This window comes from Coregonus clupeaformis, chromosome 28, assembly GCF_020615455.1.
Source record: "Coregonus clupeaformis isolate EN_2021a chromosome 28, ASM2061545v1, whole genome shotgun sequence".
NCBI classification, from domain to species: Eukaryota; Metazoa; Chordata; class Actinopteri; order Salmoniformes; family Salmonidae; genus Coregonus; species Coregonus clupeaformis.
This window is the reverse complement of record NC_059219.1, coordinates 26,951,338-27,072,287: the sequence shown is the minus strand read 5'-3', so window position 1 is coordinate 27,072,287 and position 120,950 is coordinate 26,951,338. Positions and strand designations below refer to the sequence as shown.

Below are 120,950 nucleotides of genomic sequence, written 5' to 3'. Positions count from 1 at the left end.
AGGGAAATGTAGGATTCCCCCTTTTGACATCCACTAGGGTGTCACTCATTAAAATACAATACAAACAAAAAGAATCACACTTTTATTAATAGGCAATAATGATAATAAAAAGTCCTTCAGTCCTTCCATCTACACCTAACTTGTACTAGGTTGGCTACCAGCCACCCAGGAACTTCAAACCTTCACATAAGGAAAGACAAACATTCACAATAGTTAAAATGGATTTATAAAACATAAAAACACAAACAGGGAATTTTAATTCCCCCTTTAGACACCCACTAGGGTGTCACTCCACCACCTCACCAATAGCAAACCAAGGGTCATCCTCAATCAGCATCATCTCAGTGTCTGCATCTCCTTCTTGAGCCCCTAGGAGGGGCATCATACCAGCCGTATGCACGACATCTGTAACAGACTTTCTCAGACAAGGAATTATACAGGCAGCACAGCACATTAATATTAGAAACACAACTACTATGGTCAGAAATCCAGTAACCACCAATGCAGCATACTTACCAAACCACTCCCCCAACCAGGAGAACAGTCCGTTTCCCTCCATTCCAACCATGCTCTTCATTTCAGCTGATAGTTTATCTAAACCAACTAGGGCTTTAGAGATACTCCCGTCAGGACTGGTATTGTTAGGGATAAACGTACAACAATGGCTTACCATTCTATAGACACCACCCCTTTCTGCCTGATCTAGAGCCAACCTCTTTTTACTAAGTCATAAGAGTGAGATGGTGGATAATTGTTCAAAGATCCCTTTTACATTTACATTTACATTTTCGTCATTTAGCAGACGCTCTTATCCAGAGCGACTTACAAATTGGTGCATTCACCTTATAGCCAGTGGCATAACCACTTTACCACTTTTTTTTTTTTTGGGGGGTGGGGTTGGGTAAGGTGGGGGGTAGAAGGATTACTTTATCCTATCCCAGGTATTCCTTAAAGAGGTGGGGTTTCAAATGTCTCCGGAAGGTGGTGAGTGACTCCGCTGTCCTGGCGTCGTGAGGGAGCTTGTTCCACCATTGGGGTGCCAGAGCAGCGAACAGTTTTGACTGGGCTGAGTGGGAACTATGCTTCCGCAGAGGAAGGGGAGCCAGCAGGCCAGAGGTGGATGAACGCAATGCCCTCGTTTGGGTGTAGGGACTGATCAGAGCCTGAAGGTACGGAGGTGCCGTTCCCCTCACAGCTCCATAGGCAAGCACCATGGTCTTGTAACAGATGCGAGCTTCAACTGGAAGCCAGTGGAGTGTGCGGAGGAGCGGGGTGACGTGAGAGAACTTGGGAAGGTTGAACACCAGACGGGCTGCGGCATTCTGGATGAGTTGTAGGGGTTTAATGGCACAGGCAGGGAGCCCAGCCAACAGCGAGTTGCAGTAATCCAGACGGGAGATGACAAGTGCCTGGATTAGGACCTGTGCCGCTTCCTGTGTAAGGCAGGGTCGTACTCTCCGAATGTTGTAGAGCATGAACCTACAGGATCGGGTCACCGCCTTGATGTTAGCGGAGAACGACAGGGTGTTGTCCAGGGTCACGCCAAGGCTCTTCGCACTCTGGGAGGAGGACACAACGGAGTTGTCAACCGTGATGGCGAGATCATGGAACGGGCAGTCCTTCCCCGGGAGGAAGAGCAGCTCCGTCTTGCCGAGGTTCAGCTTGAGGTGGTGATCCGTCATCCATACTGATATGTCTGCCAGACATGCAGAGATGCGATTCGCCACCTGGTTATCAGAAGGGGGAAAGGAGAAGATTAGTTGTGTGTCGTCAGCGTAGCAATGATAGGAGAGGCCATGTGAGGATATGACAGAGCCAAGTGACTTGGTGTATAGCGAGAATAGGAGAGGGCCTAGAACTGAGCCCTGGGGGACACCAGTGGTGAGAGCACGTGGTGCGGAGACAGCTTCTCGCCACGCCACTTGGTAGGAGCGACCGGTCAGGTAGGACGCAATCTAAGAGTGAGCCGCGCCGGAGATGCCCAGCTCGGAGAGGGTGGAGAGGAGGATCTGATGGTTCACAGTATCAAAGGCAGCAGACAGGTCTAGAAGGACAAGAGCAGAGGAGAGAGAGTTAGCTTTAGCAGTGCGGAGAGCCTCTGTGACACAGAGAAGAGCAGTCTCAGTTGAATGACCAGTCTTGAAACCTGACTGGTTTGGATCAAGAAGGTCATTCTGAGAGAGATAGCAAGAGAGTTGGCTAAAGACGGCGCGCTCAATAGTTTTGGAGAGAAAAGAAAGAAGGGATACTGGTCTGTAGTTGTTGACATCGGAGGGATCGAGTGTTGGTTTTTTGAGAAGTGGTGCAACTCTCGCTCTCTTGAAGACGGAAGGGACATAGCCAGCGGTCAAGGATGAGTTGATCAGCGAGGTGAGGTAAGGGAGAAGGTCACCGGAGATGGTCTGGAGAAGAGAGGAGGGGATAGGGTCAAGCGGGCAGGTTGTTGGGCGGCCTGCCGTCACAAGTCGCAAGATTTTATCTGGAGAGAGAGGGGAGAAAGAAGTCAAAGCATAGGGTAGGGCAGTGTGAGCAGGTAGGGCAGTGTTTCATTTGACTTAACAAACGAGGATCAGATGTCATCAACCTTCTTTTCAAAATGGTTGACGAAGTCATCCACAGAAAGGGCGGAGGGGGGGATTCAGCAGGGAGGAGAATGTGGCAAAGAGCTTCCTAGGGTTAGAGGCGGATGCTTGGAATTCAGAGTGGTAGAAAGTGGCCTTAGCAGCAGAAACAGATGAAGAAAATGTAGAGAGGAGGGAGTGAAAAGATGCCAGGTCTGCAGGGAGTCTAGTTTTCTTCCATTTCCGCTCAGCTGCCCGGAGCTCTGTTCTGTGAGCTCGCAATGAGTCATCAAGCCACGGAGCTGGAGGGGAGGACCGAGCCGGCCGGGAGGATAGGGGACATAGAGAGTCAAAGGATGCAGAAAGGGAGGAGAGGAGGGTTGAGGAGGCAGAATCAGGAGATTGGAGGGAGAAGGATTGAGCAGAGGGAAGAGATGATAGGATGGAAGAGGAGAGAGTAGCGGGAGAGAGAGAGCGAAGGTTGCGACGGCGCATTACCATCTGTGTAGGGGCAGAGTGAGTAGTGTTGGAGGAGAGGGAGAGAGAAAAAGGATACAAAGTAGTGGTCGGAGACTTGGAGGGGAGTTGCAGTGAGATTAGTAGAAGAACAGCATCTAGTAAAGATGAGGTCAAGCGTATTGCCTGCCTTGTGAGTAGGGGGGACGGTGAGAGGGTGAGGTCAAAAGAGGAGAGGAGTGGAAAGAAGGAGGCAGAGAGAAATGAGTCAAATGTAGACGTAGGGAGGTTGAAATCCCCCAGAACTGTGAGGGGTGAGCCATCCTCAGGAAAGGAACTTATCAAGGCGTCAAGCTCATTGATGAACTCTCCAAGGGAACCTGGAGGGCGATAGATGACAAGGATATTAAGCTTAAATGGGATAGTGACTGTGACAGCATGGAATTCAAATGAGGAGATAGACAGATGGGTCAGGGGGAAAAATTGAGAATGTCCACTTGGGAGAGATGAGGATTCCTGTGCCACCACCCCGCTGACCAGATGCTCTCGGGGTATGCGAGAACACATGGTCAGACGAGGAGAGAGCAGCAGGAGTAGCAGTGTTTTCAGTGGTAATCCATGTTTCCGTCAGCGCCAAGAAGTCGAGGGACTGGAGGGTAGCATAGGCTGGGATGAAGTCTGCCTTGTTGGCAGCAGAACGGCAGTTCCAGAGGCTGCCTGAGACCTGGAACTCCACGGGGTCGTGCGTGCAGGGACCACCAGGTTAGAGAGGCAGCAGCCACGCGGTGTGAGGCGTTTGTGTAGCCTGTGCGGAGAGGAGAGAACAGGGATAGGCAGAGGCATAGTTGACAGGCTGCAGCAGATGGCTACAATAATGCAGAGGAGATCGGAATAAAATGAACTAAACATCTGGGAAAGGAGAGAGCGGGGCCTCCCTCACCACAACTCCCAAATATAACTCTCCCAACTTCCACCTCAGAAACTATAATTGTTGTAAACTACAGCGGTTCAATGTTATCTAGGAATAGACTAACCTAGTTTATTCAGCTAGCTAACTAGGTGCAGTATTATTCCGTGAAAAACGTCCGGGCACCTCGTCATAAGGCGCCACAGCCAGCTAGCATGCCGGTCTCCAGCAGCAGGGTTTAGCGCCAATACTCAGCCACAACAACCACCAGTGTATCAACACACAAGCAGATCGTTCGTGTCCGTGTCTAACGTTGTGGGTTAGTCCCGACAGCTTGAGCGAGTCCGTCATCAACTTATTCAGCCAGTTAGTTAGCTAGAATAGTTAGCAAACTAGCTAGCCATTGCTTTCAGACAAAGAAGAACCCCCCCTTTCACGGCACGAACACACAGAGAGAGCCAAACTAACGTTAACTAGTCACCCATGTCCCGAATTCCTTGAGCGACTCGGGCTATCAATATATAAAAAAACAAAACACAAGTGTAGGTTATGACTTACCCCTAGCAGCTACTGTTAGCTAGCCAAGTGCAAAGCTAGCCACTGAATTGACTCAGCCAGTTCGCGTCTGTTCGCTCGGTCGTTCCAGCTATTGTTTACAAGTAGCTATCCAGGTTGCAACAAGCTTGCTAATTTTCAAGCACAGTAGCCACTTGCTACCTAACGTTAACGGTTCAGACAATGAGGTTAGAGAACAGCTGAATGGTAGGCAGTTATTGTATGTAACTATTGCAGGCAGCCAGCTGGCGTAATTACAGGCACTCTCAGGCGTGAAACAACTATACCGTTGCTAATAGCTACTCGCCAGCTAGTCCAGGTGGTGAGTTAGCTAGCTAGCTAGCTTCGTGCTACACCCGGCACCGCCGAATACAATACTAACCTACAATAATTACATACAACAACTACCCACAACAACCCACGATACCTACCTACAATACCTAACTACAATCTAAATACATAGTATAAGCCTTACTCGACAAAGCCCAAGCTATGTATAAAGCCAAACTTACCCGACGACCTCCTCCCAGCTGTGCCTTCCAGGACCTCTATACCAGGCGGTGTCAGAGGAAGTCCCTAACAATTGTCAAAGACTCCAGCTACCCAAGTCATAGACTGTTTTCTCTGGAACCAACAGGACCCTGAACAGCATCTACCCCTAAGCCATAACACTGCTAAATAGTTAGTTAAATAGTTAAAGATGCACTATGCCGAAATCTCTCCACCATTTCATGGTTGCTAAAATTCTAATAGTTCGCCTGTTATCAGTTTATGTGACAAAACAAGGGAGTATAGTGTAGAGAATCATTGTACCATCTAAACCGCTGTGAAATATATTTTCCATAACTAAAAATATTGTATTTTCAGCTGTTTGAAGCTGGTGTACAAAACCAAAAGTAAAAGATGCAAAAATGAACCTTAAAAAGAGGAAGCATTAAAATAGGCACATAGAACAGATCTACCGCTTCTTAGACTTGCTTTCAATGAGGATGACAGCTGTATACCTCATATTTCTATGTGATTTTGTTTTTGGTCGCCCAAAATGTTAGGCTACACATTGCAGCTTTAACCAAATAGCTAACCTGGACTATCTGCATTGACCCTTTTTGCACTGACTTGTTTTGACTCATCACATGCTGCTACTGTTTATTATCTGTCACTTTATTCCTAGTTAAATGTACATATCTAATCTATCTCAATTACCACATGCCCCTGCACATCGACTCTGGTACCGCGTGTATATAGCCAAGTTATTGTTACTTACGGTGTATTTATTATTACATAGTTAATTATTACATGTTTTACTTTTCTATTATTTCTCTATTTTCTTTCTCTATGCATTGTTGGGAAGGGTCCATAAGTAACCATTTCACTTTTATTTACGAAACGTGAGGAATAAAATATGATTGATTTGATGTCTCTTCCGTGCACAGCATTCTCTGTACAGGGGCGAAATCGCATTTCAAAAGTGAAACATTGTTCCCGGAGGTCGGACAGGCAGACAGCAAGGTTTATACATACCATCACTGTTGCAAATAAAATAATTGGCTAGAAGCAAGAGGGACTAATGTGTTAATAAATGCAGAGAAAAAAGTTGCAGAGATAGAATGTTTGCCGGTCGCATGTTGTATTTGTCCGTTGTGTTGGTCCGTTAACCCAGGACATTGGAATATAAGTGTGAATCCTTAACCCAGAGCTAAAGCTTAGCCCAGGGTTAACACATGCTTGTGTGAACACAGGATAAGCTAGCCCATGGCCAGTCTGCCTATTCACTTCCACCAACTCACCTCCGCTGCCCGCTCCGTCTCCTGAATTATCCTGCTTCCACAATTTAGTCGTTAAATAAATACTCCCCTTCTGTCTAGTCACCTTGTCCTGATCTGCTTCTGGGTTCTGCTTTAGAGAATCGTGACAGAACGATCCGGCCAAGGATGAACCCAGCGGACCTGGACTCCGTTCGCCATGCCATTACCCATCAGGAGAAGATGTTGGGACAACACAGCACGGCGCTACAGGAGATAGCGTTGTCGGTTCGGAACTTTTCTGCCAGTCTGACAAGTATCCAGGCTCAGCTCAGTTTGCCGGCGGAGAATCCACCACCTGTTTCACTCCTCTCTGCTGCCGCTTCTGGAGCTGTTCCCTTCCGTGAGCCCAAGGTTCTGACGCCAGATAAGTACGAAGGGGATTTGGGAAGATGCCGTTCTTTTCTTATGCAGTGTGGATTGGTGTTTGATCTGCAGCCCAACTCTTACACCACAGACAAGGCCAGGATAGCTTTTGTAATTTGACTGCTGCGTGGAAGAGCCCTGGAGTGGGCTTCAGCCGTATGGGAACGACAGGAGACCTGCCTGGCGTCATACCAGGAGTTCACGGCAGAGATGAGGAGGCTTTTTGACCATCCAGTCCGAGGTAAGGACGCAGCTAAGCGTCTGTTCTCGCTTCGCCAAGGAGCTTGCAGTGTAGCAGACTATGTTATTGAATTCAGGACATTGGCTGTGGAGAGTGGGTGGAATGAGGAGTCACTACAAGCAATGTTTTTATCAGGGGTTGTCGGAGCAACTCAAGGATGAGCTGATCTCCCATCCGGAGCCTAGTGACCTGGACAGTTTGGTTGCATTATCCATTTGGGTGGATAACAGAGTCTGAGAGAGAAGGAGGGAGAAGCAATGGGGGCCGTCCAATCACTCAGCTACTCGGTTACCATTCAGGTCAGGAAGTGGACCAGAACGTGCCGATCATTTTTCACCACACGGGATAAGAGGAGGGGTCCTGCCTCCAGATCCGGAACCCATGCAAGTGGGGCGGCACGGGTTAACCAAGGAAGAGCGCCAACGTAGACGTGAGACCAACAGGTAGCCCGGGACATTACATCTCCACTTGTCCCCAGCGCTCGTTAAACTGTCCGGCTCGTTAAGTTTGGGAGGACTTTTAGCGAGACAGTTTCAGCCACTCATTAGCCCTGTCAGACCCCGTTTTCCTGCTACCCTCATGAACAAGAATCAGAGTTTAGCGATCAACGCTTTTATTGATTCAGGTGCCGATGGCAGCTTTTTGGATACCGACTTGGTGGAACAGCTGGGGCTTTCCAAGGAGCAATTACTGAAAGCCATTGAAGCTACCACTCTGAACGGCAGTCTTTTGGCACGTATCACTATGAGGACTGAACCAGTGAAGATGCTGTTGTCAGAGAATCATTCAGAGGTTATCTCCTTCTTCATTCTGCATTCTCCCCATGTTCCCCTGGTTCTTGGAGACCCCTGGCTGAGAGAACACAATCCCACATTCGATTGGGTGACGGGTAAGGTAACTAGTTGGAGCATTGAATGTCATGCTAACTGCCTTAGGACTGCCTGTTCCGATGCTGTTCCCAGTCGGGTCAGTGATTCTGCCCCCCCAGATTTGTCCCTGGTTCCAGAAACATATCACGATTTGGGTGAAGTGTTCAGTAAGCAGAAGGCTCTGTCACTTCCTCCCCACCGACCTTATGATTGTGCGATTAATCTGTTTCCTGGAGCTGCCTTTCCCAAGGGACGTTTATACAGTATCTCTCGACCTGAACGTGAAGCCTTGGAGACCTACATAAAGGAGTCTCTTGCTGCTGGTCTTATTCGTCCCTCGTCATCACCTCTGGGAGAAGGATTATTTTTTGTGAGTAAGAAGGATGGCTCTCTTCAACCGTGTATTGATTATCGGGGTTTGAATGATATTACGGTCAAGAACAAGTATCCCCTGCCCTTGATGAGCTCTGCTTTCGACTCTTTACAGGGTGCTACTGTGTTCACGAAGCTTGATCTACGCAATGCGTATCATCTGGTCTGGATCAGAAAGGAGGACGAGTGGTTGACTGGGTTCAAAACACCTATGGGACATTTCGAGTACCAAGTGATGCCGTTTGGACTGACCAACGCCCCAGCAGTGTTACAAAGTATGGTGAATGACATTCTGAGAGATATGATCGGTCTTTTTGTGTTCGTTTACCTGTATGACATTCTCATCTTCTCTAAGCTTTCCAGCCACGTCCAGCATGTCAAGCAGGTCCTGCAGCGTTTATTGGAGAACCGCCTGTTTGTGAAGGCAGAGAAGTGTGATTTTCACGCCCACACTACATCCTTCCTTGGGTACATCATCTCCAGGGGAGAGATCAAGATGGACCAAGAGAAGGTTCGGGCGGTTCTGGATTGGGCCCAGCCCGGTACGAGATTGCAGCTCCAGAGGTTTTTGGGGTTTGTGAATTTCTATTGTAGATTTATCCGTGATTACAGCCGTGTGGCCGCTCCACTAACTGCTCTGACTTCTAGCACCAGAACCTTCTGTTGGAATCCTGAGGCAGACCGAGCATTTCTGGACTTGAAGAACCGATTCACCAATGCCCCGATTCTCTCTCAGCCCGACACTTCCCGTCAGTTTGTCGTAGAAGTGGACGCGTCTGATGTGGTGGTTGGCGCCATCCTGTCCCAGCGTAGCTCCACTGACGGTAAACTCCATCCCTGCGCCTTCTACTCTCGTCGGCTTTCGCCTGCGGAGAGAAACTACGATGTGGGTAACCGGGAGCTTCTCGCGGTGAAACTTGCCTTGGAGGAACCGTTTGTCTGGACTGACCACAAGAATCTTGCTTACGTGCAATCGGCTAGACGTTTCAACTCCCATCAGGCCAGGTGGGCCTTGTTTTTTGGACGCTTTAATTTTTCCCTGACGTTCAGACCTGGTTCCAAGAACGGCAAGACGGACGCCTTGTCCCGGATGTTCTCCAAGACGGAGGAGAGTGGGGCCAAGACTGAGACGATTCTTCCCCAGAACTTCGTCGTGGGAGCAGTTACTTGGAGGATTGAGGAGGAGGTTATGGCGGCCCTTCGGACGCAGCCCGGTCCCAGTAACGGTCCATCCGGTCGGTTGTTTGTGCCAGAGTCTGTCCGTTCTGCTGTCCTCCAATGGTCCCACGCCAGCAAGATGGCTTGTCACCCTGGCGTGGCTCGGACTATGGCGTTACTGTGCAGACGATTTTGGTGGCCTGCCATGGGAGAAGATACCCGGAGGTTTGTTGCTGCCTGTCCAGTTTGTGCACAGAATAAGAGTACCAATCAGCCCAGCTCTGGGCTTCTTCATCCCCTACCTATTCTCCGGCGACCATGGTCGCATCTGGCCCTGGACTTTGTCACTGGGTTGCCCTCTTCTGATGGGAACAGTCATTCGGACTATTGTGGACAGATTCAGCAAGTTCGCCCACTTTGTTCCCATCTCCAAGCTTCCCTCTGCCACTGAGACGTCCGAGATCCTTGTTAGGGAGGTTTTCAGGGTCCACGGGTTGCCCAGTAACATAGTTTCCGACCGTGGTCCTCAGTTTACCTCTGCTGTCTGGAAGTCCTTCTGTTTGGCCATTGGAGCTACAGTCAGTCTCACATCTGGATTTCACCCCCAATCTAATGGTCAGGTCGGAGAGAGTCAACCAGAAGATGGAGTCCACGCTGCGCTGCCTTGTCTCCTCCAACCCCACCTCTTGGGTCTCTCAGTTGCCCTGGGTCGAGTATGCCCACAATACTCTCCCTACATCTGCCACTGGGATGTCTCCCTTCCAGTGCCTGTACGGGTACCAACCTCCCTTGTTTCCTTCTCAGGAGAAGGATCTCTCGGTTCCCTCTGTCCAGGCCCACATTCGTCATTGCCACCGGACTTGGCATCGGGCCAGAAAGGCCCTCCTTAGAGTTTCTGACCAGTATCAGCTCCAGGCGAATCGTCGCCGTATTCCAGCCCCCGCTTATGCCATCGGAGATAAGGTCTGGTTGGCTACACGGGATCTTCCTCTGCGGACTGAGTCGAAGAAACTGTCACTGAAGTTCATTGGTCCGTTTGTGGTGGAGAGAGTGATTAATCCTGTTGTGGTTCGACTCAAATTGCCTAGGACGCTCAGAGTCCATCCCACCTTTCATGTCTCCTGCCTCAAGCCTGTTCTCCTCAGCCCTCTGCTGCCCCCTCCGCCTCCTCCTCCTCGGATGATTGGAGGTGGTCCTGTCTACACGGTGCACCGCATCATGGATTCCAGACGGCGGGGTCAGGGTTTCCAGTATCTCGTGCACTGGGAGGGGTATGGTCCTGAGGAGAGGAGTTGGATTCCTCGGCGTCAGATCCTTGATGCTGACCTCCTGCGTGACTTCTACCGCCTCCATCCTGGCGCTCCGGGTAGTCCGCCCGGTGGCGTTCGTCGGAGGGGGGGTACTGTCATGAATCCCGCTTCCTGAGTCTGTTTCTGCCTGAGTTGCCTGTTTTCTGTCTTGGAGTCTGTTTCCTGAAGGTTCCTGAACGCACCCTGTCTGGTTGCCGGGCGACGAAGCTAGGCGGGAGATCTCTCGATTACCCGCACCTGCATCTCATCAGCTATCTGCACACCTGGTCCTGATCATCACCTCTTCACTTCATAAGCTCTGACCTGACAACCATTCCCTGCCGGATCGTTAGCCATGAACAGTATGTTGTGTCAGCGTATCAGCTTCAAGTTTTCTAGAGTTAGTTTAGTTGTTTTGTACTTTTTGCTTGCCGTGTACTTACCTCCGTTTACTCTGTCTACAGTTATTATCCCGGAACATTCACTCCACCCTTGCCTGGTCATCGGTGGGTTCTGTAACATCATTGGATCTGCCTATTCACTTCCACCAACTCACCTCTGCTGCCCGCTCCGTCTCCTGAATTATCCTGCTTCCACATTTGAGTCGTTAAATAAATACTCCCCTTCTGTCTACTCACCTTGTCCTGGTCTGCTTCTGGGTTCTGCTTTAGAGAATCGTGACACTACTATTGTAGCAACAATGCTACTGCTATGTATATCACTATCAGAGTGCAGACTTGAGGTATCATCTAACAATGATTTTCATACTAATGCAATCGTTAATACTTATTTCCTCAACGTTTGTGAACCTTGTAAAAAGCAATCAGTGATAGTCCATTACCCACTCCCTCTCATGGTATACAGACTTACTGGTACTTCTACCAAAAAGCTGCTCAAGGCTATTTCCACCCACTGCTGTGTGTGTGTGTCCTTGAGGGTGTTGCATGGGCTGGTGTCCTTGATTACAACCAGCTGATAATGCTCATGCATGTGACTGTTAAAGAAAGCACATTTGTACACGGAGGATGGACAATTTCTGTCCTCAAGGGTTTTGTCCTTGTGTTATTTTTTTTTACATTTTACATTTTTAGTCATTTAGCAGACACTCTTATCCAGAGCGACTTACAGTTAGTGAGTGCATACATTTTCATACTGTATGTATTCTTGTTTTAAATGGCCTAAAGAATATTTATTTGAATATGTTTTGATGCGTGTGTGTGTGTACTTCCGCACTTGTGAATTACCATTCTCACCATCTGGGAATGGAAGCATGGCTCCCCAGTTTCCATCAGCAGCTGCCACTGTTAAGGCATTACACAAGCAGGGAAGTGGGAGGCAGGCAGGCAGTGGTAATGTGGGGGAAGCTGCTATAGCTGCCTAACAAACTCACACCTCCTCAATCTATAATCAGGAACAGGCTCTAGGCATCTGCTCTAGAACGAGATTTCGCTTTAGTCGAGAGACACTTAGTCAAAAGGTGTTTTGCGGATATTACATAATGTGTCTGCAAGAATCACAGTTTAGTGTTGAAATACAAGGCTGTTTGTGCAAATATGCAGCGTTTAATTGCTGGACTTTTACTTGTTTTCTGTTTTATTATATGAATATATAAGATAGAAAAATCGTTGCTGTTTATTTGGATGATTCTTTGTAAAACACCAAGAGAAATAATAACATTTGTTGCATGGCAATAACGTTTTCTGATTCTGAGGTCAGTCAGTGTAACGCTAAACATATGATAAAGGAGGATACTCAATTCAGTATGTGTAGCCCATCAATCATAAAGATTTAATATTTTGAAATTGCAGTGCATTAAAATTGCAATACACGACAAACTTTTGAGGAGATTCCTTAATCGTTAGTGAATCTTGGCGGTAATGACAAAATGACACCGAGTCGCCTAGGTGATTTATCTTCACAACCTCCACTTGCGTAAAAGCGCAATTATTGTACCGCGATCCAAGTGCTCATTACGCATAAGGACACTTTAGGGAAATAAACTAAACACCTGTAGGCGATTAGATTTCCAACTTTGCAATGAATATGCAAATTAAATCATTCACAAATGTTCAAATTTAAGATCAAATGGCACACCTGTGAGAGTGTCAAGAGTCATTCAAATAATTTAGGAAAATTACGCACAGTTTCGATCCATTTTGCCCCAAATTATTTAAGGCCTTTCTTGTGTTAATTACGAAAGTAGGTTAGCTAGAACTTGTCTTCAAGGTCATGGCGCATATAAAGTAGACTAGATACAGTATGGGGGGGAAAACATATGCTGCAAAGGTACAGACACTTGCGTGCTCATAAGAATTGCCATGCACGGTGGGGAATCCTGCGAAAGTCTAGAAGCACGGCAATTGGTCGGCTATATACAGTATTGCTCTATATTCTGGCGGGAAATCTGGTGTGAAGGTGAAGAGAGGCATCTGGTGCGTGGGAGGCCCCGATTTATAACGTCTGATCACGACCCGGTTCTTGGAAAAACGGGTGCTTGACTGCCTGTAAAACCTTAATGAAGCTCCAACTCAATAGTCAAGTTCAACTTTTGACATGGGAACGTAGCCAAGTCAAACGGAGGATAGCGCAACCTTCTCCGAATATAAATATCACTGATGGGGCTTCTGGAAAAGAAATGCCAATGCAAAGGAGATTTCAAGCCAAGGACTTGTGAGATATGTTGATAGATGTGGCAAACAACTGTTGAGGGGGAGCGGAGTATGAGGATTTATTTTCCTAACGTGGACTACTGTCATTTTGGTCTCGTTTGCTTGCATCATAGGCATATGTTGCAGTGCGCAAGAGGAGAGAGGAAGGTTAATTCGGGGTGCAATTGATGCCTAAGTGCCACTATAGGAACCACCTGTAACTTTTACAGAATGGATACCTGTCGTTTTTATCGATGTGAAACAAACGTTTTAGATAAGCGTGATAACTTTTTAGGGGGGTAACAATAAATTGGTATTTAGCCTAAAATATTAAATGTTTGAATCATTTATTATAGTCAATCAAGGGAAAACAATTCTAGCTCATTGAAAGAGAGCTACTAAGTTTATTTTATATAAAAAATTTCCCTCCCTGGGTTGAAGAAATCTCGTTGGCTCATATGGGACTGAGGCACTCGCGTTGCCTGCTCCTTCGGAGAAAAATGGCGGAGCCGGACAATTCTGAGGTATGTCAGTTCGCTGTTAAATGATCCAAGGAGTGACATATGCTGGTCAAAATATTTCGTTATATTGATATAATCGATAATAATAAATTAATGATGGTTCTGTTGATTTATTTTGTATTGTCTTTGTCAGTTTTGAAGTAATCAAGATTGTATCGACTACTGGTGTCTGTAAAAAGCAATGCAGACACATACTACGTTTAGTTGTTTTTGTAAATTGATATGGCATATGTCCCGTTAAAATATTACAGTTGCAAAGATATGCGATGTATAAATGATCTGTAGTGGTTAGTGGGTGCGCTGTCCTTGGTGCTGATTCCACTATCCGTTCAGCACAATCTGTAGCATGGACTCCTGCTGATCTGAAAACGGGTAGATGCGTAACATGATGTAATCTAGCCTACCAAGTGACCTCCAATGCATTCTAAGTAATTCACTGTATTTGTAAATAGCACATTTTGCCATTTAATGCTATAACAAATTGTTTTGCATCAAGGTGCACTGTATTGAAAGCGATTTCTTACAGCAAACAGATCCAGTTCTGTTGCTCTTCTCTGACAATGTTAAAATGTCATACTCTCTTCAAATACACCTTCACTCAATTTTGTCTGTCCCTAATTCTCTCTCTCTCTCTCTCTCTCTCTCTCTCTCTCTCTCTCTCTCTCTCTCTCTCTCTCTCTCTCTCTCTCTTTCTCTCTCTCCCATCCCTTCCCACATTGTCTATCTTTATTTCTGTCTGTCTTTATTTTCTCTATCCCTACCTTTCTCTCTATCTTCATATTCCCTATTTCTCTCTGCCTCACCCCCTCCTCTCTCTTAGCAGCAGCGTACCATCACTGCCCCCCAGTCCCAGTCCTTTCAACCCGCCTCCTTGCCCAAACCTGTGCCTACCGTCCACCATGTGCCGCACCCTCCACATACACCCCATGTAGCGGCCCTGCCCACCTGCCCCGGGCGCGGCAAGATGGCAAAGCTGCTCAACCCGGAGGAAATGACATCACAGGACTACTACTTTGACTCCTACGCCCACTTTGGCATCCATGAGGTAGGTAGGGGTCTCATCCATGAAGTAGGTAGGGGACTCACCCATGAGGTAGGTAGGTAGGGGACTCATCCATGAGGTAGGTAGGTAGGTAGGAAGGTAGGTAGGGGTCTCATCCATGAAGTAGGTAGGTAGGGGTCTCATCCATGAGGTAGGTAGGTAGGGAACTCATCCATGAGGTAGGTAGGCAGGAAGGTAGATAGGGGACTCATCCATGAGTTAGGTAGGTAAGGGACTCATCCATGAGGTAGGTAGGTGGGGGACTCATCCATGATGTAGGCAGGTAGGGGACTCATCCATGAGGTAGGTAGGGGACTCACCCATGAGGTAGGTAGGGGACTCATCCATGAGGTAGGTAGGTAGGGGACTCATCCATGAGGTAGGTAGGTAGGGGACTCATCCATGAGGTAGGTAGGGGACTCATCCATGAGGTAGGTAGGGGACTCATCCATGATGTAGGCAGGTAGGGGACTCATCCATGAGGTAGGTAGGGGACTAACCCATGAGGTAGGTAGGGGACTCATCCATGAGGTAGGTAGGTAGGGGACTCATCCATGAGGTAGGTAGGGGACTCATCCATGAGGTAGGTAGGAAGGTAGGTAGGGGACTCATCCATGAGTTAGGTAGGTAAGGGACTCATCCATGAGGTAGGTTGGTGGGGGACTCATCCATGATGTAGGCAGGTAGGGGACTCATCCATGAGGTAGGTAGGGGACTCACCCATGAGGTAGGTAGGTAGGAGACTCATCCATGAGGTAGGCAGGTAGGGGACTCATCCATGAGGTAGATAGGTAGGAGACTTATCCATGAGGTAGGTAGGTAGGTAGGAGACTCATCCATGAGGTAGGTAGGTAGGAGACTCATCCATGAGGTAGGCAGGTAGGGGACTCATCCATGAGGTAGGTAGGTAGGAGACTCATCCATGAAGTAGGTAGGTAGGTAGGAGACTCATCCATGAGGTAGGGAGGTAGGAGACTCATCAATGAGGTAGGCAGGTAGGAGACTCATCCATGAGGTAAACAGGTAGGAGACTCATCCATGAGGTAGGTAGGTAGGTAGGGGACTCATCCATGAGGTAGGTAGTTAGGTAGGGGACTCATCCATGAGGTAGGAAGGTAGATAGGTAGGTAGGAGACTCATCCATGAGGTAGGTAGGTAGGTAGGTAGGTAGGTAGGAGACTCATCCATGAGGTAGGTTGGTAGGTAGGTAGGAGACTCATCCATGAGGTAGGTAGTTAGGTAGGAGACTCATCCATGAGGTAGGTAGTTAGGTAGGAGACTCATCCATGAGGTAGGTAGTTAGGTAGGAGACTCATCCATGAGGTAGGTAGGTAGGTAGGTAGGAGACTCATCCATGAGGTAGTTAGGTAGGGGACTCATCCATGAGGTAGGTAGGTATGTAGGAGACTCATCCATGAGGTAGGTAGGTAGGAGACTCATCCATGAGGTAGGTAGTTAGGTAGGAGACTCATCCATGAGGTAGGTAGTTAGGTAGGAGACTCATCCATGAGGTAGGTAGTTAGGTAGGAGACTCATCCATGAGGTAGGTAGGGAGGTAGGTAGGAGACTCATCCATGAGGTAGGTAGTTAGGTAGAATACTCATCCATAAGGTAGGTAGGTAGGTAGTTAGGTAGGGGACTCATCCATGAGGTAGGTAGGTAGGTAGGAGACTCATCCATGAGGTAGGTAGGGGACTCATCCATGAGGTAGGTAGGTAGGAGACTCATCCATGAGGTAGGTAGTTAGGTAGGAGACTCATCCATGAGGTAGGTAGGGGACTCATCCATGAGGTAGGTAGGTAGGTAGGTAGGTAGGTAGGTAGGATACTCATCCATGAGGTAGGTAGGTAGGAGACTCATCCATGAGGTAGGTAGTTAGGTAGGAGACTCATCCATGAGGTAGGTAGGTAGGTAGGTAGGTAGGTAGGTAGGTAGGTAGGTAGGTAGGTAGGTAGGAGACTCATCCATGAGGTAGGTAGTTAGGTAGGGGACTCATCCATGAGGTAGGTAGGTAGGTAGGTAGGTAGGTAGGAGACTCATCCATAAGGTAGGTAGTTAGGTAGGGGACTCATCTATGAGGTAGGTAGGTAGGTAGGTAGGAGACTCATCCATGAGGTAGGTAGGTAGGGGACTCATCCATGAGGCAGGTAGGTAGGAGACTCATCCATGAGGTAGGTAGTTAGGTAGGAGACTCATCCATGAGGTAGGTAGGGAGGTAGGTAGGAGACTCATCCATGAGGTAGGTAGTTAGGTAGAATACTCATCCATAAGGTAGGTAGGTAGGTAGTTAGGTAGGGGACTCATCCATGAGGTAGGTAGGTAGGTAGGAGACTCATCCATGAGGTAGGTAGGGGACTCATCCATGAGGTAGGTAGGTAGGAGACTCATCCATGAGGTAGGTAGTTAGGTAGGAGACTCATCCATGAGGTAGGTAGGGGACTCATCCATGAGGTAGGTAGGTAGGTAGGTAGGTAGGTAGGTAGGTAGGATACTCATCCATGAGGTAGGTAGGTAGGAGACTCATCCATGAGGTAGGTAGTTAGGTAGGAGACTCATCCATGAGGTAGGTAGGTAGGTAGGTAGGTAGGTAGGTAGGTAGGTAGGTAGGTAGGTAGGAGACTCATCCATGAGGTAGGTAGTTAGGTAGGGGACTCATCCATGAGGTAGGTAGGTAGGTAGGTAGGTAGGTAGGTAGGAGACTCATCCATAAGGTAGGTAGTTAGGTAGGGGACTCATCTATGAGGTAGGTAGGTAGGTAGGTAGGAGACTCATCCATGAGGTAGGTAGGTAGGGGACTCATCCATGAGGCAGGTAGGTAGGAGACTCATCCATGAGGTAGGTAGTTAGGTAGGAGACTCATCCATGAGGTAGGTAGTTAGGTAGGAGACTCATCCATGAGGTAGGTAGTTAGGTAGGAGACTCATCCATGAGGTAGGCATGTAGGGGACTCATCCATGAGGTAGGTAGGTAGGTAGGTAGGTAGGTAGGTAGGTAGGATACTCATCCATGAGGTAGGTAGGTAGGAGACTCATCCATGAGGTAGGTAGTTAGGTAGGAGACTCATCCATGAGGTAGGTAGGTAGGTAGATAGGTAGGTAGGTAGGTAGGTAGGTAGGTAGGTAGGTAGGTAGGAGACTCATCCATGAGGTAGGTAGTTAGGTAGGGGACTCATCCATGAGGTAGGTAGGTAGGTAGGTAGGTAGGTAGGTAGGTAGGTAGGTAGGTAGGTAGGTAGGAGACTCATCCATAAGGTAGGTAGTTAGGTAGGGGACTCATCTATGAGGTAGGTAGGTAGGTAGGTAGGAGACTCATCCATGAGGTAGGTAGGTAGGGGACTCATCCATGAGGCAGGTAGGTAGGAGACTCATCCATGAGGTAGGTAGTTAGGTAGGAGACTCATCCATGAGGTAGGTAGTTAGGTAGGAGACTCATCCATGAGGTAGGTAGTTAGGTAGGAGACTCATCCATGAGGTAGGCATGTAGGGGACTCATCCATGAGGTAGGTAGGTAGGTAGGATACTCATCCATGAGGTAGGTAGGTAGGAGACTCATCCATGAGATAGTTAAGTAGGAGACTCATCCATTAGGTAGGTAGGTAGATAGGTAGGTAGGAGACTCATCCATGAGGTAGGTAGTTAGGTAGGGGACTCATCCATGAGGTAGGTAGGTAGGTAGGTAGGGGACTCATCCATGAGGTAGGTAGTTAGGTAGGTGAGTCATCCATGAGGTAGGTAGTTAGGTAGGAGACTCATCCATAAGGTAGGTAGTTAGGTAGGAGACTCATCCATGAGGTAGGCAGTTAGGTAGGAGACTCATCCATGAGGTAGGTAGTTAGGTAGGGGACTCATCCATGATGTAGGTAGGTAGGTAGGGGACTCATCCATGAGGCAGGTAGGTAGGAGACTCATCCATGAGGTAGGTAGTTAGGTAGGAGACTCATCCATGAGGTAGGTAGGTAGGAGACTCATCCATGAGGTAGGTAGTTAGGTAGGAGACTCATCCATGAGGTAGGTAGGTAGGTAGGAGACTCATCCATGAGGTAGGTTGTTAGGTAGGGGACTCATCCATGATGTAGGTAGGTAGGTAGGTAGGTAGGTAGGTAGGAGACTCATCCATAAGGTAGGCAGTTAGGTAGGGGACTCATCTATGAGGTAGGTAGGTAGGTAGGAGACTCATCCATGAGGTAGGTAGGTAGGGGACTCATCCATGAGGCAGGTAGGTAGGAGACTCATCCATGAGGTAGGTAGTTAGGTAGGAGACTCATCCATGAGGTAGGTAGTTAGGTAGGAGACTCATCCATGAGGTAGGCATGTAGGGGACTCATCCATGAGGTAGGTAGGTAGGTAGGTAGGTAGGATACTCATCCATGAGGTAGGTAGGTAGGAGACTCATCCATGAGATAGTTAAGTAGGAGACTCATCCATTAGGTAGGTAGGTAGGTAGGTAGGAGACTCATCCATGAGGTAGGTAGTTAGGTAGGGGACTCATCCATGAGGTAGGTAGGTAGGTAGGTAGGTAGGGGACTCATCCATGAGGTAGGTAGTTAGGTAGGAGCGTCATCCATGAGGTAGGTAGTTAGGTAGGAGACTCATCCATAAGGTAGGTAGTTAGGTAGGAGACTCATCCATGAGGTAGGCAGTTAGGTAGGAGACTCATCAATGAGGTAGGTAGTTAGGTAGGGGACTCATCCATGAGGTAGGTAGGTAGGAGACTCATCAATGAGGTAGGTAGGTAGGAGACTCATCCATGAGGTAGGTAGGTAGGTAGGTAGGTAGGAGACTCATCCATGAGGTAGGTAGGTAGGAGACTCATCCATGAGGTAGGTAGGTAGGAGACTCATCCATGAGGTAGGTAGGTGGGAGACTCATCCATGATGTAGATATAGTGCCTTCAGAAAGTATTCACACCCTTTTCCACATTTTGTTGTGTTACAAAGTGGGATTAAATGGATTTAATTGTTGTTGTTTTTTGTCAACAATCCACACAAAATCATCTGTAATGTGAAGGTGGAAGAAAAATGCATTTGTACAAAAATTTATGAAAAATAAAACACTAATATATCTTGATTAGATAAATATTCAACCCCCTGAGTCAATACATGTTAGAATCACCTTTCGCAGCGATTACAGCTGTGAGTCTTTCTGGGTAAGACTCGAAGAACTTTGCACACCTGGATTGTACAATATTTGCACATTATTCTTAAAAAAATTATTCAAGCTCTGTCAAGTTGGTTATTGATCATTGCTAGACAGCCATTTTCAAGTCATGCCATAGATTTTCAAGCCGATTTAAGTCAAAACTGCAACTAGGCAACTCAGGAACATTCAATGTCGTCTTGGTAAGCAGCTCCAGTGTATATTTGGCCTTGGTGTTTTAGGTTATTGTCCTGCTGAAAGGTGAATTTATCTCCCAGTGTCTGTTGGAAAGCAGACTGAACCAGGTTTTCCTTTAGGATTTAGCCTGTGCTTAGCTCTATTCCGTTTATTTTTATCATTAAAAAAACTCCCCAGTCCTTGCCGATGACAAGCATACCCATAACATCATGCATGCTTGAAAATATGAGGAGTGGTACTTAGTGATGTGTTGTGTTGGATTTGCCCCAAACATTACGCTTTGTATTCAGGACATAAAGTTAATTTCTTTGCCACATTTTTAGACAATTTACTTTAGTGCCTTTTTGCAAACAGGATGCATATTTTTGAATATTGTAACACAACAGAATGTGGAAAAAGTCTATTGAAGTGTCAGACTCATACCCCAGATAGTAATCTATTGAAGTGTCAGACTCATACCCCAGATAGTGATCTATTGAAGTGTCAGACTCATACCCCAGATAGTGATCTATTGAAGTGTCAGACTCATACCCCAGATAGTGATCTATTGAAGTGTCAGACTCATACCCCAGATAGTGATATATTGAAGTGTCAGACTCATACCCCAGATAGTGATCTATTAAAGTGTCAGACTCATACCCCAGATAGTGATCTATTAAAGTGTCAGACTCATACCCTACATAGTGATCTATTGAAGTGTCAGACTCATACCCCAGATAGTGATCTATTGAAGTGTCAGACTCATACCCTACATAGTGATCTATTGAAGTGTCAGACTCATACCCCAGATAGTGATCTATTGAAGTGTCAGACTCATACCCTACATAGTGATCTATTGAAGTGTCAGACTCATACCCCAGATAGTGATCTATTGAAGTGTCAGACTCATACCCTACATAGTGATCTATTGAAGTGTCAGACTCATACCCCAGATAGTGATCTATTGAAGTGTCAGACTCATACCCCAGATAGTGATCTATTGAAGTGTCAGAATCATACCCTACATAGTGATCTATTGAAGTGTCAGACTCATACCCCAGATAGTGATCTATTAAAGTGTCAGACTCATACCCTACATAGTGATCTATAGAAGTGTCAGACTCATACCCTACATAGTGATCTATTGAAGTGTCGGACTCATACCCCAGATAGTGATCTATTAAAGTGTCAGACTCATACCCTACATAGTGATCTATAGAAGTGTCAGACTCATACCCTACATAGTGATCTATAGAAGTGTCAGACTCATACCCTACATAGTGATCTATAGAAGTGTCAGACTCATACCCTACATAGTGATCTATTAAAGTGTCAGACTCATACCCCAGATAGTGATCTATGGTCTAGGTAGCCTAAAACTAAAAAGAGAGAAAGGGAACAACCTAAAATGTGTTTCTGTCGAGGTCCTTATTTAGCATGTGGGTCAGGTTACTGTCTGAATGCAAAGCAGACCCAAGAACAGAACTGCCCCCGATAAAATGTGTGAGTGTGCGTGTGTGTGTACGTGTGTGTGTGAATGGGTTTAGAGAGATGGGTATCAGATAATCCCAGCAGGGTTTCGTTATAGACCTACCTCTTTTTAAAGAGCCTGTGCCAGCGATTCGGCCTAAATACTGCCTTGGATTTGTCTATTTCTTCTGCATCCGTAGACACCATTAGTCTGTGTGATTAATGGGGGCTGAGCTAGAGCTGTGTTTGTGAGAAAAGGGCGGATCCCGAAAGGGTCTGGGGCCGGGTCTTTTATACAAAAACGTAGTGTAGAGTCAGAATGGTTTGAGCTACAAACCATTAAAACCTATCTATGAAAATATGTTTTGCTATATGACACTCACAAGCCCCACAATAGTTGTTAGAAGGTAAGGGGTTCTTCTACATAGAAGATCATAGGAAATCCCAGGACATAGTATCTACAATACTGTAATCAGCTGACATAGTTGCTGTCACAAACTCCAAACTCCACACAGTTGTCAAATCAAATTAAATTGTATTTGTCACATACACGTGTTTAGCAGATGTTATAGCGGGTGTAGCGAAATGCTTGTGCTTCTAGCTCCGACAGTGCAGTAATATCTAACAAGTAATATCTAACAATTTCACAACATATACCTAATACACACAAAACTTGTAAGGAATGGAATCTAAGAAAATATACATATATGGACAAGCAATGACAGAGCGGCATGGACTAAGACACAGTAGAATATTATAGAATAGAATGCAGTATATACAGTGAGGGAAAAAAGTATTTGATCCCCTGCTGATTTTGTACATTTGCCCACTGACAAAAAAAAGATCAGTCTATAATTTTAATGGTAGGTTTATTTGAACAGTGAGAGACAGAATAACAACAAAAAAATCCACAAAAATGCATGTAAAACATTTTATAAATTGATTTGCATTTTAATGAGGGAAATAAGTATTTGACACCCTCTCAATCAGAAAGATTTCTGGCTCCCAAGTGTCTTTTATACAGGTAATGAGCTGAGATTAGGAGCACTCTCTTAAAGGGAGTGCTCCTAATCTCAGCTTGTTACCTGTATAAAAGACACCTGTCCACAGAAGCAATCAATCAATCAGATTCCAAACTCTCCACCATGGCCAAGACCTAAGAGCTCTCCAAGGATGTCAGGGACAAGATTGTAGACCTACACAAGGCTGGAATGGGCTACAAGACCATCGCCAAGCAACTTGGTGAGAAGGTGACAACAGTTGGTGCGATTATTCGCAAATGGAAGAAACACAAAAGACCTGTCAATCTCCCTCGGCCTGGGGCTCCATGCAAGATCTCACCTCGTGGAGTTGCAATGATCAGGAGAACGGTGAGGAATCAGCCCAGAACTACACGGGAGGATCTTGTCAATGATCTCAAGGCAGCTGGGACCATAGTCACCAAGAAAACAATTGGTAACATACTACGCCGTGAAGGACTGAAATCCTGCAGCGCCCGCAAGGTCCCCCTGCTCAATAATATAATATAATATGCCATTTAGCAGACGCTTTTATCCAAAGCGACTTACAGTCATGTGTGCATACATTTTTACGTATGGGTGGTCCCGGGGATCGAACCCACTACCCTGGCGTTACAAGCGCCATGCTCTACCAACTGAGCTACAGAGGACCTCAAGAAAGCACATATACATGCCCGTCTGAAGTTTGCCAATGAACATCTGAATGATTCAGAGGAGAACTGGGTGAAAGTGTTGTGGTCAGATGAGACCAAAATGGAGCTCTTTGGCATCAACTCAACTCGCCGTGTTTGGAGGAGGAGGAATGCTGCCTATGACCCCAAGAACACCATCCCCACCGTCAAACATTGAGGTGGAAACATTATGCTTTGGGGGTGTTTTTCTGCTAAGGAGACAGGACAACTTTACTGCATCAAAGGGACGATGGACGGGGCCATGTACTGTCAAATCTTGGGTGAGAACCTCCTTCCCTCAGCCAGGGCATTGAAAATGGGACGTGGATGGGGATTCCAGCATGACAATGACCCAAAACACACGGTCAAGGCAACAAAGGAGTGGCTCAAGAAGAAGCACATTAAGGTCCTGGAGTGGCCTAGCCAGTCTCCAGACCTTAATCCCATAGAAAATCTGTGGAGGGAGCTGAAGGTTCGAGTTGCCAAACGTCAGCCTCGAAACCTTAATGACTTGGAGAACATCTGCAAAGAGGAGTGGGACAAAATCCCTCCTGAGATGTGTGCAAACCTGGTGGCCAACTACAAGAAACGTCTGACCTCTGTGATTGCCAACAAGGGTTTTGACACCAAGTACTAAGTCATGTTTTGCAGAGGGGTCAAATACTTATTTCCCTCATTAAAATGCAAATCAATTTATAACATTTTTGACATGTGTTTTTATGGATTTTTTGTTGTTGTTATTCTGTCTCTCAATGTTCAAATAAACCTACCATTAAAATTATAGACTGATCATTTCTTTGTCAGTGGGCAAACATACAAAATCAGCAGGGGATCAAATACTTTTTCCCTCACTGTACATATGAGATGAGTAGTGCAAGATATGTAAACATTATTAAAATGACTGTAAACATAATTAAAGTGACTATTGTTCAATTTCTTAAAGTGGCCAGTGATTTCAATAGGCAGCAGCAGCTGCTATGTGCTAGTGATGGCTATTTAACAGTCTGATGGCCTTGAGATAGAAGCTGTTTTTCATTCTCTCAGTCTCAGCTTTGATGCACTTGTACTGACCTCGCCTTCTGGATGATAGCAGGGTGAACAGGCAGTGGCTTGGGTGGTTGATGTCCTTGATGATCTTTTTGGCCTTCCTGTGACATCGGGTGCTGTATGTGTCTTGGAGGGCGGGTAGTTTGCTCCGATAATGCGTTCGGCAGACCACACCACCCTCTGGAGAGCCCTGCGGTTGCGGGCGATGCAGCTGCCATACCAGGTGGTGATACAGCCGACAGGATGCTCTCAATTGTGCATCTGTAAAAGTTTGTGAGGGTTTTAGGTGCCAAGCCGAATTTCTTCAGCCTCCTGAGGTTGAAGAGGCTCTGTTGCGCCTTCTTCACCACACTGTCTGCGTGGGTGGACCATTTCAGTTTGTCGGTGATGTGTACGCCAAGGAACTTGAAGCTTTCCACCTTCTCCTCTGTGGTCCCGTCGATGTGGATAGGGGCATGCACCCTCTGCTGTTTCATGAAGTCCACAATCATCTCCATTGTTTTTTTTACGTTGAGTGAGAGGTTATTTTCCTGGCACCACACTCCCAGAGCCCTCACCTCCTCCCTGTAGGCGGTCTCGTCATTGTTGGTAATCAAGCCTACTACTGTTGTGTCGTCTGCAAACTTGATGATTGAGTTGGAGGCGTGCTTGGCCACGCAGTCATGGGTGAACAGGGAGTACAGGAGGGGGCTGAGCACGCACCCTTGTGGGGCCCCAGTGTTGAGGATCAGCGAAGTGGAGATATTGTTTCCTACCTTCACCACCTGGGGGCGGCCCGTCAGGAAGTCCAGGACCCAGTTGCACAGGGCGGGTTCAGACCCAGGGCCTCGAGCTTGATGATGAGCTTGGAGGGTACTATGGTGTTGAATGCTGAGCTATAGTCAATGAACAGCATTCTTACATAGGTATTCCTCTTGTCCAGATGGGATAGGGCAGTGTGCAATGTGATGCCGATTGCATCGTCTGTGGATCTATTGGGGCGGTAAGCAAATTGAAGTGGGTCTAGGGTGACAGGTAAGGTAGAGGTGATATGATTATTGACTAGTCTCTCAAAGCACTTCATGATGACAGAGGTGAGTGCTACATTGCGATAGTCATTTAGTTCAGTTACCTTTGCTTTCTTAGGTACAGGAACAATGGTGGCCATCTTGAAGCATGTGGGAACAGCAGACTGGGAAAGGGAGAGACTGAATATGTCCATAAACACACCAGCCAGCTGGTCTGCGCATGCTCTGAGGACGCGGCTAGGGATGCCGTCTGGGCCGGCAGCCTTGCGGGGGTTAACATGCTTAAATGTCTTAATCACATCGGCCATGGAGAAGGAGAGGCCACAGTCCTTGGTAGTGGGCCTCGTCATTGGCACTGTGTTATCCTCAAAGCGGGCGAAGAAGGTGTTTAGTTTGTCTGGAAGCTAGACGTCGGTGTCGGTGACGTGGCTGGTTTTCCTTTTGTAGTCCGTGATTGTCTGTAGACCCTGCCACATACGTCTCGTGTCTGAGCCGTTGAATTGCGACTCCACTATGTCTCTATACTGATGTTTTGCCAGTTTAATTGCCTTGCGGAGTGAGTAGCTACACTGTTTGTATTCTGCCATATTCCCAGTCACCTTGCCATGGTTGAATGCGGTTGTTCGCGCTTTCAGATTGGAGCGAATGCTGCCATCTATCCACGGTTTCTGGTTAGGGTAGGTTTTAATAGTCACAGTGGTTAGATATAAAAAAAAAATTGCAGACCTTATTTTTTACATTTACATTTGTCAATAAAACTCATGAATGCAACTGTTTATGTCAAATTGTTTTGTGTTCTACATTTAGCCCTGGTTGTCCTGAAAATAAAATGGTAAAACACTTAATTGTGAGGCTAAATATAAGGGCTGGATGAATGAAAAGCAGAATTATGCTGGGATCTCGGGACTAATAGGGTTAAGTCTTTTTGAGCTTGACGTCCTCTGTGTATCATAGTATCATGTTTTTCCTGACCCCATGACCTGACCAGGTAAAAGTCCTGGACCCATTCATAGTTGCCGAGCTACAAAGTCTTGCACATTCTGCAAATGCTAACTTCCACATAAGTCAAATATTCACTTAGTCTCCCATTGACACCAATGCATGACTAAGGGCTGGATCTTCCGCGATACTTCTGCAATACGGATTGAATCCAGCCCTAAGTGAAAATTCAACTTAAATAAAAGTTACGATTCACCTCTCTGTGAGATTCCCAATCCCATCAACATTCCCATGTTGTTCCCTGTTGTACAGGAGATGCTGAAGGATGAAGTGCGAACCCTGACATATAGGAATGCCATGTACCACAACAAGCACATGTTCAAGGACAAGATAGTTCTGGATGTGGGCAGTGGGACAGGCATCCTGTCCATGTTCGCTGCCAACGCGGGCGCCAGGCACGTGTACGGGGTGAGAGTCCTTCTCCTGCTTTAAACACCAAACACCTTTTTCACACTGCAAAGCCAAGCTGAGCTGAGCCAAGCTGTACTGAGCCATGTTCAGATGCCAAACGTTGTCGAACGTTGCAGATAGAAATTTCATGAATAGAGCTGATATGATTCCTTATTCTACATGTCAGAGAGGCATGTTCGTTCTACATAGCCTATTTCTATAAGAACGTTCCAAAATGTTGCGTCCTGCTGAACGCGCCCCTGGCTATGCATTTAACAGATGCCTGTTTCACACTACAGGGCCGACCTGAACCATACCCTGCTACTTTTTATATTTTCGTTTCACGTTGTCCTTTTCCAGCGTGGTTCAAGCAGCTATGGTGGATGCGTAGCCAGGCCAGCCCAGATTGGCATGGCTTGGCTCGGTTTGGCCCTGTAGTGTGAACCAGGCTGAGGAAGACTTGATGGTTGATATTCATCTGTGGTACAGTCGTCTGATCTGTCTGTTGAGTTGAAGTGGATGTAAATGATACAAGTCCTGGTGGGTGTAGCACATCTCTCCCTCACTGACACTTGCTCTACACACACACACACACACACACACACACACACACACACACACACACACACACACATACACACACACACACACACACACACACTGTTATTAGCTTGATTCCCTTAGGGCACGGCTTGAAGTCTCATTCACAGGAAATACATTATCGGCCCTCACATTTCCCTCATCATATGAATCATATATAACACTCATGGATGAGAGAGGGAAATGGTACATGAATAATGATCTTGATAAAGTGGAGATTGGATCTAGGATGAGTGGTAAAGCAGCAATGATTGCAGTGGGTGTCCTTGTGTGTGTGAGTGTATGTGTGTGTGTGTGTGTGTGTGTGTGTGTGTGTGTGTGTGTGTGTGTGTGTGTGTGTGTGTGTGTGTGTATGTGTGTGTGTGTGTGTGTGTGTGTGTGTCCATACCTGTAGAACTAATGTCAGACCTAACATTCATCAACGAGTATGTAGGTGATGTGCACAGCATTTCTCCGCTGAATAAACCACAGGAGCAGTATAAACCTACTGACATTCATCCAACCTGTGTGTTCCCTCTTGTTATGTGCCCCAGATTGAGTGTTCCAGTATATCAGAGTATTCTGAGAAGATCATCAAGTCCAACCACCTACACAATGGTAAGAGATTCACTACAAATCAATCATCTATATAGCTAGGTTCACACAGGGTAGCCGACATGGCTATATCCTGTCAAAGTTACATGTTACGAGTTCACTAGTCAAGGGACAAAGATTTGGGGAGGATAAACTGATTCTAGAACTGTGTCTAAAGGCAACTTGTACGCACAATATGGTACACATAACAGGCTACTCATGTTCTATTGATCATTAGGACTATATGGGCGCAGTGGGGGAGACAGCTGGCTTACTGAGAGATAACAGAATATATATATTAACATTGATAAAGTATCAATGAAAGAGACAGAGAGAGGAGGGATAGAGAGAGAAGGAGGGGGGGGGAGAGAGAGAGAGAGTGATAGAGCTATTCAGAAAGACATCTTCACCCTGGACTCTGGCTGGCAGCTCTGTCTGGCAGCTCTGCTCCCAAACAAAACATCCCTAAACTGAGACATCAATCAAAATGAGCTGGATGCCGCTGATCATCACTCTGAAATGTCACCTTGATGGAACTCCACAGATGGCGTTATAATTGAGTGACCCAGAGGAGTGTTTGGTGGAGTGGAGTATTTGGTGTAGTGTAGTGCTTAGTGTAGTGTACTGTTTAGAGGAGTGGAGTGTTTAGAGGAGTGGAGTGTTTAGAGGAGTGGAGTGTTTGAACTAGTGGAGTGTTTAGTGTAGTGGAGTGTTTAGTGTAGTGGAGTGTTTAGTGTAGTGGAATGTTTAGAGGAGTGGAGTGTTTGATCTAGTGGAATGTTTGGTGTAGTGGAGTGTTTAGTGTAGTGGAGTGTTTGATCTAGTGGAGTGTTTGGTGTAGTGGAGTGTTTGGTGTAGTGGAGTGTTTGGTGTAGTGGAGTGTTTGGTGTAATGGAGTGTTTGGTGTAGTGGAGTGTTTAGTGTAGTGGAGTGTTTGATCTAGTGGAGTGTTTGGTGTAGTGGAGTGTTTGGTGTAGTGGAGTGTTTGGTGTAGTGGAGTGTTTGGTGTAGTGGAGTGTTTAGTGTAGTGGAGTGTTTGATCTAGTGGAGTGTTTGGTGTAATGGAGTGTTTAGTGTAGTGGAGTGTTTGGTGTAGTGGAGTGTTTGGTGTAATGGAGTGTTTGGTGTAGTGGAGTGTTTAGTGTAGTGGAGTGTTTGGTGTAGTGGAGTGTTTGGTGTAGTGGAGTGTTTAGTGTAGTGGAGTGTTTGGTGTAGTGGAGTGTTTGGTGTAGTGGAGTGTTTGGTGTAGTGGAGTGTTTAGTGTAGTGGAGTGTTTAGTGTAGTGGAGTGTTTGATCTAGTGGAGTGTTTGGTGTAATGGAGTGTTTAGTGTAGTGGAGTGTTTGGTGTAGTGGAGTGTTTAGTGTAGTGGAGTGTTTGGTGTAGTGGAGTGTTTGGTGTAGTGGAGTGTTTAGTGTAGTGGAGTGTTTGATCTAGTGGAGTGTTTGGTGTAGTGGAGTGTTTGGTGTAGTGGAGTGGAGTGTTTGGTGTAGTGGAGTGTTTGGTGTAGTGGAGTGTTTAGTGTAGTGGAGTGTTTAGAGGAGTGGAGTGTTTGATCTAGTGGAATGTTTGGTGTAGTGGAGTGTTTATTGTAGTGGAGTGTTTGATCTAGTGGAGTGTTTGGTGTAGTGGAGTGTTTGGTGTAGTGGAGTGTTTGGTGTAGTGGAGTGTTTGATCTAGTGGAGTGTTTGGTGTAGTGGAGTGTTTAGTGTAGTGGAGTGTTTGATCTAGTGGAGTGTTTGGTGTAGTGGAGTGTTTAGTGTAGTGGAGTGTTTAGTGTAGTGGAGTGTTTAGTGTAGTGGAGTGTTTGATCTAGTGGAGTGTTTGGTGTAGTGGAGTGTTTAGTGTAGTGGAGTGTTTGATCTAGTGGAGTGTTTGGTGTAGTGGAGTGTTTAGTGTAGTGGAGTGTTTAATGTAGTGGAGTGTTTAGTGGAGTGGAGTGTTTGATCTAGTGGAGTGTTTGGTGTAGTGGAGTGTTTGGTGTAGTGGAGTGTTTAGTGTAGTGGAGTGTTTAGAGGAGTGGAGTGTTTGGTGTAGTGGAGTGTTTGGTGTAGTGGAGTGTTTGGTGTAGTGGAGTGTTTAGTGTAGTGGAGTGTTTAGTGGAGTGTTTGATCTAGTGGAGTGTTTGGTGTAATGGAGTGTTTAGTGTAGTGGAGTGTTTGGTGTAGTGGAATGTTTAGAGGAGTGGAGTGTTTGATCTAGTGGAATGTTTGGTGTAGTGGAGTGTTTAGTGTAGTGGAGTGTTTGGTGTAGTGGAGTGTTTGGTGTAGTGGAGTGTTTAGTGTAGTGGAGTGTTTGATCTAGTGGAGTGTTTGGTGTAGTGGAGTGTTTGGTGTAGTGGAGTGTTTGGTGTAGTGGAGTGTTTAGTGTAGTGGAGTGTTTAGTGTAGTGGGGTGTTTGGTGTAGTGGAGTGTTTGATCTAGTGGAGTGTTTGGTGTAGTGGAGTGTTTAGTGTAGTGGAGTGTTTGGTGTAGTGGAGTGTTTAGTGTAGTGGAGTGTTTAGAGGAGTGGAGTGTTTGAACTAGTGGAGTGTTTGAACTAGTGGAGTGTTTAGTGTAGTGGAGTGTTTAGTGTAGTGGGGTGTTTAGAGGAGTGGAGTGTTTGATCTAGTGGAGTGTTTGGTGTAGTGGAGTGTTTAGTGGAGTGTTTGATCTAGTGGAGTGTTTAGTGTAGTGGAGTGTTTGGTGTAGTGGATTGTTTAGTGTAGTGGAGTGTTTAGAGGAGTGGAGTGTTTAGTGTAGTGGAGTGTTTAGAGGAGTGGAGTGTTTGATCTAGTGGAGTGTTTGATCTAGTGGAGTGTTTGGTGTAGTGGAGTGTTTGGTGTAGTGGAGTGTTTAGTGTAGTGAAGTGTTTGGTGTAGTGGAGTGTTTGGTGTAGTGGAGGTGTTTAGTGTAGTGGAGTGTTTAGTGTAGTGGAGTGTTTAGTGTAGTGGAGTGTTTGATCTAGTGGAGTGTTTGGTGTAGTGGAGTGTTTAGTGTAGTGGAGTGTTTGGTGTAGTGGAGTGTTTGGTGTAGTGGAGTGTTTGGTGTAGTGGAGTGTTTGGTGTAGTGGAGGTGTTTAGTGTAGTGGAGTGTTTAGTGTAGTGGAGTGTTTGGTGTAGTGGAGTGTTTGGTGTAGTGGAGGTGTTTAGTGTAGTGGAGGTGTTTAGTGTAGTGGAGTGTTTGGTGTAGTGGAGTGTTTGGTGTAGTGGAGGTGTTTAGTGTAGTGGAGTGTTTAGTGTAGTGGAGTGTTTAGTGTAGTGGAGTGTTTGATCTAGTGGAGTGTTTGGTGTAGTGGAGTGTTTAGTGTAGTGGAGTGTTTGGTGTAGTGGAGTGTTTGGTGTAGTGGAGTGTTTGGTGTAGTGGAGTGTTTAGTGTAGTGGAGTGTTTAGAGGAGTGGAGTGTTTGATCTAGTGGAGTGTTTGGTGTAGTGGAGTGTTTGGTGTAGTGGAGTGTTTGGTGTAGTGGAGTGTTTAGTGTAGTGGAGTGTTTACTGTAGTGGAGTGTTTGATCTAGTGGAGTGTTTGGTGTAGTGGAGTGTTTGGTGTAGTGGAGTGTTTAGTGTAGTGGAGTGTTTAGAGGAGTGGAGTGTTTGATCTAGTGGAGTGTTTAGTGTAGTGGAGTGTTTAGTGTAGTGGAGTGTTTAGAGGAGTGCAGTGTTTGATCTAGTGGAGTTAGCTCCTGAGTGGCGCAGTGGTCTAAGGCACTGCATCGCAGTGCTAACTGTGCTACTAGAGATCCTGGTTCGAATCCAGGCTCTGTCGCAGCCGGCCGCGACCGGGAGACTCATGGGCGGCGCACAATTGGCCCAGCGTCGTCCAGGGTAGGGGAGGGAATGGCCGGCAGGGATGTAGCTCAGTTGATAGAGCATGGCGTTTGCAACGCCAGGGTTGTGGGTTCGTTTCCCATGGGGGGCCAGTATATAAAAAAAAAAAAATGTATTCACTAACTGTAAGTCGCTCTGGATAAGAGCGTCTGCTAAATGACTAAAATGTAAATGTAAATGTAATGTAAATGGAGTGTTTAGTGTAGTGGAGTGTTTAGTGTAGTGGAGTGTTTAGAGGAGTGCAGTGTTTGATCTAGTGGAGTGTTTGGTGTAGTGGAGTGTTTGATCTAGTGGAGTGTTTGGTGTAGTGGAGTTTTGTGTTGTGAGTGACATTCTGTGTCCTGTCCTTCAGTCATCACCATCTTCAAGGGGAAGGTGGAGGAGGTGGAACTGCCAGTGGAGAAAGTAGACATCATCATCTCAGAGTGGATGGGCTACTGTCTCTTCTACGAGTCTATGCTCAATACGGTCATCTTCGCCAGGGACAAATGGCTAGTAAGTGTGTGTGTTTGTTTTTGTGTATGGGTGTGTGAGAGAGAGAGAGAGAGAGAGAGAGAGAGAGAGAGGGGGGGAGAGAATGAGAGAGAGAGAGAGAGAGAGAGAGAGAGGGGGAGGGAGAGAGAGAGAGAGAGAGAGAGAGAGAGAGAGAGAGAGAGTATACAGGTGTAGGATCTACATTTGGTCACTCTTTTGGTGCTGAGAATTTTCCTGGTTATATTATATATTATATTAACAGTTTTGCACTTTTCACGTAACTTACTTTTGGCCAGCTAATAGCCTAACCACCGATCAAGCAACATTATGGACTAAACGTTCAAATCATGTTGCTGCAGGATAATGTTGCTGTGACAATATAGATCAAATTAAGATCCTACACCTTTACATGCGTGCATGTGTTTATCCACATACTGACTGGTCCTGCTTATAGCGCCCAGTGAGAGGACGATCTGGTTTCTAACCAGTGTTGCTGCTTCAGGGTTTTAGACCGGGTATGAGCTAACGGTACATACAGGATGCCAGGTGTGCAGACAATGCATGTGACTGTAGGATGCCTCTATTCTCTATGAGGTATATCTCAACTAAATGTATGTTGTTGTCTCCTCTCACATTCAGAAGCCTGGAGGGCTGATGTTTCCTGACAGGGCTGCCCTGTATGTAGTGGCCATCGAGGACAGGCAGTACAAGGACTTCAAGATACACTGTGAGAACGTCCTTCCATCTCCATTTCTTAGCTACTGTGTGTATACTGTATGTATCTTATCCTCTCCCTCTTCCAGTGGGCTCTCTCCTCCAGCCTCTGGGTTAGACTACAGAGAGCTGTGTAGAGGAGGGATGGAGGAGAGGGAGAGCCTGTCTGCTCTGTTCTCAAGCCTAGCTGAAGTAGACCTATAATACAGGCTGCCAGACATAGTGGAAGAGTATTTAAGGCCCCTGTCTCTCACTAAAGGAACACTAGATATACATACTAAGGGAGGGTGGAAGGACTGAGACCACGTTTTTGGCAACTGTAGACCTGTGTTATATTTTCTCTGTTCCTGAGGGTTGTTATCGATTCTAGGCGGCAAATAGAGAATAACACAGTTTAATCTCAATCTAAAACTTGAGACACTCTTCCAACCCAACACAGTGCCAGTAACATAGTGTTCAATGTCCACCACTTAAAGAGTATGTGTGATGACCACCACTGGGAGAGAGAGTCTGTGTGATGACCACCACTGAGAGAGAGAGAGTCTGTGTGATGACCACCACTGAGAGAGAGAGTCTGTGTGATGACCACCACTGAGAGAGAGAGTCTGTGTGATGACCACCACTGAGAGAGAGAGAGTCTGTGTGATGACCATCAATGAGAGAGAGTCTGTGTGATGACCACCACTGAGAGAGAGAGTCTGTGTGATGACCACCACTGAGAGAGAGATAGTCTGTGTGATGACCACCACTGAGAGAGAGAGTCTGTGTGATGACCACCACTGAGAGAGAGAGAGTCTGTGTGATGACCACCACTGAGAGAGAGTCTGTGTGATGACCACCACTGAGAGAGAGAGTCTGTGTGATGACCACCACTGAGAGAGAGAGAGTCTGTGTGATGACCATCAATGAGAGAGAGTCTGTGTGATGACCACCACTGAGAGAGAGAGAGTCTGTGTGATGACCATCAATGAGAGAGAGAGTCTGTGTGATGACCGCCACTGAGAGAGAGAGTCTGTGTGATGACCACCACTGAGAGAGAGTCTGTGTGATGACCACCACTGAGAGAGAGTATGTGTGATGACCACCACTGAGAGAGAGAGTCTGTGTGATGACCACCACTGAGAGAGAGAGAGTCTGTGTGATGACCATCAATGAGAGAGAGAGTCTGTGTGATGACCACCACTGAGAGAGAGAGTCTGTGTGATGACCATCACTGAGAGAGAGTCTGTGTGATGACCATCACTGAGAGAGAGAGTCTGTGTGATGACCACCACTGAGAGAGAGAGTCTGTGTGATGACCATCACTGAGAGAGAGAGTCTGTGTGATGACCACAACTGAGAGAAAGAGTGTGTGATGACCACCACTGAGAGAGAGAGTCTGTGTGATGACCATCACTGAGAGAGAGAGAGTCTGTGTGATGACCATCACTGAGAGAGAGTCTGTGTGATGACCACCACTGAGAGAGAGAGTCTGTGTGATGACCATCACTGAGAGAGAGAGAGAGAGAGAGTGTGTGTTGACCACCACTGAGAGAGAGTCTGTGTGATGACCACCACTGAGAGAGAGAGTCTGTGTGATGACCATCACTGAGAGAGAGTCTGTGTGATGACCACCACTGAGAGAGAGAGTCTGTGTGATGACCATCACTGAGAGAGAGAGAGAGAGAGAGAGAGTGTGTTGACCATCACTGAGAGAGAGAGTCTGTGTGATGACCACCACTGAGAGAGAGAGAGAGTGTGTGTTGACCATCACTGAGAGAGAGAGTCTGTGTGATGGCCATCACTGAGAGAGAGAGTGTGTGTTGACCATCACTGAGAGAGAGAGTCTGTGTGATGACCATCACTGAGAGAGAGAGAGTCTGTGTGATGACCATCACTGAGAGAGAGTCTGTGTGATGACCACCACTGAGAGAGAGAGTCTGTGGGATGACCATCACTGAGAGAGAGAGAGAGAGAGAGAGAGAGTGTGTTGACCACCACTGAGAGAGAGTCTGTGTGATGACCACCACTGAGAGAGAGAGTCTGTGTGATGACCATCACTGAGACAGAGTCTGTGTGATGACCACCACTGAGAGAGAGAGTCTGTGTGATGACCATCACTGAGAGAGAGAGAGAGAGAGAGAGAGAGAGAAAGTGTGTTGACCATCACTGAGAGAGAGAGTCTGTGTGATGACCACCACTGAGAGAGAGAGATAGTGTGTGTTGACCATCACTGAGAGAGAGAGTCTGTGTGATGGCCATCACTGAGAGAGAGAGTGTGTGTTGACCACCACTGAGAGAGAGAGTCTGTGTGATGACCACCACTGAGAGAGAGAGTCTGTGTGATGGCCATCACTGGGAGAGAGAGTGTGTGTTGACCACCACTGGGAGAGAGAGTCTGTGTGATGACCACCACTGAGAGAGAGAGTCTGTGTGATGACATCACTGAGAGAGAGAGTCTGTGTGATGACCACCACTGAGAGAGAGAGTCTGTGTGATGACCACCACTGAGAGAGAGAGTCTGTGTGATGACCACCACTGAGAAAGAGAGTCTGTGTGATGACCACCACTGAGAGAGAGAGAGTCTGTGTGATGACCATCAATGAGAGAGAGAGTCTGTGTGATGACCACCACTGAGAGAGAGAGTCTGTGTGATGACCATCACTGAGAGAGAGAGTCTGTGTGATGACCACCACTGAGAGAGAGTCTGTGTGATGACCACCACTGAGAGAGAGAGTCTGTGTGATGACCATCACTGAGAGAGAGAGTCTGTGTGATGACCACCACTGAGAGAAAGAGTATGTGTGATGACCACCACTGAGAGAGAGAGTCTGTGTGATGACCACCACTGAGAGAGAGAGTCTGTGTGATGACCACCACTGAGAGAGAGAGAGTCTGTGTGATGACCATCAATGAGAGAGAGTCTGTGTGATGACCACCACTGAGAGAGAGAGAGTCTGTGTGATGACCACCACTGAGAGAGAGAGTCTGTGTGATGACCACCACTGAGAGAGAGAGTCTGTGTGATGACCATCACTGAGAGAGAGAGTCTGTGTGATGACCACCACTGAGAGAAAGTCTGTGTGATGACCACCACTGAGAGAGAGAGAGTCTGTGTGATGACCATCAATGAGAGAGAGTCTGTGTGATGACCACCACTGAGAGAGAGAGAGTCTGTGTGATGACCATCAATGAGAGAGAGAGTCTGTGTGATGACCACCACTGAGAGAGAGAGTCTGTGTGATGACCACCACTGAGAGAGAGAGTCTGTGTGATGACCACCACTGAGAGAGAGAGTCTGTGTGATGACCACCACTGAGAGAGAGAGTCAGTGTGATGACCACCACTGAGAGAGAGAGTCTGTGTGATGACCACCACTGAGAGAGAGAGAGTCTGTGTGATGACCATCAATGAGAGAGAGAGTCTGTGTGATGACCACCACTGAGAGAGAGAGTCTGTGTGATGACCATCACTGAGAGAGAGAGTCTGTGTGATGACCACCACTGAGAGAGAGTCTGTGTGATGACCACCACTGAGAGAGAGAGTCTGTGTGATGACCATCACTGAGAGAGAGAGTCTGTGTGATGACCACCACTGAGAGAAAGAGTCTGTGTGATGACCACCACTGAGCGAGAGAGTCTGTGTGATGACCATCACTGAGAGAGAGAGAGTCTGTGTGATGACCATCACTGAGAGAGAGTCTGTGTGATGACCACCACTGAGAGAGAGAGTCTGTGTGATGACCATCACTGAGAGAGAGAGAGAGAGAGAGAGAGAGAGAGAGAGAGAGAGAGAGAGAGAGAGAGAGTGTGTTGACCACCACTGAGAGAGAGTCTGTGTGATGACCACCACTGAGAGAGAGAGTCTGTGTGATGACCATCACTGAGAGAGAGTCTGTGTGATGACCACCACTGAGAGAGATTCTGTGTGATGACCATCACTGAGAGAGAGAGAGAGAGAGAGAAAGTGTGTTGACCATCACTGAGAGAGAGAGTCTGTGTGATGACCACCACTGAGAGAGAGAGAGAGAGAGTGTGTGTTGACCATCACTGAGAGAGAGTCTGTGTGATGGCCATCACTGAGAGAGAGAGAGTGTGTGTTGACCATCACTGAGAGAGAGAGTCTGTGTGATGACCATCACTGAGAGAGAGAGAGTCTGTGTGATGACCATCACTGAGAGAGAGTCTGTGTGATGACCACCACTGAGAGAGAGAGTTTGTGTGATGACCATCACTGAGAGAGAGAGTGTGTTGACCACCACTGAGAGAGGAGAGTCTGTGTGATGACCACCACTGAGAGAGAGAGTCTGTGTGATGACCATCACTGAGAGAGAGTCTGTGTGGTGACCACCACTGAGAGAGAGAGTCTGTGTGATGACCATCACTGAGAGAGAGAGAGAGAGAGAGAGAGAGAGAAAGTGTGTTGACCATCACTGAGAGAGAGAGTCTGTGTGATGACAACCACTGAGAGAGAGAGAGTGTGTGTGTTGACCATCACTGAGAGAGAGAGTCTGTGTGATGGCCATCACTGAGAGAGAGAGTGTGTGTTGACCACCACTGAGAGAGAGAGTCTGTGTGATGACCACCACTGAGAGAGAGAGTATGTGTGATGGCCATCACTGGGAGAGAGAGTGTGTGTTGACCACCACTGGGAGAGAGAGTCTGTGTGATGACCACCACTGAGAGAGAGAGTCTGTGTGATGACATCACTGAGAGAGAGAGTCTGTGTGATGACCACCACTGAGAGAGAGAGAGAGAGTCTGTGTGATGACCACCACTGAGAGAGAGAGTCTGTGTGATGACCATCACTGAGAGAGAGAGAGAGCGAGAGAGTGTGTGATGACCACCACTGAGAGAGAGAGTCTGTGTGATGACCACCACTTCAGACACAGAGTGTACCAGATTGACTCATATCTGAGTGTGTGTGTGTGTGTGTCCAGGGTGGGAGAACGTGTACGGTTTTGACATGACCTGCATCCGTAACGTGGCCATGAGAGAGCCCCTGGTGGACGTGGTGGACCCCAAACAGGTGGTGACCAACTCCTGCCTAGTCAAGGTCAGTGTGTGTGTGTCTGTGTGTGTGTGTCTGTAATGAGCACCACTTGAGGCACAGAGTGTACAAGAGTCATGAGTGAATGTACACATCTGATAAACAGGGATGCCATTGTAATATAGATATTCTGTTTAGAGACACTGGCCAACCTTCCCACAATTCACAGCCAGTTCCAAAAAGGGCGGCAGGTAGCCTAGCGGTTACAGCGTTGTGCTAGTAACCGAAAGGTTGGTAGTTTGAATCCCTGAGCCAAAGGTGAAAAATCGGTCAATGTGCCCTTGAGCAAGGCACTTAACCCTATTTACTCCAGGGTCGCCGTTGATAATGGCTGGCCGTGACCCCACTCTCAGGGGGAGATGGGATATGCAAAAAAATATTTTCCAATTTGCATATAATACACACTTGTTATTATTTATTGCATTCAAAATACACACTTGAAAAATGACTTTCCAAAATTGAAGTGTCACAGAGAGACAGCCAATAATTATGATGAGCCCAAAATGGGTTCCGTGTCCCTGTCTGTGATTTGCATGTCAGTGAATGTGTCTAGACTGTACAGGTTTCACAGTTTGACCCATGCCAGCCACCGTACCTGGGCCATAAATAGGCCTGGCACTCCCGGGTCTGTGTGACAGATTGGGATTTAACACTGATGTCCTATCCAATGACAGCCTGTCTGTCCTGTCCAATGACGGCCTGTCTGTCTGTCCAATGTCACAACAATCATCTAAGCGATAGAAAATGATGAGGAGAATATATCCTCCATTTCAGTGTGTGAGGCATGATATGAGATGCTGTGTGAATTATCTTGAGGAGGAAAGGATTTGATGCTGAGAGGTGCCATGCTTTCTAGGGTGTATGAATGAAAGGATGGATGGATGGATGAATTGAACAGATGAAGGAATTAAGGAATAAAACAGATGAGTGTTGGGTGGAATTGAATGAAATAAAGAGTTGAACACAAAAATAGAAGGAGAGCTTAGTCAGGGACCGGGTGTGGATTCAATTTCCAGTTACAAGCCTAAAGTGCTCTAGTGTGACAGAATACATTAGAGCTCCTGACACACAGCAGAGAAACCTATTCACTGACGGGGAAGAAAATACTGCAGACAGAGAGAGAGAGAGAGGGGGGGAGAGAGGGGGAGAGAGAGATGGGGAGAGAGAGAGGGAGAGAGAGAGAGAGGGGGAGAGAGAGAGAGAGAGAGAGAGAGAGAGAGAGAGAGAGGGAGAGAGAGAGAGGGGAGAGAGAGAGGGGGGGAGAGAGAGAGAGAGAGAGAGAGAGAGAGAGAGAGAGAGAGAGAGAGAGAGAGGGAGAGAGAGGGAGAGAGAGGGAGAGAGAGAGAGAGAGAGAGAGGGGAGAGAGAGAGAGAGGGGAGAGAGAGAGAGAGAGAGAGAGAAAGAAATCAATAAAAAAGGATGTGTGTTTGAGAGACGTGCATTTGTGTATGTCTGACAGTGCTGTTATGTATGAGAGAGTGATAGATGTAAGGAGAGAGAGAGAGATTGAGATAGATATACAGAAATAGAGGAGAAAGGAGAAGTGTGTGTGTGTGAGAGAGATATCTTTCTTCCGATGTATGTCCCCCTGAACCATATTTCCCATGTAACCTATGACCCAGGAAGTGGACATCTACACGGTGAAGCCTGAGGACCTGTCTTTCACCACGGCCTTCTGCCTGCAGATCCAGAGGAACGACTATGTCCACGCCATGGTCACCTACTTCAACATCGAGTTCACCAAGTGTCATAAGAAGACTGGCTTCTCTACCGGTTAGATCTCACCTCACCACACACATATGGGTTGTGTTCATTTGGCACCAAGAAGCAGAAAACAGACTGAAACAGGGAAGGACTACCTGAACGTCCAATAAGAAAGACCTACTTTTGTTTTCCCTTGCAAAAACGTTTTTGCTACGGTGTGCACTAATGAACACGACCGCGATGTGACCACATTCACTAAACGCTAGGTCCTTTGAAATGAGGTGTATGACAATATAGGTTAAATGTCTTCCACCCAAGCCACTTGTGTTGTTATAAGGTCTCGAACCAGAAGCCACTAGAGATGACGTCACAATGGGAGATCTTTTACAGGGAGAGAACCACTGTGTTCAGTTTATGGGTCCTGTCCAGGTTATGCAACAATGGAAAGTTGTCATTTCAAACAGACATCAATCATTTTGTGTAAATCAGTCAATTGTAGCACTTGTACAAATAAGCCAGGGTGAAAAACTGTTCTCATACCTGTTGTTGCAGAGATTCTTGACTCTGTGGCAGTGATCCTTTGGTTTTGTTTGGAAGATTGTGGAAGCACAGCACATTTTTTGCATTTTAATTCTTCAAGGTTTTGACAAGGGGAGGGCGATATTATTGTGAGGTGTAGGTTTGAGGCTGATGATCAAAAGGTACTGCTAGACATAAAAGCATGTAGTAATGGCATCCTTTGCTGTTTCCTATAATGACAAGTTGACTCGGGTTATCGCAGCTCTTCACCCCCCTCTAGTGGTGCTAAGTGAAACTGCTAAGGTTAAAAATACAGACCAATGGTACTTTTTCTGTCTCTACCTCTCCTTCTGATTATTTCACTCTCCACCATCTCTGGGAAGATCTCAATTGCATACTCTTCGCGTCCTCTCTCCTTCTCAAAACCCATTGGAGGAGAAGGTCAGAGGGGCAGGACCTCTGGCTTTCTTATCCAATGGGTGTTGATAAGGAGACGAGGAGAGAGGGCGAGGAGTATGCAATTGAGATCTTCCCTGTCTCTCAATACCGTATTCATTTTCTCCTAATCCTCGCTCCATCTCCTCCTCCTCCTCTCTTGTTCCCCTCCTCTCTTCCATCTCCATCTCCTCCTCCTCTCTTGTTCCCCTCCTCTCTTCCATCTCCTCCTCCTCTTCCTCTCTTCCATCTCCTCCTCCTCCTCCTATTCCCCCCCTCTCTCCCATGGTCAGCTCCTGAAGCCGCCAGTACCCACTGGAAGCAGACAGTGTTTTACCTGGAGGACTACCTGACTGTGAGGAAGGGAGAGGAGATACTGGGCAGCATCGCCGTCAGGCCCAACGAAAAGAACGTGGTGAGAGCAGAGCTACTCTGTACTAGAACTACAGCTCACACCAGGCCAGCATAGAATCAAATGGTGTTTAAAAATATATATTTTCTATAGTCCAGCCAGCACCTACTGGCTATAGATGTCAGGTCTTTAACATGATCTCTGACTATGTCTAAGAGTGAAGCCCTATAGGAGTATTAGCTCAGACACCGCAAAGCCACCCTCCTGTTGCTGCACCACCCACTGATTTGAACTGTTAACGCTCTACATTTTAGTCATTTAGCAGACGCTCTTAACCAGAGCGACTTACAGTTAGTGAGTGGATACATTTTCATACTCTACAAATGCGTCCACCCTTCTTCCCTTACTTGAAGGCGTCACAGATCGGAGAGGGTTGGATTGGTGAATGTAGTACAGTGGGAAACTTGCCATCACTTATCCAACCTCATATATTTCAGTGACTACCTTAAAAAGGAGGGTGGAAAGAAGGATGTATTTTCGAAGCTTTCAAAAAGGGCTAAATATCCCAACTGTTGTGTCCATCTCAAATACACTTTTCACAATACTAAGCCAAGCCGAGTTGTACCGTGCTGGCCTGGTTACACATCCAGAGTTCTGAAACTGTAGGAGGACAATGTGAAAAGAAAATACCAGAGGCAGCACCTATGGCTGGGGTCGGCATGATACTGTCAAATGGTTATAGGTGGACTGAAGTCTTCTCTTGTATTCCAGCGGGACCTGGAGTTCACCTTTGAGTTGGACTTTAAAGGACAGCTGTGCGATGCGGCCATTTCCCACGACTACAAGATGCGCTAGTTGACCAGCAAAGGTTAATATCACCCTCCTCAGTCCCCTATTGGACACATCTTGAGCGAGGGAGGGCACAGGATCTCCAACAGGCCCTCCTATTGGCCCGAGGGGGACACGATATGCATCTGATTGGATGACAGTGTTCCAGCACCTAAGTGATGTCATAAGAACAAGCCATTTCGAAGCAATAGCGCCATCACCTGCCACATTTTTAAAGCTGCCCTGAGAATGTAATATCCCTGATGAACTTGATTTTTTATTTTATTCAGGTTGAGTTTTAGTGTTATTAGTACTAGATCTAAATGAGTTAGAGGGATTTTAGATGCTGGTCCAGAGGCACTTTAAACTCAGAGCATGTATTTTATCAAGGACAAGACAGACACTACACCTCTGTTTCACTGATGTCTTTCTAAGTTCAACAAATGCAGAACCTAAGAGTTTGTAACAGGAAAGTCATTCAGTGTTTGTTCAAGTTGTTAAGTTAGGTATATTCTGTTGGTATTCAGTACTGGTAAGTTATTTGCATGTTTAGCTTTTTGTTCTTGGTTGATTTCAGGTATCATGTTTTGATCATGTGAGATATTTACAATTGCTATGGTGCCAGAGTGAGGAAAAATGGAACATGTTTAATGATAGAAACCTGTGAGAATTATCTCTATGTCTTTCATCTCTAGTTGGAAAAGTTATTTTACCATTTTGATTTTGGGGTGTGATGAACAAATAAAGAATAATTACTTTGAATTATTGGGAAATAATCAAATATTTAATTTGATTTCAATTTATGACACTCATTTTGTTGTGCTTATGGTGCGACAGATTAATGAACATTACCTTAATCAAGCTCTTATTTACATACATTATTTTCAAATTCACAAAATATACCATTAGTTCTACAGTAGAACACATTTCTACTGCTCATACCAGTCAGCAGGTCCAAATAACAAAACTGAAAAAGTGTTGTAATGTAGACTAGAGCTAAATCAACTATGATCCATCTCAACTGGGCTCTCTGCTTTCAACAAAACAGGAACTGAAAGAAGGACAGTCCTAATTTGAGACATTGATTAACAAACGCACACAAAGTTAGGATCTGGCTCCAGAGCACACAGAATGAGTTAGAGTGAAGAGTTCCTTCACTTGTTACCAGGAGTCTCCACCCTTTCCAAATGCTCTCTCTCACACTCTCTTTCTGTCTCAGAGTGGCTTTACTTGCAGCAGGCTTTCTTCTTGATGGGCAGGGCCTCCAGTAAGACAACAGTGTCTCTCACCCGATCCTCCTGCTCTTTCAGTACTCTGGACACACAGACAGATGCATTGACATGTCACACACAGTCCCCAAATCAACCCCTAACTCCTACCCTCTGGAGATCAACCCCTAACCCCTACCCTCTGGAGATCAACCCCTAACCCCTACCCTCTGGAGATCAACCCCTAACCCCTACCCTCTGGAGATCAACCCCTAACCCCTACCCTCTGGAGATCAACCCCTAACCCCCTGGAGATTTGAGTTCATCTGAAAGGATTCAAAATGGGAATAACAGCCATACAAAACTCCTATTCTAAATGATCAGAGGGCGAGGTGGGAACATTAACATAGCTTATACCAATTAATTCAGATCTCGATACCTAGGGGTTCTCTCTCTCCCTCCCTTACCTGGCCAGGTGGACCATGGCCTCTGTCACGTTGTAGCCGGTGTAAGCACTGACCTCGTAGAATATCACACGGGTGTCCTACAGGAGAGAAGAGACTCAGGTCACTGGTTGTCACTTAGCTACAGTTGTAGGATGTTCATTTGAACCAGGTTGGAAAATAATCCTGCAGCAACAGGAAAAGTTCATTATTATTTGGATTATAATTAATATAAAAAAAATTTTAGGGGTTGATACCTTTTTTCATCATTTTATTTTACCAGGTAAGTTGACTGAGAACACCTTCTCATTTACAGCCACGACCTGGGGAATAGTTACAGGGGAGAGGAGGTGGGATGAATGAGCCAACTGGAAGCTGGGGATGATTAGGTGGCCATGATGGTATGAGGGCAAGATTGGGAATTTAGCCAGGACACCGGGGTGAACACCCCTACTCTTACGATAAGTGCCATGGGATCTTTAGTGACCACAGAGAGTCAGGACACCCATTTTAATGTCCCATCTGAAAGACAGCACCCTACACAGGGCAATGTCCCCAATCACTGCCCTGGGGCATTGGGATATTTTTTTTAGACCAGAGGAAAGAGTGCCTCCTATTGGCCCTCCAACACCACTTCCAGCAGCATGTGGACTCACATCCAGGGACTGACCAGGATCGACCCTGCTTAGCTACAGAGGCAAGCCAGCAGTAGGATGCAGGGTGGTATGCTGCTGGCAAGTCTGACATTTTACGTGGAAATTACAAACTTTAGAAGCCTTTTTAAACCTTGAATACGCTACAAAATTCCTGCAACAGGATGATCAAATTAAGATACGTTATCTGTAGAGGACCTACAGATGGCAATAGTGACAGCTATGCGAGGTCTCATCCATATTTATAGACAGTGAACAGATTTCCCCCCACTCTGTGTGTTGGTTGTTCAGTTCTTGAGATTAATGTCATAGCATGCTATAGGATGACACTTATGACTCCCTAAACTCAATTCCCTAAATGGAGAACTCACATTGGCCAGATACTCTGCATCTCTGAGTGGTACCTTCCTCTCGGACGTCGCATCCATCTTGTTGCCCAGGAGCAGGATGGGAATGCCCTCTCCCGCAGCTTCCTGTGAAAACAGGGGTCAATGAAAGGTCAGGGGTCTGCTTAAAACGTTCAGATAGAAATAAACTGTTTAGAACAGACCTGGCCAAATGTCAAAGGTGATCTGACCTGGACGTTGATGAACCAGGGTCGCACAGCCTTGAAGCTGTCCAGCACCGTGACGTCATACATGACCACCACGCCGTCCGCCTTACGGAAGAACTGCTTGGTGATGCTACGGTATCTGTAGCCAACAGAGAAAAGTCACAGCTGGACAAAATTGAACCCTGTTTATTTTGCCAAAGTGCCAAATGCCAACCTGAGAACTTTGCTTTGTTTGTCGTCATCTAAGTCACATTCTCAGACTAGCACCCAGGCCAAAATAACACATTGTTTTCTTAGCTATTGGTGAGGTTTGGCAATACTATTTTCACTGGTCCATGGCCACTCACCTCTCCTGCCCTGCCGTGTCCCACAGCTGCATGGCTACCTGGGTGTTGTCCAACATTAGAGTCTTCACACTGTAATCAACACCTATCAGGAACAGCCCTCAGACCGATTATTACGGTATTAAGAGGAATATACAGCAATAATATACTGTAGCATTACTTCATTTCATGAATGAACACTAGAGGGGGTAGTTGAGCTATTCATCAAGCTTGGTGTTAAGGTAACTGTCTTTCATAATAATAATAATAATAAGAATAAGAAGAATAATAATATGCCATTTAGTAGACGCTTTTATCCAAAGCGACTTACAGTCATGTGTGCATACATTTTTACGTATGGGTGGTCCCGGGGATCGAACCCACTACCCTGGCGTTACAAGCGCCATGCTCTACCAATTGAGCTACAGAGGACCACAGCTTCACAGTTCCACTCATATCAAAGCGGTGAAATCAAACAAGCTATCCTATAAGGGGGGAACCAAGGGGATTCAGAGGAGAATTAAATTGATTCGATGTGACATAATCTGCGGCGGTACAATGTGTACCAGGGGTTCACAGACAGGGAGTGTGACTTCACGAGCCCTTTCATGTGATGCCGCTTTGCCCTTTATCTTCTGATAGTTACTCACACTCACATACATAAGAATGTGCACACACACACACACACACACACAGTGAATGCACAAACGACCAATGCCACCATATTAACACACACACACACAAAGGCCTGTGACACCCGTGGTATACAGTAATGTTATGAGGCAGCATGCTGTAGTGAGCAGAAGGTTGAAGTGTGCTGCTGTGTTGTCGGTTCTCACCCACAGTAGGGGAGGTGGAGGGGTGGAAGTGGCCGTCACAGAAGGTGCGCAGCAGGGAAGTCTTGCCAACGCTGGAGTTGCCCACCAGAACCACCTTAAACAGGCGGTCAGGGGCAGGCACCGCCCCCTCCTTCACCCTCTGGAGGGATAGGCAGAGAAAGAGTTATACAGAATGATATTCATTTTCAATTGATTGCATATTGAAGGGCTTCTTTGGCAATGTTGTTGATCGCTCAGATGAGGGGTTCTAGTTTTGACGCTTAACGCAATGACGACAGATCTTATCTTATTAGGTAATGTCCTACTACAGCAGGGTCTTCCACCCCTTGCAGAGTTGGGGTCAACTTCATTTTAACTCAGTCAATCCACAAAGTGAATTAAAATACAATACATGAATAGAGATTTATTCACATGTTGGGTCTCCTTGCCGACGGGCTGTCCTCGAGGTGACGAGGGGGCGTTTCTGATTCTGCTGAAACGACCTCTGTGTTTGGAGGGGGACACTGTCGTGACCGGGACGGGTAGAGGAACAGGGGCGAAGAGGACACCACTCTCCAGATCTTCCTTCTCTTCCTCCTCTTCCTCCTCGTCGTCTTGCTCACTGAGCTGGTGCAGCAGGGGCTGGGGCCCTCCGTGAAGCAGGTGGGGGAGGTGGTCCTCCTCGATGGAGATAACCCGACGGAGAGGCCACCCGTCTGGGGGACCGTCCAGCCCGTCGCCCCCTACCTCCGGCTTACTCTGGTACTCTGTGTGCCTCTCCCTCTCCCTTTCTTCCTGGGTGGGGGCGAGGGTCTTCTCTGACTCGAACTTGGAGATCCTCTCCTTCACCCGCACCCCCCTCACCCCCTGCGCCTCCACCTCAACCACCGTCTCCACCTTCCCATCAGCCACCTGGGTCGGGGACCAGGTGTTGGAGTCGTGGTAGCCGTTGGCCAAGCCGTAGTTGGTTTTCGGCGAACGTGCTGGACAAGCGGCGTCCATATCGTCCTCACTAGATGAGGATGGGGAGGAGACAAAAGAGATTTGAAGGTGTTCTATGGGCAGCGGTGTCAAGGAACTCATAGGAACCCCGGGCGAAGAGTGAGGCTCTTTGGAGACAAGAGGAAGAAACAGAGGATGTTGGATCAAAATGAGTGTTTCTGAGTCCCATGTCGCCAAGCATCAAATGAGTCCAAGGCACTTTCATGTTAGTCTCTCGTTACAGACCATTATCATTAAATGGTAACTCAAATTGATTTTGGGTGCTGCTATTACTTTCAAGAGCAGCCCAGCAGCCTCTCCATTTCAAATATATCCTTAATATATTATAATGAAAATACACTCCTTATGCTGTAAAGTACCTTACATTAAATTGACCAATTGGGTGCCTTGGACTCAACAACACTTTTTTTGATTTCACATCCTCCGTATCTCCTCTTTAATCCAATGTTGATTTAAATCACGTTACTGACGGCCATAAAATAAAATCATTATCCTGTCACACATGACAAGACTGGTTGATTATGTTCAGGGCACTTCTAAAGGAAATGACCTCACCTTTTAACCGGCTGCTGGCTGGTGTCTGCAAACAGATTGACCAAGCCTGCTCTCTGCTTCTGCTTCTGTTTGAGGGAGTTCCTGGGGTTCTGTAGAGCAAAGAGAATACAATAGACTGAAATAGAATAAATCAATATAATTGTCAATGTCCACAATATCACCACAAAGGAAACAGTCAAACATCAAGATTCGAGAACTCACCACAGCACAGCATATGTCTCGCTCGTCTTTTAAATGTTTGTTCATCTCTCTGGATAGAAAACAGAAAACAATATAAACTGTCAAATTCATGTATAACAGGAATACTGTGTGCGTGCGTCCGTGCCTAGGTGTGTGTGTGTGTGTGTGTGTGTGTAACTTACCTGAGAAGGTCTAGTTGTTTCATCAGGCTCTGTTTCTCTCTCTGTAGTCCCTCAGTGACTCGGTACATTTCCCTGAGCAGAGAGAGACACAGTCACCAAAGCTCACTGAACCACACCTAGACAGTAATCTAGTGAATAGTACCTGTACTAGGAGTGACATGCCATAGCCACTGATGGAATGTTTGTGGAAGTGCGATGCCTAGGCGAGTGAGTGTGAGTGTGTTTGTTTTTGTATTTGGTCATTATAGCTAGTGGTAATATTAACCCACATCTCTCTCTCCTGGTGCAGGCGGGCAGCCTGGTCCTGCAACATGGTCAGTTGTTCCTGGGCCAGGGACAGTTCCTGACAGGTGCTCTCCAGCTCTCTGCTAAGCTCTTCGTTGGTCATCTTCAGCTTGACGTTCTCCACCTGGTTCTCCTGCTGCTCACTGCTCAGGTCGCGACACTGGAGCTCCAACTGGGGGGGGTCAAAGGGCAACATTGTTAGGGAGTCATGACGGGGGGCATCTCAACAGACAAAAGTAACTTCCTCTCCTTCTATTCTGTTCTATTCTGTTCTATTCTGTTCTGTTCTATTCTGTTCTATTCTGTTCTATTCTGTTCTGTTCTATTCTAGTCACATCTTTGTCTTCTCTCCTTTTTCTGCACTGAAAATACACAAAGACTGAAATCATGCTGGGGGATAAACCCTGCAGGAGATCAGAGGTGGCCAACCCTCCTCCTGGAGAGTTACAGGAGATCAGAGGTGGCCAACCCTCCTCCTGGAGAGTTACAGGAGATCAGAGGTGGCCAACCCTCCTCCTGGAGAGTTACAGGAGATCAGAGGTGGCCAACCCTCCTCCTGGAGAGTTACAGGAAAGGAGGCACCTCAGTCACTCACCCTCCTCTGTTTCTGGAAGAGCTGCTCCAGCTCTCTCTCCTTACTGGACAGCTGGTGCTCCAGGTCGTGACTACGAGACTGGAGACGCTCCGAGTCCTGAAGGAGACCAGAGGAGAGACAGGGACAGAACATTAGGATAGGAGAAATTAAACAACAGGAATACAGTACAATACAACTATATTGAGTCCATTGAGTGCCTTGCTCAAGGGTATACAGTAGCTAGGGTTCTGGTAGTTGTGTTTAGAGGCTCAAGGGTATACAGTAGGTAGGGTTCTGGTAGTTGTGTTTAGAGGCTCAAGGGTATACAGTAGCTAGGGTTCTGGTAGTTGTGTTTAGAGGCTCAAGGGTATACAGTAGCTAGGGTTCTGGTAGTTGTGTTTAGAGGCTCAAGGGTATACAGTAGGTATGGTTCCGGTAGTTGTGTTTAGAGGCTCAAGGGTATACAGTAGCTAGGGTTATGGTAGATGTGTTTAGAGGCTCAAGGGTATACAGTAGCTAGGGTTCTGGTAGTTGTGTTTAGAGGCTCAAGGGTATACAGTAGCTAGGGTTATGGTAGTTGTGTTTAGAGGCTCAAGGGTATACAGTAGCTAGGGTTATGGTAGTTGTGTTTAGAGGCTCAAGGGTATACAGTAGCTAGGGTTATGGTAGATGTGTTTAGAGGCTCAAGGGTATACAGTAGGTATGGTTCTGGTAGATGTGTTTAGAGGCTCAAGGGTATACAGTAGCTAGGGTTCTGGTAGATGTGTTTAGAGGCTCAAGGGTATACAGTAGCTAGGGTTATGGTAGTTGTGTTTAGAGGCTCAAGGGTATACAGTAGCTAGGGTTCTGGTAGATGTGTTTAGAGGCTCAAGGGTATACAGTAGCTAGGGTTATGGTAGTTGTGTTTAGAGGCTCAAGGGTATACAGTAGCTAGGGTTCCGGTAGTTGTGTTTAGAGGCTCAAGGGTATACAGTAGCTAGGGTTCCGGTAGATGTGTTTAGAGTTTGGTGTTAAGAGACAGATCTTGGAGAGGGTCACAAGTCATTTAAACTAACTAATGAACTATATGTACCTGGAGGAGCAGCCGTTCCTGCTCACTTTTCATTTGTTGCTCCATTTCTTCATACAGACGGCGGATCTCACTGTCGTGTGTGGCTGCTTTCCTGTATGTATGGGGGAGAATGGATTTAATAACAACTACTTAACCAGATGCTGTTTGGAAGTGCTAGGTTTGAGAGTGAGTATAGTTGATTCTGTTTATGTCACAGGTGTGACTAATTGCCCCTGTTAATTCATCAAGCATTCTCATTGGACAATTGACTAATTAACAGAACAGTTAGCATGTATGTAAACCCTGTTTCTTCCTGTGTTCTAGGCAGCTGCCCACAGGAGGTGATGTAGTTCAGAAGTATGGTGGTTCATGGGTGTGATGGGTGTGATGGGTGTGATGGGTGTGATGGGTGTGATGGGTGTGATGGGTGTGATGGGTGTGATGGGTGTGATGGGTGTGATGGGTGTGATGGGTGTGATGGGTGTGATGGATGGGTGGGATGGGTGAGATGCCTAGATGCCTACCTACCTACCTGCCTGCCTGCCTCATGTGATTTTTGTTTCCTCTGTGTTTTTGGTATGTTGCATAGTTTGTGAATGTGTTCCTGGGCCAGAGATGAGCCACGCTGAAAAGGTGAACTTGTGAAACCGTGCCTTAATTTACTAAATGTTTGAAAACATATTTTTGTTGTCTGCCTCTACTTTACTCTGGCTGCTCAACCCAGATCCAAAGAACTGGTCACATTGTTTTCATCACGTGACATTTACTTTAGTCTACTGCAAAGGAATGCAAATGCCAAGAGCAGTGTTTTTCCATCTGTAGCTCCACAGACCGGTGCACACGCACCAGTATACTGTCTGGGTAGATACAGATGGAAAAACTCTGCTCTTGGCATTTGCATTCCTTTAACATTCTGACACCTTATTAAGCAAACAATTAGTAAGAGGACTCAAGTTGTCTTAAGCGGTACCATGGGAACAATGCATACTATTAGTATTACAGAACACAACAGGGACCACAGCAATACAAATACCCACCCGACTATTCATTGTCTATCGTCAAAGGTAGTATAGTACACATTGTTTCGGGGGAGAACAATCCATTATCTAATGTCTGCCTACATGGCAGCCAATTTCTCAGGCTTGCAATCAATGCGTTATGGACCCTTCTTTCAAAAGTTCCCTTCTGAGAATCTGATCCCTGAGCTTAGTGGTCATTTTAAAGGGATAAGGGGGGCATTCTATATAGCATTATGGTAAACCCACACAGAGCTCCGTGTCTAATCAAATTTTATTTGTCACATGCACCCAATACAACCGGTGTAGACCTTACAATGAAATGCTTACTTACAAGCCCTTAACCAACAATTTAGTTTTAAGAAAAGTGTTAAATGAAAATAAATCATTAAAGAGCAGCAGTAAAATAACAGCAGCGAGGCTATATACAGAGGGTACCGGTACAGAGTCAATGTGCGGGGGCACAGGTTAGTCCAGGTAATATGTACATGTAGAGTTAAATTGACTATGCATAGATAACAGAGTAGCAGCAGCGTAAAAGAGGGGATGGGTGGGGGGACAATATAAATAGGTCGGGTAGCCATTTGATTAGCTATTCAGGAGTCTTATGGCTTGGGGGTAGAAGTTGTTAAGAAGCCTTTTGGACCTAGACTTGGTGCTCCAGTACCACTTGCCGTGCGGTAGCAGAGAGAACAATCTGTGGCTGGAGTCTTTGACAATTTTTAGGGCCTTCCTCTGACACCCCCTGGTATAGAGCTCCTGGATGGCAAGAAGCTTGGCCCCAGTGATGTTCCTTTTATCCAGGTGGGAAAGGGCAGTGTGGAGCGCAATAGAGATTGCATCATCTGTGGATCTGTTGGGGCGGTATGCAAATTGGAGGGGGTCTAGGGTTTCTGGGATAATTGTGTTGATGTGAGCCATGACCAGCCTTTCAAAGCACTTCATGGCTACAGACGTGAGTGCTACGGGTCTGTAGTCATTTAGGCAGGTTACCTTAGTGTTCTTGGGCACAGGGACATTATTATTACAGACTCAGTGGGCACAGGGACACAGGTATTACAGACCCAGTCAGGGACAGGTTGAAAATGTCAGTGAAGACACTTGCCAGTTGGTCAGCGCATGCTCGGAGTGCACGTCCTGGTAATCCGTCTGGCCCTGCGGCCTTGTTAACCTGTTTAAAGGTCTTACTCACATCGGCTACGGAGAGTGTGATCACACAGTCGTCCGGAACAGCTGATGCTCTCATGCATGCTTCAGTGTTGCTTGCCTCGAAGCGAGCATAGAAGTAATTTAGCTCATCTGGTAGGCTCGTGTCACTGGGCAGCTCGCGACTGTGCTTCCCTTTGTAGTCTGTAATTGTTTGCAAGCCCTGCCACATCCGACGAGCATCGGAGCCGGTGTAGTACGAATCAATCTTAGTCCTGTATTGACGCTTTGCCTGTTTGATGGTTCGTCGGAAGGCATAGCGGGATTTCTTATAAGCGTCTGGGTTGGAGTCCCGCTCCTTGAAAGTGGCAGCTCTACCCTTTAGCTCAGTGCTGATGTTGTCTGTAATCCATTACTTCTGGTTGGGGTATGTACGTACGGTCACTGTGGGGAAGACATCATCGATGCACTTATTGATGAAGCCAGTGACTGATGTGGTGTACTCCTCTGAAGAATCCCGGAACATATTCCAGTCTGTGCTAGCAAAACAGTGCTGTAGCTTAGCATCTGCGTCATCTGACCACTTCTTTATTGACCGAGTCACTGGTGCTTCCTGCTTTAGTTTTTGCTTGTAAGCAGGAATCAGGAGGATATAATTATGGTCAGATTTGCCAAATGGAGGGCGAGGGTGAGCTTTGTACGCGTCTCTGTGTGTGGAGTAAAGGTGGTCTAGAGTTTTTTTTTCCTCTGGTTGCACATTTAACATGCTGGTAGAAATTAGGTTTCCCTGCATTAAAGTCCCCGGCCAATAGGAGCGCTGCCTCTGGATGAGCGTTTTCCTGTTTGCTTATGGCCATTGAGTGAGGTTATAGTGCCAGCATCGGTTTGTGGTGGTAAATAGACAGCTACAAAAAATATAGATGAAAACTCTCTTGGTAAATAGTGTGGTCTACAGCTTATCATGAGATACTCTACCTCAGGCAAGGAAACCTCGAGACTACCTTAATATTAGATTTCGTGCACCAGCTGTTGCTTACAAATATACACAGACCGCCACCCCTTGTCTTACCGGAGGCCGCTGTTCTATCTTGCCGATACAGCGTAAACCCCACCAGCTATATGTTATCCATGTCGTCGTTCAGCCACGACTCGGTGAAACATAAGATATTACAGTTTTTAATGTCCCGTTGGTAGGATATTCGTGATCGTAGCTCGTCTATATTCTTATCCAATGATTGTACAGTCGTGGTCAAAAGTTTTGAGAATGACACAAATACTAATTTTCACAAAGTCTGCTGCCTCAGTTTTGATGATGGCAATTTACATACAGTGGGGAGAACAAGTATTTGATACACTGCCGATTTTGCAGGTTTTCCTACTTACAAAGCATGTAGAGGTCTGTAATTTGTATCATAGGTACACTTCAACTGTGAGAGACGGAATCTAAAACAAAAATCCAGAAAATCACATTGTATGATTTTTAAGTAATTAATTTGCATTTTATTGCATGACATAAGTATTTGATACATCAGAAAAGCAGAACTGAATATTTGGTACAGAAACCTTTGTTTGCAATTACAGAGATCATACGTTTCCTGTAGGTCTTGACTAGGTTTGCACACACTGCAGCAGGGATTTTGGCCCACTCCTCCATACAGACCTTCTCCAGATCCTTCAGGTTTCGGGGCTGTCGCTGGGCAATACGGACTTTCAGCTCCTTCCAAAGATTTTCTATTGGGTTCAGGTCTGGAGACTGGCTAGGCCACTCCAGTACCTTGAGATGCTTCTTACGGAGCCACTCCTTAGTTGCCCTGGCTGTGTGTTTCGGGTCGTTATCATGCTGAAAGACCCAGCCACAACCCATCTTCAATGCTCTTACTGAGGGAAGGAGGTTGTTGGCCAAGATTTCATGATACATGGCCCAATCCATCCTCCCCTCAATACGGTGCAGTCATCCTGTCCCCTTTGCAGAAAAGCATCCCCAAAGATTGATGTTTCCACCTCCATGCTTCACGGTTGGGATGGTGTTCTTGGGGTTGTACTAATCCTTCTTCTTCCTCCAAACACGGCGAGTGGAGTTTAGAACAAAAAGCTCTATTTTTGTCTCATCAGACCACATGACCTTCTCCCATTCCTCCTCTGGATCATCCAGATGGTCATTGGCAAACTTCAGACGGGCCTAGACATGCGCTGACTTGAGTAGGGGGACCTTGCGTGCACTGCAGGATTTTAATCCATGACGGCGTAGTGTGTTACTAATGGTTTTCTTTGAGACTGGGGTCCCAGCTCTCTTCAGGTAATTGACCAGGTCCTGCCGTGTAGTTCTGGGCTGATCCCTCACCTTCCTCATGATCATTGATGCCCCACGAGATGAGATCTTGCATGGAGCCCCAGACCGAGGGTGATTGACCGTCATCTTGAACTTCTTCCATTTTCTAATAATTGCGCCAACAGTTGTTGCTTTCTCACCAAGCTGCTTGCCTATTGTCCTGTAGCCCATCCCAGCCTTGTGCAGGTCTACAATGTTATCCCTGATGTCCTTACACAGCTCTCTGGTCTTGGCCATTGTGGAGAGGTTGGAGTCTGTTTGATTGAGTGTGTGGACAGGTGTCTTTTATACAGGTAACGAGTTCAAACAGGTGCAGTTAATACAGGTAATGAGGGGAGATCAGATCAAATACTTATGTCATGCAATAAAATGCAAATGAATTACTTAAAAATCATACAATGTGATTTTCTGGATTTTTGTTTTAGATTCCGTCTCCCACAGTTGAAGTGAACCTATGATAAAAATTACAGACCTCTATATGCTTTGTAAGTAGGAAAACCTGCAAAATCGGCAGTGTATCAAATACTTGTTCTCCCCACTGTATACTCCAGAATGTCATGAAAAGTGATCAGATGAATTGCAATTAATTGCAAAGTCCCTCTTTGCCATGAAAATGAACTTAATCCCCAAAAAACATTTCCACTGCATTTCAGCCCTGCCACAAAAGGACCAGCTGCCATCATGTCAGTGATTATCTCGTTAACCCAGGTGAAAGTGTTGACGAGGACAAGGCTGGAGATCACACTGTCATGCTGATTGAGTTAGAATAACAGACTGGAAGCTTTAAAAGGAGGGTGGTGCTTGAAATCATTGTTCTTCCTCTGTTAACCATGGTTACCTGCAAGGAAACACGTGCCGTCATCATTGCTTTGCACAAAAAGGGCTTCAAAGACAAGGATATTGCTGCTAGTAAGATTGCACCTCAATCAACCATTTATCGGATCATCAAGAACTTCAAGAAGATAGGTTCAATTGTTGTGAAGAAGGCATCAGGGCGCCCAAGAAAGTCCAGCAAGCGCCAGGACCGTCTCCTGCAGTTGATTCAGCTGCGGGATCAGGGCACCACCAGCACAGAGCTTGCTCAGGAATTGCAGTAGGCAGGTGTGAGTGCATCTGCACGCACAGTGAGGCAAAGACTTCTGGAGGATGGCCTGGTGTCAAGAAGGGCAGCAAAGAAGCCACTTCACTCCAGGAAAAATATCAGAGACAGACTGATATTCTGCAAAAGGTACAGGGATTGGACTGCTAAGGACTGGGGTAAAGTCATTTTCTCTGAATCCCCTTTACGATTGTTTGGGGCATCCGGAAAACACCTTGTCCGGAGAAGACAAGGTGAGCGTTACCATCAGTCCTGTGTCATGCCAAAAGTAAAGCATCCTGAGACCATTCATGTGTGGGGTTGCTTCTCAGCCAAGGGAGTGGGCTCACTCACAATTTTGCCTAAGAACACAGCCATGAACAAAGAATGGTACCAACACATCCTCCGAGAGCAACTTCTCCCAACCATCCAAGAACAGTTTGGTGACGACCAATGCCTTTTCCAGCATGATGGAGCACCTTGCCATAAGGCAAAAGTGATAACTAAGTGGCTCTGGGAACAAAACATCGACATTTTGGGTCCATGGCCAGGAAACTCCCCAGACCTTAATCCCATTGAGAACTTGTGGTCGATCCTCAAGAGGCGGGTGGACAAACAAAAACCCACAAATTCTGACAAACTCCAAGCATTGATTATGCAAGAATGGGCTGCCATCAGTCAGGATGTGGCCCAGAAGTTAATTGACAGCATGCCAGGGCGGATTGCAGAGGTCTTGAAAAAGAAGGGTCAACACTGCAAATATTGACTCTTTGCATAAACTAAATGTAATTGTCAATAAAAGCCTTTGACACTTATGGAATGCTTGTAATTATACTTCAGTATACCATAGTAACATCTGACAAAAATATCTCATAACACTGAAGCAGTGAACTTTGTGAAGACCAATACTTGTGTCATTCTCAAAACGTTTGACCACGACTGTACGTTGGTTAATAGGACTGATGGTAGAGGCAGATGACCCACTCGCCGTCGGATCCTTACAAGGCAGCCCGACCTACGTCCCCGATATCTCTGTCTCTTTCTCCTGCGAATGACAGGGATTTGGGCCTTGTCGGGTGTCTGAAGTAAATCCTTCACGTCCGACTCGTTAAAGAAAAAATCTTTGTCCAGTACGAGGTGAGTAATCGCTGTCCTGATATCCAGAAACTATTTTCGGTCATAAGAGACGTTGGCAGAAACATTATGTACAAATAAGTTACAAATAACACCAAAAAACACACACAATAGCGCAATTGGTTAGGAGCCTGTAAAACGGCAGCCATCTCCTCCGGTGCCATTGATTCAGTCTACAGTCTACAGCCACAAGGCAGAAACATAAACGCACATGTTGGCACATGTCACCAGCAGGTTCAACAAATAATATGTAACTTATGTCTGGAGTAGTTGACTTGCTAGAACCTCGCTGCCTTCATTCACTGCAGGCCTATATAAACCATTTGAAGCTTTTAACTACTCAGTGCTTTCAACTTTCATGTTGTAAAATGACTCCTTTTGATCGGATAGAATCCTCTGATGAATAAAATGTTATTTGTACCACAATCTGGTACACGAACAGACCTCTATAGCAACATAGACCATAGCCCTATCACATGGGTGGGAACAGAACAAGCTATCGTCAGTTCTTTGAATCAATGACCGCAGTTCGAACCTAATAACCACACTATGACGAGCTGCAATCAAGAAACCGTAGAAATATTGGACATTCATTTACAAGGCCGCAAGCTGTTTGTATTGTGGTTTGAATGGCTGTGGTTGCAGTCCACTAAACAGTCACAGTGAAGATATCACACATACTGATCACATAATCATGCCTAAATGCCAAAGTTTCCCAGACACAGATCAAGCCTTGTCCTGGACTAAAAAGCACTTTTAAAAGAGATTCTCCCATGCTTTGCAGTCTGGGACTAGGCTTCATCTGTGTCTGGGAAACTGGCCCAGGGAGTAGCAGAGACAACAGAGAGGAGGTATTTGTTAGTAGTATTTGTGGTCTCCAACCTCTGCAGGGCACTCTCCATCTCCCTCCTCTCATCTTTGGCCTCTTTGATCTGGAAGGTGACTCTGGCCAGGAACTCCTCAAAGTTGGACAAGAGGTGAGGCTCGTCCCTCCTCAGCTGGGCCCACAAGCTGCGCACTTCGCCTGGACTGGAGGAGAGGGAGACAGGCAGACAGAGAGCGACAGAGGGTAAGAGTTCTGATAAAACTCTACAGTATATCCTCCAAACACCGGCTTCGAGGGCATTATCACTTTATACAACGGGTTACCAACATATTCAAATAATGACTGACATATTTTCATGAACGTCATTTTGATTAATTTATTCATAACATTTCATCCTTCCACGAGATATAGTCCCGACACAAATCTAAGGTTGCTACCCAAGCCGGCTGGTTGTTCGTTCTATCGGTTCGGTTGCCAGAGGCGCGACCCAGTCGTTAAGTATTTTTGTTCTGTATCTATGAACGCGAGTTGCTTGCTAGTCAGCCAACTATGGCTAACTTAGTCACGTCAAACAGTGCAGCCAGAATAACAGCAAAGTAGCTGCATTTGCTTAAGCTGTTTTCTAGTGACATTTATTTGGATACATCCATAACAATGAGCTAATGATGCACGATTTCACCTGGCATAGAACATGTGCTCTCTCATCAGGAGACTAGCCAACAACACAGCTAACACAATCACTTTAAACTGAAGCTGGAAAGACTGCAAACTAGCTGTATTTCGTTTCATTTGATCTGTTATCTATTGACATTTCTTTGTATATATCCATAAAAATGATGCCGGTGATTCATGATTTCGACTGGCTGAGAAAAGCTGTCTGCCTGTCTGCCTGCCTGTCTGCCTCATCCCCACACTTTCATTACTATGGGACAGCTGGAGATTGAATTTCAATATTGAAACAATGTTGCAAATGTCAGAGAGACAGACAGCAAGGTTTATCCAAATCTCCGCTGTTGAAAACCAAATGCTAGTCTAAAAGAAATGGGAGATAATGTCTAGATGATTTTTATAGTGGAGATCAAGTTTATAAATTGCCTGGCTGGGCTGATGAGACAGTGCAGTGCGCATAGAGATGGAACAGAGTAAATAGGCATTTCAACGTCATAGATTTACCCGGTGGTAACTTGTGGAATAGACTCTGGCTGGAATGCGGTTGAAACTAATCAGCATCCAGGATTAGACCCACCCGTTGTATAATATGTAATAATGTGAGGTGGGGTTAACTCCACTCACTCCTGGAATACATTGCTGGCCCCTAGGCTCTCCAGCAGCATACAGAAGTGACTCTCCTCGTCATCCTCCCCCCCTCCAGTTAACCTCTCGTCCCATTGGCTCTGGTATAGGGCTTCCGAGGGCTTCCTCGAAGTGGGGAGAGCGGGTACTGCGTCCTCGGCTACAGAGATCCTTCGGCCGTGCAGGAACTGACCTGGGGACAGACCAGGATTCAGGAAGCATAAGTATCACCAGCAAGATGACGTAACATCAGTTTGAATTACAAATCAGGGGGTGTTTTGTTTTTGAAAGTGCCCAGCACTCACAATTATCAAGTTGTGAAAAGAGGCTATCAAGTTTTTAAGTTTGTTTGATTTGTAAGTGCATTTTATACAGAGTACAACCTATCCTTTACAACCTATCCTTACCTGGGTGAGCATCTACTCCCTGCCAGCTAGGAGATAAATTCATCTATACCTTGTCTTTGTCACATTTGAATGTGGTCCCTCACTACATTGATCTCAAAACATAAGTTATTGAACCAACAGTAAACCATGAGATATACAGCAGATTGCCCCTTGTGGAGTCAAATTTAATTTAATTGAAATTGAATGTAGATAAAGAGGAAACAGGGAACTCACTGAATCCTGATGAGAACACTTCAAGGGTGAGGTAGCCGTTCTGGTCAGTATCCAGGGAGTCAAAGACATTCTCCAGTTCCTCAGCACTGAGGGGTAGTTCTCTGTGAAGCCTCTGTGGAACACACACACAATAAATAAGGTTGTTTCTTCTGCTAAAGATGTAACACCACACATGCCCAAGATTCCATGCTTCCCTCCAAAGAGAAAGATATTCAGCTCAGTAGCATTGAATGTGTCTACTACAGCTGTAATAAATGTCACCCTGACCTTGTCCTGCCTCTCTGAATAGAAATGTGTCAAGGAAAACATGCAAAAGAATGCCATTGAATAGAAAATAGGATGATTAACTGAGTTTACAACATTATTGTGGATTTTCATTTTGTCAGTGCCAGTGGTGTGGTCAATACTAGACCTGATTGCAAAAAGGGACGGGAGAATATTGGAACAGGAGGTGTAGGCCATATGATCGTATTCATTAATAGGTATTTACATTTGACATTATTCTTAGATAATGGACACGTCAACACTACAATTTTCTAGGTGATTCTTCTGTTTGCCTTTTTAAGCCTTTCCTATAAAATGTGCAAAACACTATCCCCTCTAAACCCAGACAACAACAAAAGCCGGCGCTTGTTCATTTCAAAACAGTGCTTGAGTGAAATACAAAAATAGTATGTGTATGTGTGTGCACACGTATTTCTGATGGACATCCATTCAGTCTTCCTGAACACAGTGATCAAAGGTGCCGTGCTAGTGAGTGGCTGATTCAGTGAGTGGGTGTAGAGGTTCTCCACATGAAAACCTCTGAATGGTCAATGAGGTAGAGAGGAGAGCCATAGCCAAAGTCACACTGTCCTCTGGTTATCTCATGGTTGTGGCCCTACTCCGATTGTTTGTGAGAGACAGCATCATCACCCCAACCCATAAAATGAACTTGTTTCAACTCATTTTAGTTGTTTGTGTGTGTGACTGACTGACTATCTGTTCAGAATCAAATCAGTGACTTCCCACTGGGCACAGACGTCAGTTCAACGCCTAGTTTTGATTTACATTTGGTTCAGTTGTCAACTAACGTGAATTCAACAAAAAATGTCACCATGTCATTGGATTAAGGTTAAACATTGGGTGAAAAAATTACGACATTCTCTTACGTTGATGACTTTTTTCAAATCCAATCAGTTTTCCACATTGATTCAACGTCATCACATTTAATGTTTTGGTTGAAATGATATGGAAACAACATTGATTCAATCAGTTTGTGCCCAGTGGGTTTTGACATAATTCCCAACAAGACTTATTGTCCTTCAGTCAAAATGATTATCTAAGCATGGCTGCATCAATGGGATAGACATATATGTCCATTACATCTAAGACTATAACTATAAGTGTAAAACTGAGGCAAAACAAGACCCCCATCGCCCCCTCCTCTAACCCTCATATCGGTGCGTGTGATGAAGCCTTTGCCCTCCACATCGCAGGTCTGGAAGAACTCTTTGGTCTTATCCAGCATGGCGATGCTTCCCCAGTCAGAACCCCTCCTGTCTGAACTCTTCCTCATGGGGACAGCTCCTCCTTTGCCCTTGGCCTCAGACTCCTCCATATCACTAGATATACTTCTGCAGAGTATTCTGGTGGCTCTGAACAAGGTCGAATCAGACATGTCTGTTTCACTCCTCGGCCTGGCCGGTTGGGGTCATGGTGAGCGATGAGACCAGACACCACAAGTCAGTAGTGATGAGGCCACAGAGACTGTCTAGGAGATTTCATATCTCAGTAAATGGTCTGTGTAGTGTTCATATCTCAGTAAATGGTTTGTCTTGTTCCCAGGTTCCTGGGAAGAATAAAAAGGAAAGACATTAGAATATAGCCTGAAATCTGATGTGTTTGAAAAGTGGGTACATGAAGACCATGATGAATACAGAGAGCATCACAATGTAATGTTTCCTTTTTAGATTTATACGCTCTCATAAGACACTGTTTGGCTGCGTTTAGACAGGCAGCCCAATTCTGATATTTTTTCCACTGATTGGTTTTTCAACCAATCACAGCAGATCTTTTCACATCAGCTCTTTTTCAGAGCTGATCTGATTGGTCAAAAGACCAATTATTGAAAGAAATATCAGAATTGGGCTGCCTGTCTAAAAGCAGCTTTTGAGATGTGCATCATGTTGGTAGTGTGTTGTAGGCTAGTGATGCATGAAAGGCAGAACTCTTTCTGTGATGTAAGTCTCTTATCTATGTGAAAAATAACAGGAAAGGAGCTAGTGTTACTATTGAGTAACAACTATGATCAGAAAAGATCGGTCTTGAGCCACTTGTCAGCAGGCGCATAGTCCTCGGGGTATAAATTCCCTTTTTCATAAGCTGAGACTTTCAACCTAGCTAACATGCTGGGAAGTATGTAAACATAACGGCTTATCTTAATACCCAAGCATACAATCCTCATGACTATGTTAATTCCTGCATACCATAGACTACAGTCTAGACATCGTGAATAAAAACCACTCAATGCAATTCTCTTCAGGTTTGGGAACTCTGAATATTAGCAGTTGGTAGGCTTACTGTATCTTCTAAACACAAAAGTATTTCAGCCTGTGCTCAAGAGAGTAACATCCTTGTGCTGATATCAATCTATTGCTAATCCGCACCTTGAGCACTATGTTTTTGATTACATTGTAAAGCAGGCCTACAGTTCACCACAACAAATTGTGGGGGAGGAAGTGGTTTTAGGGGATAGGGCTTCTGTTGAAATGGCTAACATTAGGTGTGGGCGACAGCATCATGGGCTCCATATCAAAACCTATCAGCCTTGAACTAATGAGGTCTGTATAGTAGCAGTTTTAGTTAAGGTTGAAAAAAAACATGACATGCTCTGTAGGTGTTGACTAATGTGGGTAACATTATTCACAAATGAATACATACCATACGAAAAGTAACATATCACACTAAATGAAGTGTCTCGGATTTACATACAGAATAATACGAAACGCTCTGAGACCGGGTTGGTAGCCTATCATATTCCAAAACACTCTGTAATCCACTATGGGACCAGGATTTCCAACTGCCTTTTACTCACTCAGCCAGACCAAGAAAGGATGTAGCATCCCATTTAGAAGGAAATGTCAGTTTGGTTAGTTATCATTAGAAGGAGCATATGCAACATACATTTAAACAGTAGCATTAATAATGTAAAAACAATCATACAAAATAAAAAAGCAATAATATAATTTGTGCAAGATGGTTGTTGCATTTTCTGACAAAATCGAAACTAGAATGTGTGCTTGTCATCATGTATACAATTTAAAACCGATGGGTGTGAAAATATGTATAATTTCTTACGTCTATGATCCATAATAATTTTCACATGGGCAAGTTCATGCATTCTATATTGACTAAAATATGCAATTAAATTAATTATCGTATAAGCAAAAGAAAAACACTTATAACTTACCTTTTTAACTCCAAAAGATACAAAGATATTAGCCCTGAAATTTACAACATGGACCAAAATGGAGAGCGTTGATCGCACTTCCTATTTAGGAAGTTCTTGCCTCTCAGACGACCGTTTGAAAAGTAAATCGCATACCATGTGATGTCATGGGGCAGTCGCCCGAGGGGATTTAGGGATCGAGTTTTCACTAATAATCACTACGTAAGGTAGACGGAGCGCCCGTTAAATATCAACATGCAACAGGTAATTCATATTATTGGAATGACAGCGACACAGTGGAAGGGCAGCATGGACATCAAAAGACATGCGCACTGCACATAATCTGTAACTATGACAACGCCCGGGCAAGGAAGTACACGGGTCCTTACAAAGAGATATGTCATTTTATGTGAGTGTCCAGGTCATGGTCTCTATTTTGTCCCATCTACAAATAAAACACTATATTTGTCACTCCGAATGCTGTAAAGTCTACTTGGATCAACACTAGCTTCGGTTCTTGGTGCATTCATAAATAGAACAATAAACCAGACTTTGCTTACAGCATTTTATTAACATTTAATACAAATGGTTGCTATTTGAAAGGAATATTTAAATCTTTTACAAGAACAGCTCATCTCTCAAATGCCACCTTGTGGATCAAAATGTAAAGAAACTGCTAAAAAGTCTGAAAATCTATTATGATACAATCTATTCACATCATCAAATGTGCATTGAATGTCACTATGAAAAAGAAAAACAAGACTCTTCTATGATATAAAACCATCAATGTAAGAGTTCCACTGTTTATTTGCTATTTGAAGCCTTCGAAGTCCATTCTTCCTGGTCATTTTCCCGGCCCGGTCCCTTGAATCTTCTGGAGCAGGTATTCCATTTGTAGGTTCAGGTTGGGCTGCCCCTTCTTTGTCCTTTTGCTCAGCATCTGAAATGTCTCCATTTTCTTTTGTTTGTACTTCTTGATAGCTTCTTCTTTCTGCTCCTTGTTCTTCAAATACTCCTATATGAGGAAAAAATACCACTCGTTGAGAACAGTTCAATGCTTTTGACCTACGATATAACTTTTCTGAGGACTTTAATTGAGAAACGTGAAACACTTTACCTCTTTCTTATTCTTCTGCTTTTCTTTGACACTTTCAAACTCCTCTTTAGTCTTCTGATAGGAAGTCTTCCTCAGCATTTTCTTTTTACTCCGGTTACTCGTGGGTAGACTGGGGGGAAAAACACATTAACATGTTGCATCATGCATTGTAAATGCTTCAAGTGGTTGTCCTTGACTGCAATGACATTTCACGCAAAGCATTGCCACACTTCATTGACAGAAATTATATTTTACACAGTACACTGCAAATGGATAATGCATTTGAATTTTTTGCACAAACTGCTTTACTCTGAACCAGGTTAGCTTTATACCTGTCATTCTTTGAGGCCGCTAATGCTGGAGGGGGCTGTGAGGCAGAGTCAGTCTGGTCAGAGGAGATGCCAGCATCAGCCGCAGGGTCTGTGGATGTAGCTAGGTCCATGGAGGCTTCATTCACTGCCATGGGAGCTGCTTCCTCCTCTATCAGACCACCACCAACAGCCATCCTAGCTTTGGTTCTGTTCATTCTGTTCGTCTTAACCTCATTCCTCAGTTTCTCGGCCTCTGCCTCGTAGAGATGCCTCAGATGTTCGGGGTACTGTTCCGTATATTGGGTTTTGAACTCTGTGTTCTTCCTCCTCTCCTTCCGTAGCAGTTTGTTGTATTCATGTTTCACTTTCTCCTTCCTTTTGAAGGCAAAGCCCTGACCTGAAGAAAGATATGTTTATGACTCATGCATTAATGTATATCTGGAAAAACACTGTTTGTTAACTTACACATAAACATGTTTATTAGCTAATTGATCAATGCTTGCAATACAGTTGGAAGGTCTAGTTCCCCTGGCACTAACATATTGAAGGATTTCAATGTATACACTATAGATTAATTGCCATTTTAAACATAGATAGCTAGATAGGCTAGCTTAGCCTGGTTGCCGTCTCTGTTCAGCTAGCTATTAATTTCCAATGACAAGGAGTGGCACGTTAGCTAGCTAAATAGACTGGTACTCAGACTATGGCTAGCTAGCATTGGCAAGCAAGCTTAGCTACCTTCTCCAATACTGCCGTCGAATACTTTGTGCTCAGAGACCCATTTCTTCTTATTCTTGTTGTGGACACCCCCTGGTCGATTGTAGTGTTGGTTTCTATTGGCACCTTTTCCGTCAAATTTGCCTTTGGTGTTCATTTTCTTCTGTTCTGGTGGTGCCATTTCCCTCAATTTTAACAAAATATCGCAACGTTTCATGTGTTTACTTCTCATGTGCTTTTCGTCGCATTGTTATGACGTATGTGGTGATCTCAGAAAAACATGACAAATCAATCCATGAGCAATCGACCACGAGGGACGTCATTTGTGTTGGTGCATAAGTAAGGATAGCGTCCATAGGACTCAATGTATTTCGGTACACCCAACATGGCTACCTCATGCGTGCTAAGAAAAGCATAATCGTCGTTCAGTTGCAACTAGTTATGCCTGATTATACTGTAAAGAGGGGAGTTATTCCAGGACTTGCTGTACACACGTCTAGGTTAGAGTTTTTATTCAATGGCATCTTCCATGAATTCTTTATGCTATATAAAATAGATGATATTATATTATGATGTTAAACTCTTCCTCTCTGTTTCGCTGAGCATCGCCAATGTCCACACTGTGGATTTCTACACTTGCGATGTATGGGACCAGTTCATGGCTGTGACACCCGTGGAGGTCTTGACAGAGATCACTTTGAATGGTGACCACAAGAGGGCGTCAGAACGTTACTTAAATCATGGCAATGGTACAGTAAGTATTATTTTGTCAATGGTTCATTGACAAATATGAAATGTTTCATATGTAATTGTTATTACACGGTTCTAATATTTATCAATGTTAAATTAAATAAACAAAAGACAACTGTTATGTTTCTTTTTTTTTACTCTCTATGAAAAAGCCAAGAAGATCATCTTCGGTTTCTGTGATGATAGTAAGCGCCTTGTGCATGTGGCTGAGCTCTTGGAGGCTGCCCATGCCCACTCCCTGCCTGGCCTTGGGCACAGAGCTACTGCAATCCCTCAGACACACTGACAACGCCCAACCCCTGGAGGAAGGTACAAAAGAATGGACACTATCCTAACCTATCCCTACGAATAGCTAAAGGGGAACTGTTTGTTTTAGTCCAAGGCCTTGGTTCTGTCATTGTAACACACTGTCATTAGTGTCACTGATATAGAAATAGAATGACTATCAATTTCTAGTCATTCTAGTTCTATGGTCACTGACACTAGCTTTGGTCACATGCAATGAATGTAACATTCCTTGGTCACAGGTCTCTCAATAGCAATGCACAGATAGTGTACAGTTTTGCCATCCGTGCAACGATTCACTGACATTGCACATGTGTGTCCGTTGACAGTTCCAGCTGCTGTGGTGGAGACTGATGAGTTTATGAACTCCAAGAAGTCCCACGAGGTGCAGGCCATGTCAGAGGTGGTGGCCAGCCTAGCCCAGCACTGCCAAGTCAAACAGGTGAAAGACACAACCGGGTCTCGCTCAGTAGGCACTTAACAGAAGAAAACGCTCTGAAACAGATTGAGGTACTATCTGATCTTGTCGGATAAGAAACTCAGTTTTCTGTTTAAACGTTGATGTTTTGCTACCGTGTGCCCTGGCCCTGACCACAGCAGTGTTCTTCAATTCTGCTCCTGGGTACCTACAAGGTGTATGCAGGCTTTTGTTCCAGCCTTACACACCCGACTCAACTTATCAAGGGCTTGATGATTTGTTGATTAATTAAACAGTGCTGGGCTAGAACAAAAGCCTCCACTCCCAATGAGTAGTGCACCCAAGACCAAGCTTGAATAACATCGATGGACTACATAATTTTCTGACACATCACAATAAATCTTTGTCTCCCAGGTGATTGACGTGGGCTCGGGGAAAGGTTACCTCAAATCAAATCAAATTTTATTGGTCACATGCGCCGAATACAACAGGTGCAGACATTACAGTGAAATGCTTACTTACAGCCCTTAACCAACAGTGCATTTATTTTAAACAAAAAAAGTAAGAATAAAACAACAACAAAAAAAGTGTTGAGAAAAAAAGAGCAGAAGTAAAATAAAGTGACAGTAGGGAGGCTATATATACAGGGGGGTACCGTTGCAGAGTCAATGTGCGGGGGCACCGGCTAGTTGAGGTAGTTGAGGTAATATGTACATGTGGGTAGAGTTAAAGTGACTATGCATAAATACTTAACAGAGTAGCAGCAGCGTAAAAAGGATGGGGTGGGGGGCAGTGCAAATAGTCCGGGTAGCCATGATTAGCTGTTCAGGAGTCTTATGGCTTGGGGGTAGAAGCTGTTGAGAAGTCTTTTGGACCTAGACTTGGCACTCCGGTGCACGCTTGCCGTGCGGTAGCAGAGAGAACAGTCTATGACTAGGGTGGCTGGAGTCTTTGACAATTTTGAGGGCCTTCCTCTGACACCGCCTGGTATAGAGGTCCTGGATGGCAGGAAGCTTTGCCCCAGTGATGTACTGGGCCGTACGCACTACCCTCTGTAGTGCCTTGCGGTCAGAGGCCAAGCAGTTGCCACACCAGGCGGTGATGCAACCAGTCAGGATGCTCTCGATGGTGCAGCTGTATAATTTTTGAGGATCTGAGGACCCATGCCAAATCTTTTTAGTCTCCTGAGGGGGGAATAGGCTTTGTCGTGCCCTCTTCACGACTGTCTTGGTGTGTTTGGACCATGATAGTTCGTTGGTGATGTGGACACCAAGGAACTTGAAGCTCTCAACCTGTTCCACTACAGCCCCGTCGATGAGAATGGGGGCGTGCTCAGTCCTCTTTTTTTCCTGTAGTCCACAATCATCTCCTTTGTCTTGGTCACGTTGAGGGAGAGGTTGTTGTCCTGGCACCACACGGCCAGATCTCTGACCTCCTCCCTATAGGCTGTCTCATCGTTGTCGGTGATCAGGCCTACCACTGTTGTGTCGTCGGCAAACTTAATGATGGTGTTGGAGTCGTGCCTGGCCATGCAGTCATGGGTGAACAGAGAGTACAGGAGGGGACTGAGCACGCACCCCTGAGGGGGCCCCCGTGTTGAGGATCAGTGTGGCAGATGTGTTGTTACCTACCCTTACCACCTGGGGGCGGCCCTGTCAGGAAGTCCAGGATCCAGTTGCAGAGGGAGGTGTTTAGTCCCAGGATCCTTAGCTTAGTGATGAGCTTAGAGGGCACTATGGTGTTGAATGCTGAGCTGTAGTCAATGAATAGCATTCTCACGTAGGTGTTCCTCTTGTCCAGGTGGGAAAGGGCAGTGTGGAGTGCGATAGAGATTGCATCATCTGTGGATCTGTTGGGGCGGTATGCAAATTGGAGTGGGTCTAGGGTTTCTGGGATTATGCTGTTGATGTGAGCCATGACCAGTCTTTCAAAGCACTTCATGGCTACAGACGTCAGTGCTACGGGTCGGTAGTCATTTAGGCAGGTTATCTTAGAGTCCTTGGGCACGGGGACTATGGTGGTCTGCTTGAAACATGTTGGTATTACAGACTCAGTCAGGGACATGTTGAAAATGTCAGTGAAGACACTTGCCAGTTGGTCAGCACATGCTCGGAGTACACGTCCTGGTAATCCGTCTGGCCCTGCGGCCTTGTGAATGTTGACCTGCTTAAAAGTCTTACTCACATCGGCTACGGAGAGCGTGATCACATAGTCATCCGGAACAGCTGGTGCTCTCATGCATGCTTCAGTGTTGCTTGCCTCGGGCGAGCATAGAAGTGGTTTAGCTCGTCTGGTAGGCTTGTGTCACTGGGCAGCTCGCGGCTGTGCTTCCCTTTGTAGTCTGTAATAGTTTTCAAGCCCTGCCACATCCGACGAGCGTCAGAGCCAGTGTAGTATGATTCAATCTTAGACCTGTATTGACTCTTTGCCTGTTTGATGGTTCGGTCGGAGGTCATAGCGGGATTTCTTATAAGCGTCCGGGTTAGAGTCCCGTTCCTTGAAAGCGGCAGCTCTACCCTTTAGCTCAGTGCGGATGTTTCCTGTAATCCATGGCTTCTGGTTGGGGTATGTACGTACGGTCACTGTGGGGGACGACATCATCGATGCACTTATTGATGAAGCCAGTGACTGATGTGGTGTACTCCTCAATGCTGTCTGAAGAATCCCGGAACATGTTCCAGTCTGTGCTAGCAAAACAGTCCGGTAGCTTAGCATCTGCGTCATCTGACCACTTTTTTATTAACCGAATCACTGGTGCTTCCTGCTTCAGTTTTTGCTTATAAGCAGGAATCAGGAGGATAGAGTTATGGTCAGATTTGCCAAATGGAGGGCGAGGGAGAGCTTTGTATGCGTCTCTGTGTGTGGAGTAAAGGTGGTCTAGAGTTTTTTTCCCTCTGGTTGCACATTTAACATGCTGGTAGAAATTAGGTAGAACGGATTTAAGTTTCCCTGCATTAAAGTCCCCGGCCACAAGGAGCGCTGCATCTGGATGAGCGTTTTCCTGTTGATTAATGGCCTTGTACAACTCATTCAGTGCAATCTTAATGCCAGCATTGGTTTGTGGTGGTAAATAGACAGCTATGAAAAATATAGATGAAAACTCTCTTGGTAAATAGTGTGGTCTACAGCTTATCATAAGATACTCTACCTCAGGCGAGCAAAACCTCGAGACTTCCTTAGTATTTGATTTTGTGCACCAGCTGTTGTTTACAAATATACACAGACCGCCACCCCTTGTCTTTCCTGTCGCTGCGGTACGGCCTCCAGGTGTACGGCATCGACTCATCCAGCGTTAACACACACGGCGCCCAGGAGAGGAACAGGAAGCTCAAGAAGTACTCCCGGGCCTACCAGAGGCACAGCAAAGGCAATAGGACTCAGACAGTGGTGCCCCCTTCAGGCCAGGAGGACTTGGAGGATATGGTTAAGATGAGTGGGGATGCAGAGAAGGATGTGGGGAAGGGGAGGAGAGACAGGGGGCCGCAGACCAACACAACAGGTTTAACAGATGAAATGACATCACTTACCTCCGCCATTTTGTTAGAGGACAATTCCCTTCCAGAGTTGGACCAAAGTGACCCAGCCTCAGCTCCAGAGGATCCCTTCCTCAGTGCCCTGTGTGTGGGCATAGTGGAGCCCACCTCCCCCCGGGTTCCCCCCAGTGAGCTGAGCCTAGAGGAGAGGGAGAGGAGGAAGAGGGAGAACCTGGAGAGGAAGGCCAGGAGCTGGGTTAACAGTGGTGGCATGGGCGGCGGCATCCTGTACTCACCTCTGACCTCCTACGTTACCGCGGAGACGGAGCTCAAAGAGATTATTGGGGAGTTAGAGGTAGGTGACACTCACTGTCAACCAATAGGGTAACGACAACGGCGAAACCATGCTCTTTTGAAAGCAAATATCGGTGGTCATACCATAGTACAAACATATTCAAGAAGACATTTTCTTTCAAGTATGTTTTTGTGTGCTGGCGTCTATATGTATGTGCCTATATAATTGTATGATCTCTGATGCCAGCTCTCCATCACATTGCTAATGTAGGCCTGTTTCAGTGCTGAGACCTCTCTCTCCCTGTTTTCCAAACCCAGGATGCGGTCATGGTTGGCCTGCACACGTGTGGAGACCTGGAGCCCAGCACCCTGCGCATGTTTGTGGCCAAACGGGAGCTCCTCTCCGTCTGCAGTGTTGGCTGTTGCTACCACCTTCTCTCTGAGGAGTTTGATCCCACCAGACAAGGTAATTACACGGCCAGCGGGGAAAGTAAAGGCTGGCACACTGTGAGTGAGTGTGTGTGTGTGTGAGTGAGTGAGTGAGTGAACCGTACAGTACTCAGCCAATGGCCCACACAGGAGAGCTAGTACCACTATAGCCCACATTCACTGGCTTTGTCCCAACACTCTGAAATAGCTTCATACCACTATAGGCCACATTCACTTGCTTTGTCCCAACACTCTGAAATAGCTTCATACCACTACAGGCCACATTCACTGGCTTTGTCCCAACACTCTGAAATAGCTTCATACCACTATAGGCCACATTCACTGGCTTTGTCCCAACACTCTGAAATAGCTTCATACCACTATAGGCCACATTCACTGACTTTGTCCCAGCACTCTGAAATAGCTTCATACCACTATAGGCCACATTTACTGTCTTTGTCCCAACACTCTGAAATAGCTTCATACCACTATAGCCCACATTCACTGGCTTTGTCCCAACACTCTGAAATAGCTTCATACCACGACAGGCCACATTCATTGGCTTTGTCCCAACACTCTGAAATAGCTTCATACCACTATAGGCCACATTCACTGGCTTTGTCCCAGCACTCTGAAATAGCTTCATACCACTATAGCCCACATTCATTGGCTTTGTCCCAACACTCTGAAATTGCTTCATACCACTATAGGCCACATTCACTGGCTTTGTCCCAACACTCTGAAATAGCTTCATACCACTATAGGCCACATTCACTGGCTTTGTCCCAACACTCTGAAATAGCTTCATACCACTATAGGCCACATTCACTGGCTTTGTCCCAGCACTCTGAAATAGCTTCATACCACTATAGCCCACATTCATTGGCTTTGTCCCAACACTCTGAAATAGCTTCATACCACTATAGGCCACATTCATTGGCTTTGTCCCAACACTCTGAAATAGCTTCATACCACTATAGGCCACATTCACTGGCTTTGTCCCAACACTCTGAAATAGCTTCATACCACTATAGGCCACATTCACTGGCTTTGTCCCAACACTCTGAAATAGCTTCATACCACTATAGGCCACATTCACTGGCTTTGTCCCAACACTCTGAAGTAACTTCCTTTATCTTCCACCTTCTCTTCATGACCACTGATCACTGAATGGACTAAATCAGTGGTATTATTAGCCTATAATCTTTCAGAATTTACAATCACCAAAATAAGACTATCAGACCCCCATTGATTGTGATAATGTTTGAGCATAAGAATATATCATTGGCCATGTCACAATGCATAGAATTGCAGGAAATTAGTTTCAAAACTGCTAAATGTGCTCACCGCTGCCAAGATGAGGGCCTCAAATGTTCTTGTCCAGGGCCTGGACAGAATTCGGCCCATTGCCACGCCCCCTGCCACGCCCACCTCCTAAGCCCCTTTTTGATCCTGAAAAAACCCTGCGTTGTTACAAATCATTTCGGTCCCACTTTATTTGGATAGTCCATCTGTAGATGCTCTACAGATGGTCATACTATCAACAAACTATCTGTTGATAAGCAACTGCTTGCTAAGGTTAGGGTTAGGTTTAGAATAAGTGTAAGGGTTAAGTTTAGGGCTGGGGTTAGTAGATAGTTAGTTTAAATGTTACTGATAGTCTGTAGAGCATCTACAGATGGACTATCCAAATAAAGTGTTACCATAATTATATAGTCGCAAGAAAAATGGTAATGAGCCCATTGTCAAATTTACAATCAGTTAGATGTTTTGAAGAAGAGGTTATTAATCATCATTTTTGTACTTTGGTCTGTGTATGTTTTTTCACCTCTCAACCCTTATTGTGGGTCGCAACTCAAAAGACACCTCAATTGGTGGGTCACGAAGCAAAAGAGTTTGGGAACCCCATGACTTGACTTAAACCCTTTTGCTCTTTAGGGAGCATAGGTCATTCACTAAGTTCCTCCAGTGGGAATGCACTAGATATTGTAGGTTAGATTGATAGTGTCTCTCACCTATCAAGTCCATTAAGATCAGACAGGGACAGGAGACAGGGAAAGAGGACTTACCATGTAATGAACAACCTGGTGTACAGAGAGGCTTTTGTGTATTCCCCAAGGGAAAGGCTCCCATTGCATTCATACATTAGCTACACACAGTATGCAGTGCATACATACATACATACATACAGTATGCAGGCAGGGAGACACAGTCACCAGCACACAGACCCACCCTCCTCCACCCCCTAGAGAACATATGGTTTCCATTGTGGAAATCTCAACCAGAGCCAAACTCTTACTTAGGACTACAGACAGCAACTGCCTTCTCTCTCCCTCCCTCCCTCCCTCCCTCTAGGAGACCTGTAACCTGTCCACAGACCTCCCCCCGTAGTTTTTATGCTAATCATAATTATGTCACCCTGCGGTGTCTACTTTGTCACTCACCAAGCCAAGGGAAGCAGAATTCTCTCACCAGCCAAATATGAAGTAGCATAAACACTGATGTGGGTTGATGAGTTGGAGTGGAGGGGTGTATAGATATACAGTAGGGTACACAGCCAACTTGCACTCTGTACATTTGGTTAGCTAAGAAGAGACTGTTAGAATCATTGAATGGATTTATCGTCTCAGGATAACAGTTTAGCGGATTGCAAATGTGATATTTTTGACCCTCTAATGTTCAGGTGTTGAATTGGATATGATTTATCCAGCATGTATTCTGACTTCATATTAGAGCGCTGTAGTATTTGTATTCCACTCACACTTAATCAATGCCGAAAATAACTGCATTAAGTCATCGTTCCAAATGTACAATACAATAAAAAAGATCTACGCTACACAGAATATAAAGACCCAAAGGGCTATATAGTATAGAAAACACAAAGTCAAGGAGACTTGTACGATACATGGACCTGCAGCTGAAAGGTCAACAGTAAATAGTCCATAGTACTGTCTATATCCTGTTCCCCTTGCTCCCCCTCCTCAAATGTACAATGCATTTGTTTCCCTGCTATCAACAGTGGGATATTCTCTCTTCTACATTCCTCTATTTTTTTAACCTAGTAGAATCAAGGTCATGTTGTTCTGTTCTCTCTGTCATAGCTAGATCGAACCATAGCTTCAGACAGATGTGATGGGCCAGGATGTTAGCTGCAACTCCTGGGTATTTTTGCTACTTCACTGCTCCCCTGTCCCTCCGTTTATGAGGTATGAAACCTGGAGTCCTCTCTCAGTGTGTGATGACAACCCCTGCGTGCTTTTAACAGTGATTCGGCACCGTGGCGTGGTGAGCTGCTTCCTATCACTCTGTCTCTGTTAACACCGCGACCCTTGACCTGTGACTCGCCACTCTGTTGGGTCCGCCAATAATGACATCACAGGGATTTGATTGAAAACACTTGAGTTGCGCCAGACGTCCTTGCATGCTTCTCACTCCTCTCTCTCTCTCTCTCTCTCTCTCGCTGTCAAAGCATTCTGGGATGCGGGCCAAACCCTGCGGTGTACTACCTCACCCTAAAAGATAGGAACCCAAACCGCTAAAAGAGCCCAAGATTTGAAGTGTGGAGATCCTTAGCTAAGTCGTATAGGAAACATCCATTCAATTGTGTCATATGGAACGAGACCCACTGGACTGCACCATTTGTCATAGTCATTCAGTCTGGTGGATTTAGCCTAGTGTGAGACCCATCAACTGATGTGAGGTCAACTTCTCTACTTTAACCTCAGCCTTGAGCATTATATCCTTAACAACAAACTTGCCCGGGACCAGTCTTTAAGGGTGTGAAGTAACCGTGCCACAGAGCCCTATAGCCACTGTGTCTCCTTCTTCCTGACTGTTGGGAACAAACCGATATTACAATATTAGAAACACGTGTGTGTGTGTGTGCGTGCCAGGGAAGGGGGCGATCAGTGCTTGGCCCTCGAGACGTGGTCAATTCAACGTGGCTGAGATTAGGCTAGCGTGCTAGCGAAATGTAAACACTCCACCATGTATACTGTAAGCTAGCCTTCAAACTCTAGCAAGCCTGTCCGCTCCAATTGACTCTGACCAGGGCTGCCTCTGCTAATACCCCTACCATGTGTTCAACAGGAGTCAAAGAGCAATGTGGCTAACGGGTTAGAGATCGCCCACGCTCTCGTGTGCTTGGGTTTTTCAAGTGTGAGACTTCAAAGCTAGTTTGGGAAGGCTCTGAATAGCATTCATGTTTCATTCTTTCTCCCTCTCTCTCTTTCTCTCCCTTTGGACTTTTGTGACCCTTAGCAGCCTGTCAGCTACCATAGTCACACTATCCTATGGTGTTAAATACAAGGTGTAGTTCTGATACAGCTAGAGTTAAAGTGTGTGTGTTTGTTTGTTTGTTTCAGAGTGTCCAAGCAGCAGCGTGTGTGGTTTCCCCCTGAGTGGCTACCTGAGGGAGCAGTCCTGGTTCTGTGGCAGAAATGCCAGGATGTCGGCGTGTCTGGTGAGCCTGACTCCCCTTAGGTGACAGATATTGAGCCAACTGTCATTTGCTGTATATATACCACTGAACAAAAATATAAGCGCAACATGTAAAGTGTTGGTCCCATGTTTCATGAGCTGAAATAAAAGATCCCAGAAATGTTTCATACGCACAAAAAGCATATTTCTCTCAAATTTTGTACACACATTTGTTTACATCCCCTGTTAGTGAGCATTACTCCTTTGCCAAGGTAATTCATCCACCTGACAGGTGTGGCAAATCAACAAGCTGATTAAACAGCATGATCATTACACCTGTGCAACTTGTGCTCGGGACAATAAAGGGCCACACAAAAATGTGCAGTTTTGTCACACAACACAATGCCACAAGTTTTGAGGGAGCGTGAAATTGGCATGCTGACTGCAGGAATGTCCACCAGAGCTGTTGCCAGATAATTGAATGTTAATTTCTCTACCATAATCCACCTCCAACATCGTTTTAGAGAAGTACGTCCAACCGGCCTCACAACCACAGACCACGTGTATGGCGTCGTGTGGGCGAGTGGTTTGCTGATGGCAATGTTGTGAACAGAGTGCCCCATGGTGGCGGTGTGGTTATGGTATGGGCAGGCATAAGCTACGGGCAACGAACACAATTGCATTTTATTGATGGCAATTTGAATACACAGAGATACCGTGATGAGATCCTGAGGCCCATTGTCGTGCCATTCATCCGCCGCCATCAACTCATGTTTCAGCATGATAATGCACGGCCCCATGTCGCAAGGCTCTGTACACAATTCATGGAAGCTGAAAATGTCCTAGTTCTTCCATGGCCTGCATACTCACCAGATGTGTCACCCATTGAGCATGTTTGGGATGTTCTGGATTGACGTGTACAACAGCGTGTTCCAGTTCCCGCCAATATCCAGCAACTTCGCACAGCCATTGAAGAGGAGTGGGACAACATTCCACAGGCCACAATCAACAGCCTGATCAACTCTATGCAAAGGAGATGTGTCGCACTGTATGAGGCAAATGGTGGTCACATCAGATACTGACTGGTTTTCTGATCCACGCCCCTACTTTGTTTTGAAGGTATCTGTATTCCTAGTCATGTGAAATCCATAGATTAGGGCCTAAAGAATGTATTTAAATTGACTGATTTCCTTATATGAACCGTAACTCAGTAAAATCTTTGAAATTGTTGCATGTTGCGTTTTATATTTTTGTTCAGTATAATATTTCCATCAGCAATGCGTTCAACGCTTTAATGCACCATTTTTCAACTTAACAGTATAGTTCCGGGCACTAAAAGGTTGTGCCACAGTATTGGCAGAACAACTCTTTGTCACAAAAAACTGTACAGGGTTTGAAACTGTTCAATGCTGTACAGTTGGTCCTCAGTCTGTTATTGTAGTGAGACTAACTAATGGATATCTTCTACCTTTGAGTACTACATGTTGTAAGAGCAATGTAACTGTTTTAACTATGTTTGGACCCCAGGGAGAGGCCATTCATGGGGATCCTAATAAATACTGAATACTTAATAACATTTCACTTTATTTTCTCTTGTTCAGGCTTTGGAGAGAGTTGCCAAGGGCCAAGGGGTAAGTGCTATATGCATGTATATCAATAAGTTGGACACATTTGGCCAAACTACAGTTCTATGAGTTGTCTGTGTGAGGATGACATCATGCAATCACAGTTCAATTAGTTTCTGGTTGCTACAAATTTGTGCTCATCAAAGATAATCAAAGCTGATCAATTGAATGATTGCATCCAGCAACTGGCCACGTGCATTTCCCAAACTCGACAGATCCTGTTTTCATTTGACGTATTCCATATCAAGTGGATGCGGATGCCTTAAAACACACTGTGCCCATATTTCTCCAGGGTCTTTCACATACAATAAGGCCTGATTGAGAGTTACAATACTGTAGATATTTGAGCCGCCGACAGTCTTACGTCCCAAATGGCACCCTATTCCCTATATAGTGCACTACTTTTGACCAGGGTCCATAGGGCATCCCATAGGGCTCTGGTCAAAAGTAGTGCACTATATAGGGAATAGGATGCCATTTGGGACCCGAGTGTGAGGGGTCAAACCTGTTACACGATACCGCCCGGACCATTAATAAAGAATGTTTATGAATATTAATGTAATCACTAAGGGATGGGATTGTGTGTTTAAATGGCAGCTCCCGTCCAAAAACCAGTCTGATTGCACTCAGATCAGGTTGGTATAAGTATTGAGGATTGTCATGAAAAAATTTCCTCCAATGTGTTTTAATACACACCCTAATCACTGGCAGAGAAAATATCTCAAGGAAATAGTATGTTTTGTAACAAACACAACAATGGATCTTTGTTTATTTTCTGTCTCCCACAGATTCAGATGGAGTCACTCTTCTATAGGGCCGTGCTCCATGTGATTCTAAGGGACCACTACAGCTCCTTTAAAAGGTATGTTTGGCCTCCCTGGTTAGGGGACATCCAAAGCAGTGAGCTTAGTAGGCTATACCAGACTACTGACAAGAGTCCAGGTGCCCCCTGTCTTGGGGGACCTGCAGTACAGTTGACAAAACCTGTTAGCTTTTGACCTTGTGGGTTTGTACTGGCCCTCATTTTAAGATTTGTGGCCACGTAAGAATCTCCACTTACTCAAAAAACACAGACTTCTGATGCGAAGATACAACGAAGTTGGAGCTGAAGTTGTGGTGAAAAATAATTTTGAACATTTGTAGGAAGCAGCCCACAATGTGAGACCGTCAGACTTCCTGAATGGGTTGTTGACTGCTGGGTAAAGTAGAACAAGTGAAGAGGAATGATTGATCCTGGTGAAAACAGAATGGAAAAGCCTACAGTTAGATTGATCCTGGTGAAAACAGAATGGAAAAGCCTACAGTTAGTCTTCTCATCCCCATAGAGACAGGGGAGGTACCCTCTGTATTACACACACATGAAGACAACCTCACACACACATACACACACATGAAGACAACCTCTCACACATACACACACACGATGACAACCTCACACTTCTCACTGACCTGACTATCCCCATAGCCTACAGGACATTGAGTCCCTCTGAGTGAAATCAGGATCCCATATCTCATAAATGGAACTGACCACCTCTCTACTATTGCGTGTGAGGTGCTGATTTCAGTGATGGTGATTTGGGGGTTGAAAGGGCTGTCTTCACGGTGTGTGTGTGTGTGTGTCGTTGGCAGCGAGAAGCGTGTGGGGAACGTCTACTCCAAGGCCACCTCGTTCGTGGCCTACGTCTGGAGAGCACTCCGGAGGCTGGAGCTGGATGAGTCAAAGGTCAGTGATGGGGGATATCGGAATATTAGGGAGTTATGGGGACAGACTTGGGAATGTTCTTCAGAGCAACACATCCTCAGGGGGAATCCCACACTGCTGTGTTGGGCATCAGGAAAGCATCCCATAATGGATTTGGGGTCAAAAAACGTATTCTTGGCGTGAGATGTAAAATCCCGTTTGAGAGGACAGGCTTTTAGCAGAGATCTGTACAATTGAACTGACAGTAACGATTATCTGTAATGGTACCTGAAATCCCTGTACAGAGTTGAACGTCTTTGGTTGCTCTAAACCCGCTTTGAAACTGACACATGGAATCTTAAGGGCTCTTTAGAAATGGACAAGTTGTGTAAATATGCACCTGGAATACTGTGGGATCATGAGTAAGGCATTGTTAAACGAACAGTGAGTGCAGGGATTAGGGACTATGTCTCAACTGGCTCCCTCGAGACGATCTATGAATGAGAGATTAGTTTTTTCCCCCTTGTTGCTCGTAAAGCCTGGGATTAAAACTGTTCAGTGGGTTTGTGTGTTATCACTCTCATGTTACTCACCTATCACCTCCAGACATGACCCTGCTCTGTCTCTTCCCTCATTATTCTCTTTATCTCTCTCTCTCTCTCCTCCATCTCTCCCTTGCCTCTCTCTCTCTTACCTTCCATCTCTCTCTTACCTTCCATCTCTCTTTTACCTTCCATCTCTCTTTCACCACCTCTCTCTCTCTCTCTCTCCTCCATCTCTCTTTTACCTTCCATCTCTCTTTCACCACCTCTTCTCTCTCTCTCCTCCATCCCTCCCTTGGCCATCTCTCTATCTCTCCCTTCTACATCTCTCTCTTACCTTCCATCTCTCTCTCACCACCTCTTCTCTCCCTCCCTCCTTCCCTCTCTACCAGCTCTCTGACGGTGTCATACAGAGTTACCACGACACATACCGACCCAGGATGGTTGAGATGGAGGCCTTTAACATGGTAGGTCCCAGCTGTGATACTATAACACTACTACCTAGAGGAAGTATCATCACTCTGAATGAATGGGTCACACAGGACTTATATGGTTGTAGGAGCATTGATTCTCTTTGTCCTGCACTTTCTATTTTGGAGCAGTTATTAAGCCTTATTAAACTTGGTTAACGTTTACACAACTCCCTCAATGACTTGTGTAAGCTCTACTCTGTGTAAATAATCGGGCAATTAAGTGATATTTTTACTGTCCTCAGGCTGCTAACGAAACCTAGTTTCTATTTCAATGATGTTACAACAGCCATGACCTTGCTCTACTTTGATAAGGTACCTAGTTGTATTTCCGTTGGATCCCATAGGGCTGAAGTACACTTAACAGAAGTACACTTAAAAATAGTGTTTACTGACCTGCTGCCTGTGTTTATACAGCTGAAGGTGACTTTGGCTCCCTGTATCGAAGGCCTGATTCTCCTGGACCGCCTCTGCTACCTGAAAGAACAGGTAAAGGAACAGCAGGCCTCAACAACAATGGCACACAAAAGACGTGGGATGCATCTCAATAGTCTAACGTGGCTGCCTCTCCTTGTCTCCTTCTCTTTCACATGCACTGGGATAGGTGAGAGTAAAATGGTGGATGTCTACTGGGGATTTGTTCACCTGTCCAGTTCCTACAGGTCTGTGAGGATAAAGGAGAGGAGACAAGGGATGGGGTCCACTTTAGACTATTGAGATGCACCCCAACTACTTTAGATTATTGAGATGCACCCCAACTACAGCACACCAGTCATTTTAACTCAAAAAGGAGAGGCATCACTTTGTCCTTATTCATTCTCTCTCATTCCCTCCATCCTGTGGTCACACACAGACACACACAGACACACACACGCAGGCCAGATGTAGTGGTCCGGTCCCTATGACTTCAAACGGCCGCGGCGTAACACCAAACATCTCTTTTCCTCATTGTCCCATAATTACCCGTGTCTGGTTCTCCAGAGCTAAGTAGTGGGTGAAAACATGACCTCAGCTGCCAGGCCAATGGAGGGAACTATTGTTTCTCCCTCCCAGCTACAAACAGAGAATGACTGGTCCTGGAACGCACATTGTCTGGCTAATTGCTATAGGGTGTGTTCATTGATTCACAATGTAATAGGATAAAGAGAAGATGGAGTGCAGTTTTAGTGCCTTTCGCTGCTACAGAGACAATGGCTATACTGTTCAAGCCTGGTCCCAGATCTGGTTGTGCTGTATATGCAACAATGACCATAGAAGTTGGCAATACAGCGCAAACAGATTTGAGACCAGGCGAATACTGTACCTGTTTAGCTGTTCCATTAATGTTTTCTCAGAAGGGATTTTGGATGACGTGGTTATGTATACTATTAGTTGTCTTTGGTCCATCTCTTTAAAGTGATACAGTGGTGTGGCCCTGAGAATGGTTTAGCTATTTTCTGAATGACTTGGGTAGGGTAATAATGTAGTGATTATGACTGTTGTGCGATGGGTTCTGCTTAGGTCCGATATTCCAGACACGTAGTCCCACCTTCCTGTTAGCTTCAGCAGTTTAGAATTCCTATTTTCCATTTCCTGCTCTGAGAACATGCTTTGAACATAAAACCCTTTAAAACGCTCTGCTTCAACACTGTCTTCAAATGTAATGCTAAGTGATCCTTGCAGCCATTTGTGAGGAGTTCTCAAAGTTATGACAAACATTATACAGCTATATAAATTAACTCCAGATTGAGATTTCATATGTAGTTATTTCTATTGAAGTCATAGCAGGGTGTAATTTAAGGCCCCCAAACTCAGCTCCTATAACTGCTGTATGTTTATCCATAGGTCTTGATGATTTGCTTGTCCCGGACATTAAAGGAGCTTTGCGACTCGTTACATTTCCCCGACGACAGATCACGTAAGTCGGGAGAAACCAGAGAGGACGCCATTAGGGTTGAGTTGGCGCTGTGGAGAGTTTGTGGTGTCCCCCTTATTACAGACCAGGGGTGTAACTTCACACCGTTGTACCCCGGCCAAATCTAATGATGCTAATCTGTGATTTGAGTGATTGTAATGAGCTATCGTTCACAGGCGTTGAAAGGAGAGGTGTTTTTTTTCTCTACAAGTTTGATGCCTTGTACAAAAGTGTTCCCTAACAGGAATATGTAACAGAAATTGATCAGAATGCAGATTTTTATCCAAGTTCAACCTAAAGTGTCCACACTACATAAGGTTACAAAGATCTTTTACAGGGAAGAGAGAAGCTCTCATCTTAGGCCCCTCGCGGCGTGGTTCAAAGACAAACTTTGCAGTGCTGTGGTGTGTCTTGTTGGGGGGGGGGGGTGTCTTTGACGTCGTATCTTACTGTTTTTGTTCTTCTTGTCATTGATGTCTGTTACAGGAAGACGTGGCGTTCTCCGCTCTGGTGCAGCTCTTTGATCTGCTGTTGTCGCCGCGCTGTTACAGAGTTGTCGGAGGGAAGGCACCTGGGACGGAGTTGTCGGAGTGAAGGCACCTGGGACGGAGTTGTCGGAGTGAAGGCACCTGGGACGGAGTTGTCGGAGGGAAGGCACCTGGGACGGAGTTGTCAGAGTGAAGGCACCTGGGACGGAGTTGTCGGAGTGAAGGCACCTGGGACGGAGTTGTCGGAGTGAAGGCACCTGGGACGGAGTTGTCGGAGTGAAGGCACCTGGGACGGAGTTGTCGGAGTGAAGGCACCTGGGCGGAGTAGTGGGCACCTGGGACGGAGTTGTCGGAGTGAAGGCACCTGGGACGGAGTTGTCGGAGTGAAGGCACCTGGGACGGAGTTGTCGGAGTGAAGGCACCTGGGACGGAGTTGTCGGAGTGAAGGCACCTGGGACGGAGTTATTGGAGTGAAGGCACCTGGGACGGCATCATAGAGTTCTTTGAGATGAGACAAACTGCATTTCCTGCCATTTCTATGTTAGTCTATTCAATGTTTTGCTGACGCATGATTTTAGCAAGGTTTTAATGTAATGATGTACTCCTTACTCAGTCACGTACAGATGTGGGAATGGGATCATTGTTTAGTGTTTTCTCTACTTTTGCCTTCTCTGGTTTCTGCCAGTCATACTGTACTTTGGGGTGTACTATACCATACTGTATTAATCAATAATTATTAGAAGACAAAAAGTTCCTAGTTTGTTTCTGCAATGTTCCCACCACATCTGGTCGTTCTCTGAGTGCCTGCCTTAGAGGACCAAACATTAAAACCACATGGCTAAAGCACCTGGAAAAAACATCCCTCCTTCCCTCCCTCCATCCCTCTACCCCTCCCTCATTTCTCAGCTCTTTCCTCTGTCTTATTTATACTGAACAAAAATATAAATGCAACAATTTCAAAGATTTTACTGAGTTACAGTTCATATAAGGAAATCACCCTAATCTATGGATTTCACATGACTGGGCAGGGGTGCAGCCATGGGTGAGCCTTGGAGGGCATAGGTCCACCCACTTCGCAGCCAGGCCCACCCACTAGGGAGCCAGGCCCAGCTAAACAATGACGAGACCGCCTACAGGGAGGAGTTGAGGGCTCTCAGAGTGTGGTGCAAGGAAAATAACCTCTCACTCAACGTCAACAAAACAAAGGAGATTATCGTGGACTTCAGGAAACTGCAGTGGGTGCACCCCCCTATCCACATCGACGGGACTGCAGTGGAGAAGGTGGAAATCTTCAAGTTCCTTGGCGTACACATCACTGACAAACTGAAATGGTCCACCCACGCAGACAGTGTGGTGAAGAAGGCGCAACAGAGCCTCTTCAACCTCAGGAGGCTGAAGAAATGTGGCTTGGCACCTAAAACCCTCACACACTTTTACAGATGCACAATTGAGAGCATCCTGTCAGGCTGTATCACGGCCTGGTACGGCAACTGCACCGCCCGCAACCGCAGGGCTCTCCAGAGGGTGGTGCGGTCTGCCGAACGCATTACCAGGGGGCAAACTACCCACCTCCAAGACACCTACAGCACCCGATGCCACAGGAAGGCCAAAAAGATCATCAAGGACATCAACCACCCAAGCCACTGCCTGTTCAGCCCGCTATCATCCAGAATGCGAGGTCAGTACAGGTTCATCAAAGCTGGGACCGAGAGAATGAAAAACAGCTTCTATCTCAAGGCCATCAGACTGTTAAATAGCCATCACGAGCACATTAGAGGCTGCTGCTGCCTATTGAAATCACTGGCCACTTTAAGAAATGGAACACTAGTCACTTTAATAATGTTTACAGATCTTGCATTACTCATCTCATATGTATATACTGTATTCTATTCTAAAATATTCTACTGTATCTTAGTCCATGCCGCTCTGTCATTGCTTGTCCATATATGTATATATTCTTAAATTCCATTCCTTACTAGATTTGTGTGTATTGGGTATATGTTGTGAAATTGTTAGATTAGTTGTTAGATATTACTGCGCTGTCGGAGCTAGAAGCACAAGCATTTAGCTACACCCGCAATAACATCTGCTAAACACGTGTATGTGACAAATACAATTTGATTTGATTTGAAACCAGAATACATTTTTCCTAACAAAAGTGCTCCTCAGCACTCCCACACCCTCCCTCAGATGATCCCGCATGTGAAGAAGCTGGATGTGGAAGTCCTGGGCTGGCTTGGTTACACGTGGTCTGCAGTTGTGAGGCGGGTTAGACATACTGCCAAATTCTCTAAAACGAAGTTGGAGGCAGCTTATGGTAGAGAAATTAACATTCAAAATTCAAAAGGCACTTGCACATCTGAGCTTTCTTTGTTTCAGGTGAGTGGTAACAAATGAATAACATGAGAAAAAAGAGAAACCTGTTCACTGCTCTTCCTAGTATCATTGTTCTTTATTAAGCTTTATGTATCAGCCTCAAGGCCTTCTTTAGAGCTTTTGTGAGTGTTTTTAATTTGCACCCTTATGTAGACATTTCTCCACCCACATCCGTTCAATGCATCGAATGGGGTTGAAGTCAAGGAAAATGAAACGTCTTACCAAATATAACTGTGCATTTCATAAGTATTCTATTAAAATGTGTACATAAAACCTATTCAACACGTCTGTAAAACCACAACGAGGACATCGACCTATCAAGTAAGTTTTTATAAATCATTGGGTAGGATAAAAACGTCAGAGTAGTCTGAAGTGATAAACGACGTCAGTTCATGTTCACATTTACAATATAACATGCATAGGCATTTCATCATTAAGACCTTTTGAAAATAATGTCTGGAGGGTGAAAATCCCAAAACATTATATTTTGCTCAGTGTTATTTATGTCATAATCCCTGTCTGATATCGTAACGTTCTCTATGCCACAAAATCTAAAGGTAGAAATGTAATGTTTTCGTTCATTAAAATGTACTGCGACAGGATAATCGCTGTCGTTTCTCCTAATTGAATGTTTATGTTCACTAATTCTCTTTAAGAGAACGAGAAGTATTACCTACATAGCCCAGCCCACATGGACATTTAATCATGTAGGTAACATGGTTGGAGGAGCACGTAATAATGTCATTTTTTTGGAACCGTTTTCCTTATGTGGGGTGGCAGAAATATTCACACTTCATCATATTGCACTGTGCGCAGCCTCTGCATTTCTAGCTACCATTCCGAAGAGGGCGTAAAAGAGCCTGGCTCATCTTCTTTTGTTGGCTGGCAGTTAGCATGGACCAACTTGTCGCGTAAATTGCGACCTCTCCTATATACTATAAGTGGTGTGTTCTTAAAATCAGCTGGCAAAACTGGGTCCGATTATAAAACATGCCAGTGTTTCTTGACAGCATCTTCCACTTTGCGCGAGTTCAAAGTATATGTGGAGGTGAACATTACTGAGTGTTCTTTAGCTCTAGTGGGCCCAACAAATCAGAATGCGTTTTTCCCCACAAAATGGCTTTAATACAGACAGAAAATACTCCTCAGTTTAATCAGCTTCTTGATATGCCATACCTGTCAGATGGATGGATTATCTTTGCAAAGGAGAAATGCTCAATAACAGGGATGTAAACAAATTTGTGCACAACATTTGAGAGAAATAAACTTTTTCTGCGTGTGGAACATTTCTGGGATTTCTTTTTTTCTGCTCTTTGTTCAGTGTATTTCTTTGAGAGGCTCTTGTGTCTGTGCCTTCCTCTAAATGCATAAATACCGGAGCACACCAAGACTGTGTCCTATTAACTACTCTGTATAACCTCTACACTAATGACTGCCAACCCAAACATATTTGGGGGACAATAAAGTTGTATTGTATTGAATTTGAGGGAACAATAGCTAGGGGCTGGTTAGGGGGGGACAGGATTCTAGGATTGGGATTGAGCAGTTTACCCTCCCCACCCATCGCCCCTGACAGGGAGGTCTGGAAACCCCATCAGCCAGGTCCTAACCAGGGGGAGCGGCGGAACGACGGAACAGAACAGGGGGCAAGGGTCACCCTCGACCCCTTTTAGTCCTCTGTCGTTTCCATCTTTTCATAAATCACTCCCGCTTTCCATCTTTCCTTTTGAAGGCTGGTGCACTTCAGTACAGCCATGAATCAGGATAGTGGAAAGTACACATACACTTGAAGCAAAGGAACAAGGACAGTACCCAGTAAGCAACAATCATTGCAGGATTACTGTGGTCCTTTATAACTAGCCTACAGTATGTGTTTTTATGGTGCAATACAGCAGGAAGGAATAACTGCAGCTAAAGTGATTAAATGAGGGGAGCTCATTGCTGGATACTTTTATTCAACGTTCCCCAGTAAGACTTCAACACCGGATTGAAACAGTGGAAACACAAGCTCCTGTCTTGGAGGAGTCTGAACCGAGACAGAAATCCTTTCCCAAGTGAAAATGAGAAGATGAGAACATTTACTTTCCTCTGAGTGGGACAGAGTGAGCAGAGCGTTCACTATTGTCCTCAAAGACCCGGGTCATTTCCTTTCCATTGCCATCAACACTCTAATGTTTCTCTGTAGTGATGGCGGAGGCAACACCATCTGTATTCATAGCTCTGTCATCAGAACTGCGTTACGACTCTGTCCGCATCTTCAAATCCCAGGGCTTTATTTGTGCCTCCGAAACAGACAGATGAGGATGGAGAACCGAAGGCCTCTGGTATGTCTGTGCAGTGTTGAGGTCCTGCTCTATGCATCGCGTTGACACTCCACACCGGTGGCCAAACCAGCTTGCCCCGGCAGCCGTTGCTGGAGTGGTTCAAGATGTGAATGTGGCCGTTTTATGACATCAACGTTGCAAGGTTCTTCGGGCTGGCTTGTGAGTCATGTTCTGTCGACCTGTCCTGCCACCAGCTCACACGCAACATGGACTGTACAGTATTGTACACACACACACACACAGAATCCTCCACACACAAGGAAACACCCTCCATAAAAGAGAAATGTCTCAGTGAGAGTCATACCGCAATCGGCAATTGGTACGATTTCCTGACCTCACATATAATGGGAAAGAGGAAAAAGGTTCAGGATATGGTGAAGGCTGCACTTAGGACTACTGCGAGACAGAAATAGAGAGTGGATGGAAAACAGTCAAAACTCCCATCTCCGGCTGAATTTTCCCCTGTAAGATGGGATCAAGAGCAAACCTCAGAGGAGGGAAAAACAAGGAGGAGAGGAATGCGTGCGTCAAGGATCTCTGTCACCACCTCGTATCATCAACCATTCACACGCCACTGTTTGAGAAATATGCTTCCATTTTAGTGGCTTCTTGGCAAAACAACAGACACAAAGACCTTTCGACTCCTTCATTTGAAAAATCTCTTTGTGGTTCCTGCAGTGGGAGTCACCTGCAGGGGAGTGGAGCCAGGATGCAACTTTGTTTTGCTATTGGCCAACATCAGTAGCCTTCACTAAGTTTTTACAATGTTGTTGCAATGTTTACAAAAAGACCTGGCTAATATAAATGTAATTTGATTGATTGACTGACTAGATGGCATTTGTTACATTCAACTACCTTCTCGGGGGAGGATTCTGGAGGAATATCTGAGTGTCCGTCTATGTGCGGTAGCTTTCGGGCTGTATTTTGAGTTTTGATCTGGCCAGTGCTCTCATCTGTTCAAAAAGTTTTATTGAATGATTGAACTGAAGCAAATTGAAAAGGTTACACTACTCTCAGAAGCTATCTCTGCTATTTTAACATCAGCCATTGACTAATATTGTCAGTGTCAGACGTCATTAGATACAGACCTAAGCCTGAACTGATAAGCCAACATCAGATGAATGAAATCTGTTGTTGACTTCAGCATGAGGAATCATTACCGAACTTGGTAACACTTTACTTGACACACGGCGTCATAACACGTTATGACACGGTCATAACCATGTCATAATATGTCATAACAGCTGGCATAACTTGTCATAACCTGTTATAATATGGTCATAACACTGTCATGACACATATATTTAGATCTGTTGTGACATATATTGCGTTATTTTATGGCTGGTTATGACACCTACATAAGAGTGTAAAAACCCATAACACCTACCACGGTAGTTATTTTATGGCTGGTTATGACACCTACCACAAAAGTCAAAACATACCATTACACCATAGCCTACGTTATATAACATATATTTTTTTAATTGACCATATTAAATTACCATTGTAATTGCGCACATATTGACATCAGACATGCACCTACCCCAATGCTCTGTTCCTGATGACTGGGATAAATGCAGGAGCAGATTTCAGGAACAGGACAAGACACCCTCTTTTTGACTGATGACTGATATAAGGGCATGTACTGTGCCTTCGGAAAGTATTCAGACCCCTTCACTTTTTCCACATTTTGTTACGTTACAGCCTTATTCTAAAATGGATGAAATTGTTTTTCCCCCTCATCAATCTACACACAATACCCCATAATGACAAAGCAAAAACAGGTTTTTAGAAATGTTTGCAGAATTATGTAAATATCACATTTACACAAGTATTCTGACCCTTTACTCAGTACTTTGTTGAAGCACCTTTGGCAGCCTTGAGTCTTTTTGTGTATGACGCTACAAGCTTGGCACATCTGTATTTGGGTAGTTTCTCCCATTCTTCTCTGCAGATCCTCTCAAGCTCTGTCAGGTTGGATGGGGAGCGTTGCTGCACAGCTATTTTCAGGTCTCTCCAGAGATGTTAAATCGGGTTCAAGTCCGGGCTCTGGCTGGGCCACTGAAGGACATTCAGAGACTTGTCCCGAAGCCACTCCTGCATTGTCTTGGCTGTGTGTTTAGGGTCGTTGTCCTGTTGGAAGGTGAACCTTTGCCCCAGTCTGAGATCCTGAGCGCTCTGGAACAGGTTTTCATCAAGGATCTCTCTGTACTTTGTTCTGTTCATCTTTCCCTCGATCCTGACTAGTCTCCCAGTCCCTGCCGCTGAAAAACATCCCCACAGCCTGATGCTGCCACCACCATTCTTCAACGTAGGGTTGGTGCCAGGTTTCCTCCAGACGTGACGCTTGGCATTCAGGCCAAAGAGGTCAATCTTGGTTTCATCAGACCAGAGAATCTTGTTTCTCATGGTCTGAGAGTCCTTTAGGTGCCTTTTGGCAAACTCCAAGCGGGCTGTCATGTGCCTTTTACTGAGGAGTGGCTTCCGTCTGGCCACTCTACCATAAAGGCCACAGAGGAACTTGGAGCTCTGTCAGAGTGACCATCGGGTTCTTGGTCACCTCCCTGACCAAGGCCCTTCTCCCCCGATTGCTCAGTTTGCCAAGTAGTAAGGTCCTGCCAGCCAGGTAGGTTGGTCCATCCGGCCAGGTAGGTAGGTCCGGCCGGCCAGGTAGGTAGGCTGACAATGTATTTCCAGGAGATGAGCAGTACCAACAAATCTTCTGGAAGAGGTCCAAACAGTTGGTGGTTAAGGTCTACAAGCCCTACACCACTTCCGGCAAGTCTTATCCAGCTGGCCGTACACTGCAGACGGGACAAGACCATTTGCCACAAGCACTCTGCTTCCACAGCCCACCATTGCCAGTGAACCTATGCCGGATAAAGCACCCAAATATGTATATCAATCTTTTTTTTAATCATTCCTCAATATATGTCTGCCTTTATGGATTCACATAATATATTTATATAAGCAGTACAGGGCTCTGTTGCATCAAACAGATGTTAGACATTCAGATATATCCAAAGAATGTTTATTTGTCCAAATCTAAGATACAGGGGAGTGTACAATATTTAATGCTAACTCAAAAAGAACTGGGTATTCAACAAGTATGTTGTATGGTAAAAGTAACATACAAAAAAATACAGTATAAACTGTGTAGTACAGTTCAGTGTGTCTCAGGTGTAGTAAAGTGCAGAGAATTGTAGCTACAGATTGTTACAACAGATAATGTGATTTAACCAATGATTTTTGATATCCATTACTGGGAGTTACAGGATAGGTACTGTTTGGTGAAGCACAGAGAATGTTCAACCAACCTTAGCTTGCCGATGCTGTCTTCGTCCTCGATTAGTGGAAACAGGAGTCTCATAAAATGTCTGGTGTCTGTCATCATGACATGCGGCACTTTGGGGTGGACACTCACCTGTCTCGATCAATGAGAGAAGACTTGAAATAGATACGATGACGAGGTACACTGTTCGATTACTTCATGGAGCAAATTTGATTTATTTTAATAACAGAGTATTTTCTCAATTCAAAAGGTGCTACACCAAAAGTTGCTATCCTGTAACTCCCAGTAATGGATACCAAAAATATTTGGTTAAATCACATTATCTGGTGTAACAATCTGTAGCTAAGAGAACTGGTGATCAGCATATGATGGAGAGGGGGTCATCATAAAATTGCCATTCCAAAAGAAACAGTAAGTTCAGGGAACACTTGTACAGCAGTGGGAGGAGTTCTGTCATGATCAAACTGCCATTCAGCTCCTCTTGAGTCATCTTCTGCTTGAAATTCAACATAATATCCACTCCATCGAGAGGGATACAGTTCACAGGATACAGTTCTACTACAATGACATACGCAGGTAAAGGAATTATGTTTCTCTCTAAGAATCCACGCCAGAAAGAAGCCCAGGCACCACACAGTATTGTCTGTAAGACAAAATAAGATAATAAATTATACTCAATTGCACAGTTTGAATGACAGTTTAACTGTGCCAGCATAACACCATTAGGGTAGACTAGTTGAACATGGATATATGTGCATAGGCACAGATATTACATTTAGAATTGCTGTATTATTGTTTCGGTAACACTTTGATTGACACGGTCATAACCATGTTATAATATGTAATAACAGCTGACATAACTTGTCATAACCTGTCATAATATGGTCATAACACTGTCATTTCACCTGTTGTGACATATATTGCATTATTTTATGGCTGGTTGTGACATCTACATAAGAGTCTCAAAACCCACATTTATTCAAATTAGTTTTTTCCTTGCCAAAAAGTTTCCTTCTGTTTGAAAGTTTGTTTCTTAAATCCTTTGTTGTTGTAATGAATTCTTTACAGACATGTTTTTTTCTATCATATTTTAAATAACTTTCATGAAGCATTAAGACCATCCTGTGTCACTTTACTTGGACTAAGACAATACACTTTATGACACTGTCAAGAAGCATTATGACCATCATAATCATATAAGACAGATATGCCGATCACGTACCTGCCCTTATGTCAGTCATCAGTCAAAAAGAGGGTGTCTTGTCCTGTTCCTGAAATCTGCTCCTGCATTCATCCCAGTCATCAGCAACAGAGCATTGGGGTAGGTGCATGTCTGACATCAATGTGTGTGCAATTACAATGGTCATTTAATTGTATATAATATAATATAAACATACTGTTGACTCGTAGGCTGTGGTGTAATGGAATGTTTTGCTGTGTGTGGTAGGTTTTGTGGTAGGTTTTGTGGGTTTTGACACTCTTATGTAGGTGTCATAACCAGCCATAAAATAACTCAATATATGTCACAACAGATCTAAATATATGTGTCATGACAGTGTTATGACCATATTATAACAGGTTATGACAAGTTATGTCAGCTGTTATGACATATTATGACATGGTTATGACCGTGTCATAGCGTATTATGATGCTGGGTGTCAAGCAAAGTGTTACCATGAACTTTAATACCCACTGTACTCCGATGGTCAAGCTGGTAAAAGTGGAAGCAGGGAGGAAATGCATGACATGCCTTATCAGAAATCAGCAATTCATATGACGCTTACTGCTGCACTCGAGTAAACGAGAGAGAGCGAGAGAGAGAGAGAGAGAGAGAGAGAGAGAGAGAGAGAGAGAGACAGACAGACAGACAGACAGACAGACAGACAGAGAGAGAGAGAGAGAGTCAGTTTATTCTCTCATTAAGGGGATATCAGTTCAGTGGCCAAACAGGAAGCTTGGCGGTGGAAAGAGCCGTTTACAAATCAGAGGCCCTGGCACTAGCATCCCTTACACACACTCACATGTCAATGCACACACACAGGCATGTACACATGTCCACGCACGTGTCCATGCACACACACAGACATACATACACACACACAGTTCCAAACACACGCCCATCCCTAATGTCTTATGACATCTAGCTGACAGTAATCACGGTGCGTCTTCCTGTTTTCATTGTTAGGAGTGAAAACAGCATTTTTGAAGACACTCTCAGCTAGAAACCACCACAGAGTGAAGCCAAAAGAGACAAAAAGAATGCTGCCGACCATCACACCTTCCAATCACACAAACTGGGCTACATCGAGCCAGATGTAATGGGTTGTTCTGAGAGTGGATGTTTGGACGTATTTTGTGGCAGACGTGTACGTCATGTTCTATCTCAGAATGTGTGTGTGTGTTTCTCTGTCATCACTATGGGTGAAGTCAGAGGAGAATGAGACTAAGGCTGCGTTTACACAGCCAGCCCAATTCTGATCGTTTTTTCACCAATTGGTCTTTGACCAATCAGATAAGCTCTGAAAAAAATCTGATGTGAAAAAAATCTGATGTGATTGGTCAAAAGACAGATTTATTGGAAAAAATATCAGAATTGGGCTGCCTGTGTAAACGCAGCCTAAGATGAAGTACGCAGACACAAATGTTCTACACACATTTCAACATACAACACAGTGACAAGTGTGTAAGGGACTGCAACACTGCAAGGTAAACATGTATTGCAGGCCAAATAAATGTTTGAGTTTGAACCCAGTTGCCCTGAACAAGCTCTGCTGAGTCTGAGAAAGAACATGCTTAGACTTCGCTATGGAAAAGATCACGATAACAACATTAATGCAGAGGACAACGATCAAATATTTCCAAATCAAAATATTTACCCTGATTCACATTTTCCATTCACCTCTCCATTCTCCTCATAACATAACATGTTGAACATTAGTTCAGATGAATATCAAATTAAACAGATTTAAAGCATCTGTGCAGAGAACCTGCAATGGAAAATATGGACCAACCATCTTTATGAATGGTGTGGTGTTTATACATGTATACAAATACACACACACACACACACTCATATCACTTTTTATGACAAACAACTGCAGAAAATTGGACACATGAGAATTCCAATACCCCCTATTCATTAAGCTCTTTAAATTCCACACATTGTTAAAGGGGTTACTTCCTGTAATTTAACCTATCAGAAGGACGCTATAGCCTCATATTTCTCAGGGCACCTGTTGTGTCGTGACACCAGAACTTGCTATCCGATAGCCATGGCTGTCTGAATGTTACTGATAGGCACTTTAGCCTAATGGGCCGTTCTAAGTGTATCAATCTGTGGTTTGAAAATAGTGTCAACTCTTATTGGTGGTGATTAAAGTTGAGTGTTTCTCCTTGAATTGATGGGGAATACAGAGGTTCAATGGATGCAATGAGGAGGGTTGGATTACAAAAACTGCTCCTAGTAAAAATAGTAATCTGACATGTTGTCTATGGTGATGGAACAGGTGTACTTTGGACTGTATTTCATCACTGTCACGCCCTGACCTACAGAACTCTAGTTAGTTTGGTCAGGGTGTGCATGTTGAGTTCTATGTGGTGGTAGATCTATGTGTAGATCTATGTTTTGTATGTCTATGTTTGGCCGGGTGTGATTCCCAATCAGAGGCAGCTGTCGCTCGTTGTCTCTGATTGGGGATCATACTTAGGCACCCTGTTTTCCTGCCTGGGTTGGGGGATCTTGTTTGTGTTTCGGTGTGTTTGGCTTGTTTGTGTATAGCCTGCCGACGTCACGGTTTGTTGCCGTTTGTTGTTTTGTATGTTTATTCAGTTAAATAAACATGTACAGTGGGGAAAAAAACTATTTAGTCAGCCACCAATTGTGCAAGTTCTCCCACTTAAAAAGATGAGAGAGGCCTGTAATTTTCATCAAAGGTACACGTCAACTATGACAGACAAATTGAGAATTTTTTTCTCCAGAAAATCACATTGTAGGATTTTTTATGAATTTATTTGCAAATTATGGTGGAAAATAAGTATTTGGTCACCTACAAACAAGCAAGATTTCTGGCTCTCACAGACCTGTAACTTCTTCTTTAAGAGGCTCCTCTGTCCTCCACTCGTTACCTGTATTAATAGCACCTGTTTGAACTTGTTATCAGTATAAAAGACACCTGTCCACAACCTCAAACAGTCACACTCCAAACTCCACTATGGCCAAGACCAAAGAGCTGTCAAAGGACACCAGAAACAAAATTGTAGACCTGCACCAGGCTGGGAAGACTGAATGTGCAATAGGTAAGCAGCTTGGTTTGAAGAAATCAACTGTGGGAGCAATTATTAGGAAATGGAAGACATACAAGACCACTGATAATCTCCCTCGATCTGGGGCTCCACACAAGATCTCACCCCGTGGGGTCAAAATGATCACAAGAACAGTGAGCAAAAATCCCAGAACCACACGGGGGGACCTAGTGAATGACCTGCAGAGAGCTGGGACCAAAGTAACAAAGCCTACCATCAGTAACACACTACGCCGCCAGGGACTCTAATCCTGCAGTGCCAGATGTGTCCCGCTGCTTAAGCCATTACATGTCCAGGCCCGTCTGAAGTTTGCTAGATTGCATTTGGATGATCCAGAAGAGGATTGGGAGAATGTCATATGGTCAGATGAAACCAAAATAGAACTTTTTGGTAAAAACTCAACTCGTCGTGTTTGGAGGACAAAGAATGCTGAGTTGCATCCAAACAACACCATACCTACTGTGAAGCATGGGGGTGGAAACATCATGCTTTGGGGCTGTTTTTCTGCAAAGGGACCAGGACGACTGATCCGTGTAAAGGAAAGAATGAATGGGGCCATGTATCGTGAGATTTTGAGTGAAAACCTCCTTCCATCAGCAAGGGCATTGAAGATGAAACGTGGCTGGGTCTTTCAGCATGACAATGATCCCAAACACACCGCCCGGGCAACGAAGGAGTGGCTTCGTAAGAAGCATTTCAAGGTCCTGGAGTGGCCTAGCCAGTCTCCAGATCTCAACCCCATAGAAAATCTTTGGAGGGAGTTGAAAGTCCGTGTTGCCCAGCGACAGCCCCAAAACATCACTGCTCTAGAGGAGATCTGCATGGAGGAATGGGCCAAAATACCAGCAACAGTGTGTGAAAACGTTTGACCTGTGTCTTTGCCAACAAAGGGTATATAACAAAGTATTGAGAAACTTTTGTTATTGACCAAATACTTATTTTCCACCATAATTTGCAAATAAATTCATAAAAAATCCTACAATGTGATTTTCTGGATTTTTTTCCCTCATTTTGTCTGTCATAGTTGACATGTACCCATGATGAAAAATACAGGCCTCTCTCATCTTTTTAAGTGGGAGAACTTGCACAATTGGTGGCTGACTAAATACTTTTTTATAAATACTTTTTTTCCCCACTGTATGCATTTCACGCTGCGCCTTGGTCTGACCCGTTCATCAACGAACGTGACAATCATGACTTGGAAAATGACTCTGACATTTTGACTCTGTATAATGATTTTTTTATATAAAGAAAAATATCCATCCTCAGACGGATAATACAGTTATATTCTATTCTAACTATTTAACTTTATTTTACCAAGAAAGTTGAAAGGGAAAACTTTCTGAATTGGGATGAATTCATTTGTAAAGGGAAAGTTTAGTAACTAAAACAAATTAAGATTGAGTTAGGGTTACTGTCCTTGGATTTGCTTTTCTTTCATGGAAGAAAATTCCCGAGTGGCGCAGTGGTCTAAGGCACTGCATCGCAGTTCTAGCTGTGCCACTAGAGATCCTGGTTCGAGTCCAGGCTCTGTCGCAGCCGGCCGCGACTGGGAGACCCATGGGCGGCGCACAATTGGTCCAAGGTAGGGGAGGGTTTGGCCGGCAGGGATGTGGGTTCGTTTCCCACGGGGGGCCAGTATGAAAAAAACAAAAAAAACATGTATGCATTCACTAACTGTAAGTCGCTCTGGATAAGAGCGTCTGCTAACTGACAAAAAAAGAAAAATAACTATTCAGATAGGAACCTACACACAGGATTTGACAGTCATAACTCAGGGATTTCAGTCATGCATTTAGCTCTAATTAAAAAAGTTATTTGACTACGATATGATTATAAATGAAGATCAACAAAGCCTCAATTAGGAGCTTGATTTGTCTAAGACAAATCCAAACAGTCCAAACAATCACAACAAAGCCTTTTACGCAGACTCATTTTTCATATTCATGTCAACATTAAAGGTAGGCTGTGGCACCTAGGTTTGGTTAAACTAACACCCTAGTCTTATCAGGTCCATAAAGGGAGGCTTTTTATTGGTGTGGAATGTAAACGTTCTGGATATGTTGTGTTAAAGTTCTGGATATTATTCAGACTGTTTTGCTTTGATATTACTAATTTGAGTTCAGACTATAACTAATTTGGGTTCAGACTATTTCTAATTTGGGTTTAAACTATTTCTGTGAGGGAGTGGCTCAAGCTGTGTGGTTACGATTGTGATTTTCCTCTTTCCTGTCTGATGCTTATCTAGCGGGGATGAAAAAGCAGCAGTCTAGGACAAATAGCTAAAGTACACATGGGGAAATGACCATTAGTCACTTTGGATGGGTTAAAAGAGAGGGGAAATCCTTAAAATAGGCTATTCCCAATTGCAATTAAAAGGGATTTTAAACATAAATGGGAATGTACAGTACTATGCTTAGTTGTGTAAGGTTCTATTCCACCTTCCATTTTGTTTGATTTCCTTATGTATTAAAGTTTTGGGCCTGTATTCAAAAAGCGTTTTAGCATATGAGTGCTGATCTAGGAACAGATTAGCCTTTTAAATTATAATGAACAAGAGGTTGGACCTGATCCTCGATCAGCACTCCAACTCAGCCTGAGACACTTTGCGAATATGGGCCCTGAAGCCGTAAATACATGTCTGACCTCTCTCTGGCTTACTGAGGTTTGGTCTTTATGCAGGTGCATAATTTTTCTTTATATGTCTTATAATAGTATACTTGTCTTTAATAATGCAATGCCTATGGATCCATTGACGCTTTTGCACTACGCCCTCTTTGGGTGAATGTGTGCAGTTACAGTACTGACTGTTTAAGAAGAGGCAGCAGCACCTAAAGGGCCTTATGTATGATTAAAGATAGACTCAGCAAAATGACACCACGAGTAGCACCGCAGATATTGCGATGAGCGAGATGCAAGACTTCGCTCTCACACAGTCGCACACAGTATCTGCGCATTTGCACAGGTTTGCTTCAAGCTGTTACAGCTTGGTAGGTACAGGACCAAAACTGTGGAGAAGTCTACCCTCGTTCTTAGTTATTGCGGAAATTGACCCACTATGCTGTTTACATCATATCACTGAGTGTACCTTTAAGGGGGAGAGTTTGGTGAAGGACAAATGACTCTACACCAATAGACATTATGAACAATTAATGGTATACCTTTGGGCAAAACCAAAACAATGTGTTTCAAAGATATGGAGTGCTTCTAATTACCTGTCTAAAATGGTTGTCAGTCAGTGGTTTAAACAGAAGAAACCAGAGTAAGGTGAGTGAATCAATGTAACAGATTTTCGAATTGTGTTTAACAAGTGAAAAATAAAAGAGGTAAAAATATCACACACATGGTATTAATGTGCAAATGTGGAATTTTTTATGTGCAAATACAAATACTTGCAGATGAGGAAAACAATGTATTTTTTGACTATGGAAACATCTGCAAATTGTATTGTGGACAGACTCCATGACCGTACCACATTCTACAGTCTGTTACCAGTAAAATGACAAAGAAGAAAGAAAGAAAGAAAGAAAGAAAGAAAGAAAGAAAGAAAGAAAGAAAGAAAGAAAGAAAGAAAGAAAGAAAGAAAGAAAGAAAGAAAGAAAGAAAGAAAGAAAGAAAGAAAGAAAGAAAGAAAGAGAAAAAAGTATTGTTTCGCCTTATAACGAGAATGGAGACTTAAAGAGCAGACTGAATATTCATTAGTCCTGCAGGATGTAATTAGATCAGTGGGTGTAAACACCAGTAATATGTTTTTTTCACCCTGGGCTGTTTATGTTCAGAGCAGGAATTTGTATTTTTTCCCCTTTCACTAATCCCTTAATCACATTTGCTTGTATGGATAAAGACCCCCCTCAGTCCCTATGGGGTTGTAGCCTATATAGTCGGGCCTGGTTGCTACATTCATTTCCTTACGTCCTGAATGTAGGCTTAGTTATTAAATATAATCCATATAGTTTCATTAGGGGGGCTAGACCAGTGGTTCCCAACTCCAGTCCTTCAGTACCCTCAACAGCACACATTTTTATTGTAGCCCCAGACAAGCACACCTGATTCAACTTGTCAACTAATTATCAAGCCCTCAATGAGTTGAATCAGGTATATTTGTCTGGGGTTACAACAAAAATGTAGGCTGTTGGGGGTACTCGACTGGAGTTGGGAAACATTGGGTTAGACTCCTGGGCACTCTTGCCCAGGAAATACCCGCTTAAGCCTACTTAAGTTTCCACTTTTCTGCAGAGACATTAACAGAGTATGTATTTGGGAGAAAGGAAACCTTCCCACCGTTTTGACTCTCACCACTCCTGGCGTATCATACGATAAAAAACACATGTCTGGTGGAGCCTAGAGGTCTACATATCCATGTCTGGTGGAGCCTAGAGGTCTACATATCCATGTCTGGTGGAGCCTAGAGGTCTACATATCCATGTCTGGAGGAGCCTAGAGGTCTACATATCCATGTCTGGTGGAGCCTAGAGGTCTACATATCCATGTCTGGTGGAGCCTAGAGGTCTACATATCCATGTCTGGTGGAGCCTAGAGGTCTACATATCCATGTCTGGTGGAGCCTAGAGGTCTACATATCCATGTCTGGTGGAGCCTAGAGGTCTACATATCCATGTCTGGAGGAGCCTAGAGGTCTACATATCCATGTCTGGTGGAGCCTAGAGGTCTACATATCCATGTCTGGTGGAGCCTAGAGGTCTACATATCCATGTCTGGTGGAGCCTAGAGGTCTACATATCCATGTCTGGTGGAGCCTAGAGGTCTACATATCCATGTCTGGTGGAGCCTAGAGGTCTACATACCCATGTCTGGAGGAGCCTAGAGGTCTACATATCCATGTCTGGAGGAGCCTAGAGGTCTACATATCCATGTCTGGTGGAGCCTAGAGGTCTACATATCCATGTCTGGAGGAGCCTAGAGGTCTACATATCCATGTCTGGAGGAGCCTAGAGGTCTACATATCCATGTCTGGTGGAGCCTAGAGGTCTACATATCCATGTCTGGTGGAGCCTAGAGGTCTACATATCCATGTCTGGTGGAGCCTAGAGGTCTACATATCCATGTCTGGTGGAGCCTAGAGGTCTACATATCCATGTCTGGTGGAGCCTAGAGGTCTACATATCCATGTCTGGAGGAGCCTAGAGGTCTACATATCCATGTCTGGTGGAGCCTAGAGGTCTACATATCCATGTCTGGTGGAGCCTAGAGGTCTACATATCCATGTTTTTTCAAGGATGGTGTCTCTTCCTCTCTTCCTTCCACCCCAAAACCAGGGGCTGTGTCCCATTTGCATATGTCACATGGCTCCAACAGGGAATGATGGGAAAGAGGAAGCATCTCCCCATCAACTAGGGGCAACGAAAACAAAACAAGGCTAAAGGTTAAACCGTAAAGGTTCTGTTGTGGTTGGGGGGGTTTGGGGGGGTCAGGGTGGGTTCATGTTCAGGATCATGGTCAATGGATGCAAGGGTTAGAAACCTGCGGTCTCTCTCTCTAACCCTAACCCTCTCCGGTGGGTGTTACGGTCCTTACAGTCTCCCCTCCGTCTCGTGCCATCTGTTTTCCCTCTCTTTCTTCCCTCTCTCTTTCCTGGGCTGTGGTGGATTTACACGCACAGAGTTCTGACAGGAGGACAGGCCCGGGCCCAGCTGGTGCCCAGTGGGGCCTCGCCATTTGCAGCACAATATTCAAACCCGATGCTCGCCTGGATGAATCATATACAACAACAACACCTCACAATATTGATCCTCCTCCTCGCTGTAGGGTGTTCCTACAGTTCATTAATCATCACCTCTCTATCTATCCATCTACCACTCTTTCTCTCTCCCCCTCTCCCTCCCTCCCTCTCTCCCTCCCTCTCTCTATTTCTTTCCCTTTTCTCCCTATCCATCTGTCACTCTCCCTCTCTCTCTCTAGGGATCCCCCTCTCTCTCGTAGCTCCACAGGCGCCACTGTATAACCAATTAATCAATATTATGCATAAACATACAGTAAAACAGGATAATTTAATATAGTGGTTCCATTTACATTGAGCAGAATCAACACTCTAGACTTTTGAACACACTTCACCATTAAAGGGGGTTTGCAGGGGGCCAGACAACAACAGAGTGGGGCTTTGTCTGTTGTGGGGATAAGCCATAACTGTCATTAGTTAGAAGTCAGCCATAAATGCATGCTATTGCTTAGGCTATATATAAATCACATATATAGGCTATATTTGCTTAAACATATTCAATATAACTCATAGTCAATCATTTTAATAAAAAAATAACATTGGCATTGTATTTGACTGCATAGTGGACAAAAAAGCAATGCCTATTTTACAAACTGGCGGCTATGGTATCTTTATATGACAATGGGCTGGTTTATTTAGGCAGGCTAGTGCACTGAATATATGATTTATGAGGCAAGAGTGCGAAGCACTGTTAAATAAATAGCCTTTCCTAGCACCTATCACCTCTCTCATTGCTACGAGCTCAAACATTGAGAGCGGAGGAGGGGCTTTGCACATGCTCACCATCTCTAAAACCACACGCGGCTCCTACCAGTGAGTATCTGTGACGCGGATGAGGATGCACGAACAGAGGACAGCAAAACAGCGAAATGCACTCAGCTGTGCGCTAACCACGAGGCATGCCGCCCTAGTTTCGTCTCAAAATATCTCTGACCCGATACAGCGCTAAATAGGTTAAAAGGAAAATGGCCTGCATAGCGCAAACTTTCAGACACTTTGCTTGTACAAGGGATTGGGGCTCTTTCTGTTACCGAGCGGCCAAATGAGGAGAGGAGACAATACAGAAACGGAAATTCGCATCTAGTATTTTTCTTGACTTTTCTTTTCCCTATACTCTTTTTAAGAAATGATTACAGAGTTGGTGTGTAGCGCCGTGGCATTTGTCCTCTATCTCAACACACTGAACGCGGATTTCTGCTACGATGACAGGTATGTCCTCCGGTAGAGCCATACCTATGACAACATCATCAGCTCCACTTGTCTGTCATCTTTACCGCCTCAACCCTCGGGTACAAGCAGTTTGCCTGTTCTATTATCTATTCATGCTTATTTGTGTTATTCCATGAGAGCATTAGAGATAGAGAGTCATGGTTCTCTCCCCTCAGAAAATGTCACTTTGTTTAATGTAAATGCGATCCTACTTTGTTTAATGCAAATGCTTTCTCCTGTTGCATTGAATAAACAAGCTATCCAAATAGGCGATAGAGGGGTTACTTGGTATTCCATTGTTAAAATCAATATACTGTCGCCTACAATGACGCATGAAGTGACACAATAACAACAACGGGGATATGTAGGCTATGACTATAAGTTCATTGTTATACATGCATGGTTCCTTCCTTTCTCTGATGTCGGAGTAACCGGGACATGCAGCCTCTGTCATACCGTGACACGGAGTGATGAAACGGGGACGGGAGCTTCTTTGTGTTGACAGAGCGCATCACTGACAGGAGGAGAGGGATATCAACACGCTTCTAGCACGGTTGTAATAACGCGGCTCTCTGCGGGGAATTCATTTAATTTAAATGGAGAGACATGTTATTATTAGGATATATTTGTCGAGTGCAGCACGCTTGCATGGCTAAACATGTTAACACAATCCTGGAGTAGTTTATGCTTTCCAGGGCTCATTGGAACGCAGCTATCCAGAAAGCAAGTGGAGAGAGCAATTCATTCGGATTGCAGAACGTTTGAGACTCCAATTTGGACATCCGTACATAATTGAGTGTAGGGTCAAATAGTCCAACTTTAGTTTTAGGCATTGGGGATTGTGATGAGAAATTACAACTACAATAATAATTCTCAGAATTGTAATTAGGCTGAAAAAAGTATTGAAGCATATTGTTTTTTATTTTATTTTAAATTTTACCTTTATTTAACTAGGCAAGTCAGTTAAAAACAAAATATTATTTACAATGATGGCCTACACCGGCCAAACCCGGACGACGCTGGGCCAATTGTACGCCGCCCTATGGGACTCCCAATCACAGCCGGTTGTGAAACAGCCTGGAATCGAACCAGGGGGTCTGTAGTGACGCCTGAAGCACTGAGACCGCTGCGCCACTCGGGAGCCCATATACTGTACTTTAGGATGAGCATGCCTTCAATGACACACTAGTCTAATTTTTTCTCACTGTTTCTTGATTAAATCAATGTATCTTTTTGGCTCATCATGGGACCCCTGCTACTGGGTGAACTAAAAGCAGCAAGACTCCTACAGATGTAGGATCTTAATTTGATCACCCTGTTGTTGCAGGAAATGTCCTGCATGGTCCAAGCACACCTGTATTCAAGGTTTATAAAGGCTTGTACAGTTTGTAATTTCCACTTTAAAATGTCAGACTTGATTTGCCCTAACTAAACATTTATAAATCCCTACAAAAATGTCCAATAATTATAATCCACACAATAATTCACATTTCCTGTTGCTGCAGGATTATTTTCCTGCTGTGAGAAACTGGTCAAATTAAGGTCTGACATATGTATATGAGCATAAATTAGGAGGGCTCCGGGAATTCAGTGTAAAATCTCCAGAACAAATCAATTTCTCTCTGTTACAGCTCACACAGATAAGTCATTGTTCCAAGTTCATAGACATCATACCAACAGGCTGGGTCCCTGGCCGGGGACTCCCCACTAGAGAATTAGGAGCAGTTGGGGGCTCTGGTTAGTTTTACTAACATCTCCTTGGGGTCACAGACCCTTCACTGGTTGTCAGCACTGCTCGTTGAACCCTATGCGTAGCGGGTTGCACGGCCTACTCTGTTACAGTAATGGAGTATCCCTGTGTGTGTGTGCGTGTGTGTGTGTCTCATGTGCAGTGTGCAGATACTCACTGAGCAAAACCAAGACAAACATGTGGCATGAGACTCCTCAACCCAGAGATGACCGAGCTGTGTGTGTGTGTGTGTGTGTAAGACAGAAAGTGATTGAGTATGTGTGAATAAATGAGAGAGAAAAAGAGAGAATGTTTTGGGGGGGTAGTGCCTCTGTCTGTCTGTCTATTTGTCTGTATCTCTGTCTGGCTATTTGTCTGTCTGTCTGTCAGTCCAGTTACTCTCACATTGCCATACACTTTGACTATTTCCAGGATATGAGCGAATGTCTGTATGATTGCACAATTATGAATGTACAACTGAAGCCCTCTACTCTAACTGCTTTCTATTACAATGCCTGTATCTGACCATGCCACAGTGGAGTGAAGAAAGCTGTCATTGCCCTCTCATGAGTTCATGACTAGTGTCCTAGCCACAACTCCCAGTGCGTCCACTCAGTGTAAGTTCAGCGCTGGCGACCCTCTGTATCTATCAATGTCACTGTGATAATTTACACTCCCGGGGAGAGAGAGGGAGTGTGAAAGAGAGAGAGAGCCTGCATTCTAGCCCACTGCTCATGGACGGGGAAAGCTGAATACCAATCCATAGTCATCTATCAAACGGCTTCCTTCGTCAGAGGTCAAGAGTTGCATGCTCCCTGGTCTCTCTCCCAATGGTTAGTTGAGAGAGCTGCATTTGTGTTTGTTAGGACAGGGCTGAAAGCAAGCTGAGTCAAGCAAGCACATCTGTCAAGTCTGCATTTTTGAGAAGACAGTCTTTGAATGTCTGCTTTACGCTGTGCTGCTGTTCAATTCTGTACAGGAGCGTTCTGGAGGGCGAAGGGGAGGATGTGGAAATCACATGGCGGTTCTAGCTCACAGGGATGTTCTTGGTGTGTCTCTGTTATCTCAATCACGTCAAATGTTTTTCCTGGGCACAGGGCTGGCCCTGTGTGGGCCTATGTCAGCCAATGGTAATATCAATAAAAACCCATGTGTTTGAAATGACTGGAGTTTTACTGGCACGGGGGAAGAACGCGAGCCAATCATTCTTCTACAAGGGAAAATTTAGCTCAATTAGTATTGTGAGTATTCTGGTGTTCAGGAGCCAATCTGAATGGTTTCCCTCCAAACTAGATCAGGGACAGAACATAAAAAATACATTTGTATGGTGAGTTTTTGTTCTGTTTCCACTTATGAGGAAGGCCTGCCACTACAAGAAGGAGGCAGGGGATGTCTCAACAGGAGTAGATTGATACCTTGAGGGCTGAGGTTATAGATTAGGAAATTAATTTGTTGTGAACTCTGAACTCTCCCATGAAAGCGCTTGTAAAACGCATCATACTGTGGCACTTTCTGTATTTTGAAAGTTCTATATCTTGAAAACTTGATTGCTGACATGCAGCACATTTTGGGACTGTATCAACAGTGGACTAATTTAACAAATACCAAAATATAGTTTTTGAGTGGTATTTTCCTTTAACAAACGACATTGACAGTTGAGCTGCGTGGCATCACTAACAGACTGATTAAGTGATATGTGTCTGAGGAATACGATAGTAGAGGAATAGGATACAGTCCTATTGACACCAAAGGTGCAAGTACGAATTGTCCTCTATAGACAAATGAAGCATCTTCAGGAAGCATCCTGAAATGGAATGTCTAAGTGACTTTAAGTATTCCCAGTGATGTATCACCACACATCTGTGATCCCAATCGTGTCAGACCCCCCCTGTGTAACCCAGAAATGCATTGTAGGTCCTTGGGGACTTCCAACGAAAAAACATCCCCCACGCTTCTTTCAGAGGAGCAAAACAATTCAATATGTGGGGAGTCGGGTGATGGCTGGGAGTAGTTTGGTGTGGCTTAACTGTGACAGAAATGGCTTCCACATGCACATCCACATGCATTTGGAAATTCTGATCCATACTGTATGTTGGAAACCCTCTCGATCATTGCCTCATGACACTGCCCCTAATTGGTGTATGCTCCAATGAGTTCAAATCAAATCAAATCAAATTGTATTTGTCACTTGCACCGAATACAACAGGTGAAGACCTTACAGTGAAATGCTTACTTACAAGCCCTTAACCAACAATGCAGTTTTAAGAAAGAATACCTTAAAAAATAAGAAATAAAAGTAACAAATAATTAAAGAGCAGCAGTAAAATAACAGTAGCGAGGCTATATACAGGGGGTACCGGTACAGAGTCAATATGCGGGGGCACCGGTTAGTCGAGGTAATTGAGGTAATATGTACATGTAGGTAGAGTGATTCAAGTGGGGGGGTGGGGGGGTGCAATGCAAATAGTCTGGGTAGCCATTTGATTAGATGTTCAGGAGTCTTATGGCTTGGGGGTAGAAGCTGTTTAGAAGACTCTTGGACCTAGACTTGGCGCTCCGGTACCGCTTGCCGTGCGGTAGCAGAGAGAACAGACTATGACTAGGGTGGCTGGAGTCTTTGACAATTTCTAGGGCCTTCCTCTGACACCGCCTGGTATAGAAGTCCTGGATGGCAGGAACCTTGGCCCCAGTAATGTACTGGGCCGTACGCACTACCCTCTGTAGTGCCTTGCGGTCGGAGGCCGAGCAGTTGCCATACCAGGCAGTGATGCAACCAGTCAGGATGCTCTCAATGGTGCAGCTGGAGAACCTTTTGAGGATCTGAGGACCTATGCCAAATCTTTTCAGTCTCCTTAGGGGGAATAGGTTTTGTCGTGCCCTCTTCCACGACTGTCTTGGTGTGCTTGGACCATGTTAGTTTGTTGGTGATGTGGACACCAAGGACCTTGAAGCTCTCAACCTGCTCCACTACAGCCCCGTCGATGAGAATGGGGGCGTGCTCGGTCCTCTTTTTTTTCCTGTAGTCCACAATCATCTCCTTTGTCTTGATCACGTTGAGGGAGAGGTTGTTGTCCTGGCACCACACGGCCAGGTCTCTGACCTCCTCCCTATAGGCTGTCTCGTCGTTGTCGGTGATCAGGCCTACCACTGTTGTGTCATCGTCAAACTTAATGATGGTGTACGCTAAGTCAGCCTCAATGATTGATTGAAGCGCTGTCTCAGGGAACAACAGAGGCATCGATGGGCCACACGCTCAGTCATCTCCCAGCACAGTTGGGCTTTTAATTATGCAATTAAGGACTCAACATCTCTTACTATAGATCTCCTGGAATCAACGGGAGCTTTGTTGTGGAATCAACTCCAACACTAGGAAACTCCTACTCTCACTCCCTCTTAAAAGTGCCAACAGTCGCATTTACGTCCATTGTAGCCCGGTCAGGAAAGGAAGTGGTGTTTCGTGAGGGAATTGTTGTGTCAGTGGGTGAGATTTAATTTATCAGCAACATTCAAAAACACAAAGGGCAAGAGATGTTATTTTCATCAAAACGGGGATGTATGAATGAACTTGATATTCGCTCTGTGACTTTGTACAGTTGGACTACAGGGTTTGTAGTTAGAGTCGCTTTATTGTTGCTTTCTAAAGCAGGATACATTTGCCATAGATATGCCTCAATTGGTTGTTTGGACAATGCGTTCAAGAGCCTTAATGGCACTAACGGTCATGAGTGTGATGGTTGCAGCTGCCTATCGATTAATATGACAGTTGCAGCTTCCTATCGATGAATATGACAGTTGCAGCTTCCTATCGATGAATATGACAGTTGCAGCTTCCTATCGATGAATATGACCGTTGCAGCTGCCTATCGATGAGTGTGACCGTTGCAGCTGCCTATCGATGAGTGTGACCGTTGCAGCTGCCTATCGATGAGTGTGACCGTTGCAGCTGCCTATCGATGCGTGTGACCGTTGCAGCTGCCTATCGATGAGTGTGACCGTTGCAGCTGCCTATCGATGAGTGTGACCGTTGCAGCTGCCTATCGATGAGTGTGACCGTTGCAGCTGCCTATCGATGAGTGTGACCGTTGCAGCTGCCTATCGATGAGTGTGACCGTTGCAGCTGCCTATCGATGAGTGTGACCGTTGCAGCTGCCTATCGATGAGTGTGACCGTTGCAGCTGCCTATCGATGAGTGTGACCGTTGCAGCTGCCTATCGATGAGTGTGACCGTTGCAGCTGCCTATCGATGAGTGTGACCGTTGCAGCTGAATCTATGGTGTTGCTGCCTGATTATGCTATGAATTTCAAGAGCTTACGGCTTTTGCAAGGCCTTTCAAACTGCATGTTTTGTTCAGAAGTATTTTTTGGTGTGACAATATAATCACATGCCTGGTTTCTGCCTCAAAAGAAAAGAGATATGTGTTATGTTACTCCATAAACCACTAGTTGTTCATCTTTAGGAGAGGAGGGTTGTGTGAATGCTGCCGATAAAAGCCAAACAGCAAAATTCCCATTAGAGAAACCACAATTAATCCGCTAATATTACACTTAATGGCTTCACACTGTTCACAGCAATTAGCTGGTAAATTCAATACTTGTGTATAAGCTCATGTTCTTGCAGAAGGGGCACCTCTCACACCCAACACCATCTTTGAAGTGCCAGATCTGTGTGACGAGGTGTGAATGAAGGAGTCAGGCACAGGAGGTAAAATACCGAAGTCCAGAGTTTATTCCGTTTACATAAATCAAACACCCCAAGCGTCAACCGAAACTATTACAAGGGAAAACATCCACCTTGGCATAAACACAGTGAAGAGTAGCTCAACCGAGCTACACACTCTCACAACAAACAATCACTCACAAAGACAAGGGGAACAGAGGGAACAATTATACACATACTAATTAGGGGAATGAGCACCAGGTGTGTGTGATTGACAAGACAAGACATGACAAGTGGAGTGATGAGAATGGGATCGGCAGTAGCTAGTACTCCGGTGACGACGAACGCCGAAGCCTGCCCGAACCAGGAGGGGGGGCAGCCTCGGCGGAAGTCATGACAATCTGGTCTCAGTTAGAGATGATCTATGTTATGTGTATAACAGCGCCTCATCATTGTTGTCACCCTGGTAAAGTTTTGGTTCATTATAGAAAAATTATTCCCAGATTGAGTTTCTGTGCACCCAGTGGAGTGGTTGATAACCATTATTGAATACGGTCGACTTGACCTCGTTGAAACCATTATAACCGGACGCTTGGAGCTAATACTTTTTTGGAGTGATGAGTATTAGTTTAGTAAGTATTGGTTTAGTAAGTATTGGTTTAGTAAGTATTGGTTTAGGCGTATCAAAGGTACTTTATGAGTATTTAGTGAGTGAGAGGGAAAGTAAGTGAGCGTTGTTGTTAGTAGTTTGGCAACTGAGGGAGTAGGGAAGGGAGTGTTTACGATGGGTAATTTTAGATGGTTTGGAGGCAAGGGGACTTTCAACCACACCAGAATACTACGTCAGGGATGAAATGTTTTTTGGAGGAAAAGCAGGCAGGCCTGATAAAGTGTGGTTTTGGTGGTGAAAAACCGTCCAACTGTATGGATATGATGGTGACACGTTGCCATGGCTATAGCCATGCGGATGGATATAGTCAAAAAGGCTGGCTTCTAGCCTTAGGACACAAATGTCCTATCCCTGTGTTATAGAATTATAACACATGTTTTTTAATTAATTGCTTTTCAAAAAGTGTTTCTCATTGATGTCTGTGTATTTACACTCTGGGAGTTGGGGGCGGGGGGGACATTAAAACAATAGGGCAGGGAACAAAAAGGAGTTAGAAGTCTAGAAGCCTTGATTACTTGCAGATTTACACACGTAAGCTCGTTGTGGCCAGCTTTTCTGGGAAGTGTCAGCAAAGTCAGCAGATGTTTTTCAGGCTGAAACATTATGAAAGATAATTTCGGTGCTTAAACGCTTTGGATGAGTGTGGTAAAGGAGTGAATTAGAGTTTCTTCTCTGATTTACGAATTCCTGCAAAAGACAGATATTAGTGAATGGTAGATCAGTTTTATTTGAACAGGAGCTGTGCTACATTATTGATGCTGTTTGAGTAACGCTGCCGTAACACCTCAAGCCTCCCACTGTTGCAGTTACGTGAGGTAATTACTCATATCCAAAGAACACTTTGTCACAGCAAGGGAATCTTTCATGACTTGACTTTATGTGGGATGTGGTTGAAGGTGGACATAAGAAGGAGATGAAGAGAGTCCTTGCTGTTATATAAAACAGGCTTGGTGAAAGGAAGTTCTTCTGACAAGGCCTCCAGTATATTATGTTTGGTTTCAAACTTGGTCTATGTGAGATGTTGATGTTCATAAAGTTCACATCAGCCATGAAGTTCACAGCTGAAGATTCTCCCTCCCACACAAAGACATGGCTGCCTGCAGTAATACACCGGGTTATAGAGGTTATTCAGGGGATGGTTCGGGAGAGTGGATGGGTGGTTGTGGGATACATTATGTCTTCTCACTTTTAGGCCTTTGTAGTGATAGTATATATTATATATAAGAAGCCCTGAAGCATTGAATATTTAGATGAATCCTGACCTGAATATTAACAGGTTTGAAACTGCATACAGCTCCACAACCACATTCACTCCTATATTCCTATATCCCAAAGTTGTTTCTGATCTTTTATAAAGATTCTGGAGGATTCTTGTTAACAGTGGTCTAGTTTGTCCTATCTTGGTCTAGATGTTTTAGTTTGATCACACTATGGTTACTAAAACCCAACCACCACAAATTGGTCACCTTCTGTACATTGCATATCATGTACACAATGAATATAATGCACAGTAGGAGTTCAGAGCACCCTTTTCTCATGGGCTCCAGGCCAGGCACACATGGGGACGAGATGGGCTCGTTTATTTTGAGGAGGTCCCTCCTCATGTCATTAAACCCCAGTGGTGCGTGAGGATGGGCAAGGCCCCTGGTAACCCTTGGCTGGCCCTTATACCCGCAGGCCGCAGCAGATCCACCCGTCTGCCAAGACACGGCTGCGGGACCGCCATCCCACGACCTTCCCTATACACACAACCTACACATCTATGTTTACGTTCAACAGTGGTAACCATGGACAACCGGGCCCTGTGATTGTCAACAGCTCAACACCCGTGTAGCTCAGTTGGTAGAGCATGGCGCTTGCAATGCTAGGGTTGTGGTTTCGATTCCCACGGGGGACCAGTATGAAAGAAAATATGTTTATGCACTCACTAACTGTAAGTCGCTCTGGATAAGAGCGTCTGCTAAATGACGTAAATGTAAATGATTCCCTCCATGGTCAGTCATGTGACCAATATATTCCAATCAAAGTGGTTCCTGGTTTCACTTGAAGGCCAAAGGGTGAAACGTCCATAATTGGATATAAGTAGAGTAGATCCCTGTAGCCGAGCCAATCAAGTGTCTAGCTGATGCAGATGATGTCTGGTTAACCACAAACGTTACTCTTATCCTCTCCTAATAGATGCAAGCCATATACGGTAGAACTGCATGCAGAAGCCTGGGGTTGAATTTCTACCATGTAGCATTTAAGCTCTCCTGTAAGCAATGCTCCCTGTTCTGGTATTGCATTACACATTGGATCTGGCATCCACTTTCTCTCCTTTAATTACAAGGTGGACTTAAAATAAAAAACACACAGCATTGGGGCGTAATTTAACACGAGAACCGATCCAGAGACCACATGCCGGTCCTCGCAGTGCCCACGTTTCTCTAACCTTTGTAATCGATAGTCATTCTGTATCGTCTTTCAGAGACATTGGCTTTTTTTCTCGCCGAACGACCAGGCAGGACAGAAAATCAAACACTTTGTCTTTCCGGGCTTGACAAAGCTTCATATTACTCTGTCTCTCTACGTGTCAGATCCTGGGCTGAGTGGCGCAGTGAGCTGTGAGGAGGAGAGAGTGACAAACAAGCCCCCAGAGTCAATGTGTGACAGTATGTGGCCTTTTTTCGGTGGCATCGATGCTGTCATTAGTCTACGGTGCAAATGACAGGGTAGAGAGAGGGGACTCGGCGCTCGCCTCTGCGACCAGTGAATTTGGGAGGTTGATGGTGGGTAGTGTGGGTGTGGGATTAGGAGCAGCTGAAACAAATGCCTGCTGTTTGAGTCACGCTGCTCAATCACTGCGGAGGTAGAACTGCGGAGGTAGAAATTGCCCTTACATTGAGCACAGATCTAGGATCAGCTAAGCCTCTCCGAATTCAAGCATTAACAATTAAAGATGCGCTATGCAGAAATCGCTCCGCCATTTCCTGGTTGCTAAAATTCTAATAGTTTGCCTAATTTCAGTTTATTGTCTATTGTAGAGAATCTTTGTACCATCTAACCTGCTGTGAAATATATTGTCCATAACCAAAGATATTGTATTTTTAGTAGTTTGAAGCTGGTGTACAAAACTGAAAATAAAAGAGGCAAAAATGAACGTTAAGAACGGGAAGCATAGAAATAGTGCACATAGAACAGATATACCACTTCTTAGACTTGCTTTCAATGAGAATGACAGATCTATAACACACATTTCTATGTGAATTTGGTCGGGTCACCCATACGTAAAAAGTATGCACGCATGACTAAGTCGCTTTGGATAAAAGCGTCTGCTAAATGGCATATATTATTATTATTATTATTATTATTATTATTATTATACTGTATGTTATATTTAAGAGGGTCAATGCAAAACTCAGCCTTTTGTGAGGAGCCTAATGTACCATTTTCAGTAATTTGTCTCTGAAAACAGAGAGGAGTATCCTGTACCTACAGATCATTGAGGGAAGATTCTGCTTACGTGAGAGAGAAATATTTAGGCTACTCCTTGAACGGTGTGATACATGAAGATAAACTCAGTGGTTCTCAGCAAGGAGGGTATACAACGCTCACTTACAGTTATTCCTCATGTTCGAAAAGACACAGAGGTCATGGAGTGGAAAATAAATTCCTGCGAAAGACAGATATTAGTGAATGGTAGATCAGTTTTATTTGAACAGGAGCTGTACTGTATTATTGATGCTGTTTGAGTAACGCTGCTGTAACACCTCAAGCCTCCCACTGTTGCAGTTACGTGAGGTAATTACTCATATCCAAAGAAGCTCCAGCTCTGGATGTAAAAATACAAGAAGAGGCAAACCGAAAAGATTTAGGAAAATGTGAATGATTCATTCACGTTTCCAAGTAGCTTTTTATTTAGCCAAAAGAGTTAATGCAGCGAGGCATTTCATTCTATGTATACGCCTTCCAAGTGAACTCTGTTGATAACGGCTGTAGGTCATTATGCTTTCTAGAGCTCTATCTGCCTCTAATATCATTATAAGAAGGATAAAATGACCAGCAACGCACCACAGACTACAGAGTGCTGCGTAACGCTAAACCGCAATGTAATGAAAACTTTTATATATCGTTTTTTTCTTCCTCTAGGTATTTGGAGGGGATATGGGAGAATGGTGAAGCGCCCGTGCTTTAAACGACAGTCTAACGGTAGAACCAGCTGCTTTATAAAACCAATAGAGAAACCGATGGAGATTCATTAAGCCTGGTCCATGCACTGAACCTCGACCATACATGGCACCGGTCAGATCCAGTTCCACACTCGGTCAACTGAGCCCACCCTTCTCACCGCTCGTAAAATACACAAACATACTGTAATAAATGACTTTTTCAGGTCAGGAGAGAACTTGTTTTGGAATGCCTGGTGTGTGGGGAGAATCGGTTTGTGCACCTCGTTAAAACCAGAGAGGGTTGGACTAAGCGAGGTGGTGCTTTTGGGGGTCTGAGGGGGATCCAATGACGGCTTTATAGGACACCTGGGTACACATAGGTATCCTTACAGTGTGTAATGTATTGAAATGTAGAGAGGAGAGAGGGCTATACCCTCTATCAGTGAAGTGTGATGTGAGAGGAGAGAGGGCTGTAACTAGGGCTGTGGCAGTCAAAACATTTTGTCAGCCGGTGATTGTCAAGCAAATAACTGTCGGTCTCACAGTAATTGACCGTTAATTAACATAAACACATTTAGCATCTCCTGGCTTCCACACATAGCCTACAAGCCATTTACAAAAGTAGAATAAATCCATGTAATATAGCCTACACCTTCGCAATAAATCCATTATTTATTTTAGACAGGTCTAAAGAAGCATGAAATGAAGAAAATGTAGTCTATTTCAAAAGAAAATAATATCATACACTGAGTTGTCCTGAGTTGACATATTCTATTCTGTGTGAGAAATAAATATTCTCAACATAGTCTGGGACAGATGTGGGATGCTATAGATCCCAAATTAAAAACCTTTTTATGCAATGTGGCTGACGCAACAGATCAGAACGTTTAGCTTAAAATGTTGATAAACCCGAAACGTTTGACCCAAGTTAAACAATTTAAAGGCAATGCTACCAAATACTAATTGAGTGTATGTAAACTTCTGACACACTGGCAATGTGATGAAAGAAATAAAAGCTGAACTAAATCATTCTCTCTACTATTATTCTGACATTTCACATTCTTAAAATAAAGTGGGGATCCTAACTGACCTAAGACAGGGAATTTTTACTAGGATTAAATGTCAGGAATTGTGAAAAACTGAGTTTAAATGTATTTGGCTAAGGTGTATGTAAACTTCCGACTTCAACTGTATATATATTTCATCACATTCCCAGTGGATCAGAAGTTTACATACACTCAATTAGTATTTGGTAGCATTGCCTTTAAACTGTTTAACTTGGGTCAAACGTTTCGGGTAGCCACAATAAGTTGGGTGAATTTTGGCCCATTCCTCCTGACAGAGCTGGTGTAACTGAGTCAGGTTGGTAGGCCTCCTTGCTCACACACGCTTTTTCAGTTCTGCCCATAGGATTGAGGTCAGGGCTTTGTGATGGCCACTCCAATACCTTGATTTTGTTGTCCTTAAGCCATTTTGCCACAACTTTGGAAGTATGCTTGGAGTCATTGTCCATTTGGAAGACCCATTTGCGACCAAGCTTTAACTTCCTGAAAGATGTCTTGAGATGTTGCTTCAATATATCCACATAATTTTCCTTCCTCATGATGCCATCTATTTTGTGAAGTGCACCAGTCCCTCCTGCAGCAAAGCACCCCCACAGCATGATGCTGCGAACCCCCTGTCACGCCCTGGCCTTGAGAGGCCGGTTGTCTTTAGTTGGTTTGGTCAGGGCGTGAGAATCTATGTTAGAATTTCTATGTTTAGGATCTAGATGTGTATTTCTAGGTTTGGCCGGGTGTGATTCCCAATCAGAGGCAGCTGTCACTCGTTGTCTCTGATTGGGGATCATACTTAGGTAGCCATGTTGCCTACCTTAGTTGTGGGATCTTGTTTCTGTTTGGCTTGTTGTATGTATAGCCCATTAGAACTGCACGATTACGTTGTTTGTTATTTTGTCAAGTGTTTATTCGTTTAATAAACATGTACGCTTTTCACGCTGCACCGTGGTCCGACCTGTCTCTCAACGTTCGTGACAGAAGATCCCACCACAAAAGGACCAAGCGGCGTGCCGAGGCGGAGCGAATAGCTTTGTCACAGGTGGGCAAATGGTGGTCATGGGAGGAGATATTCGCTGGGAAAGGACCCTGGGCGAAGGTACAGGCCCTGGCAAGAGAGGATCAACGACAACGCCAACGGGACCAACCTCTGAGGAAGCCCGAGAGGCAACCCCAAGAACATTTTTTTTGGGGGGGGCTAGAGGGGTGGTCGGGGATCGAGAGAGAAGAGCCCCGACCACTGCACCCGGTGGGGTTCCAGTTGGAGTCCCTACGACCATGGGAACAGGAATGGGAACAGTTTTACACTGAGGAGTCAGAGGATGACGACGACGATGAGTTTCTGTTCCCTAACTCTTGGGGGCTCCCGGAGGAGTCCTCACTGGAGGAGGATTGGGCGCGGAGAGAGAAGGACTGGAACAGTCGTGGTTCTCCAACGCCAGTTCCAAGCCCGGTACGCCCCGTGCCTGCTCCTCGCACCAAGCCAGTGGTGCGTGTTCCCAGTCCGGCACGGTCCGTGCCTGCTCCTCGCACCAAGCCAGTGGTGCGTGTTCCCAGTCCGGTACGGCCCGTGCCTGCTCCTCGCACCAAGCCAGTGGTGCGTGTTCCCAGTCCGGTACGGCCCGTGCCTGCTCCTCGCACCAAACCAGTGTTGCGTGTCGCCAGTCCAGTACGGCCCGTACCTGCTCCCTGCACCAAACCAGTGGTGCGTGTCGCCAGCCCGGTACGCCCCGTACCTGCTCCCCGCACAAAACCAGTGGTGCACGTATCCAGTCCAGTACGGCCCGTACCTGCTCCCCGCACCAAACCAGTGGTGCGTGTGCCCAGTCCAGCTCCGGTCAGCAGCTCTACTCTGGAGCCAGAGCAGTCCGCTCCACCGGTGCCCAGTCCAGCTCCTCGCGCTCCACCCGAGCCAGAGCAGTCCGCTCCACCGGTGCCCAGTCCAGCTCCGGTCAGCGATACCGAGCCAGAGCAGTCCACTCCACCGGTTTCCAGTCCAGCTCTGGTCAGCGGTTACTGAGCCAGAGAATCGCTGGGGCAGTCAGCTCCGGTCAGCAGCTCTACTCTGGAGCCAGAGCAGTCCGCTCCACCGGTGCCCAGTCCAGCTCCGGTCAGCGGCTCCACTCCGGAGCCAGAGCAGTCCGCTCCACCGGTGCCCAGTCCAGCTCCGGTCAGCGGATCCATTCCGGAGCCAGAGCAGTCCACTCCACCGGTTTCCAGTCCAGCTCTGGTCAGCGGTTCCACTCCGGAGCCAGAGCAATCCGCTCCACCGGGGGCCAGTTCAGCTCCGGTCAGCGGCTCCACTTCAGACCCAGAAGTCAGCCCCTCTCCAGGGTCAGGGCCTCCCACACCAGGGTCCTGACAGGGCTTGGTGCATCGTGGGAGGATTGCCGATCCAGGCCCAGACGTCAGCCCCTCTCCAGGTTCGGGGTCTTCCACACCAGGGTCCAGACAGGGCTTGGTGCATTGTGGGAGGAAGGAGAGGGGAAGCATCACGCCGAGGTCCAGACAAGACCAGGGGCGCAACGGGGAGGCAGAGAGAGAGAGGTCGTCACGCCCAGAGCCGGATCCGCCTCCGAGGCTGAAAGCCCACCCGGACCCTCCCCTGTCATGTCAGGTTTGTGCGGCCGGAGTCCGCACCTTGGGGGGGGGTACTGTCACGCCCTGACCTATAGAACTCTAGTTTGTTGAGTCAGGGTGTGGAAATCTATGTTAGAAATTCTATGTTTATGTTCTAGTTTTCTATTTCTATGTCTGGCCGGGTATGATCCCCAATCAGAGGCAGCTGTCGCTCATTGTCTCTGATTGGGGATCATACTTAGGTAGCCCATTGCCTACTGTGTATTGTGGGATCTTGTTCCTGTTAGGCTGGTATGTGTATAGCCTTTTGGACTTCACGTTACGTTGTTTCTTGTTTTGTTTGTATGTTTATTTGGGTGAATAAACATGTACGCTTTTCACGCTGCACCTTGGTCCAACCCGTCTCTCAACGTTCGTGACACCCCCGTGGTTCACGGTTTGGATGGTATTCTTCGGCTTGCAAGCTGTCCTCCTTTTTCCTCCAAACATAACGATGGTCATTATGGCCAAACAGTTCTATTTTTGTTTCATCAGACCAGAGGGCATTTCTCCAAAAGGTACGATCTTTGTCCCATGTGCAGTTGCAAACCGTAGCCAGGTTTTTTTATGGAGGTTTTGAAGCAGTGGCTTCTTCCTTGCTGAGCGGCCTTTCAGGTTATGTCGATATAGGACTCCTTTTACTGTGGATATAGATACTTTTGTACCTGTTTCCGCCAGCATCTTCACAAGGTCCTTTGCTGTTTTTCTGGGATTGATTTGCACTTTTCGCACCAAAGTACAGTGGGGAGAACAAGTATTTGATACACTGCCGATTTTGCAGGTTTTCCTACTTACAAAGCATGTAGAGGTCTGTAATTTTTATCATAGGTACACTTCAACTGTGAGAGACGGAATCTAAAACAAAAATCCAGAAAATCACATTGTATGATTTTTAAGTAATTAATTTGCATTTTATTGCATAAGTATTTGATACATCAGAAAAGCAGAACTTAATATTTGGTACAGAAACCTTTGTTTGCAATTACAGAGATCATACGTTTCCTGTAGGTCTTGACCAGGTTTGCACACACTGCAGCAGGAATTTTGGCCCACTCCTCCATACAGACCATTCAGGTTTCGGGGCTGTCGCTGGGCAATACAGACTTTCAGCTCCCTCCAAAGATGTTCTGTTGGGTTCAGGTCTGGAGACTGGCTAGGCCACTCCAGGACCTTGAGATGCTTCTTACGGAGCCACTCCTTAGTTGACCTGGCTGTGTGTTTCGGGTCGTTGTCATGCTGGAAGACCCAGCCACGACCCATCTTCAATGTTCTTACTGAGGGAAGGAGGTTGTTGGCCAAGATCTCGCGATACATGGCCCCATCCATCCTCCCCTCAATACGGTGCAGTCGTCCTGTCCCCTTTGCAGAAAAGCATCCCCAGAGAATGATGTTTCCACCTCCATGCTTCACGGTTGGGATGGTGTTCTTGGGGTTGTACTCATCCTTCTTCTTCCTCCAAACACGGCGAGTGGAGTTTAGACCAAAAAGCTCTATTTTTGTCTCATCAGACCACATGACCTTCTCCCATTCCTCCTCTGGATCATCCAAATGGTCATTGGCAAACTTCAGACAGTCCTGGACATGCGCTGGCTTGAGCAGGGGGACCTTGCATGCGCTGCAGGATTTTAATCCATGACGGCGTAGTGTGTTAATAATGGTTTTCTTTGAGACTGTTGTCCCAGCTCTCAGGTCATTGACCAGGTCCTGCCGTGTAGTTCTGGGCTGATCCCTCACCTTCCTCATGATCATTGATGCCCCACGAGGTGAGATCTTGCATGGAGCCCCAGACCGAGAGTGATTGACCGTCATCTTGAACTTCTTCAATTTTCTAATAATTGCGCCAACAGTTGTTGCCTTCTCACCAAGCTGCTTGCCTATTGTCCTGTAGCCCATCCCAGCCTTGTGCAGGTCTACAATTTTATCCCTGATGTCCTTACACAGCTCTCTGGTCTTGGCCATTGTGGAGAGGTTGGAGTCTGTTTGATTGAGTGTGTGGACAGGTGTCTTTTATACAGGTAACGAGTTCAAACAGGTGCAGTTAATACAGGTAATGAGTGGAGAACAGGAGGGCTTCTTAAAGAAAAACTAACAGGTCTGTGAGAGCCGGAATTCTTACTGGTTGGTAGGTGATCAAATACTTATGTCATGCAATAAAATGCAAATGTATTACTTAAAAATCATACAATGTGATTTTCTGGATTCCGTCTCTCACAGTTGAAGTGTATCTATGATAAATATTACAGACCTCTACATGCTTTGTAAGTAGGAAAACCTGCAAAATCGGCAGTGTATCAAATACTTGTTCTCCCCACATTCGTCTCTAGGAGACAGAACGCGTCTCCTTCCTGAGCGGTATGACGGCTGCGTGGCCCATGGTGTTTATACTTGCGTACTATTGTTTGTACAGATGAATGTGGTACCTTCAGGCGTTTGATAATTGCTCCCAAGGATGAACCAGACTTGTGGAGGTCTACACATTTCTTTTTCTGAGGTCTTGGCCGATTGCTCCAACAGTCTTCTACCTAGGGCTGAGTACGCGCAGAATTCCCTCCGCCATTCCACCACTAACCTCACTCCTTTCCAGTGCGTGTTGGGGTATCAGACGGCCCTGGCACCTTGGCATCCGAGTGGACGAGTGGTGCGAGATTATGCTCCAACAGTCTTCCCAGCACAGACCTGACTAATGAGACATGCTGGGCTCGGTCAGCAGAATAGACCACAATGTTGTCTATATAAACCACTACACCCCGTCCCAGCATGTCCCGCAACACTTCGTTAATAAAGGCCTGGAAGACTGAAGGAGCATTAGACAGGCCAAAGGGCATTACGAGATACTTGTAATGCCCCGTGGTTGTGGAAAAGGCAGTTTTCCATTTGTTGCCTGCACGAATGCGTACCAGATTGTAGGCACTCCTCAAGTCCAGTTTCGTGAAGTACTGCACCCTGTGCATTTGTTTGATGATGGTTGGGATGAGGGGTAAAGGATAGCTGAACTTAACAGTGGCTTTGTTCAGTGTTCGATAATCAATGCAGGGGCGCAGTCCCCCATCTTTCTTCTTAACAAAAAAGAAGCTTGAGGAGGCTGGTGATGTAGAGGGGTGGATAAACCCTGTTGGAGGCTCTCCTGTATGTAGGTCTCCATTGCCTCAGTCTCCGCGTAGCTGAGGGGATAGATGCAAGACACCTTCCCTGACACTCCTGCGACCAACCCAGCAGTCTCCTCTCGGACCAGGAAATAACAGGGTTATGCCAACTCAACCAGGGGAGCCCTAAAACAACAAGGTGCATGGGGGTGTCTATAATCAAAAAGGTGATATGTTCTAAATGAGTGTCATGGGTCAGCAGAGAAACGGGAACAGTGATGTGATGTACGAGCCCCGTCCCTATTGGATGATTATGCAGGGCTCGAACCGGAATGGGTGACTGTAGGAGAACCAAAGGAATGTGTAATGCAGTGGCCAATGTGCTATCTAAAAGATTGCCGGCAGCTCCGGAATCAATCAGAGATAACGGGAGTGAGGGGCTAGGGTATTCAGGGAATTTAATGGAAAAACACACTGGTTGAGTTGACAGAAAAGGAGAGGAGATCTTGCATCCTCCTTGGGTTGGAGCAGGGGAATTCCCTGGCTTGTCACCTCCTCGCCTATTAGTGGATAGAGGGCAGGTCGTGGAGAAATGACCCCTTTCTCCACCATAGGAGCAGAGGCCCAGATTCCTCCTTCTCCTACGCTCTGCCTCGGGCAAACGTGCAGAGCCCACCTCCATCGGCTCTGGCCACGGAGCAGGTGTAGCCATGGGCTCCGGATTCTGCGCAGGTCTTCGTCGGGACCGCAGGAGGTTGTCCAACCGGATCGCCATGCTGATGAGCTGGTCGAGTGACAGGTTGTCATCACGGCAGGCTAACTCCATCTGTACCTCCTCCTGCAGTCCGCTGGGGAACACGGTGACCAGAGCAGACTCGTTCCATCCGGTGGAGGCCGCCATGGTCCGGAACTCCAGGGCGAACTCAGAGGCAGTCCTAGATCCCTGGCGTAGTCGGAGTAGACACTCACCCCCCTCTCGGCCCTCCACAGGATGATCAAACACCGAGCGGAAGAGGAGGGTGAAGCGCTCGTAAGACTCGACCTCGGGTCCGCCCGTTTCCCAAACTGCGGCACCCCAGTCCAGGGCACGTCCGGTCAGTGCCGAGATGACTGTGTGGCAACCCTGTCTCTCCTGGAGACAGCCTCGGCGTAGCGAGCGAGGTACAGGTCACATTGCAGAAGGAATCCCTTGCATCTTGCTGGCGTGCCGTCAAAGCGCTCCGGGAGGGACAGGGGCATTCCGCGGACCGGCTCAGATGGAACGGAGGCAGGTAATGGTGGTGTGGGGGCTGGTGCCGGAACCAGAGCTGGAGACTGGAGGGACTGCACTTTCCCCTCCAACCGCAGGATGGTTGCCAGCACGCTGTCCATGGCGCTGCCGAGTCTGGAGAGACAGTCCTCGTGATGCTGGACTGTCTCTACGTTGGTCGCCAGCTCGGCCTTTCCCGCTGTCTCCATTTTTATGGGTCGATTATTCTGTCACGTTAAAAAAAGGATTAGAAGACAAGCGCAGGAATACGTAATAGGGGTTTTATTTTCTCCACCCAACACAAGGTATGTTATAAACAACGACGGGGATGAAGCCCAAAACAAGCACACATATATATATATATATATATATAGCACAGGGATGTAACCCAAACAAAAGAGCGAGGTGTAAACCTCTAAACAATACACGGGACGAGACCCGTAATAACAAGAGCACAATACACGGTACTCACAAGACCAACGGACATGGGACAATAATCGACAAGGACAATGGGGAACATAGGGCACATATATACACATACTAATCAGGGGGAATGGGAACCAGGTGTGTGTAATGAGACAAGAGAGTCCGGGGTCGGTGGTAATGAACCAGATCAGTGACGCCTAGAAGGCCGGTGACGTAGACCTCCGGAGCTGGTGAACGGAATGAGCAGCAGTACCGGGGGGATCCGTGACAATAATTCACAAGTGATAGGCTAATATTGTCACCCATCAGACTATTCTTGATGTAATCTTGTCTTCACATATACTAAATAATATATGTGTGAAATTTGTTTTGATTTAGAATGGACCATTATCATGCACCTATATCGAAACGGGCAGCGGGAAAAAATACATGGAATCTATGCACTTAAATAGCGAATGGAGGACGCTTTTCCTCGTGGTTTATCAGAGCTTGGAGAAGCCTAATTACCGTGAGTAAACGGTCATGTGGAATTTGACTGCCTTCATGACTCGTGACCGCCGGTGTGGCGGTAATGCGGTCACCGCAACAGCCCTAGCTGTCAGTGAAGTGTGATGTGAGAGAGGGCTGTAACCTCTATCAGTGAAGCGTGATGTGAGGATGATCCCACCTTGCCCAGGTACAGTATATTGATATCATAGGCTCAGATAGAAAAATAATCCCATGCAGGAACCCTTCATTATTCTAGTGATTT

General features: G+C 45.4%; 5 protein-coding genes across 9 annotated transcripts in view; 3 read left to right on the top strand and 2 right to left on the bottom strand.

The window, feature by feature from the left end:
- Positions 1 to 13,075: 13,075 nt before the first annotated feature.
- LOC121543404 (protein arginine N-methyltransferase 8-B) lies at positions 13,076 to 42,491 on the top strand. Of its 3 annotated transcripts, none has more exons than XM_041853244.2 (10): positions 13,076 to 13,748; positions 14,566 to 14,790; positions 26,565 to 26,720; positions 27,836 to 27,899; positions 32,031 to 32,173; positions 32,792 to 32,879; positions 37,785 to 37,900; positions 39,517 to 39,667; positions 40,846 to 40,967; positions 41,676 to 42,491. In XM_041853244.2, the coding sequence occupies exons 1-10, from the start codon at positions 13,683 to 13,685 to the stop codon at positions 41,757 to 41,759; spliced, it is 1,215 nt and encodes a 404-aa protein (XP_041709178.1). In that variant the 5' UTR covers positions 13,076 to 13,682; the 3' UTR covers positions 41,760 to 42,491. The 3 variants fall into 3 exon arrangements, with proteins under 3 accessions (XP_041709178.1, XP_041709179.1, XP_041709180.1); XM_041853245.2 differs by having other exon boundaries at positions 13,077 to 13,748; positions 14,569 to 14,790; XM_041853246.2 differs by lacking the exon at positions 26,565 to 26,720 and having other exon boundaries at positions 13,077 to 13,748.
- Positions 42,492 to 42,503: 12 nt separating this feature from the next.
- LOC121543401 (EF-hand calcium-binding domain-containing protein 4B) lies at positions 42,504 to 62,720 on the bottom strand. Its single transcript, XM_041853238.1, has 18 exons — positions 62,453 to 62,720; positions 60,434 to 60,832; positions 59,002 to 59,113; positions 58,382 to 58,574; positions 57,145 to 57,291; positions 49,581 to 49,671; positions 48,530 to 48,625; positions 47,919 to 48,106; positions 47,650 to 47,721; positions 47,489 to 47,537; positions 47,288 to 47,376; positions 46,163 to 46,742; positions 45,752 to 45,890; positions 44,937 to 45,018; positions 44,614 to 44,728; positions 44,408 to 44,509; positions 43,408 to 43,484; positions 42,504 to 43,046 (listed from the first exon to the last, which is right to left on the bottom strand). Exons 2-18 carry the CDS (start codon positions 60,659 to 60,661, stop codon positions 42,959 to 42,961), a joined length of 2,448 nt encoding a protein of 815 aa, XP_041709172.1. The 5' UTR covers positions 60,662 to 60,832; positions 62,453 to 62,720; the 3' UTR covers positions 42,504 to 42,958.
- A 289-nt stretch (positions 62,721 to 63,009) lies between these two features.
- LOC121543408 (thyroid transcription factor 1-associated protein 26 homolog) lies at positions 63,010 to 64,822 on the bottom strand. The gene is made up of 4 exons (XM_041853251.2): positions 64,577 to 64,822; positions 63,860 to 64,235; positions 63,549 to 63,657; positions 63,010 to 63,446 (listed from the first exon to the last, which is right to left on the bottom strand). Exons 1-4 carry the CDS (start codon positions 64,785 to 64,787, stop codon positions 63,276 to 63,278), a joined length of 867 nt encoding a protein of 288 aa, XP_041709185.1. The 5' UTR covers positions 64,788 to 64,822; the 3' UTR covers positions 63,010 to 63,275.
- A 200-nt stretch (positions 64,823 to 65,022) lies between these two features.
- On the top strand, positions 65,023 to 81,430 carry LOC121543403 (methyltransferase-like protein 25). 3 transcript variants are annotated; one of them, XM_041853241.2, is made up of 13 exons: positions 65,023 to 65,309; positions 65,458 to 65,614; positions 65,920 to 66,032; positions 69,276 to 69,836; positions 70,094 to 70,241; positions 74,569 to 74,666; positions 76,225 to 76,254; positions 77,037 to 77,110; positions 77,878 to 77,971; positions 78,864 to 78,938; positions 79,359 to 79,430; positions 80,766 to 80,838; positions 81,322 to 81,430. In XM_041853241.2, exons 1-13 carry the CDS (start codon positions 65,112 to 65,114, stop codon positions 81,357 to 81,359), a joined length of 1,731 nt encoding a protein of 576 aa, XP_041709175.2. In that variant the 5' UTR covers positions 65,023 to 65,111; the 3' UTR covers positions 81,360 to 81,430. The 3 variants fall into 3 exon arrangements, with proteins under 3 accessions (XP_041709175.2, XP_041709176.2, XP_041709177.2); XM_041853243.2 differs by having other exon boundaries at positions 65,213 to 65,304; XM_041853242.2 differs by lacking the exon at positions 80,766 to 80,838.
- An 18,737-nt stretch (positions 81,431 to 100,167) lies between these two features.
- The window catches only part of LOC121543400 (protein O-mannosyl-transferase TMTC2), an 88,997-nt gene continuing 68,214 nt past the window's right edge, over positions 100,168 to 120,950 (top strand). Inside the window, exon 1 of the mRNA XM_041853236.2 lies at positions 100,168 to 100,563. Within this exon, the coding sequence (XP_041709170.1) occupies positions 100,481 to 100,563 (83 nt within the window). The 5' untranslated portion in view covers positions 100,168 to 100,480. The remainder of the gene's footprint in view (positions 100,564 to 120,950) is intronic.

Coding starts and splice junctions, on each gene's coding strand:
- LOC121543408 (XM_041853251.2), bottom strand. CDS start 64,787: ATGAGAAGTAAACACATGAAACGTTGCGATATTTTGTTAAAATTGAGG. Junction 64,236..64,576: donor CGACGGCAGTATTGGAGAAG/GTAGCTAAGCTT, acceptor ATCTTTCTTCAG/GTCAGGGCTTTGCCTTCAAA. Junction 63,658..63,859: donor GCGGCCTCAAAGAATGACAG/GTATAAAGCTAA, acceptor TTTTCCCCCCAG/TCTACCCACGAGTAACCGGA.
- LOC121543403 (XM_041853241.2), top strand. CDS start 65,112: ATGATATTATATTATGATGTTAAACTCTTCCTCTCTGTTTCGCTGAGC. Junction 65,615..65,919: donor CGCCCAACCCCTGGAGGAAG/GTACAAAAGAAT, acceptor GTCCGTTGACAG/TTCCAGCTGCTGTGGTGGAG. Junction 70,242..74,568: donor GTTTGATCCCACCAGACAAG/GTAATTACACGG, acceptor TGTTTGTTTCAG/AGTGTCCAAGCAGCAGCGTG.
- LOC121543401 (XM_041853238.1), bottom strand. CDS start 60,661: ATGTCTGATTCGACCTTGTTCAGAGCCACCAGAATACTCTGCAGAAGT. Junction 57,292..58,381: donor GCCAGCAATGTATTCCAGGA/GTGAGTGGAGTT, acceptor CCTCTCCTCCAG/TCCAGGCGAAGTGCGCAGCT. Junction 45,019..45,751: donor CTCCACCTCCCCTACTGTGG/GTGAGAACCGAC, acceptor TGTTCCTGATAG/GTGTTGATTACAGTGTGAAG.
- LOC121543404 (XM_041853244.2), top strand. CDS start 13,683: ATGGGACTGAGGCACTCGCGTTGCCTGCTCCTTCGGAGAAAAATGGCG. Junction 27,900..32,030: donor GTCCAACCACCTACACAATG/GTAAGAGATTCA, acceptor CCTGTCCTTCAG/TCATCACCATCTTCAAGGGG. Junction 39,668..40,845: donor GAAGACTGGCTTCTCTACCG/GTTAGATCTCAC, acceptor TCCCATGGTCAG/CTCCTGAAGCCGCCAGTACC.